General features: G+C 47.1%; 2 protein-coding genes across 5 annotated transcripts; one reads left to right on the forward strand and one right to left on the reverse strand.

The window, feature by feature from the left end:
• Positions 1-467: 467 nt before the first annotated feature.
• DDX54 (DEAD-box helicase 54) lies at positions 468-35,227 on the reverse strand. The gene is made up of 20 exons (XM_075320000.1): positions 35,014-35,227; positions 30,592-30,706; positions 20,974-21,044; positions 20,699-20,887; positions 20,549-20,598; positions 19,571-19,612; positions 19,354-19,449; positions 19,155-19,276; positions 18,970-19,031; positions 18,752-18,883; positions 18,439-18,649; positions 18,211-18,345; positions 17,735-17,956; positions 17,579-17,652; positions 17,270-17,464; positions 4,241-4,383; positions 3,974-4,081; positions 3,699-3,803; positions 3,243-3,337; positions 468-1,338 (listed from the first exon to the last, which is right to left on the reverse strand). The coding sequence occupies exons 1-20, from the start codon at positions 35,134-35,136 to the stop codon at positions 1,085-1,087; spliced, it is 2,544 nt and encodes an 847-aa protein (XP_075176115.1). The 5' UTR covers positions 35,137-35,227; the 3' UTR covers positions 468-1,084.
• A 167-nt stretch (positions 35,228-35,394) lies between these two features.
• RITA1 (RBPJ interacting and tubulin associated 1) lies at positions 35,395-56,917 on the forward strand. 4 transcript variants are annotated; one of them, XM_075320001.1, is made up of 3 exons: positions 35,395-35,479; positions 46,567-46,873; positions 53,897-56,917. In XM_075320001.1, the coding sequence occupies exons 1-3, from the start codon at positions 35,410-35,412 to the stop codon at positions 54,321-54,323; spliced, it is 804 nt and encodes a 267-aa protein (XP_075176116.1). In that variant the 5' UTR covers positions 35,395-35,409; the 3' UTR covers positions 54,324-56,917. The 4 variants fall into 4 exon arrangements, with proteins under 4 accessions (XP_075176116.1, XP_075176118.1, XP_075176117.1 ...); XM_075320003.1 differs by having other exon boundaries at positions 35,449-35,532; XM_075320002.1 differs by lacking the exon at positions 35,395-35,479 and adding an exon at positions 35,689-35,744.
• Positions 56,918-144,179: the final 87,262 nt, after the last annotated feature.

The following is a 144,179-nucleotide window of genomic DNA, read 5'->3' on the forward strand; positions in this document are numbered from 1 at the left end:
TAAATGCTTAGGAAGCTTTTGCAGGTGTTTTGTGGTAATTATTCTAATTTTCTGAGTTAATGACTTTTGGGTTTTCATTCGCTGTAAGCCATAATCATTAACAGAAATAAACACTTGAAATAGATCACTTTGTGTGTAATGACTATATAATATATGCATTTCCTTTTTTGTATTGAATTACTGAAATATTAACTTTTTGATTATATTCTAATTGAGTTGCACCTGTATGTAATTTTATAACTCTGCATTATGTTCACTTTTTGGGGTGGTTTTTCAGGCGGATTCTGGGTGGAATCCACCTTAGAAAGAGGTCATGGGCGCATAACCTAAAGCCTAAATCTGTCTTGACTACTTAGTTTTGTCTACAGTTAACCCCAATTTCAATTTCTTCCTTACAAAAGAGCTGCAATTTTCTTTTTTAGGTTTTCATTCTGGTTGTCATTGCTGTTTCCAGGAGAAGCACATAAATGACTGGATTCAGAGGACTGAAAACATATATATATATATATATATATATATATTTTTTTTTTGCATTGAGTGATGGCAGGATTTAATTTCAACTCTGCAACCATCATCATATGTGCACATTGTTATACATATATTGTACAGAAGTATTTCACAAAGTTTATACACTCAGTTTTCTAAGGCTTTTCATATCAGTGTCAAACGAAAGCCAAATTCAGACATCTGTGTATCATAGTTTGAGGAAGGAAAGTGATGTAAGGGTTGGCTGCAGGTCTCCTGACTCGAACTTGGCGGAGTCATTGGCGTATATGAGGCTGTCAAATTTAGGTCAAGAGACCACTTCTGTCATACTTGGACCGCGACACATGGATGTCTGAATTTGGCCTAAAATTAAGATAAAATTCCAAATCTTTGGCCACAGGAACAACACCTGTATGCAATCCTCCTTAATGTATAGTTATTCAAGAGTTAATGAGCTACACGAGTGTCAAGTTCCTGCAATTTGCAGTAAAACTGATTTTTGCTGCATAGGTCTTGTGTACAACCAACAGCAAAAATAGCAATTGAAAAAAGACGATGCGTAATCAAGACAAGTCCTACACGGTCCATGAGCTGGTCTCTATCTCTTCATTTTGCCTTTCTTGAAACCATTGCTCTTCCCCCTACCAAAGGCAGATTTCTTCATCTGGTGGACCTTTTGATTTGTTTTGTTGTTTCTCAGTTTCTTCATTCCACCCTTTTGTAAGAAAAGTTGCTTTGCTTTTACTTTCCTCTGTTTCAGGATCTGCTGTTTGTTACGCAGTTCAGATTTGACTTTGCCCCGGGGTCCCGTAGCTTCGGGGCGTGGTATTCCTTGAGAGCCCCTACGTCCACCTGTCAAGGACAGAAGAAGTTAGATAGGGCAGGACAATAGCGGGGAGTAGTCTGCTCATTTTGTTATACACTTATATTATATGCCTTCTTTACTATATGATTTTCATTTCCACATACATTTTTCTATAGATCCGCTAACATGGATTTATTATAATTTTTTTTTCAAAATTAAAATACCCTCAATTGTATTTGTAAATCATTTTTCAGGAAAATGTGCCATTACAAAAAGACTAAAGTGTGGATTTTTTTTTTATCCAGATTTATGAGGTTTTCCAAGCTATGTAAGTATAATAAAGGGGTAGTGTTACTTAACAGACGACAATGGGGAAAGGGAACCTCACTAGATGTAATTTATGTTATACATGTCATGGTATACAGCAGCTGGAGCTGAGCAGATTGACAGCTGCATTCAGTAGAACTTGTATATATTTCTTTTTAATTATCTGCTTATGTTAGGCTTAGGTGTCCACTAGGCGAAACAAAAAAAAAAAAAGTTATGGGGAAAAAAAAACTAAGCCGCAAACCGGCATGTTGGGAATGGGTGAAACCATAGATTCCCTTTTATGTACACCCTGACAAGAGTGACTAAATGCATACAGAGGTGCTAAGCAGGGATCCTGTATCGTCTACTTTAGTTATTCTTTTTAATGTATATTTTCAATGTTTCTTGTCTTCAACTTAAAAAGTCAAATGATTAATATGTAAAATGATTGTTCCCAATTAATCACATTTTGATTTATGGGGCGACACCTGTTGTAGGAATATGTACCATATTTTTCGGATTATAAGACGCACTTTTCCTCCTAAAATTCTGGGAGGAAAATGAGGGGTGCATCTTAAAATCCGAATGTAGCTTAGCGGGTGCTGCCGGCGCTTTGTCAGTTGTTGTGTGCATCAGGCGACGCCACTCTGTTCAACTCTGTGCGCGGCTGCTCTGGTCTGCTCGGCTCTGTGCACGGCTGCTTTGGTCTGCTCGGCTCTGTGGATGGCTGCTCTGTTCTGCTGCTCTGGTCTGCTCGGCTCTGTGGATGGCTGCTCTGTTCTGCTCGGATCTGTGCGCGGCTGCTCTGGTCTGCTCAGCTCTGTGCGCGGCTGCTCTGGTCTGCTGGGCTGCTCTGACTCCCCCCACCCCCCCGCACAGAGGAGAGCGGCGCCACCGGCCCCGCACAGAGGAGAGCGGCGCCACCGGCCCCGCACAGAGGAGAGCGGCGCCACCGGCCCCGCACAGAGGAGAGCGGCGCCACCGGCCCCGCACAGAGGAGAGCGGCGCCACCGGCCCCGCACAGAGGAGAGCGGCGCCACCGGCCCCGCACAGAGGAGAGCGGCGCCACCGGCCCCGCACAGAGGAGAGCGGCGCCACCGGCCCCGCACAGAGGAGAGCGGCGCCACCGGCCCCGCACAGAGGAGAGTGGCGCCACCGGCCCCCCCTCTGTACCATTGCCAGCATCACCGTACTCCAGTACCGCCCCTGCCTTCTGTGACTCCCGCTCCGCTGCTGCCCCCTCTCCCTGGTAAGACACCTCCAGATTATAAAACTGACCCCATATTTTTTTTTTCACCTTTTTTTATTTCCTCCAAATTTGGGGTGCGTCTTATAAAACGAAAAATACGGTATTTCAATATCTAGTTGTTCTGGGATAGTTTTTCAAGAGTCTTCCCTATTTTGAGACATTTTTTCCCCTCGTATTTTTGGAATTTCATTCTCATTGAATGTTTTTTGAAAATTTCAAGCAATAACGTCATTTTTTATGTAGGTTTCCTTTTTTTGCGTGGGGGGGGGGGGGGGGAGGGGAGTGTGTCTGGGTTTTCAGTTCTATTTTAACTTCGTTATTCTAGGATGGTCTTTGGTCACCAGCTGTAACCATGTACCTAACCATAGAGCATTAAGATTTCAAATCACTTACCTCTGCCCTTCCTATGGGATTTTCCTGGCTGTCTATCTTCATCTTCTTCGGAATCCTGATCATCGATCTTATATTTCTTCTTCCAATCCTCATATCTGGTTAGAGTTGAAGAACTAAAAACAGACTCGGGACATTTCTAAGAAACATATACTGTACATAAGGCACACGTTCACACTTAGTGTTCTTGCTGCAAATTTTCAGCCACATATTTTTTTTTCTTTAAAGCACTGCTGCCTTTTTGCCAAGATGCAGTAGGTTTTTGCACCACTTTTTGGCAATTTAAATAAATGGGTGATAAAAAAAAAAAAAAAAAAAAAAAAAAAAAGAAGAAGTGCAAAAGAATTTCTGCCACCACTCTGGTTTTTGCTGCAGAAAAAAAAATGCTGCAAAAACACACTGTTTTTTATAATAAATAACAGAATACAGATAAATAAATCACAGAATCCAAAAGGATACATGCTAGTTTTATAGGAACTGCTAATGACTCGTCCACTCTCAGTCTTTATTTTCTTCTTGTCCTCATGTCCTCCGCCTCCCACAAACTTCTTTTTCTTTCTATCCCTATAATTGGGTTAGATAAGATCATATTAATCCTCCAAGCTCTTTAGGGTGGGATTTTTCTATATTTTTTTTTGTTTTATATATTTGAGTTTGCATTAAGGGACACACTGTGATACATTTACATTTTCTAAATTTTCTTATGTCGTCTGAGCATGTGGCCATAAACTCACCACTTCATGATGTGCTTAGTCTTCCGAAGATCCTCAGTCTGGTCACCCATCAGATCCAGCACTGCCCCCGCAGCTGCCTGCTCAAAGCTGTTGCTTGCAATGCTTAGTCTGTACAATAAAGCATAGGCACAGATATAAACACAGACTAGGATCCTCGTAAACAGGCTCTTCCAAAATGTAAAATGTGTCCATTTCAGACAAAAGTTTCCATAAACGAGACGTAAAGTCAGAAACCACTCTAAAATATTAACAACACATATCTCTTACCCCCGCTCACTCTCAAAGTCTTTGGGTCTGTATGGGACATAATATTTTGAATCCTGAGAAACATCTTCTTTCTTCTTCTTCGTTTCTACATTTTCAGCTGCATCTTCTCTCTTCCTCTTACCAAGTACTTGTGAAAAGACTTCCTGATTAAAAAGAAAAAGTATAATGTCATGTTTAATATAGCTTTGATATAGCAAGTCTCAGCCCCTTCAGGGAAAAGCCCAGTAGATATGATGTCTGCTACCGGTGTCAGCCATTTTGAACTCTGCTACAATGGCTGGGACTAAAGATAACTCCAACCCTGGATCTTTAACCCCTTAGACACCAAGCAACTGCAGCATTTAAGTGGTGGCAGCATCTCAGAGCAAGGCAGTTCCTTCTGTCATCCCATCAGGGCACCCTTGCAATGTGATCACGGATAGGTCTTCAAGGATAACAAAAGGTACATAAAGAAAGCTACACCGGTGCATGCCTTAATTTTGAATGTCTTTCAGATCCTGCTCAATAGGCTGCCTTTGCCTGACAAGTTTACCAATCCAATACAAACTCTCTCTTCCTGCGAACAATAAGCGTCACACAGCTCTATTGATAGTTCTTAGCATATGCGACACAAAAGTCAGTGATATATAAAAACGGATTTTTGTGTACTCACCGTAAAATTGTTTTCTCTTAGCCATCATTGGGGGACACAGGACAATGGGTGTTATGCTGCCTATCCATAAGAGGACACTAAGTAGATGCAAAAGCATAACTCCTCCTCTGCAGTATACACCCCCTGGCCGGGCCAGGCAACCTCAGTTTTAGTTCACAAGCAGTAGGAGAAAAAAAACAGTAAAAACTTCTCAACAGAGGAACATGAGAAAAGAAGAGTCATAACCAAATAAGGTACTGAGAGAACCAAGGCCCAACAGGGCAACAGGGTGGGTGCAGTGTCCCCCAATGATGGCTAAGAGAAAACGATTTTACGGTGATTACACAAAAATCCGTTTTTCTCTGACGCCTCATTGGGGGACACAGGACCATGGGACGTCCGAAAGCAGTCCATGGGTGGGAAACAAAAGAAGACCCAAGGACTAGGAACCAGTCCCAGACAGCCTGGAGCGCCTACTGAGAGAGGTGCTTTACTGCCGTTTGCAGAATTTTCCTACCCAGATTTGACTCAGTTGAAACCTGGGAATGGACTCTGTAATGCTTTGAAAACGTATGTAGGCTAGACCAGGTCGCAGCATTACACACCTGTTCCACTGAAGCCTGATGCCGAATGGCCCACGAAGCGCCAACTGCTCGCGTGGAATGAGCCTGCAGCCTACTAGGAATGGGCTTGAGTTGCAAGCGGTAGACTTCCTGGATCGCAGGGCGAATCCAGCGAGCCAGCGTCGCCTTTGAAGCTGCCTGTCCCTTCTTAGGCCCCTCAGGAATGACGAACAAAGAGTCTGTTTTCCTAAAGGGGGCTGTCCTGGATATGTAATATCTGAGAGCTCTGACGAGGTCTAACGAATGCAGGGACCTTTCCACCCTATGAACCGGGTGTGGACAAAGGGAAGGCAGAACAATGTCCTCGTTCAAATGAAACGGGGTAAAAACCTTTGGAAGGAAATCCGGAAGGGGGCGCAGAACCACCTTGTCCTGGTGAAAGATCAGAAAAAGGCTCGCGGCAAGAGAGTGCTGCTAGCTCCGAAACCCGTCTGATGGACGTAATTGCCACCAGGAATGTTACCTTCCAGGACAGAAGAGCAAGGGAGGATTCCTTGAGGGGTTCAAAGGGAGACCTCTGGAGACAGTCCAGAAAGAGGTTGAGGTCCCATGGTTCCAGCGGCCGTTTGTACGGGGAAACTAGATGGGAAACGCCCTGGAGGAAGGTCTTGACTTGCGGTTTTTGAGCCAGGCGGCATTGGTAGAAGATTGAGAGCGCTGAGACCTGCCCTTTAAGGGACCTGAGAGCCAACCCCGCTTGCAAGCCAGACTGTAGAAAGTCGAGAATTCTGGGGATGGCCAGAGGCATAGGCTGGACGTTAGTTTCCCTGCACCATGAAAGGAAGATTTTCCACGTACGGTGGTAAATGCGGGATGAAGCAGGCTTTCGGGCGCTGATCATGGTGGAAATAACCGCGGGGGAGAATCCCGCTCTTGTTAATACCCAGGTCTCAATGGCCATGCCGTCAGCTTCAGGGCTCTGGAGTTCTGATGGGAAATGGGCCCTTGGGTCAGCAAGTCTGGGAGGTCTGGAAGGCGCCACGGTGCGTCTCTGAGCATTTGTACTAATTCGGCGTACCAGTAGTGCCTGGGCCAGTCCGGTGCTACTAGTATCACCGGGACTCCCTCTGCCTTGATCTTCCTGATTACCCGCGGCAGCAGGGGTACAGGTGGAAATATGTAAGGCAGGCGGAAGTGGTGCCAGGAGCAGACTAGAGCATCCGCGCCGATGGACTGCGGGTCGCGTGACCTGGCTATGAACGCGGGTACCTTTGCATTCAACCTTGAGGCCATTAGGTCCACGTCTGGTGTGCCCCAGCGAGTGTAGATGTGTAAAAACACACCATTCTCCGGCGGCCAGGCCTTGGCGACTTAGAAAGTCTGCTGCCCAGTTCTCTACCCCCGGTATGTGTACCGCTGATATCACTGATCCCGTCGATTAGGCCCAGCTGAGGATCTTGTGGGCCTCGAGATAAGCCGCTTTGCTGCGGGTGCCCCCCTGCTGATTGATATAGGCTACAGCTGTTGCATTGTCCGATTGGACTCGAATCTGACGACCCGCTAGCAGAGGGCAGAACGCTCTGAGCGTGAGGAAGATCGCGTGGAGTTCCAGGATGTTTATGGGTAGGAAAGACTCCTGGGGCGTCCAACGTCCTTGAGCATTGAGCAGTGTGGTGCCGGTACACTGCTCCCCAGCCTAGGAGGCTGGCGTCCGTGGTCAGGACCAGCCAGTTCACTGGGAGAAAAGATCTCATCTAGGGATGAGGACCGAAGCCACCAGCGGAGTGCGTACCTGACTGAAGGCGTCAGGTGAAGATGTCTGTCCAGGGAGAAGGGGCTCTTGTCCCAGGCCGCTAGAAGGGCTAGCTGCAGTGGGCGGAGGTGCAGTTGAGCAAAGGGTACTGCTTCCATAGCCGCCACCATCCTGCCGAGCACTTTCATGCTGAATCGAATGGAGCGAGACAGAGGACGTAGAAGGCAGCGTACCGCTCGTTGAAGAGCGATCGCCTTGTCCTGAGGGAGAAAGATCAAGCCCCGACGGGTGTCCAGGGACATGCCCAAGAAGGTGATGGATCGTGATGGGATCGGGGATGATTTGTCCAGATTCACTAGCCACCCTAAGCGGGATAGGGTGTCCACAGTGATCTGTACGCTGGTTGAGCAGTCGCAGAAGGAGGGGGCCTCGATGAGGAGGTCGTCCAAGTAAGGGAGAACGACTACTCCCCTGGCGTGAAGGACGCTCATGGCGGCCGCCATGACTTTGGTGAAGACCCTTGGTGCGGTGGAAAGGCTGAAGGGTAGAGCTACGAATTGAAAGTGGGAGTCCTGAATTGCGAAGCGGAGGAACTTTTGGTGATCTGGGGCGATGGGTATGTGCAGGTACGCGTCCTTGATGTCTATGGAGGCGAGGAATTCCCCTTCGACCATGGATGCAATAATGGACCTTAGGGACTCCATTCTGAATCTCCGTACGTGCACGTTTGTTTAGGTGTTTGAGGTCCAGGATGGGTCGAACGGACCCATCCTTTTTGGGGACCACAAAGAGGTTGGAATAAAGACCCCCGAACTTCTCGTCGTCTGGGACAGGTATTATCACTCCTGCTGTTTGGAGCGAGTGGATTGCTGAGAAAAAAAGCTTTGCGTCGTTTGAGTCTTTGGGGGGTTTGAGAGAAAGAACCGACTCGGGGGGGTCGGGTCCAAAATTCTATGTGGTAACCGGAAGACACAAGGTCTCGCACCCATTTGTCGTCTGAGGCGACAGCCCAGATGTGTTGAAAGAGCCGCAGTCGACCTCCTACAATGAGTGTGTCTTCCGGGGCGCTGAAGGAGTCATGAGGGGGTAAAACGTCGTGGCCGAGTCTCCCTAGTCCTGGACTGTTTCGGTCTAGGCTGCCATGACGAAGTGGGTTTCGGGGAGAGCTGAGAAGGTCGGTCAGTGCGTAGTCCGCGGCTGGTGGCGGGGACAGCACGGGATGTCGACCAACCAAATGAGTTCCGAAAGGAGCGGAATGAGGACTGTGGACATCTGGTGAAGGACGTCCTGGACTTCAACTGGGGGAGGGAGGTACTCTTTCCTCCCGTGGCGTCAGAAATGAGCTTTTCCAGACGTTCGCCAAACAATCGGTCTGGAAAAAAGGGAAGTCCCGTGAGAGACTTCTTGGAGGCAGAGTCCGCTCGCCATTGTCGGAGCCAGAGAGCTCTACGGATGGCTATGGTATTTGAGGTGGCAAACGCTGCGCAGGTAGCAGTGTCCATGGAGGCCTGCATGTGGTACTCCGCCGCAGCGGAAATTTGAGCTGTTACCTCTGTGAAGGTATGAGTGAACTGGGATTCCTCAAGCGAAGTGTTAAGGGATTCTGCCCAGACCGAGATCGCCTTTGCGACCCACACAGAGGCAAAGGAGGGCGAGAGGGAGGAACCCGCAGCCTCAAAAGCAGAGCTGGCGAGGTGCTCCACCTGTCTGTCTGTCGGGTCCTTGATGGAGGAACCATCGGGTAAAGACAGGAGCGTCTTTGTGGTAAGGCGGGAGACCGAGGGGTGGACCGAGGGCGGATCGGCCCAGCCCTTAGGGGCAGGTGAGGAAAAAGGGTACCGGGACTCCATGAGTTTTCGGTTACCGAAGCGCCTGTCAGGCTTCTCCCTTTGCTTTGTGAGGATATCCTGAAACTCTGGGTGATCAGCGAAAACCTTTTGGGGTTTCCTTGCCCTCTTAAAGGAGACCGCATGGTCAGTGGTAGTGGATGGGGGATCCTCCACATGCAGAGTTTGGTTGATTGCTGCTATAAGGGAGTCTATTGCAGTTTGATCATCTGGGGAGGCTGAAATCAAGGAATCCTCTTGGTATAAACAGCAGTCTCCCTCCTCCAGCTCTTCAGAAGCCGTGGAGCGTGTGGGAGAGCCTACCCTGTGAGCTCCCGAGGGAGAGCCCGCTGGAGACACCCGGCCGTGTGCTCTTTTCCTGATCCCTGCAACCGGTGAAGCATGTGCCCGGATTACCTCAGAAGGATCCTCCATAGGGGTATCCTCAGGCTGCGTTCCGTCTAGGGACCCAGAAGGGTGTGGAGGACGACATTGCATAGCCAGCACCAGGTTCTGTGACAATTTTGCCATGGATTGGGACAGAAACTGTACCCATTCCGGTGGACTGGGAGCCCTAGGCTCTGGGCTGACGGTTGCGGCGGTGGTGGCAGGGGGGGTCTTGGGAGGCTATAGGGGCACAGGACTCACAGAGAGAAGAGGTGTGTTTACGTGGTAGCTCAGCATGGCAGGCAGTGCAGGCTGAATAATAGACTATGTGGGCCTTAGTACTCTTAGTGCCCTTAGAATTCTGCATGTACCTAATAGGAGTATGCCAGGAGGAGGAGCAATGGTCAGCAGAGCTACAAGTGAAGCAAGCACCTCACCAGAATCAGCCGATGGCCCTATCCTCAGGAAGGAGTAAGCTCTATGGAGATCTTCGCACGCTTTCCTGGGGGGGGGGGCTTATCGCGGCCACGGGGCTTAGCGCTAAAAGAGCGCGAAGAAGTCAGTGTGCCCCCCCCCCTGCTGTGGGTAGTAAAAAACGGCGGGAAGGGAGCTTCTGATAGTTTTCCTCCCTCTCCCTCCAGTCAGCACACAGCTTGTCACTGGTGGTTATCAGCCGGCTTTTCTGCTAGAGCAAATAAAACAGAGCAAATAAACAGCTTGAGTTCCTGAGCTCTGTGCCCTCCCCCTGCCACCGAGAAATTATCTGTGCAGGACTTTCTGCAAACAGGAGTGACCTCCCCCCTCCTCCAGCCAGCAAGCTAGAGAAAATCTTACTCACCGGTAATGGGATTTTCAATAGCCCATGACAGCACCACCTGAGAGATAGGTTCCGCCCACATCACAACAAACAGATTAATCATACCACCACCCAAGGAAAAACACCAATAACTCTAACACTCCCCAAAGGAGAGTACACACAACCGGTGAATAGGGGGGGAACTAAGGGTGCTGTCATGGGCTATTGAAAATCCCATTACTGGTGAGTAATTAAGATTTTTCCCTGCCGCCCATGACAGCACCACCTGAGAGATTTATATAGACCACCACCTTAGGGAGGGACCGCCTGTAAGACCTGTCTCCCAAAGGAAAGGTCAGTTGTGGAGGAGAAGTCCAGCCTATAGTGCCGAAAGAAAGTACCAGGAGACGACCAAGTAGCCGCCCGACAGATCTGGTAAATAGAGGCATCCGCCCTCTCTGCCCAAGACGTAGACACTGCTCTAGTGGAGTGCGCCCTTATGCCCTGAGGAGGAGTGGTGTCTTTAGCCGAGTATGCCAAACCGATGGCATCCCTGACCCATCTTGGCAAGGTAGCCTTAGAAGCCACACGCCCCCTGGAATGCCCCTGAAAAGTGACAAACAGGACCTGAGACTTCCCCCATTCCCTAGTCCTATCTAGGTACGTGATTAAGGCCCTCCGGACATCCAACGTGTGCAACCTAGCCTCTGTCTCGTTATGAGGGGGGTCACAGAGGGAAGGGAGCACGATTTCTTGGGACCGATGAAAGGGTTTAGAAACCTTGGGCAGGTAGAAGGGATCAGTCCGCAACACTACCCTATCATCCAGTGACAACAGTTTGAGAGGGACCTCCCCTAAGGGTTCAAACAGTGGCCCTGTGAGGGCATCCAACACTAAATTGAGGTCCCATGGGGGAACCCTGGGAGCCTGAACAGGTACAGACCTGGACTTAGATTTAATGAACCTGCAAATCCATTCATTGTGTGCCAGACTACAATTAAACAGTGCACCTAAGGCTGATACCTGTACCTTGAGTGTACTGGTGGAGAGCCCCAATTCCAACCCCCTCTGGAGGAATTCTAGAATAGCCGAGATAGGAGGGGGGTCCTCCGCCCGAGCCCCGGACTGAAGGAGAAAACGCTTCCAGACCCTCCCGTAAATGGTCGTGGTGACCGCTTTCCTACTGCGAAGAAGAGTGTCTATTAAGCCAGAGGAAAAACCCCGTCGAGTTAGCAGCCGCCGCTCAAACGCCAGGCCGTCAAATGGAGAGCCGGGTCGGGGGGGGGTGACGGACTGGGCCCTGGGAAAGGAGATGAGGGACGTCCGGGAGAACCCAAGGATCCACCAGAGACAGTGTCCGCAGCCAGTAAAACCATGCCCGCTTCGGCCAGAAGGGGGCGATGAGAATAACCTCCGCTCTGTCGTCCCGGATTTTCCGGAGAACCGAAGGCAACAGGATCAGAGGAGGAAACGCGTACAGGAGGCCCTGAGACCAAGACATCTGGAACGCATTGAGGGCAACAGGATCGTCTCGGGGGTTGAGAGAGCAGAACCTGTCCACTTTCCGATTCGCTTTGGTAGCGAACAGGTCGAGAACAGGGACACCCCATAGAAGCGTGATCTTGCGAAAGACCTCCGGGTCTAAGGACCACTCCCCCTGACTGAGACAGTGCCGGCTGAGGAAGCCTGCCTCCTCGTTTTCAGTCCCCTTGATATGAAGAGCTGTTAAGGAGGAGAGATGTAGTTCGGCCAGCTGGAAGATGCGCATAGTCAGAGTCAGAAGAGAAGGGGATCTGGTGCCTCCCTGGTGGTTGACGTACGCCACCGTCACCCTGTTGTCCGAAAGGATCCGAACATGGCGACCTCTCAAGAAGGGGAGGAACCCCTCTAGTGCCTTGAGAACCGCCATGAGCTCCCTGTAGTTGGAGGACTGTCTGACCAACTGATCATCCCAGGGACCCTGAAGCACCTGTTGGCACAGATGGGCACCCCACCCCCAATGGCTGGCATCCGTGACTATAGTGTCCGTGATCGGGGAAAGCCAAGGAACCCCGTCCGGAGGTGAGAGGGGTCCTGCCACCAACCCAGGGAGTGCAAGGTGTCTGCAGACAGGGTCAATTTTTTCTCCAAACAGTCTCTGAAATCGAAGGACCTCCATCTGGAGGATTCTGGAACGCAGTTGGGCCCACCATACTCCTGGCATGCAAGAGGTAAGAGTCCCGACCAGCGACATAGCCTGCCGTAAGGACATGCCTGGGCAACTCCTTACGGAAGAGAGCAAGGACAAGATCCTGGTGACCTTGTCCTTTGGCAGGTGGCACAACTGGCTTGTGGAGTCCAAGACGAGACCCAGGAAGACTTGACATTGGAGAGGCTGGAGTCTGGACTTCTGCTGATTCACCACCCACCCCAGGCCTTCCAGGATGGTGATGACCCTGGTCACGTGAGCCGCACATAGAGACTCCGACTGACCCACTATCAGGAGGTCGTCCAGATACGGAACGATCAATATGTCCTGTTCCCTGACATGTGCCATGACCTCCGCGAGGACTTTGGTGAAGATCCGTGGGGCCATGGAAAGCCCGAATGACAGCGCTGCGAATTGGAAGTGTCTCAGCCTCCCGGAGACGTGTAGTGCGAACCTGAGAAACCGCCGGTGAGACAGAAAAATAGGGATGTGATAATAAGTCGAGGACCGCCATAAAACACTCTGGATACAACAGCCTGACAGTTGACTTCATGGTCTCCATTTTGAAGGCTCGCTGCACCAGATGCAAATTCAAGTTCCTCAGGCTGAAGATGGTGCGGATGGTGGAGTCCGGCTTCCGAACCAGAAAGAGTGGAGTAAAAGCCGTCCCCTTCTTGTCCTATGGGGACCTCCTGAATGACTTTCCTCGAGAGGAGAGTCAGCACTTCGACTTCCAAGGCCATCTGCCGCTCTGGGGACCGCAAGGATGTTATTATTAGAGACCCCCGAGGGGGTGAACTGAAGTCCAATTTTAACCCTTCCGCCACAATCTGAAGGAGCCACTTGTTGGAGGAGATCGCCTTCCAGGCATGGAGGAAGAGGGACAGCCGGCCCCCTACCTGATGACTGGCATCATTGGGAGGGTTTGTTCTTATTATCGGAGTGCTTGCCAAAGAGAAAGCCCGAGGTATTCTTTCTACGGTCTTTCCACTGATCTTGCAGTTTTTGGGACTTCTTTGTGAAAAACTGACGTCTCCAAAAGGGCCGGCTGCGAGAGGACGCCACCGGGAAAACCGGAAACCCCTGTTTCTTATCAGATGCCTTAGCGAGGAGGTCGTCCAGGCCTGGGCCAAAAAGATAGGTACCTTCACAAGGCATGCTGCATAGCCGTCCCTTGGATTGGACATCACCCTTCCAAGTTTTCAGCCAGAGGGCCCGACGCGCGGAATTGGAAAGCGCCGCCGACCTGGCGAAAAGTCTTAAGGAATCAACCGAGGCATCTGCCATAAAGGCTGCAGCACCCTGTATTAAGGGCAAGGCCGAGATAATATCCTTCCTTGGAGTGTCATTTCTCAACTGGTCTTCTAATTGATGAAGCCACACCATCAAAGACCGGGCAACGCAGGCGCTGGTCACGGCAGGGCGCAAGCCACCTGCTGTGGATTCCCAAGTTCCTCTCAGAAACCCATCAGCCTTCCTATCCAGCTGATCCTTAAGGGACCCTAAGTCCTCAAACGGCAAGGTAGTGGAGCGGGAAGCCTTGGCAATAGCGACATCAATCTTCGGGGTTCTATCCCAGGAGGTAGACGCCTCCCCATCCACTGGGTACTTCCTTTTAAGGGAAGAGCTAAGATTCAATCTTTTGTCCACTTTTCTCCACTGGTCAGCAATGAGACCCTGAACCTTCTGGGGAATAGGAAACCCCTTACGTTTTTTGGAATCCAAGCCCCCAAACATGACATCCTGGGTAGATTCGGGCCCCCTGGGGTCCACCATTCCCATGGTCGAACGCACCGCCTTCACCAAGGGTCCCACGTCCGCAGTAGGGAAACAAGGACGACTACCTTCATCGGAAGAGGAGGAGGAGTCAGAATCGGAGGGGGAGGATCCCGAGGAGCCTGACGACCGAGAGTCATGAGCCGAACCCGCCGAGGTATCGGGAGTAGACATCTTAGCATGACGGGATTTCTTGCGTCTCTTGCTCCCCTTAAGGGATTTAAGGGACTCCTGTACTTCCGTCCTGATAATGGAACGTAATTCAGATGAGAACCCTGGCCCTTCTTTGAGGAAGGTCTGTTGGATACAGCCTGCACATAGGGCCTTGGTGTAATCAGAAGACTGGGAAGATTGGCATATGGCACATTCCTTGTGACGCTGCTTGGAGGTACATTTTTTCTGTACCTAACAAGAGAGCGGACATGAAAATGGGGTCTTTAATAACACGGCTGACCAAGAAGTTCACTCACCCCCACGACACCTGGCAATACCGGATCAGGAGGCGGATTCTTATCTCCCTTGGACCTCTTGGGACCCACCGACCGAACGCTGCCCGGACTGGATACAGCATTCCTGGAACGATCCGGTGAGCCGCGTTCTGAGCCACGCTGTGGCGACTCCTTGCGCTGCTCCTTGCTGCGGGGTGAATCTCCTGCCATAATGGTGAATAATGGAGGAGAAAAACTCACCAGTCCCAGGCGCCGGCCACATTTTAAACGGAGATCCCTCGTTACATGGGCGCCGCCATCTTGGATCCTAGTGCGCATGCGCACACCAGTCACTTCCTGGTCGCACTGCGCACGTCACCAGGGTACACGCGTCACTTCCGGCCGGAGCGTCCTGCTTCACTCCAGCGTGCAGCACAGCAGGGACAAGCCTTCCAGCGGCCGCCGTGAGTGCGCACATCCCTGGAGCGACGCCGGGCCGAGCTCCCGCTCCAGGCCCGCGCCACACCGCCGCAGAGGTCTGACACCGAGGGGGGGTGCATCCAGGCCCGAGCACCGGCTTCTGGTAAGTACCAGGCTTCCACACCGGGTCGGACCTGGGACAGCAATGGGTTGTCCATACCAGGATAGGAAACCAAACTGATGTGGAGGAGAGGTACCGCCTTTTTATCAGTGGGTTTCCTGTCCTGATGTGGGCGGAACCTCTCAGGTGGTGCTGTCATGGGCGGCAGGGAAAAAGTTAACCCTGTGTGTTCAGGATACTTGGGGCTCTCCTCCTTGCAATCAGCAAGGGACTTTCTCATAATAAATACTGTAAATTCAAGCTTCTGACAGTTTGCAGTCCTGGGAGCCTTCCCTGCACCGCCGTCTTTTCTCCCTTTGTCTGGGAAACCAATCAGGGGGTATCTCACCTTAAACAGTAATTCAGTCCAGGCAGTGAAAATAGCAGAGTCAGCTTGCTGTGTCCGGTCACACCGGTGCCATATTCAACTCAGAGCCTGCAAAGAGGGGCTGAGGAATTGGGCTATAGGGGCACAGGCCTCTACCCTGGGCTTTGGAAAATCGGTGTCTGTGGAACCCGTCGTCCAGCCCAGGATCCAGCGTCGCAGGAGGGGGTACGTGGAGGCGACACTCCACGTTCCCACCCGTTGATGGTAGTGGGAGATCGGTTACAAAAGGAAACAGTCGCCCTCAAAAAATAACAAACCTTGAAAGGAAGTGCCTCCTACAGACACTAAGCTAAAACTGAGGTTGCCTGGCCCGGCCAGGGGGTGTATACAGCAGAGGAGGAGCTATGCTTTTGCATCTACTTAGTGTCCTCCTATGGATAGGCAGCATAACACCCATGGTCCTGTGTCCCCCAATGAGGCGTCAGAGAAATATATTTTTTAAAGTGATTTTTTTCTGTGCAAATATAACAAGGTACCAATAAAAACTATATAAATCACTTCTGTAATCATACTGACACACAGTATAAAATAATCATGTTGTTTATAATACACAATGAACGCTGTAAAAACAATGTGAAAGAACAATGGTGGAATTGCTGGGGGGGGGGGTTTCAATTCTCTATGTATTCAGAATTAAAAAGCCACTTCTACTCATGAGTTTTGACATGGACTACCTGGATTGGTGCTGATAGATTTGTGAAGGTTTCTATAAGATACTGGCCCTTTCCCCCTCCCCGATTCTTTCCTCCTTTTCAATATGGAGTGGTTTCCCTTTTGGGATCTCCTTTATTCGTGTTTTATGATTGCTTGTTGGTTTGACCATTTTAATTACTCCCCATATTGGCTAAGAACAAATATGAATGTCTGATATGATAATCATTGAACTAGGTTTAAGGTCGTGTTCGACCGACTGTTTATCTGCCTAATATGACAATGGTATTCTGCTGTAATTTATAATAAATTGGTTTGGTTTTTTTGAACATAAAAAGGCACTCCTACCAAACTTAGTATTATCTAAACCTTTGTAAGGTTTGCAGTAATATACTTACCAATCTGTCTGCTCCGCCCCTCTACTTGGTTATGTGATGGCTATTCTGACTTGCCAAATTGCACTGGGGTTTATGTGTGATCTGTAAGTCTCTTTTACAATATAAGTCTACAGACCCTTATTCTGACGCCCAACCATATCTACACATTCACACAGGTTTAGGAAATAAAAACTTTGGTGGGAGTGCTTCTTTAACATTTTTGAAAACATTTTTTGTACTCCAAAAATGTTTCCAAATACATTACGGTCCTCACAAAACCCTAAAAGCTACATTGATGATGAATTTAAAAAAAAAAAAAAAAAAAAATTCCGGCTCAGACTCCGGCTTGGAACCGAGTTATAAAAAAATTGCCATGGATGAAAAGGTTTAAGGAATATGTTTTTCCTTACAAGGTGACTTTGGCCGTGGCACACGTCCTGCTGCCAAATATTACACTGTGCCAATACTACATGGCATCGTGTTATAAGTGAATGTGATCACATTGCAACTGAGAAGTCAAGCAGTTTAGATTTCTTACGATTTGGCTATTATAACTGTGACAATGCAACATTCACTTTTTTACGATGCAATGTAGTGTTAGTATATTGCAAATCTTGGCTTCACAAAGTGTATACAGCTTAAAGTTTCCATGTAGACCAATGTCTAACTTATTCTTCGATGTTACCTCAAAACCTTCTTCTGCGCTGTCCTGGAGGGGTGCACTGCTGGTTTTGGCACTTGGCACAGATTGCACTGTAGCCTTCACTTTCTCATCTTGCAACCTCTGAAACTTAGCGATCACTCCAAGATCACGATTGCGCTTTGCTCGCATCACCTCACTTGCAGGGGTTTTGTTAGTTGCATTTATCTCAAAGATGGTCTAAAAAGGAAAATAAAATAAAAAAAAAAAAGTTTGATGAACTAATCTTGGGAGGTTTAAGTACAACTACATCACATATGACTTATAAGATTTCAGAAATGTGGTATCACTAACCGCCTTAGATTTGTAAGACTTAATGCTGTCTACAAGTTTCAGTCTCTGCATTTCTTCTCCACCAAGCCGAGACCCTAATGAGAAATATGTGCATCAGAGAGAGTATATATAGAAGTAGATTTACAGGTGAAAGGGCAAAGTTACAAGGAAACTCACAGAAGAGAGGGTGGACACCGAGTTGATTATAATTGGCTTCTTTGACTCTCTTTATGGACTCAGGAGCAGGTGCCGTCCTAGATTTACTGTATTGTTTGTATGCATTCTCAGCCACATGATGGAGGTTCTGCAGCTCCAAAGACCTCTCACGGTCTGTGATAAGCAAAGCATCTTCATCATCTATCAAGCTCTGTGGTACTCGTCCCATGACACCATCTATGTCTGTAGAGTGGAGAAAAATTATGAGCTATTACTTTTCTTAAAGGGGTGTTCCACTATAAGACAAGTGTTCCCCAAACAATTACAGATCAGGTGCCCACCCCTCCACAAATCCAGGCCTGACTCTCCACTGCTGCTCTAGTCTCTGTGTTTTGGCTGCACTGGTGACATCACACACACACACACCGACAGCACACATCAATGGCACAGCCAATCACGGAGTTCAGTGTTTGCAAACACTAGAACATGCTGTATACCTGAACAAGTCTGTGGATCTCCTGCCAGTTTCAAGGGCCTTCCTAGGAAGAGGTGAAGATCATACACGTATGGAGTTTCATCTGGAGCTACAAGTGAATATGCTGTGCCACTTCGTCCTGCTCTCGCCACTCGACCTAAGTAACAAAAAGAGTAAACAGATGAAAATGTACCTAAAACCTGCAAAAATAGAAACAGTACATTACAGATTAAAAATCATAGCATCTTACCAACACGGTGGAGGAAAAGCTTAGCCTTAGGCGGGAAATTATAATTAATGACGTTGTCCAGCATGGGTATATCTATACCTCGAGCAGCGACATCAGTAACCAAAAGTGCACGGACTTTCCCATGAAGAAATAGGCCAAGGTTTATCTTCCTAGCAGTCTGATCAAGAGCACTGTATATGTGGGAACAGGGGATACCCTGCATGTCAAGTAACTGTATAGGATAAGCACAGGAAAAAAAAAAGGAAAACAAAAACAGGATATATAAACAATGCTGAGTTATTAATTTACACAAATAATTGGGAGTCTTATTCACCTCTTTCAAGTACTCTGCATGGTGTTTCGTAGCCACAAAGATAACAGTTTGTTCCTGAGGCTTCACAATGCAGCGCAGGAGATGAAGGAGCACGGCGGGTTTATCTTCTGCTCGCACATGTAAAAATGACAGCTAAAGTGAAAGATACGAAATATGAATGACTGTGTGGTGTGAATACAGACCAAGCACCATCTAAACAGACTAGGAAAAGACTTTACCGTCAACTGGTCACTAAGCTTTGAGTCAACATCTAGACGGACCAACACCGGTTCAATGAGTCCTGTTACAAGCAAAACATAGACGCAAATTAAAAAAAAGAGATGTCAGCAGTATAGGATACGCAGTATAGGATACAATCCATGCTCTGGGCAAATGGCGGATAAGGTGCACTACAAAAACTCACCAGCCCGGGCAAATTCCAACAGCATCTTGGGGAGTGTTGCCGAGAAAAGCAAAGACTGACGTGTTTCTGGTAGACGGGAAAGTATTTCTTGCAACTGCTCAGCAAATCCCATCTCAAATAGCCTGTCACAAACATAAGATGTCAGGGGTACAGCAGAGCCTTATCATAAAGGGGCAGTACACTGGGGACAGACACTAACCTGTCTGCTTCATCGAAAACTACATACTCCACACTGTGCAGCTTAAGGTTCATTTGAATGGCAACGTGCATGAGACGACCTGGCGTGGCTATAATTCTGGGGACAAAAAAAAATAAATATAAATTTCAAATGCTTGAACAGCATGCATAAAATATCCAAATCACCAAGATGTGAGATTAATGCAGAAATCACTACAATGCGCCAACCTGAAACTTACATGTCAGGGTTTTCGTGAAGAGCAGCAAACTGATCTTCCATCCTGAAATGGAAAATAATATTGCATTTATGACTGTGGCTAAACCTTTATTACTAAATCAATTTATGAATTAGAGAATTTATTTTCCCCCATCAGTTATAAAGAGCCAACCTATGCGGTTTTGCTGTAAACATGCTCTACTAGTTCATGGTAATTCCTGCCCTGGGTCTCAATCCACAATGCAATTTCACCTCTAAAAGGTAGCTATACGTATTAGAAGAATGAATGAATGAATGAATGAATGAAGAATTTCTCACTGGTCACAAAATATGTTAAAGGGAACCTATCAGGTGCAATATGCACCCAGAACCACGAGCAGTTCTGGGTGCATATTGCTAATCCCTGTATACACTAGCATAGATAAAGAGATCTTTAGAAAAATCTTTGAGCGAGGGACTAATCGCAAGGGCGTGTGTTCTCTTGGCTGTTTGGCCCACATAGCATGGTAGTACACCCCAGTAAGATGCTAATGGACGTGCAGAGACTCCGCACATACCTCAGTCTTGATGGCGGCCGGCGGAGAATGGATAAGCATGATCCGGAGTCCCCAGCACTTCCGGTCATGCGCACTTTACCTCACTGAAGCTTACACCCGGCATCAATTTAGTGCTAATGATCGAACATTCAGGGGACTCTGGATCATGTGCAGTGCGCATCCATCCTCCGGCAGCCACCATGAAGAGTGAGGTATGTGCGGTGTTGCTGCGCATTCATTAGCATGTTAATATGCCCACAAGGGCGCACTAACATGCTATGTGGGCTGGCTAGCCAAGGGAACTAACGCCCTTGCGACAAGTTGTGGGCCTTATTTACCTTTACCTCACATGTAGTTGTAGACAAGTTTATTTAATAAGGATATTACATTGTCAGTCCATCTATTTCATTTCTATGATCAGTACTTGATAAGCACTGCAAACCAAAGGAAAGTGGCCAACTTACCTGTCTCCTCCCAAGATAAGGGCAGTCTTCAAGCCAGTAAATTTTCCAAGCTAATAGAGAAGAAAGTTATCATTAGAGCAGCATCAGAGTATAGCACAGTGAGAAATAAGAGAGAGGAAGAGGTAAGTGAGGAGCGGGGGCAATGTGTACCTCTTTAGTGAATTTGAGGGTCTGCAGAGCAAGCTCTCTGGTCGGTGATAAGATGAGCCCACGAACTCCAGTTTGTGCACTGTGAGCCTTCAGTTTCTCAAACATTGGGATCAAGAAGCAGGCAGTCTTCCCACTGCCAGTCCTAGCCATAGCAACTACATCTTTGCCATCCAGAATGACCGGGATTACCTAACAACAGGATAATCCTATTACATTTTGGTTTTTGCAGGATTTCAATGTAACAGCACCATGGAAGCAGACTCTGACACGCTCACCTTCCTCTGAATGGGTGTTGGTACCTTGTACCCTTTCTTCATCACTCCTTTAAAGACAGGATAGCTAAGACCTAAACATGAAAGAAAACAAAAGAAAATATGATACAAAAAGCATACAAAAAGAGCACATTCACGTGCAAAAATATCTCAATGGGCAAGTGTTTTTATAGTGAACTGGATTTAAAGGGTGTGTTTATCCTTCAGAAAGGTCAACAATAGAAGATCAGTGGGAGTCCGAAATCTGGCAGCTCCACCAATCAGCTTCTTTGGTGAATGGAGAAGAAAAGCACAGGTCCATACACTGTGTAGTACTACTACAGATCGGCTCATTTTGAAAAAAAAAAGAGAATTTTGTTTACTTACCGTAAATTCTTTTTCTTATAGTTCCGACATGGGAGACCCAGACCATGGGTGTATAGCTTCTGCCTCCGGAGGACACACAAAGTACTACATTAAAAAGTGTAGCTCCTCCCTCCTAGCATATACACCCCCTGGATAACCAAATATAGCCAGTTTAGTGCAAAAGCTGAAGGAGGACAGCCACCCACAAGTAGAGATAGAGCAAAAAACCGGAACAACCGGAGCCTCTGTCTACAACAACAGCCGGTGAAAACACACGGAACAAGAAAACTGCCAACAGGCAACAGGGAGGGTGCTGGGTCTCCCATTACGAAACTATAAGAAAAAGAATTTACGGTAAGTAAACAAAATTCTCTTTTTCTTCATCGTTCCTTATGGGAGACCCAGACCATGGGACGTCTCAAAGCAGTCCATGGGTGGGAATAAACAGAAAACTGAGAAGTAGGCAAAACCTAACTTCACAAATGGGCGACAGCCGCCTGAAGGATGCGTCTGCCCAAGCTCGCATCTGCCGAAGCATGAGCATGCACTTGGTAGTGCTTCGAAAAGGTATGCAGACTAGTCCAGGTGGCAGCCTGACAGACCTGCTGAGCCATAGCCTGGTGCCTGAAAGCCCAAGAGGCACCGACAGCTCTGGTCGAGTGTGCCTTGATCCCCGGCGGGGGAGGCACTTGAGTACACTGGTAGGCATCGGAAATGGCCGACCTAATCCAACGAGCTAGGGTCGGCTTGGAAGCCGAGAGGCCCTTACGCCGACCTGAGGTCAGCACAAAAAGAGAGGTGCACCGCCTAAGAGCAGCGGTGCGAGAAACATAGATCCGGAGCGCCCGCACCAGATTCAGAGTATGCAACGCTTTTTCAAAGCGATGAACAGGAGCCGGACAAAAGGAAGGCAAGGAAATGTCCTGGTTAAGGTGGAAAGGAGATACCACCTTAGGAAGAAAGTCCGGAGTCGGACGGAGAACCACCTTGTCTTGATGAAAAACCAAAAAAGGTGACTCCGAAGAGAGAGCAGCCAAATCAGAAACTCTCCTGAGGGAAGTTATGGCCACTAGAAAGACCACTTTCTGTGAAAGACGAGAGAAAGAAACCTCCCTAAGTGGCTCAAAAGGGGGTTTCTGCAAGGCCGTGAGGACCAGATTAAGGTCCCAGGGATCCAAAGGCCGCCGGTAAGGCGGAATGATGTGAGATGCGCCCTGCATGAAGGTGCGCACCTGAGCCAGCCGGGCGATACGCCGCTGGAACAATACTGACAGAGCCGAGACCTGTCCCTTGAGGGAATTGAGGGATAGTCCTAGCTGCAGACCGGACTGTAGAAAGGACAGAAGGGTCGGCAGGGAAAAAGGCCAAGGAGCATGGCCGGAAGAGCGACACCAGGACAGGAAAATTCTACAGGTCCTGTGATATATCTTGGCCGAGGAAGACTTCCAAGCCCGAGTCATAGTGGAGATGACTTCCGGAGGGATACCAGAAGTCGTCAGGATCCAGGACTCAAGAGCCACGCCGTCAATCTGAGAGCCGCAGAATTCTGGCGGAAAAACGGACCTTGTGAGAGAAGGTATGGACGGTCCGGAAGATGCCACGGCACTTCCACGGACAGATGAAGCAGGTCTGGGTACCAAGCTCGCCTGGGCCAGTCTGGAGCAATGAGAATGACCCGACGGCCCTCCATTCTGATCTTGCGCAGGACTCTGGGCAAGAGAGCTAGAGGGGGAAACACGTAAGATAGACGAAACTGGGACCAATCTTGAACCAGCGCGTCCGCTGCAAAGGCCTGAGGATCGTGGGAGCGAGCCACGTAAACCGGAACCTTGTTGTTGTGCCGGGATGCCATTAGATCCACTTCCGGAGTGCCCCACTTGCGGCAGATTGTCCGAAACACTGCCGGATGCAGAGCCCACTCGCCGCTGTCCACGGTTTGACGGCTGAGATAATCTGCCTCCCAGTTTTGCACGCCTGGGATGTGGACTGCGGATATGGTGGACATGGAGTCCTCCGTCCACTGAAGGATGCGTTGAACCTCCAACATTGCCAGGCGGCTGCGTGTCCCGCCCTGGTGATTGATGTAGGCAACCGCTGTCGCGTTGTCTGACTGGACTTGAATGTGCTTGCCCGCCAACAGATGGTGAAAGGCTAAGAGAGCTAGAAGCACAGCTCTGATTTCCAGCACATTGAATGAGAGGGCTGATTCGGACTGAGTCCAAGTGCCCTGCGCTCTGTGGTGGAGATATACTGCTCCCCAGCCGATTAGACTGGCATCCGTGGTGAGGATCACCCAGGACGGGGCCAGGAAGGAGCGTCCCTGAGACAGAGAGAGGGGCCGAAGCCACCACTGAAGGGAGCCCCTGGTCTGTGGCGACAGAGCCACCAACCTGTGCAAGGAGTAAGTCCGCTTGTCCCAACAGCGGAGAATGTCCAGCTGCTGAGGACGCAGATGGAACTGGGCAAAGGGAACCGCTTCCATTGACGCCACCATCTGACCCAGCACCTGCATTAGGTGCCTGATGGAGTGACGGCGAGACCTCAGCAAGGAGCGCACCGCCAGATGGAGGGACTGCTGTTTGACTAAGGGCAGCTTTACAAGTGCCGGCAAAGTCTCGAACTGCATCCCTAGGTACGTGAGACTCTGGGTCGGAGTCAGAGTGGACTTGGGTAGATTGACAAGCCACCCGAACTGGACTAGAGTGGCGAGAGTGAGCGAGACACTCCGCTGACAGTCTGCGCTGGATGAAGCCTTGACTAGAAGGTCGTCCAGGTAAGGAAACACTGCCAACCCCTGGAGGTGCAGAACCGCAACCACTGCTGCCATGACCTTGGTGAATACTCGAGGGGCCGTGGCTAACCCGAAGGGGAGAGCCACGAATTGGAAATGTTCCTCTCCGATTGCAAAACATAGCCAACGCTGGTGTGAAACTGCAATTGGCACATGCAGATAGGCATCTCTGATGTCGATGGATGCTAGAAAATCTCCTTGGGTCATTGAGGCAATGACTGATCGCAGAGACTCCATGCGAAAATGCCGCACCTGAACATGCTTGTTGAGAAGCTTGAGATCCAGGATGGGCCGGAAGGAACCGTCCTTCTTGGGGACTAGGAAGAGATTTGAGTAGAAACCTCTGAACCGTTCCCGGGCGGGAACGGGTACAATTACTCCGTTGGCCTGAAAGGATGCCACAGCCTGAGAGAAGGCGGCGGCCTTGGAGCAGGGGGGAGTGGACAGAAAAAATCTGTTTGGCGGGCTGGAAGAGAATTCTATCCTGTAGCCGTGGGAGATGATATCCCGCACCCACTGATCGGAGACGTGTTGAAACCACACGTCGCCAAAGTGGGAGAGCCTGCCACCGACTAAGGACGTTGCTGGCGCGGCCAGATAGTCACGAGGAGGCTGCCTTAGTGGCAGCGGCTCCTGCGGTCTTCTGAGGACGCGGCTTCGTGCGCCAGCTGGGTTTTCGGTCCTTGGCTGAGTTAGTGGACGAGGCTGAGGGCTTAGAGGATGACCAGTTAGAGGAACGAAAGGAACGAAACCTCGACTGGTTCCTGCCCTGGACAGGTTTCCTGGTTTTAGTTTGTGGCAAGGAAGCACTCTTCCCGCCAGTAGCTTCCTTAATAATTTCATCCAGTTGTTCGCCGAACATCCGGGGGCCAGCAAATGGGAGCCCAGGAAGGTACTTCTTGGAAGAAGCGTCTGCTTTCCACTCTCGAAGCCACAGAATCCTGCGGATAGCGAGGGAATTAGCTGAAGCCACCGCAGTGTGGTGAGAAGCCTCCAGCATGGCAGACATGGCAGAGGATGAAAAGGCTGAAGCCTGGGAAGTTAAGGCAACCATTTCGGGCATAGAGTCCCTGGTGAGGAAATGCATCTCCTCCAGAGAAGCAGAGACGGCTTTAAGAGCCCATACTGCTGCAAAAGACGGGGAGAACGAGGCCCCTGCCGCTTCATATACAGATTTGGCCAGAAGGTCAACCTGGCGGTCAGTAGAATCCTTAAGTGAGGTGCCATCAGCCACAGATACAACTGTCCGGGCTGAGATTCTAGACACCGGAGGGTCTACCTTCGGTGAATGAGCCCACTCCTTGACCACCTCTGGTGGAAAGGGAAAACGGTCATCAGAACTACGCTTTGGGAAGCGTTTGTCAGGACAGGCCCTGGGCTTGGTCACAGCAGCCTGAAAACTGGAGTGGTTAAAGAACACACTCCTTGCTCTCTTAGGTGAGGTAAACTGGTGCTTTTCTACCAGAGAGGGTTGTTCCTCTGATACTGGTGGATTGAGGTTCAGTACAGAATTAATGGACGCAATCAAGTCACTAACATCTGCATCACCTTCGGTCAAATCAATGGGGCACATGGAGGTAGCGTCCGAGCCCACTGTAAAGGCATCCTCCTCGTCCTGCGATTCAGCTCGTGAATCAGAGCCGCGGGACGAGGAAGGAGAGGAGTCCCTGCGTCTCTGTTTAGGAGGACGGGGTCTGAGCTGTGTGAGCTCTGCTGAGCGAGCCGTAGCAGCAGAGGCGCCCTGAGAAGGGGGCTGATGCATGCTCAGCAGAGTCCGGGACAACTGTCCCATGGAGTCGGCAAAGGACTGGGAGATAGACTTAGAGAAGGATTCTACCCAAGCCGGGGGTTCAGCCGGAGGGACCACTGGGAGTGAGACTCCAGGCTGAGGCACCACCATGTTAGAGCAGGCATCACAATGTGGATATGTGCTCGGTTCAGGCAGTACGAGCTTACATGCAGTGCATACTGAGTACAGCCCTGCAGCCTTGCTCCTTGTGTGAGACATGCTGCTGAAGTGGGGGTTCTGAGCAGAATGGCCCCCAGACAGTATATAAGCAGGTCCACAACCGGAGGTTGTGGCTTAACAGACCGTTTGTGTGCCCTCCAGATCCCACAGGCCGGACCCCCAGAGAGATGCTGCAGCCAGCTCCGATCAGTGTGAGAACGCTGATAAAATGGCGCCGGAGCGAGGAGAGGGGGCGGGGCCTAACTCAAAGAGCGGGATCCGGAGGGCCAAGGAGGTATACAGGGGAGGGAATCTTTCCTCAGAGAGGAGTGTCCCTTCCCTGTGCCGAACAGCCGCTGGGCGGAGCCGCACTGTCCCTCTGCCTGATTGGCATGCAGGGGCAGTGAAAACGAAAGTAGGCCTCAGGCGAAGCCGGGGCCTAAATTTAACAATGCGGCCGGCGCGCAGGCACCATCGGCGCGGTTCTCCGGTGAAAACCAGAGAACCGGCCGGAAAAGTCAGCATAGTTACCCAGCACACTCTCCCCAACAATAAAGCACAAGGGACCCCCCGATAACCACGTCTCAGATACTTAGCTTGTGAGACGCAGGGCCAGGTCCCTGAGGGATGAGTGCTCCGTCCGGCAGGATCCAAAAGGGGCTGCGGATGGAGACCGGTCTCCTGCAAGGCAGGAAGAACCGTGCTGGCTCCCACTTCAAGCCAGAGCCCGAGGGGATGGTGAAGGAGCGCGGCATGAAGGGCTCCAGCCCTGAAATCAACCTTAACAACACCGCCGACACAGTGGGGTGAGAAGGGACATGCCGGGAGTCCAGGCTTGGACCCGCTTTTCTTCAAAATCTTTCCAAAAATCAAAATCAGATGAGAATGCATGTGTGGATGTGTGCCTCCTGAACACAAAGCATTGAACTGGCTATATTTGGTTATCCAGGGGGTGTATATGCTAGGAGGGAGGAGCTACACTTTTTAGTGTAGTACTTTGTGTGTCCTCCGGAGGCAGAAGCTATACACCCATGGTCTGGGTCTCCCATAAGGAACGATGAAGAAACAAATATTAATGACTTATTCTATGGATAGCTCTTCAATATAAATAGTGGGCAAATAGAGGATAACCTCATTAACAACCCAAGCTACTTTGTTATGAACTTGCAAATTTTCGCCTACTTAGTATTGATACTTTCTGTTCAATTTTCACAATCCAAAATCCTTGTACTGTAAGGCCATGTGCCCAGAAATCCGAAGCACAACTTTGTCTGAGTTATACTGCGTTTTTTGTGCGGAGGTCCAGCAGATTTGTCCTGCGGATATGCTGTGGGCATTCTGCATTGAGGATACAGTACCATGGCTTGGCACTGCATCCTCAATGCAGAACAAGTGCTGCAGTGATCGGCGAGTTCATACTTACCTGTATCGCACAGCAACTTGGTTTCCGACCGGCTCCTAGAGAAAATAAGCGGGGCCTGGACGAGCTCTGGCTGTCACATGACCGCAGCTCATGCAGGCCACGCCCGCCTCTTGCAGCCCACTCCTGGCTACGTCTTGCTCTTCTATACTGAAGGAAGAGTCTCTGGTGTCTTCAATCAGGTAAAAATAGAGATTGCGCGGAACAATCTGCAAGAATAATTGACATGCAGTTCTCTGTGGCTGCGGGAAATCCGCAGCATTTCCCGTAGGTGCAAAATCCGCAGCATTGAAACAGCACTTCCCAAATACCATAGGATAACATGGGGAGTGTTTGTACTTGCGTAAACCGGCGGATTTGTCTGGAAAACACAGAAAATGTGCAGGTTTTCTGCAGCAAAATCAACATGAATTTTGTCCCGTGGGCACAGGGCCTAATACACACTGGATTTCTCTAAAGGAAATCAGTAGCAGAACCTGCTTGAAAAAGCGTTAAAAAAAAAACAAACAAAAAAAACACCACTACAAAGTAGGACCAAAATGCACAGCAATGTAAAAACGACTTGTTGTGCACATGTTCCGGATTTGCCACTTCTTTGGCTTCAGGCTTGAAAAGCCAGGAGGAGGTTATAAATAGCAGGCTGTTCTTGCTTTAGGAAGCTTCCACTTGTAAGGTGCTCACTATTTAAATTATAAAAAATGCTAGATGCAGAGAGGCCTCAGAAACAATGGCAAAAACTCTGCGGGTACACAGTGTCCAAAAGACCCAAAAGCTTTTAATCGGTCAGCATATCTCCTTAAAAAGGTTGTGGTATCGCCTTTCATCAGGAGTGCAGGGGTCCTCTGCTTGCCGGGAGCGGCATACTCCTGAAGAGTGGCAGGTCAGATCAATGACATGGTAGTGCCACTGGTCTGACCTGTCCCTGCTCGGATACTGCAAGTAGAGGCAGATTTGCACTGTAGCAATGGAGAAGCACAAGGGGAACTGAAGCAGGCTGAGGGCTCATTCACATGACTGTTCCGTCTGTCCTGGTCAGTTCCTTTTTTTTTGCGGACCCACGGACAGGACCATCTTTTCAATGTCTTTCGTATGCATCCGATCCTACAAAAAAAACACATCGGATGCCGTATGTTCGTTCCGTTATTATGGAACATGTCCTATTCTGTTCCGTAATAACGGACCGTGACTCAATACAAGTCAATGGGCCTGTAAAAATCCCTGGAAGCCGCACAGAAGCACTTCCGTGTGACCTCCGTCGGGTGCCCGTGCAGTCTGTGTCCCACTCCCTGCCAGCCCCGCGGCTGGCCACACTGTAGTATCAGTAGCTTCTGACACTGCAGTGCGGGCAGCCGCGAGGATGCCGAGCACTATTGTCAGGAGGTTAGATGAGATCATTACCTGCTGCGACGATCTCCTGCTCTCCTGACGTCAGGGCTGTCACTGCCTTCCATTGCCCGCCGCGTTCTCACATCAAGTCTCGTGGGCAGCCCGAGACTATCACTAGTGGTGACGTCACGGGCTCCCGCGATTCTTCGCTGTGAACGTGGCGGGCATAGACAGCAGTGACCGCGGTGACGTCAGGAGAGCAGGAGATCGTCACAGCAGGTAAATGATCTCATCTAACTTCCTGACAGCAGCGCTGCAGCCGTTTGCTTTACCCTAGCTGGCTACAAAAGATAGGGGGGACCCCACGTCATTTTTTTTTTTAATTATTTATTTATTTTCTGGCTAAATACAAGGCTAAGCACCCTTTAGTGCCACATGAAAGTCACAAAAGGGTGCCAGCTTAGAATATGAAGGGAGGTGGGACATTATATAGGTCTTTCTCATCTATTTATTATCTATCCCTCTATTCATTCATTCATCCCTCTATCTCTCAGTCTCTATATCTATCCATCTCTATATCTACTCATCTATTTATCTTTCTTGCTGCTTCCATTTTTTGCGGTCTGCAAAAACAACAGAAGGCACATGGACCGTATACGGAACGGAACGGAAGTCACACGGATGCATCCGTGAAAAAAACGGACCGTTTTTTGCGGCCCACAAAAACGTAACGGTCATGTGAATGTAGCCGAAATCTGGTGAACGGGCAAACTGCAGAGCTGTCCGTTAAACTGGTCAACCATCAGTAAACTTCAAAATTAACGATATCCCGTTCTTTACAATGGAGAGGATTTTTAATATGAAGTAAATTGAAATGTTACTAATTTTCACAAGCACGTTGCAATTTTACCCAATGAAGAAGTTGAGAATACCCCATTAACATTCATGCTCATGGGATCAGCAAACACAACAAGATGTGTTGTCAGGGGACAGCTGGGGAGATCACAAAGATATTCCACCGCTGCCACCAAATGTCGGGACAGCCGGTAAATCACACAGATATCCCACCGCTGCCACCAAATGTCGGGACAGCTGGGGAGATCACACAGATATCCCACCGCTGCCACCAAATGTCGGGACAGCTGGGGAGATCACACAGATATCCCACCGCTGCCACCAAATGTCGGGACAGCTGGGGAGATCACACAGATATCCCACCGCTGCCACCAATTTGTCACGAACAGCACTACTCTGCTTTTAACAGTCAGGGCAATCACACAATGACTGACAATTGTTAGATAAGGAATCGGCTGCTTTACCTATTAGCCCAATTAACGGGCGCTTTAACAGTGGACATATATACAAACCCGATTCCAGTGCACAGAATACTACAATTATAATGTGTCTCCCATAACTGTAGAACATACACCTATCACATAAAACCAAAATATTTATACCTGGGGCCCGGTACCCATCTGTCTACATTTGGTCCGTGGAACAGAGACAGAGTTCTCCACACAAGGATGAGAAGTGTCACCGCTGAGCTTTTTGCTAAGACTTTGTCTCTATCAGATAATCCAGTTAAATTACCTGTTTACACCAGGAGGGCAAAGCTAAACGGGTCGGATGTATTTTTAGAGTGCTAGCTCTTTTTTAATTTAAAAATGATGATGAAGCCATCTTTGTAATAGGTTGGTCCTATTTTACCATTACTGACAAATCTAAATCCGGTTTATAAAACACTATTAGCATAGACCTGGGCTACCAACACAGAGCACTAGCAGGACATACCCATAGACTGAAAACCTCCAGATTTCTTTTTCTTCTTATTTTGTGCGCGGACCAGCTGCCTCGTATCCAGCTCTGTGTCTGAGCCGGCGTCTGCTGCCGGGAATGATGGAAGATGCTGCAAGAGGGAAAAGAATACATTTAGGATAAATGATAAACAGTCCTCAACCATGTGAACAGCAATAGTTGGGCACATTCTTGGAATCTAACTGTGGGTACATTATGGCTCAGTGCTGGACAATTCCAAAGGAGAGCACCCACAGAGCTACATGGGGCCTTCCTATACTAATAGGAAAAAGTGACTTCCCATGCAGTATTATGGAGGTAATCCCCTCTAGACAGCTGCAGAGGGCTCAGTCTCCCAACAATAAAGGGGTGGTCTGACACCTAAAATGTTTTTTCTGACTAGTTAACTGAATTATAAAGTGCTGCGGAATATGTTGCCACTATATAAAGATTATTAATTATCTAACTTTACCCCCTAACCACTTTTGTAATTATCTTTATTACACAATTCCATACACTTCTCCCCGATCTATTAAATCCTTATGGTCCTGTGCGCACTAGAAAATGGAATTTTCTTAAGAAAATTACGCAGGCTCTGAAAGATTTCCGCACCCGCGGGAAAAAAAAACGCAAAAAAAACGCACCGAAATCCCCATGCGTTTTGTAACGTGTTTTAATGCATTCAATGCAATAAAGCACATTAAAAAAAAAAAAAGGTAATTTCCTTCTGTTATAGATAGTAGAGAGAGATAATGGATAGATAGATAGATGGCTAGATAATCAATAAAGGACAGATCAATGAATCAATAGATAGAGTCCCTGTGAGCACACACTGCAGTTCTTGCGAGCAGTAATGTGTTCACATTACCGACCGTGAGAAATGACCTGTGGTTACCTCTGCAGGCTCGTTACGAAGCTGCATTCAGTACAGTGAGTCAGTCGCGGCTGGATGCAAGCGTCGTGGGACCTGCGTGGATTACACCGGAGCTGTGTGTTGGGTGGGTTAATAAAGTGGTGAAAGAGGGGGCTTTTTTGTGTTTTATTTAAAATAAAGGATTTTTCTGTGTTTGTGTTTATTCACTTTACTTACGGGTTAATCATGATAGCTGTCTCATAGACGCTGCCATGATTAAGCTACGACTTAGTGGCAGCGACACGCTGCTATTAACTCGTTATTACCTGGATTGCCACCGCATCACGGCAATCTGGAAGAGTCGGGGACACTCCGGGACTGTCGCATACTGGATGCGACAGTCACGGGGCAACTGCGGGCTTATATTCTCGCAGCGGGAGGTGGGGGGCATTAACCCTGGCCCTCACCCTCCCCAGCCTGAGAATACCGGGCCGCCGCTGTGTGTTTACCTCGGCTGGACGGTAAAAATACGGCGGAGACCGCGTTTCTTTTTTTTTTTTTTTTTTATATGTACGTTTGATTTCTATGTGTATTGTATATGTCTGTGTGTGAGTGTGATCTGTGTGTATTCTATATGTCTGTGTGTGAGTGTGATATGTGTGTTTACACTATGCTCCGCTTTCTGTTCCTGTCATAATGACATCACTTCCCTGCAAGACGCAGGCAGTGATGAACATTATTTTCCGAAACTGCGAAATACCGCAGGGAATAACACAGGAAAACGCAATGAACGGCACAGAATTTGCTGCCTGCTTATTCCCTGCGGGATTTCACGATTACATTACAGACAATGGAGTGAAATCCCACAGCGACCTGCAGAAAAGAAATGACATGCAATTGTTTTTGCTGCGGGAATCCGCATAGTGCACACAGCATTTTTTTCCCCATAGGATTTTCTGGTGAATCACTGCAGAGATGCTATGAACATTTTCTGCAGCGAAACATGCAGCAAATCCGTGGGTAATTCGTGGGAAATTCCGTCTAGTGTGCACAAGGCCTAAAGGTGTTTTTTTCTGCACATTTCGTGATGTTTTGTTTGAGTGATGTCACAGGTAGCTGGGGCTGCACTCACTCCCCACAGAGTCCATCACCCCTAATGGAACATGATGTCATCAGAGGGAGGTGCTACAGATACTAGTATTTTGCATCAAAGCCCTGTGAGGATGTCCCAAATCTTGGATGATGTGTGATGGACGCTTGATGTGACTGACACATGATACTCCTCTCTCTGCCGCCACTTGCTTTGCTTGTGTGAAAGCCATCAGTTGGGGGAGGTGCTAGATACAGTGAGTAAAACCAGCACCGCCCCACAGTCTCTAGCACCACCCTCAAACGAAGAATCATAAGGGGGCAGTGCTAAAAGAAGTGAGTAACTCTTGTTGATGCTTCGTTTCCGGGTAGCACTAAAGCTTGGGGGGCGGCGCTGGTGTTACTCACTGCATCTAGCACCCCCACACGCATGCCGATGTCTTTCGGACAATGAGGCTGCTTGTTGTGGCCCGCAGACCCCCTGACGATCACGGCCCTGTGCCGCGAGTTGGCACCAGCACGGCTTTACTACAGTTGATGTATTTGCGGTGCCACCACCGTGCAGAGGAGCTGTCCGCACTAATGACTCCTGCCTGCCAATCAGGTGCAAGGTAGTGACGTCGCTGTATGACGTCGCCTCTTTGCATCTGATTGGCCGACGCAGCCAATGCTATAGTGCACAGAGCTCCTCAGCGCGGCACCACAAATGATTCAACTGTTGTAAAGCCATGCCAGCCCACTGCAAAGCTGCGATCATCAACGGGTCTGCTGGCTGCAACAAGCAAGTAAGGTACGTGCCCGCTATCAGGACTAGTGTCCTGGACATGGCAGGTCCTGACTTGCGGGGCCAGCTCCTCACTGTGTTCTCCCTAGGGAGGACACATGCGACTTCGCAGCAAAGAACTGACATGCTGCGGCCTCTGAAAGCAGCAGCGCAGGTCAGTGTTTGCTGCAGGCAATACACACAGTGGAATGGGATTTCTAGGAATCCTGTCCACTCTGCTTGTGCTGCACATCTCAGCGTTTTGGACGCAGCTGAAACAGGCTGCATCCAAAACACTGCAAATACTGATCGTGGGCACAGAGCCTAAGAAGAGGGAACGGAGAAAAGATGAGATTGAGGTTGAGCACAATACCACAGGATGGGCACAATACTACTGGGCACAAGGATGAGCACAATACTACAGGATAAACACAATACTACTGGGCACAAGGATGAGCACAATACAACAGGATAAACACAATACTACTGGGCACAATACTGCAAGGATGAGCACAATACTACAGTGCACAAAGATAGGCACAATGCTACAAGGATGGGCACAATACTACAGTGCACAAGGATAGGCACAATGCTACAAGGATGGGCACAATACTACAGGGCACAAGGATAGGCACAATGCTACAAGGATGGGCACAATACTACAGGGCATAAGGATGGGCACAATACTACAGTGCACAAGGATAGGCACAATGCTACAAGGATGGGTACAATACTACAGGGCACAAGGATAGGCACAATGCTACAGGGCACAAGGATATGCACAATACTACAAGGATGGGTACAATACTACAGGGCACAAGGATATGCACAATGCTACAAGGATGGGTACCCAGCTGAGTTTGAGACCCCTGATCTAATGTGATGTGCCACTTATGGGGCGACTAAGATCTGCTGTTTTTTTTAAATGGGAGGGGCCAAATAACCATGGGCCCTCCCAGCCTGATAACACCAGCTGCCTGCTTTACCTTGGCTAGTTAGGCTGCTTTCACACATCCGGCTGTGCAAGCTATGCAACGGATGCGGTGAAAACACCGCATCCTTTGCATAAGTTTTTCCTTTGCGGCCAGTCCGGTTTTTGCCGCTTGCGGCATGCTACAGAGCATGCGCAGTGGCAAAAACCGCATGCGGCGGCCGGATGCGGTTATTGCCGCATCCGGCCGCCATAGGCATGCATTGAAAAATGCGCCACATCGGCCGAATGCGGCGCGATGCGTTTTTTTTTTTGCCGCACGAAAAAACGTGCCAGGCAACGTTCCATCCGGCCGCCACATCGGCTAAATCTGCCGCATGCGGCAAAAACCGGATGGAACGCAAGGCAATGCGGCACTAATTAAAGTCTATGCAGGAAAATCGCAACCGGCAGCAAAAAAAAAACGGTTGCGATTTTCCTGCAAAGTGCCGGAGTGTGCCGCATTGCAGAAACCGGAGGTGTGAAAGCAGCCTAATCAAACATAAAGGAGGGTAACCCCACTATTTTTTTTCTCTCCAAATTATTCCCCATCCACATTTGTTTTCAGGGCAGTTGCCCCCATTTATGCAGCCCCTGACCATTTTACCGGCCAAAAGTTTGGGTTGCCGTTTGCTTATATGGGATACCGAAGTTTTACCTACAGTCCGGAGACCCTGAACATCCACGGGTCTCTCATACCCAGCTATGGACAAACCGTGCCCTGACCTCCCCAGCAGCACTCACCACCTCATCCTGCTCCGGGAGCCCAGTGCTGACATCGAACTCCCCCGTGTCGCTGTCGTCGCCCGCTCTGTCCAGCTGCCTCTGCTTCCTCGCCCGGGCTCCCTTGCGCTTCTTCTGAGCCATGTGTCCGCAGTGTAGAGACTGACACCCCGCACACAGCCCCGGACCCTGTACACACGTGTCCCCTCACCCGGAAGCGTCACTGCGTCACTTCCTGGACTGTACCATTACATTGTACCATCACCCTACAGGGGTGCTGATGTTTTCGTTTTCATGTTGTTTTGCCATAAACATGTCTTGTTTCCTCGCATGTCGCTGTCTGCAATATGGAGGAGGCAAAGGGGGCTAGGGTGGTGTAGGGGTCGGCGCTATAACTCAGCGGGCGCTTCCTAAGTAATGGCATGGTCCTACAGCTCGGATGTTGTGCTATTGCCATGGGAGCCCGGGCTCGGGCTGGGGTACCGAGGTGAGCGGCTGAAGGGGCCTCGTCCTGGAGATATATACATTATCCTTGGTGAGGTGAGCGGCTGAAGGGGCCTCGTCCTGGAGATATATACATTATCCTGGGTGAGGTGAGCAGGTGAAGGGGCCTCGTCCTGGAGATATATACATTATCCTGGGTGAGGTGAGCGGCTGAAGGGGCCTCGTCCTGGAGATATATACATTATCCTGGGTGAGGTGAGCGGCTGAAGGGGCCTCGTCCTGGAGATATATACATTATCCTTGGTGAGGTGAGCGGCTGAAGGGGCCTCGTCCTGGAGATATATACATTATCCTGGGTGAGGTGAGCAGGTGAAGGGGCCTCGTCCTGGAGATATATACATTATCCTGGGTGAGGTGAGCAGGTGAAGGAGGCCCCGTCCTGGAGATATATACATTATCCTGGGTGAGGTGAGCAGGTGAAGGAGGCCCCGTCCTGGAGATATATACATTATCCTGGGTGAGGTGAGCAGGTGAAGGGGCCCCGTCCTGGAGATATATACATTATCCTGGGTGAGGTGAGCAGGTGAAGGGCCCCGTCCTGGAGATATATACATTATCCTGGGTGAGATGAGCAGGTGAAGGAGGCCCCGTCCTGGAGATATATACATTATCCTGGGTGAGGTGAGCAGGTGAAGGAGGCCCCGTCCTGGAGATATATACATTATCCTGGGTGAGATGAGCAGGTGAAGGGGCCCCGTCCTGGAGATATATACATTATCCTGGGTGAGGTGAGGAGGTGAAGGAGGCCCCGTCCTGGAGATATATACATTATCCTGGGTGAGATGAGCAGGTGAAGGGGCCCCGTCCTGGAGATATATACATTATCCTGGGTGAGGTGAGGAGGTGAAGGAGGCCCCGTCCTGGAGATATATACATTATCCTGGGTGAGGTGAGCAGGTGAAGGGGCCTCGTCCTGGAGATATATACATTATCCTGGGTGAGGTGAGCAGGTGAAGGAGGCCCCGTCCTGGAGATATATACATTATCCTGGGTGAGGTGAGCAGGTGAAGGAGGCCCCGTCCTGGAGATATATACATTATCCTGGGTGAGGTGAGCAGGTGAAGGGGCCCCGTCCTGGAGATATATACATTATCCTGGGTGAGGTGAGCAGGTGAAGGGCCCCGTCCTGGAGATACATACATTATCCTGGGTGAGATGAGCAGGTGAAGGAGGCCCCGTCCTGGAGATATATACATTATCCTGGGTGAGGTGAGCAGGTGAAGGAGGCCCCGTCCTGGAGATATATACATTATCCTGGGTGAGATGAGCAGGTGAAGGGGCCCCGTCCTGGAGATATATACATTATCCTGGGTGAGGTGAGGAGGTGAAGGAGGCCCCGTCCTGGAGATATATACATTATCCTGGGTGAGATGAGCAGGTGAAGGGGCCCCGTCCTGGAGATATATACATTATCCTGGGTGAGGTGAGCAGGTGAAGGAGGCCCCGTCCTGGAGATATATACATTATCCTGGGTGAGATGAGCAGGTGAAGGGGCCTCGTCCTGGAGATATATACATTATCCTGGGTGAGGTGAGCAGGTGAAGGGGCCTCGTCCTGGAGATATATACATTATCCTGGGTGAGGTGAGCAGGTGAAGGAGGCCCCGTCCTGGAGATATATACATTATCCTGGGTGAGGTGAGCAGGTGAAGGAGGCCCCGTCCTGGAGATATATACATTATCCTGGGTGAGGTGAGCAGGTGAAGGGGCCCCGTCCTGGAGATATATACATTATCCTGGGTGAGGTGAGCAGGTGAAGGGCCCCGTCCTGGAGATATATACATTATCCTGGGTGAGATGAGCAGGTGAAGGAGGCCCCGTCCTGGAGATATATACATTATCCTGGGTGAGGTGAGCAGGTGAAGGAGGCCCCGTCCTGGAGATATATACATTATCCTGGGTGAGATGAGCAGGTGAAGGGGCCCCGTCCTGGAGATATATACATTATCCTGGGTGAGGTGAGGAGGTGAAGGAGGCCCCGTCCTGGAGATATATACATTATCCTGGGTGAGATGAGCAGGTGAAGGGGCCCCGTCCTGGAGATATATACATTATCCTGGGTGAGGTGAGGAGGTGAAGGAGGCCCCGTCCTGGAGATATATACATTATCCTGGGTGAGGTGAGCAGGTGAAGGGGCCTCGTCCTGGAGATATATACATTATCCTGGGTGAGGTGAGCAGGTGAAGGAGGCCCCGTCCTGGAGATATATACATTATCCTGGGTGAGGTGAGCAGGTGAAGGAGGCCCCGTCCTGGAGATATATACATTATCCTGGGTGAGGTGAGCAGGTGAAGGGGCCCCGTCCTGGAGATATATACATTATCCTGGGTGAGGTGAGCAGGTGAAGGGCCCCGTCCTGGAGATACATACATTATCCTGGGTGAGATGAGCAGGTGAAGGAGGCCCCGTCCTGGAGATATATACATTATCCTGGGTGAGGTGAGCAGGTGAAGGAGGCCCCGTCCTGGAGATATATACATTATCCTGGGTGAGATGAGCAGGTGAAGGGGCCCCGTCCTGGAGATATATACATTATCCTGGGTGAGGTGAGGAGGTGAAGGAGGCCCCGTCCTGGAGATATATACATTATCCTGGGTGAGATGAGCAGGTGAAGGGGCCCCGTCCTGGAGATATATACATTATCCTGGGTGAGGTGAGCAGGTGAAGGAGGCCCCGTCCTGGAGATATATACATTATCCTGGGTGAGATGAGCAGGTGAAGGGGCCCCGTCCTGGAGATATATACATTATCCTGGGTGAGGTGAGGAGGTGAAGGAGGCCCCGTCCTGGAGATATATACATTATCCTGGGTGAGATGAGCAGGTGAAGGGGTCCCGTCCTGGAGATATATACATTATCCTGGGTGAGGTGAGCAGGTGAAGGAGGCCCCATCCTGGAGATATATACATTATCCTGGGTGAGGTGAGCAGGTGAAGGAGGCCCCATCCTGGAGATATATACATTATCCTGGGTGAGGTGATCGGCTGAAGGGGCCCCGTCCTGGAGATATATACATTATCCTAGATGAGGTGGGCAGGTGAAAGGGCCCCGTCCTGGAGATATATACATTATCCTGGGTGAGGTGAGCGGCTGAAGGGGCCCCGTCCTGGAGATATATACATTATCCTGGGTGAGGTGATCGGCTGAAGGGGCCCCGTCCTGGAGATATATACATTATCCTGGGGTGAGGTAAGCAGGTGAAGGGGCCCCGTCCTGGAGATATATACATTATCCTGGGTGAGGTGAGCAGGTGAAGGGGCCCTGTCCTGGAGATATATACATTATCCTGGGTGAGGTGATCGGCTGAAGGGGCCCCGTCCTGGAGATATATACATTATCCTGGGTGAGGTGAGCAGGTGAAGGGGCCCCGTCCTGGAGATATATGCATTATCCTGGGTGAGGTGAGCGCCTGAAGGGGCCCTATCCTGGAGATATATACGTTATCCCGGGTGAGGTGAGCAAGTGAAGGGGCCCCGTCCTGGAGAGATATACATTATCCTGGGTGAGGTGAGCAGGTGAAGGGACCCTGTCCTGGAGATATACACCACTGCACAGTCTCTCACCACTGGGGCTGATGTTAACGGCAGCCTGGATGTGAGTCAACGTGGTTTCGAGCGTCTGGGGGCTCCCCCCTGGTAGTCTTTCATCCGTACAGCGGGCAGTTTGAACCCTGTAGTGTCGGTGCTCTGTTCCGGTTCCTTGTTCTCCTGTCACTGCTGGTGCCCCCGGACTTTACGGTCAGTGAGGTCCTGGGTGGTCCCCTCACTGTGCAGATTTTATCAGGTCTGCCTGGAGCATTTGCCTGACCTAGGGCTCTGTAACCTGTCTGTGCTTTGCTTTCGAGAGTACTCCACTGTACTCCACCGTTTTTTTGGGGGTTTTTTCCTCCCCTTCTTCCGAGAGCCGTAACTTTTTTATTTTTCTGTCAATCTTGCCATATAAGGGCTTATTTTTTGCGGGACGAGCTATACTTTTAAATGAATTCATGAGTTTTACCATATAGTGTATTGGAAAACAGCAAAAAAGTTTCAAGTGCGGAAAAACTGCTTAAAAAGTGTGATCGCACAATAGTTTTTGGGATATTTTATTCGCCATGTTCACTATATGGTAAAACTGATGTGTGGGTGTGATGTTTCAGGTGGGTACGAGTTCATAAACACGAAACATCAATAGGTTTACTGTTATCTGAGGGGTAAAAAAAAAATTCACAAGTTTGTCCCAAAAAAGTGGCACACTTTTAGTGCCATTTTCCGAAACCCGTAGCGTTATCATTTTTCTGGATCTATGACTCATTGACAGCTTATTTTTTGCGTCTCGAGCTGACATTTTTAATGGTACCATTTTTGTCCAGATGCTACTTTTTGATCGCCTGTTATTGCAATTTGTGCAAAATTAGCGATGACCAAAAAACGTAATTTTGGCATCTGGAATTTTTTTGCCACTTAGCCGTTTACCGATCAGATTAATTGATTTTATATTTTCATAGATCAGACGTTTCTGAACGCAGTGATACCAAATATGTGTATATTTGTTTTACATTTTTTTTAACCCTTTAATTTTCAATGGGCCGAATGGGGGGTGATTTAAACTTTTAGGTTTTTTTTATTTTTTTTTAATTTTTAAAACTTTTTTTAACTTTTTTTTTTATTTTACTAGGTCTCCTAGGGGACTATAACGATCAGCAGTCTGATCGCTCTTCCATTTCTCCAGATCACAGCTACACAGCTGAGATCTGGAGAAAAGTGGCTTTACTCTCACACACTGCCCTCTGCCTGCAGTGAAAGTGACTTATGATAGCTACAGGAGTCATCGTATGACCCTGTGCTACCATGGCAACCACCGTAAGTCACGTGATCACATCATGTGACTTCCGATGGGGGTGGGTAAGTTATCCTTATGGCAGCTTGCATTTACATCTCGCGGTCAGATTTTAGCAGCGAGATTAAAGGTTTTAATAGGCGTGGGTGGAACGCGATTCCACTCGCGCCTGGCTGGCACACATGTCAGCTAATGAAATTAGCTGAGATGTGCGCGGATCACCGCGGACTACCCATGGCAGGCGACGGGGATTAACCTCACACGATCCATGACGTACCCAGTACATCATGTGTCGTGAAGAGGAAATGATGCCCAAAGCTGCCATCCCACCATTGTCAGCCTGAGAGCGTAATATCACATTCCTCAGAATAGATCTGCAGAAAGCAATGTTATCGACAGCAAACGTAAAGCTGTCTATACACATCAGATAGCCGCCAGCCGGACTATGTCGCTCGATCGTTCAGCCATCTTGGCGTCTCTCCCATGATCGGGAGCGCTCATTCTGTTTTCTGCGAGGTGATTCCATTGTTTCAAGCACAAACAGCCGTCCTTCATCAATTATTTTCTTGAATAAAAAATAGATCAATGACAAAGCTCTTCCTATCCACTATAGTGTTAATCATGGGCAGCTCATGGTTGCACATTTATGCTATCCAGGTGCTGACTGTGAGTTTTCATGGATCCATAGACTTGGACGGGCAATTTTGATCCATGACTTCAATAAAACATTAACATATCTCTGTATTGTTTGTTCTTAAAAAATTGTTTAAAAGAACTGAATTCCTCAGTGGTTGATACCTTTTAATGGCTAACTGAAAAGATGGTAATAATTGCAAGCTTTCGAGACTACTCAGGTCTCTTCTTCAGGCTCAATATAACACAAAATCTGAAGAGTCACATATTTATACACAACAGGACATAGAATGGGGCAATAAATAAAACAAGTTATGTGAAGCAGAACTATCTCTATGGCAAGAGGACAAACTGTTGTGGCCATAAATATTGCTGCAGTTCGGGGGCATCACAGCCATTGACCAGACCTCAATCAGAGGTCAATAAAACTTTCACACTGAACTGCAGCAATATTTATGGCCACAACAGTTTGTCTTCTTGCCATAGAGATAGTTCTGCTTCACATAACTTGTTTTATTTATTGCCCCATTCTATGTCCTGTTGTGTATAAATATGTGACTCTTCAGATTTTGTGTTATATTGAGCCTGAAGAAGAGACCTGAGTAGTCTCGAAAGCTTGCAATTATTACCATCTTTTCAGTTAGCCATTAAAAGGTATTAACCACTGAGGACTTCAGTTCTTTTAAACAATTTTTTATCTCTACTGGCTAACACGGTACAAAGATATATTTTACTTGTTTTTTCTTGCAATTCACAAAATGGAAACGTTAACTATCACACGGACTATAATGGATATGTGTTCTGTCTGTGAAAAACACGGATAAAACATGTATGTGATTCACAGATATCTGAATGATGCCTAACACGGGACTTGTCGAACAGCTACAAAGGGCCTCTTGCTCTGGAGGACCTGCTGTTATAGATGAGCAGATCACTTCAGACTACCACGGTCCAGGTCCGTGCTCTCTTGCCGTGAACAGGCGCTAAAGGAGTTTGCTAATATTCCGGCTTCCTCTGTAGTGTTTGATCTGCTGGCCTGGTATTGCGTCATCTGTATGCCTCGGCACACAAGTGATGACAAGCCCGTACAGCAATTCCTAAGACAATTCTGGAAGATCTAGGAACTCTCATCTCCTGCCATGGCCAGAGAGCACTGACCTGCACCGTAGACCAGGATTGCACAATGTGATTCACTCATCTGTACCTGCCATGGCCATGTATCATAATTACAGCCCATTGATTTTAATGAGCACTTTGTAGTAAAATGTGAAGTCCAGCTCACCATGTTACTAATCCTCATCCCGCATGGAGCTTGAACAAGTTTTGCATAGCAAACGTAATCCAAAAGAAAAAAAGTGTAGAAGTCCAGCTCTGACATACGTAATCTTCTTTATTTAACCCAGTTCATATACAGTCCATCATAAGATAGACAGTAAACGCATGGATAGCGTTCTCAATGCATTTCACGTGTAGTCGGCACCCTTAATCATGATTAAAGTCCCTAAATGTGTCTGCATCCTTTAAATACATTTCTTTATGGAAATAAGAAAAAAATACATGAGGTCATCTCAGTGTTAATACATTACTGTGCAGTCTATGGACTCAATTCATCCAAACATTTGTGTCAGAATTCTGGTTTACATTGGCTTGAGAAGATGCAAAAATTTAGCGACTTTTTCTCCCGGAACTGGAGGGGCATGTGCGTGACACCAGATCTCGTCTAATTCATGCCACAGCGGCGTTCCTTATATCAGAAATTGTAATCAGTGGCTGGAGTAAGATTTTCAGCATGCGCAGACCACTCGTGAGATGCTCCTGATTCATTAGAGGCATACACCTCTTGACTCCTACATGCCCCTTATCAAGACTAGTGAGAAAATCACAGGTCTTGATGAATCAAGGAGTATGAGGCCAATTCAGCACAAGCTCTTTCTTTATCGTTCCTTATGGGAGACCCAAACCATGGGGTGTATAGCTTCTGCCTCCGGAGGACACACAAAGTACTACACTAAAAGTGTAGCTCCTCCCTCCGAGCATATACACTCCCCGGATGACAAATCCAACCAGTTCAATGCTTTGTGTTCAGGAGGCAAATCTCTTCCTAGTCCCCGAAAAGGACGGTGCTTGCCGACCTGGATCTCAAGCTTCTCAACAAGCATGTTCAGGTGCGGCAATTTTGCATGGAATCTCTGCGATCAGTCAATGACCCAAGGAGATTTCTTAGCATCCATCGACATCAGAGATGTCTCTCTGCATGTGCCATTCGCAGTTTCACACCAGCGTTGGCTACGTTTTGTAATCGGAGAGGAACATTTCCAATTCGTGGCTCTCCCCTTTGGGTTAGCCACGGCCCCTCGTGTATTCACCAGTTGCGGTTCTGCTCCTCCAGGGGTTGGTAGTGATTCCTTACCTGGACGCCCTTCTAGTCAGGGCTTCATCCAGTGCAGACTGTCAGCGGAGTGTCTCGCTCACTCTCGCCACGCTTGCAAGTCCACTCTGACCCCGACCCAGGAACTTACGTACCTAGGGATGCAATTCGAGACTCTGCTGGCACTTGTGAAGCTGCCCTTAGTCAAACAGCAGTCTGTTCATCTGGCGGTTCGCTCTCTGCTGAGGCTCCACCATCATTCCATCAGGCACCTCATGCAGGTGCTGGGTCAGATGGTGGCGTCAATAGAAGCGGTTCCCCTTGCCAGTTCCATCTGCGTCCCCTGCAGCTGGACATTTTCCGCTGTTGGGACAAGGGACTTCTTCCTTGCACAGGCTGGTGGCTCTGTCGCCACAGACCAGGAGCTCTCTTTAAGTGGTGGCTTCGGCCCCTCTCTCTGTACCAGGGACGCTCCTTTCTGGCCCCGTCATGGGTGATTCTCACCACGGATGCCAGTCTATCCGGCTGGGGAGCAGTGTTTCTCCACCACCGAGCACAGGGCACTTGGACTCCGTCCGAATCAGCCCTCTCGATCAATGTGCTGGAAATCAGGGCTGTAGTCCTAGGACTCGCAGCCGCCTAGCAATGTTGGAAGTTCAACATATCCTTCAGTGGACGGAGGGCTCCAAGTCCACCATATGCGCAGTCCACATCCCAGGCGCAGAAAACTGGGAGGCAGATTATCTCAGCCGTCAAACCGTGGACAGCGGCGAGTGAGCCCTGCATCCGGCAGTGTTCCGGTCAATTTAGCAGGCGGGGCACTCCGGGAGTGGATCTAATGGCATCCCGGCACAACAACAAGGTCCCGGTTTACGTGGCTCGCTCCCACGATCCTCAGGCCTTGGCAGCGGACGCGCTGGTTCCAGATTGGTCCCAGTTCCGTCTGGCCTATGTGTTTCCCCCTCTAGCTCGCTTGCCCAGAGTCCTGCGCAAGATCAAAATGGAGGGCCGTCGGGTCGTACTCATCGCCCCAGGCCCAGGCGAGCTTGGTTCCCAGACCTGCTCCGTCTGTTCGTAGAGGTGCTGTGGCATCTCCCGGACCGGCCAGACGTTCTCTCAGAGGGTCCGTTTTCCACAACAATTCTGCGGCTCTCAGATTGACGGCGTGGCTCTTGAGCCCTGAATCCTTACGGCTTCAGGCATTCCTTCCGAGGTCATCTTCACTATGACTCAGGCTCGGAAGTCTTCCTCGGCCAGGTTTTACCTCAGGACTTGGAGAATTTTCCTGTCCTGGTGTCGTTCTTCCGGCCATGCTCCTTGGCCGTTTTTTCCTTGCCGACCATCCTGTCCTTTCTACAGTCCGGCCTGCAGCTAGGTCTGTCCCTCATTCCCTCAAGGGACAGGTCTCGGCTCTGTCAGCGGCGTATCGCCCGACTGGCCCAGGTGCGCACCTTCATGCAGGGCGCATCTCACATCATTCCGCCTTACCGGCGGTCTCTGGATCCCTGAGACCTTTCTTTGGTCCTCATGGCCTTACAGAAACCCCCCTTTGAGCCTCTTAGGGAGGTTTCGTTGTTTAGTCTTTCACAGAAAGTGGTTTTTCTGGTGGCCATAATTTCTCTCAGGAGAGTCTCTTATTTGACTGTGCTCTCTTCGGAGTCACCCTTTTTGGTTTTTTTCACCAAGACAAGGTGGTTCTCCATCCAACTCCGGGCCTTCTCCCTAAGGTGGTGTCTCCGTTCCACCTTAACCAGGACATTTCATTGTCTTCCCTTTGTTCGGCCCCTGTGCATCGCTTTGAGAAAGCGTTGCATGCTTTAGATTGGTGCGGACGCTCCGGATCTATGTGTCACGCACCGCTGTTTTTTTAGGCGGTGCACCTCTCTTTTTGTGCTGACCACAGGTCAGCGCAAGGGTGTCTCGGTTTCTAAACCGACCCTAGCTTCCCCCGCCAGGGATTAAGGCGCACTCGACCAGAGCTGTCGGTGCCTCTTGGGCTACGGCTCAGCAGGTCTGTCAGGCTGCCACTTGGTCTAGTCTGCACACCCTTTCGAAGCACTACCAAGTGCATGCTCATGCTTCGGCAGATGCGAGCTTGGGCAGACGCATCCTTCGGACGGCTGTCGCCCATTTGTGAAGTTAGGTTTCACCTACTTCTCAGTTTCTGTTTATTTCCCACCCATGGACTGCTTTGAGACGTCCCATGGTTTGGGTCTCCCATAAGGAACGATAAAGAAAAAGAGAATTTTGTTTACTTACCGTAAATTCTTTTTCTTATAGTTCCGACATGGGAGACCCAGCACCCTCCCTGTTGCCTGTTGGCAGCTTTCTTGTTCCGTGTGTTTTCACCGGCTGTTGTTGTAGACAGAAGTTCCGGTTATTCCGGGTTTTACTCTATCTCTACTTATGGGTGGATGTCCTCCTTCAGCTTTGGCACTAAACTGGTTGGATTTGTCATCCGGGGAGTGTATATGCTCGGAGGGAGGAGCTACACTTTTAGTGTAGTACTTTGTGTGTCCTCCGGAGGCAGAAGCTATACACCCCATGGTTTGGGTCTCCCATGTCGGAACTATAAGAAAAAGAATTTACGGTAAGTAAACAAAATTCTCTTTTTTGCCACAAAAACTGGCATTTCTTGCGCAGCATCTGGAGGCACACACCTGTTATAAGTAGTGCAAGGTAATGTAAAGCATGATGGTAAGGCTGGACTCACACAAGCGTATGGCATCCGATGAGAGAGCATCGGATGCGCTATGCTAATGACCCCCGACTCAGGCTCTGCTGCGAGCGTGAGCTGAGTGTCATGCGACTGTGACCCGATCATGCGGATCAGGTCACAGCTGCGAAGCTGAGGGCGGGCGCTGGAGAGGAGAGGGAGGGGTTAATCCCCCCCTCTCATCTCCTCCATTGTCAGCCTGTGCGTATATCGCACTGCACTGTGATAACATCCGAGTGCAGTACGATGTTTCTCTTGCACCCATTCACTTGAATGGGTGCGAGAGATACAGCTCTTGCAGAAAATCGCAGCATGCTGCTACTTTTCTCGCATCCAGAATCTGGATGCGAAAACCTGACCAACTGCTGTCCCTCATTCACTAACATTGGTCAGAGTGCAATGCGAGATTTTCTCGCATTGCACTTGTCCGATTTCAACGCTCGTGTGAGTGTACCCTAATGTGGAGACTTGCATCTAAGGAAGATGTTGGCAATGTACCTTATGCTGATAATAAAATGCAATGTAAATTATTTGTAGATTCCAGGACTCCCGTCATCTCTGATGTAGACATGTCACTGGACCTCTCAATTACTGGGCAGCGCACATCATTGCCACCAAAAAAAAGAAGTGCTTACAGATATAAAGCTTCTAACTCCTTTGTTGATGAGACCCTTTTTGGCACCTCTGGGGGTAAAGTGGACCCAGCTCTTCAGTGGACCTTAGGAACACCTGCCCAACAATCATTTGTAAGGAATCCAGAGGAGAGCAAGACTACATTGAGCCATGCCACCGCTAGGACTGCCTGCTCACCTGTAGGGACTCCTCGGAAGAAAACACAGTATAGGTAAGAATTCCTGGCGATAGTTCAAAATGACGTAATCCCAGGTATAAATAAGATGGAGATCGTATCAGTGCTAATTCAGATTTATGAAGTTGAAAGTTTACAATAATTCATGAAATACCCTATTATGGAAATCTGAGCTCAGGATCTCTTGGCCAATTCTGAACAGTGTCTCTTTGGAGGACCTGTCATGCATTGTGCAGATCTTGTATTTCAATGAACAATGTGTAATGCTTATTTTCCCCTGTGGTGGCGCTACAGGGAAATTTGAATATTTACTGATTTTTCCAGAGATAACTCATACTAATAAAAAAGTTTTTACTATTTCAGCCACACTGATATGTATAATATGTGAGTGTGTGTATGTATGTTTGTATGTATGTGTGTATGTATGTACAAGTGCTTAGAATATCATCAAAAAGTTAATTTATTTCAATAATTCAATACAAAATGGGAAACACATATATTATATAGCGTCACTACATACAGAGTGATCTATGTCAAGTGTTTATTTCTGTTAAAGGGAATCTGTCAGGTCCCTTATGCTCTCTAACCTACAAGCAGTGATGTGTGGCCTAGTAACCCCTTCCTACCCATCCGTGTGTTGTAATATTGTGTAATATGAATTTATAAAAAAAGTTTTATAACTTACGTGTTCCCTATGTAAATAAGCAGAGGGTCTAGTTCCCTGGGTGTTGCTTCCCCCCCCCGTGGGCGCTTTCTGTGGTATGACGCCCCTGTGGGTGTGATACCATGGATTCACATGAGCAACGTCACCGTCAGCTATTGGCGATCCCGCGCGTGTGCACGCTTGCTGTTCGCGCAGCCTTCTTATCAAGGTGTACACTTGTCGGTTTCACAAGCGCACGATCAGAAGACTCCTGTGCTTCCGACCACGTGCAATGCGCGTCTAAAAACGGCAAGTAAACACCCGGATAAGAAGGCTGCGCATCGCTCATTTAAATCCATGGTATCACGCCCACACTGTGTCAATTGATCTTGACAAAAAGACTGATGGCACTTATCAAACTGAAATGTGAACAGATGCATAACGGAACATGACATAAAATTACAAAAAAGAGGCAGTTTGCAGTCTGAAATGCTAAAGCATGAAAACCATGAATGTATGAATATAGATATGCATTACTGCTAAGGAAAATCTAAGAAAAATTAGATATTTAGCATATTAGTCTAGATTAACCCCTTGGCGTCCTATGACATACTGGGTACGTCATGAATCGTGTGAGGTTAATCCCCGCCCCCTGCCGTGGCGATCCGCACACATAGCAGCTGATTTCAACAGCTGACGTGTGCCTGCTAGTTGCGAGTGGAATCGCGTTCCATCTGCGACTATTAACCCCTATTAACCCCTTACATCTCGCTGCCAAAATCTGGCAGCAAGATGTACTCTATATGCGCGCTGCCATTAGGATAACTTACCCCGCCCCCATCGAAAGTCACGTGACGTGATCACGTAACTTCCAGTGGTTGCCATGGTAGCACAGGGTCATTGCCGACATTCAGAGTAAAGCAGCATATCTGCAGATCTCAGCTGAGTAGCTGTGATCTGGAGAAATGGAAGAGCGAGCAGACAGCTGATCTATATAGCCCCCTAAGGGACCTAGTAAAATAAAAAAAAGTAAAAAGAAAAGTTTTAAAAAAAACAAAAAAAACCTAGAAGTTCAAATCACCCTCCTCTTGCCCCATTGAAAATGAAAGGGTTAAAAAAATAAAAAATATACACATTTGGTATCGCCGCGTTCAGAAATGCCCGATCTATCAAAATATGAAATCAATTAATCTGATTGGTAAATGGCGTAGGAGCAAAAAAATTCCAAACGCCAAAATTACGTTTTTTTGTCGCCACAAAATGCAATAACAGGTGATCAAAATGTAGCATCTCCGCAAAAATGGTACCGTTTAAAAACGTCAGCTCGAGACGCAAAAAATAAGCCATCACTGAGCCATAGATCCAAAAAATGAGAACACTACGGGTTTCAGACAATGGCGCAAAACGTGCACCACTTTTTTTCGACAAACTTGTGAATTTTTTTTAACCCCTATTCATGTTTGGTGTCAACAAACTTGCACCAACCTCAGGCATCACAGCGACATCAGTTTTACCATATAGTGAACATGGTGAATAAAATATCCCAAAAACTATTGTGCAATTACACGTTTTTTTTCAGTTTTTCCACACTTGAAATTTTTTGCTGTTTTCCAGTAGACGGTATGGTAAAACTTATGGTTTTATTTAAAACTACAACTCGTCCCGCAAAAAACAAGTCCTTATATGACAAGGTTGATGGAAAAATAAAAAAGTTATGGCTCTCGGAAGAAAGAGAGGAAAAAAAAACCACAAAACGCCCCGGGGCTGAAGGGGTTAATGGGGGTCATACCTTCTGACCGTGCACTCCTCCCTCACTAGCCACAGGTGATTTTATCCTGTATAGCAGGTTCCTGCTGAAAGTGACAAGTGCAATGCAGAGCTACCCGGTATTCTCTCTAAAGTATGCTTAAAAAAGTTATTACATACATATGGAGCATATGCAATAGAATAAATGGTATAAATAACACCTGTCAATAATAAACATAACAGAAAAAAATAATATGAACAAACATAAAGGAATACATTATTATTATTATTTATTATTATAGTGCCATTAATTCCATGGCGTTTTACAAGTGAAAAGGGTATACATTAAAACTAGTACAACAATCATTAACAGTACAAAACAGACTGATACAAGAGAAGAGAGAACCCTGCCTGCGAGGGCTCAAAGTCTACAGGGAATGGATGAGGGTACAATAGGTGAGGACAGAGCTGGTTGCGCAGTGGTGTACTGGACTGCGGGTTATTGTAGGTTGTAGGCTTGTCGGAAGAGGTGAGTCTTCAGGTTCCTCTTGAAGCTTTTCACGGTAGGAGAGAGTCTGATATGCTGATGTAGAGCGTTCCAGAGTATGGGGGAGGCACGAGAGAAATCTTGTATGCGATTGTGGGAAGAGGAGATGAGAAAGGAGTAGAGAAGGAGATCTTGTGAGGATCTGAGGTTGCGTGCATGTAGGTACCGGGAGACTAGGTTACAGATGTAAGGAGGAGACAGATTGTGGATGCCTTTGTAGGTCATGGTTAATGTTTTGAACTGGAGTTTTTGGGCAATGGGAAGCCACTGAAGGGATTGGCAAAGTGGTGAGGCTGGGGTATAGCGAGGTGAGAGGTGGATTAAGCGGGCCGCAGAGTTCAGGATAGATTGGAGGGGTGCAAGAGTGTTGGAAGGGTCAGAGAGCAGGAGGTTGCAGTAGTTGAGGCAGGAGATGATTCTTGGTTAAGGAAAGTACGGATCCGGGAGATATTTTTGAGTTGTAGTCGGCATGAGGTGAAGAGGGATTGGATGTGCGGCTTGAAGGATAGAGCAGAGTCGAGGGTTACTCCAAGGCAATGAGCTTGTGAGATTGGGGAGAGTGAGCAGCCATCAACGTTGATGGATAGGCTTGGTGGAGGAGTTGAATGAGGAGGAAAGACAATGAATTCTGTTTTGTCCATGTTAAGCTTTAGGAATCGCGCAGAGAAGAAGGATGAAATAGCAGACAGACATTGTGGGATTTTGGTTAGTAAGTCAGGTCCAGAGAGGTAGATCTGCGTATCATCGGCATAGAGATGATACTGAAAGCCATGAGACTCCTATGAGCTGACCCAGGCCGAAGGTGTAGATGGAGAACAGCAAGGGTCCAAGAACTGAACCTTGGGGGACACCAACGGATAGAGGGTGGGATGAGGAGGTGGTGTGAGATGCTGAAAGTTCGGTCGGTTAGGTATGAAGAGATCCAATATAGGGCCAAGTCTGTGATGCCCAGAGAGGAGAGAATCTGTAATAGGAGGGTGTATAGGAGGGTGTGGTACACTGTGTCGAAGGCAGAGGACAGGTCCAGGAGGAGGAGGACAGAGTAATATCGCTTGGCTTTGGCAGTTAGTAGATCATTGGTGACTTTAGTTAGGGCAGTTTCTGTGGAGTAATGCGGTCGGAAGCCAGATTGTAGCTGGTCAAAGAGGGAGCAGGAGGAGAGGTATGAGGACAGTTCAAGATGGATATGCTGTTCCAGTAGTTTTGAGACATAGGGGAAAAGTGATATGGGACGGTAGCTACACACAGAGGATGGGTCAAGAGATTGGTTTTTGAGGATGGGTGTGATTGAAGCATGTTTAAAGCATGAAGGGAATACACCAGTTGATAGTGATAGGTTGAAGAGATGGGTTAGGGCTGGCAAGAGGACTGCGGTGATGTTGGGGATGAGGTGCGACGGGAGCAGGTCAAGTGCACAGGTTGTTAGATGTGATCTTGAGAGTAGAGTGGAAAGATGATCTTCTGACATGGGGGAGAAGCTGGATATGGAGGAAGAAGGCTGAGTAGTTGTTAGGAGTGGCTGTGGTGATTGTGGGCCAAAGCTTGCTCTGATGTTGTCAATCTTCTGCTTGAAGAAAGAGGCAAAGTCTTCAGCTGAGATGAGAGGTGAGGGAGGTGGTGCTGGGGGACGGAGGAGAGAATTGAAAATGTTGAATAGCTATTTAGGGTTGTGAGAGAGAGAGGATATGAGGGATGAGAAGTAGGTTTGTTTTGCAGCAGTGAGTGTGGACTTGAAAATGGTGAGTATTTAAACATCAATTGTCCTTATTAAACACGCACTTCAAAACTGAACACAAAACAACAACCTGGACACTATAGTGGCCAGGTATGAAGTAGAAGCGTATAGATACGTTTTTTTTTTAAAAGTACAAAACTTTATTGGTATAAATTCAAATTTTAAAAACAGGAAGAGCCCACATAATGGAGCACAAAATCCTTTGGTGTCAACCCTCTTAATATATGATCACAATTCCCACACTTATTAAACTCTCAAGAATATCCTATTGTATGGAATCTGACAGTTGATGACGAGGACGGTGTATATCGGGTTTATGGAGTCTAAAGATCAAATTATCCAGTTACAGCATCATCCTCGCATCAACAGGCAGATGGTGACAATTTCAGACTACTGACAACTGTGTTACTAAACCGGATCAACCGTATAAGAAAATACCATGTATCCGTAATTTACGGTTTACTACAGTGTAACATACCGTGATTATGACAAAAATAACAATACTGCGACTCTGAGACGACAATACTTAAAGGAGAAGCATATATATCATCTACCAGTCAATAGATGGGAATTAATAATGCTGTAGTTTCAGATACACATCACCTGATATCAAGGGAGGAGCATATATACCATCTGCTGGTCAGTGAAAGGGCCAATGTAGTTCTATCTGAGGCTTATAACCAATATCAATTTGTATTAACCTCCACATTAACAAGCAGACGGTAGCAGATTTTGATGCTGACATCCATGCATAGAGCAATTGGAGTCAGGAAACATGCACTGAAACAAAAAGCAGATAGAATGCTTGATAGCTAACACATCAGTCAGGAGTCAGAAACGCATTATAGCTTTAGAATGATAAGTCCGAAAAAGGGACAAAATACCTAGAGAGGGTCACCTGGCCATGTGCTCCACCACCCCTGACGCCGTTTCGCCTCGCTTCTTCAAAAGGGGTGGTGGAAGAAGAAGCGAGGCGAAACGGCATCAGGGGTGGTGGAGCACATGGCCAGGTGACCCTCTCTAGGTATTTTGTCCCTTTTTCGCAGAGACCTCTTCCATCTGCGCTTAGCAATTCTAGAAACCCGTGAGTAAAGGTACAAAATAAGAGTAGAACATCCATAAATCACAGGATGAAATCCCTGAGGAAGCCTAGCATTTTGTAAGGGCGTAACGCGTGGGGCCAGCAGCCGACTCCCGGTCCTCTCTTTTGCTTGTATGGACAAGTGCCATTTATACCCTTGCACTTTCAGGTATATTTTGTTAATCATCCTGTGATTTAGTACCGGGTAGCTCTGCATTGCACTTGTCACTTTCAGTGTTTTTAAGTGTTTTTTAATCTTGATGTTGTAATAAAAATTGTCTTTTGTACATGAATGCAGGCCTGGACCACATGTGCCATAAGCCGATTGTGAAAGGTATATCTGAATAATGATTGTGGATCCACATGTGGATCCATGTTTTGCCCAGTGATTTGTCCAACTTGGACACTGGGTTCTATACATGGTGACTGTATTTTCCACAGTCTTCTCTTTTGACCAGACGCTATGGACATACTGCCCTATGGGCAACATAGCAATCATTAACTTGTTATTTGCACTAAGCACTTTAATCATAGCATCTAGGTGAATTATATATCTCTGTTGCTTTGTATTGGCAGGAGGAATAGACCTATGTAGGCCCTCCCTGTTTGTTACACTAATCACTTTATTGCAACGGAGATTCAGCCTGTATTTTTGTCCTTTGCATCTGTGTGTGTTTTTGTACACTGTAACACTCCATTTTTAATGTTCATGTTCGGTTTTATTAGTGTCAAAAATACATGTGTAATAAAATTTGTAATTTTGTAATGCGTAATTACTCCGGTGTTCTCTTTGTTTAAATGAATGCAGGCAGTCAAATGCTTTATTAATATATATTTTTCTTGCTTTCAGTGCCCATTTGACACAATTCTCTTTGCATATCCAGGGTCACCTCATTGCCAGGAGAAGCTGTAATTACCTAATTTTACTGTTAAGGGGTTTTACCTAAATTGAAAGTTTTAGGGTCAAAGCCCATGGAATAGCGGATAGCCTACTGATTGTTAGGACCCTCAGCTATCCTGTCTGAATGGAACAGAGGCTGAGACTGCGCTCCTTCACTACATTCATTGACTATTTTGGGGGGGAAAAAACTCTAATTCTATATTTACACACCATGAGTGCATTTTAGGATGTTGCTGTCTATTCCAATAAGAATTACTCTTGAATGTAGGATATAAATATGTGTCATGATTGGAAATATGCTACTGGTCCACTGGTGGTAAGATACTGAAAACAGCACATTCTGGAGCAAGACTATAAGATACGTATATAATTAATATTGGCTCTTTTTCCATCTTCCATTGTTCAGGGTGAAAAGCCGCTCGCCTTCTTATTGTGATGAATCTCTTTTTGGACCAAAAATAGAAGATTGTAGTTGGGAAGCACCATGGGTGAAAAAAGAAGAATCAATTCGTATTCGTCCCCTTATTTGGAGCCCCCCAACAATAATGCGACCCCAGAAATCCAAGACCAACACCAACCATATTCCTGTTCGGGCTGTTCACCCTCCTGATGACAGAAACAGTGATCTTGGGACGCATAATGGAAAAGGGAATTTTTGGAAGTCCCCAGAAAGTGACTCTGACTCTGGTGGATGCCCTTCTGTGGGTGATCCACCAGCTAGTGCCAAAGCTCGCCTGAGCTCACTTAGGAATGATAGTGCTCGATCAGCAAGCTGCTCGGGAAGACTCACTGCAAGGAGAGGTTTCTTAACAGACCGGCCACCCTGGAAATAATTTGTGCATTTAAAGAGTTGTCTCTTGTTCTTGTGCATTATTATGGCTGGCAAAAAGGGGGTCCATTGCTTTAGGTCCCTTTCTATGAGCCAGAAAGGAGTCACACTACATGAACCCCACAAGCTGTTCTTGTATTACATGAACAGCAATTTAGCGGAGTGACCACCATATAAGAAGACGGGCCCATACACATCCAGATTTATATATTTTTAATGCATAGGGAAAGACATGCCTAACACTTATTACGTGCATATGTGGTTCATGATAAAGCATTAAAAAAATGTATCTGGTGCTACTCAAAACCACAACAAAAGTTAAAATTTACTAAGGCAACTGAGTAATCCCTGCTGTCAAAATGACAGAACTCTAGAGGGTCCACCATTTACGTCAGGTGGTTCCATCAATGACTGGATCCATTGTACAACACATCAGACAGTAATGTATTTACTTGCCCAACATATACTGAAGATTTCCTTCCATAATAGAGAAGGGTATTTACAAATGTCCACATACGCCATGATCTTCCTAGAAATTACCAGTCAGCCTGATAACACATGTAAAAACGTTAAATATCCCTCCTTGAAAATAGAATATAAATATTAAGGACATAATTAACAGACTGGTCAGGGTTGCTGGATGATGACTTGTATGTATGGACCCATCTGTTCAGTTGCCAGACAGATTAGAGTAATTCTGGAAAAACCCATAGAACAGAAGACCATGTCAACTTGTCCCCACTGGAGATGTCAAAGGAAATGAGTGTAGGGCTGTTGGAGTCTGGCAGCATAATATTCCCTTCTTCTTTGAAAACCCATGTGGCCAAGTGTTCATTTGTAATGGAGGAGTGAAAGAAATACCTGTTGGCGGAACAAGTGTACAAACCACTGCTCACTAAATTATTCCGCCAAATATATTCTACATAAAGTGACTTCCAATTACTGCATATTACACTATAATCAGCTTGAGGGTCAGAACATTACGGACTTGTGTAGGAGATCGTAAATATCCTAATAGATGGAGCAGCAAGATTTTGCTGGCTATACCGTATTTTTCGTTTTATAAGACGCACCAGATTATAAGATGCATCCCAAATTCAGAGCAAGAAAAGGTAAAAAAAAAAAAGGGATCCGTCTTGTAATCCGGTGGTGTTTTACTGGAGGGGGCAGTAGCAGTGGTGGAGGAGGCAGTGCTGGTGCAACGGTAGAGCCTGGGACTGCGGTAGGGGCTAAGGTTGCAGCAGAGGCTGGGTCTCAGGCGGAGGCTGGGGCTCGAGCTGCAACGGAGGCTTTGGCTCCTGTGCTGGGGCTCGGCTTGCGGTGGAGGCTGGGGCTCTGGCTACGGCAGAGGCTAGTGCTGCCGTGCTGGGGCTCGGGCTGAGGCGGCTGCAACTGCGGTGGCTGAGGACGGTGAGGGCTTCAAAGAAATGGTGCCCGGAGTCAGCGCAGATTGAGCTCTAGGCTCAATAGCAAGCCAAGATCTCATCTGCGCAAGCGCCACCTCCGGGCGCCATTTTCCTGAAGTCCGCTAGAGGGAGATCAATGGGCCAGAGGCGGTGCCTGTGCAGATGAGAGCTTGAGCCGAGACCTCCAACTGCGCACGTGCCGACTCCAGGCAGCATTATTTGAAATCCTCACCACCCAACCCGCAGTGCCAGTAAAGCCTCCGAAGACCTCGTACAGCAGCCCCAGCACCAGCCGCCAAAGACCACGCGCAGACCCTGCAGAGCCGCTGCAGCAGCCGGAGACCCCGCACAGCAGCTGCTGACACTGCACAGCCGCCTCAGCACCAGCCTCCGCTGAGCCTGCACCAGCCCAGTCACTGGAGCCCCTGCACAACTGCTGCACCATTCTCCCGGCCCTTTGCGACCCCTCACCACCACTCCAGCAAGCTATATGCAGATTATGAGACGCACCCATAACTTTCTTCCCAAATTGGTGGGAGAAAAAGTGCGTTTTATAGTCCAAAAAATACGGTAATCCTGGTTGTTACTCTGTTGCAAGATTCTGGCACCAAGGTTCTTAAATTCAATAATGAGCTATTATGGGCACAAATGTTCTTTATTGACGCATATAGATGTCAGCGAGATGACTCTCACCCACCACCACATCCTTCCTGATTGAGCTGGAATGGAAAACCCGGCAGTCTAGGCCTCAACATGCATTAAGTGAAAGATTCACTGGAATGATTGCCCTGTAATACTACATTTTCCTTGCAGTGGTCTCTGAAGGGAAAGTCTGCCAATATGTGGCTTCTCTGGCCATAGCTGAATCCTGGGATTAAAGTGGCTGGAACCTATTTTTGATAAGACAACCAATTTACCAAACCGCTGGCTGTGCCTTACTCCACCTCTGATGAGGCATTGAGGGAGCTTTATTCAGCCAGTGGTACACCGCTGTGCGTCTTGATTTTATGTGATCAATTGTTTAAATGTGTCTTTTTACATATCTGCCTTAATGACATTTGTGATTTATTGTTGGTTTCTTTTTTTAATATTGGTTGTTTCGATGAGATCTGGTTTCCTATATACATCTCTGAATTACATAATTGTGGTTTGTATTTTATGAATGTTTGGAATAAATTATCTGTAAGTGTCATCGGTTATTTAGAATCTCTGGTTAACTTCACACATTTTATGCATCACTTTTCTTTCATGACAATGAAGAGGCTGAGCTGCAATACCAAAAACAGCCATAGCCAAAGAGTGGCCCTGTGTCAGTGGAATAGTCATCTGACAACAATGTTTAATGGCAAACCATAATTTGCCATTCTGTATTTCCAATTACTGTTGTTTTTCAGCCTGAGATATAACTAGTAAAACTATTTGGTAAAAGTGAGCTGCCCTGAATGTTTAACAGTATTCTAATATGTATATAAGAGGCAGACAGGGATAAAATTAGTACATGTATAATTCCCAGTAGTCAGTGTTATATTAAAGGGTTATTTCACATACCAAAAATTGTACCGTAAGCATTGAGGCGGAGGTATGCATGCTTGGCTCCGTTCCATAATTTATGGAGTACCAAGCACAGTGCTCTGCTGCCTCACATAATGAATATAAGAAGATCCCCTTAATGCGGTCTCTCTTTTGCAGACTTGTCAGTGCAATGAAGAGTGCTGAGCATGCACAATGTCACTAGAAGTTCAGAAGACGTGTATGCTGTGAGCTGTCTTCTGAACTTCTAATCATGCGCAATGCGCCTAATGAAGCTAGGAATCATACACTCGATTTCAAAGGCGACTGACGTGGCCAAAATGAGCCACCCGCATATATGAGATTTCCAGGAGCTAGTGGTGACATCGGCTCATGGAAATCATGTTATCACGCCCACAGGGGTATGATAACAACATGGAAAGAGGGCCACCTAGTCTGGGGAAACAACGTAACTTTGACTAGTCAAGGCCCTAATTAACAGGAACAACACAGTTTATAAGTCTTTTCATATCAATGAATAGCATTAGACAGGGCTGGTTAGTCAGGGAATTTGGGCATACAGGTATAAATGCTGCTGGGTTGGATGACATAAAGGACCTGACAGGTTCCCTTTAACCCCTTCACAACTGGCCGATTTTTCGCTTTCCGTTTTTTGTTTTTTTTCGCCATTCTTCTTCTGAGAGACGTAACTTTTTATTTTTCAGTCAATATGGTCATGTGAGGGTTGTTTTTTTGCGGAACAAGCTGTAATTTTAAATTAAACCATAGGTTTTACCATATAGTGTACTGGAAAACGGCAAAAAAATTTGTTCCAAAAGCAGAAAAATTGCAAAATAAGTGCGATAGCACTATTGTTTTTGAGATATTTTATTCACTGTGTTCACTATATGGTAAAACTGATGTGTGGGTGTGATGTCTCAGGTCGGTGCGAGTTCGTAGACTCCAAACATGTATAGGTTTACTTTTATATAAGGGGTTAAAAAAAATCGGAAGTTTGTCTGAAAAAAGTGGCGCACGTTTTATGCCATATTCCATGACCCGTAGCGTTCACATTTTTCAGGATTTATGGCTCAGTGACTGCTTATTTTTTGCATCTTGAGCTGACGTTTTTAACTGTACCATTTTTGCGCAGATGCTACGTTTTGATCGCTTGTTATTGCATTTTTGCGTAACAGTTGTGGCGACAAAAAACGTCATTTCGGCGTTTGGAATTTTTTTGGCGCTATGTCGTTTACTGATCAGATTAATTGATTGTATATTTTGCTAGATCGGGCGTTTCGGAACGCGGCGATACCAAATGTGTGTAGTTTTTTTTAACCCTTTAAATTTTCAATGGGGCGAAAGGGGGGTGACTTGAACTTTTAGGTTTTTGTTTTTTTTAATTTAAAAAAATTTTTACTTTTTTTTTTTTATTTTACTAGTCCCCCTAGGGGGCTATATGGATGAACAATCCGATTGCTCTGCCCTATCTGCTGATCACAGCTGTAAACAGCAGATACGCTCACTTTGCTTCACTCGGCTCCGGGCCGAGTGAAACTGAAAGTAATTCATGTGTAGTACAGGAGTCATCACATGACCCTGTGCTACCAAGACAACCACCAGAAGTCACGTGATCACGTCACGTGACTTCCGGTATCGGCAGGTAAGTAAAAGATTACTGCCGTTATAGTGGCGCCGTTATAATGGCGCTGTCACATATTAACAGCGCCATTTAAGGGGTTAAACGGCACGAGCAGATAACGATTCTGCTCGTGCCTAGCAGGCACACATCTCAGCTGTGAAAATCAGCTGAGATATGCGCCGATCGCGGCATGCTGCCGGCAGCAGACCGCGGGCAGTAACATTATGACCGCTAGGAAGTAATATTACTGCCTGCGGTCGTTAAGGGGTTAAGAGTGGGACTCCTAGACTAGTAAATCCTATGCACTATATGCAAGGGCTGTAAAAAAATAGATGGTGGTACTCCAATACACCCTGGAAGACAAGCAGAGGAAGGTTTTAAATTTGTTTTTCCCCCCAATATTAAGAATGGGACTCCTAGACTAGTAAAGCCTATGCACTTTTCTTAAAAAAAAAAAAAAAATATTTGGGCATCACTGCACACAATCTCCTCATGTCCCTCTTGAAATGTGCAGGGTGAGAGGCCAGAATCAATACATGTAAATTTAAAGAGCTTCTCAGAGTGTCCAAGTGTGGGGTCACTTGTCTTCTGGGACTCGTTATGGTGCGAGGATGGAGGATTAAAGTGGGGATTATGTGGTTCGGTCTCTTATCTAGTGAGATTGGCCTGTGTAGAAGACAGGGTGGTGCTAGGGAACAGACTGCAAGTATTTTCTGCCATCCAACTAACCACCTGTTCACACTGTTCGCTCTCCTGCAAAGTGAGACAGTAAGGCTAGGTTCACACACTGCGTTTTTTTGACGCTGCGTTTTTGTGCGTTTTTTGCGGCAAAAAACGCACAAAAACGCACCCGCGGCAAAAAACGCGATTTGGTGCGTTTTTTGCTGCGTTTTTGCTCACTGCGTCTTTATGCGTTTTTTATCAGTGAACAAAAAAAAAGGTCTGATGTCATTTCCTTCTTCAATATGTTCTTCATTCTCCACTAATGTATGCAGGAGAGCAGACAGCTGCAGAACTACAAGTCTCAGCATACTCCATCCAATAGTGCATGCAGGAGAGCAGACAGCAGCTGCAGAACTACAAGGCTCAGCATGCTCCATCTAGGACTGTATGCTGGAGGGAGAGTCAGGGGGAGCAGACCTACAAGGCTTAGCATCCTCCATCCAATAGTGTATGCAGGAGAGCAGACAGCAGCTGCAGAATTGCAAGGCTCAGCATCCTCCATCCAATAGTGTATGTAGGAGAGCAGACAGCAGCTGTCGAACTACAAGGCTCAGCATCCTCCTTCCAGGACTGTATGCAGGATTTCTTTGCCCCCCCCCAAAAAAAAAATGACGTAGGCTTCGCCATATTTTTGTATGCTAGCCGGGTACAGCAGGCAGGTACGGGCTGCCCCCAACCCCCAGCTGCCTATTTGTACCTGGCTGGGAACCAAAAATATAGAGAAGCCCTTTTTTTTTAATTATTTCATGAATTTCATGAAATAATTAAAAAAAAAAATGACGTGAGCTTCGCCTAATTTTTGTGTCCAGCCGGGTACAACTAGGCAGCTGGGGATTGGAGTCCACAGTGCAGGGTGCCCATGCTTTCTGGGCACCCTCGCTGTGAATTGCAGTCCCGCAGCCACCTTAGAAAATGGCGCTTTCATAGAAGCGCCATCTTCTGGCGCTGTATCCAACTCTTCCAGCTGCCCTGATGCCGGGTGGCTCGCTGGGTAATAATGGGGTTAGGGCTAGCTGTATAGCTGGCCCTAAGCCCGAAATTCATGGTGTCACGCCAATATTAGACATGGCCACCATGAATTTCTAGTAAAGATAAAAAAAAAACACAACACACAGAAAAATATTTTTATTAGAAATAAAACACAACACAATTAGTCACTCCATCTTTATTGAAATAAAGAACCCCCCTCCGCAGTAATCCTGGGTCAAGGGTCCCGCGCCGTCCAATCCGGATCCAATATCATCTGATCGGTTTGCTGGAAGGCAAAGCGATCAGATGATGTGTCAGGTTCTAGGGGCTGAAGCACATCACACATCAGCTGATTGTATAATCGGCTTTTATACAATCAGCTGATGCATCGGTGCAAAAAAAAAAAAAAATATGTGCTGATTACCGGCAGCTCCTGCAGCGATGGGGCGGGAGTCTGATCCTGTCCGATCGCTGCAGCAGCTGCCGGTAATCAGGGATGAAGTCTCTTGACGGCAGGATCAGCTGATAGCCGGCCGGGCGCCCGCGTCACCGCGATACTTACGATCACCTGATGCGTCAGGTGACTGCATCAGGTGATCCATCGCCAGGTCCTGCATCCTGCAGGCATACGTACCCGGGGAGACTGCACACACCCGGAGCGGCGGTACCGGTAGGAGGATCTGGGAGCGGGCATGGCACCGGGAGTCTGCAGACAGGTGAGTATAACTTTTTTTTTTTTCTACTATTCACTTTTGATTGCCGCTTCCATCTCCCGCCCAGACATGGCGCCGCACGGCAGCATACATGCACAGGACCGGAGGTGGAAGTGGCGGTGACGGTACCGGGAGGATTCACGCTTCTGTGTTTACTGACAGAAGGAATCCTCTTCCTGTACACGTCACTTTACTACCCACCTCCTGCGTTTATAGCTGCGTTTTTGCTCTTAGAAACGCACCAAAACGCAGCTATATTTGCAATTTGCGTTTCTCATTGCGTCTTTCAACATCCCATTGCACTCAATGAATGAAACGCGCAGTGAAAAACGCGGGAATAATTGACATGCTGCGTTTTTGTGGCACCACAAAAACGCAGCTGAAAAAAAACAGATGTGTGCGGACAGCAAAAATGAAAACTCATAGACTTTGCTGGGGAAGCAAAGTCCTGCAGTTTTGAGGCCAAAAACGCACCCGAAAAACGCGCAAAAACGCCGCGAAAAACGCACTGTGCGCACATAGCCTAAGGTAAAAAGTCTTGTGGACTTCCGGTTCTTGCCCCAGCCATGTGAAGACGTGTTTGTCCTGAGCTCCGTCACTCCTCACCCACCAAACACATGTAGCGGAGCTCCTGCCTGCTGCCGACCACCTAGCAAGCTTACCGGAGATGCCTGGGAGCAGTGTGTGATCGGGACTTCGAAGCACAATCCTTGCAGGAGCAGTGCAGGTGAATTGTAAGAGTCTGCTCTCCGGCCACGAGGCAGCATGGAGCCGTGAGTGTGGAGCTGTGCCCGCCCCCCTGCATCAGAACTCTGCAGCGTCTGCAGTGTAACAGCCTGGGACAGCCGAAATAAGTAAATAAACAAACAAAAGTAAGACTGCACAGACAAAAACAAAGAACCATTGCATCCAAATAAAGGCCCGTCCTAATGAAATAAAGACAGACACCATTTTGTTGGCAGATATCGGTCACAGCTTTACTGATATATTATTATTTTACAAACTTTTCCAAACTCATTAAAACTTGTAAAACATATTTTATAAACTTTTTCCAAACTCTTTAGAACTTGTAAAACATAACTTGACTCCAGGTGAGAAGGGACACTCTACCACAGGACCAAGGACTTCCGCTCTCTCACCAGAATGCTGTTGACACATGCTGCTGTGACTTCACTGTACAAACATTTAGAAACTGTTACCAAAAAAGAAAAACAAGTAAAAAAAACCAAGCATTAACAATAGGGAGGGAGGGAGGGAGAGCTGCTGCCGGATCCTGGGATACCAGGGGAAGAGGCCGGACACCGGCCCAGACCCCAATATATAGGTAAAAATTACACCCTATAGGTGGGATTGGGAAATCGGGAGGGGCCAGGACGGAGTCCCCTCCCAAACAAAGGAAGAGCAGGGCCTGGACGGGAGAGGGGGCTGGACAAAAACAGCATTGGGGTTAACCCCTTGCTGCACAGTCTGGGGCAGTTTCATTATGCACTACACCGCCCACCAGACTGCACAGACAAAAACAAAGAACCATTGCATCCAAATAAAGGCCCATCCTAATGAAATAAAGACAGACACCATTTTGTTGGCAGATATCGGTCACAGCTTTACTGATATATTATTATTTTACAAACTTTTACAAACTCATTAAAACTTGTAAAACATATTTTATAAACTTTTTCCAAACTCTTTAGAACTTGTAAAACATAACTTGACTCCAGGTGAGAAGGGACACTCTACCACAGGACCAAGGACTTCCGCTCTCTCACCAGAATGCTGTTGACACATGCCAAGGAGGAGACCAGTCTCAAACTGAACTCCGACCCCCACCATTTGGAAAAAAGGCTTGCTCCAGGCCGCCCTGGATCATAGATAAAATTGTGTCCAGACCGATATCTGCCAAGAGCACACCATCTTGAAGCATTAACCTTCGGTTGTCATCTTCCAACTAAAATCATCGGAGCAGACAACTGCCTGCTGATGGCAATCACCTCCAACAAGACCTGAGCCATCTCAGGCCTCGAACCCAACCACTAAGCAGTTCGACAGAGTAGAATCCAAGATTGCGACTGTTACCAGCTCTCTGAACAGCCCAAAACACGTAGAAATGGCCAACAATCCAAAAAACTTTTTTTTTTTATAGCAATAAAACCTTTAAAGAAATTAACGAAAGTAAATGTGCTATAAAATTGGTTACTTCCTGCAATAAATCGTGCGATGCATATCTGCCAAAAAAAAGCAGAGCGCAATTTACCAATATGCACTGTATATCAGAGTCTGATAAAACCCGTCCTGGCAGCCTCAGTGGCTGCCACAATGAAAAGGAATGAGTCCCAAAGTGATCAGGGGGTGAAAAAACGGCAAGCGGTGAGGCAGCACCGAAAAAAGGAGCGGTAAACTGGTACCTAGTAAGGGGGGAACCATCCTAATAAACTAACAGTGAGGTACCAGTAGACCGACAAACAAAAATTCCGTCAAACGCAAAGGGCAGGTAGGGCCAGGGGAAGGAACAGTCTAATCCCAGAATCTCTGGCCACTTGGTCAGTTTGGGCTCCTGAATGCGGATACGCATGAAGGATCAATAAGTAGTATGGCACACAATTGAAGGCAACAAAACTATTCTTGGACGGTGTGGCGAGTTCGCTGACTCTGAGGGCCCAGAAAGGCCAAGTTAAAGGTTGTGGACAACAGGGATATCTCCCGTGGGATTGAACGAACAGCCTGCATAGTCAATTAACTGAAGAAGCATCAGGTAAAAAATTGGGATGCCTCTTATCTACGGATTGGTGGGACATAAACCAGCCATTAAAGGGATTTTCAAATAACAAAAGATTTAGTAACGTAGAACATCCCATCAAAAAATGAAACAAAATACAAATAAATGCTTCTGGGCTACTGAGGCGAAAGAACCAAAGTTATAAAGGTGCATCAAATATTGGAGGGTAACCTCCGAACAGGTAAAGTTATCAGAACCGAGGGACCAGCTACCAGCATACCTATACCTAACCACTGTTTCACGCCTATCCATAAAGTTGCCACTTTGAAGGGGGATCTGAAGTCCTAATCTCTGTCAGGAGTTGGTCCCGACAAGATCTCGCAGCGGTGTGGCAATGGCAACCCACCGGGCTGGCATTGGGTACCAGCTGAAAAATCCTGCAAACAGAAACGAGACAATCAATATGGAGCATTACTCTGAGAACCCGTAGCCCATGCTCGGATCCAAATGTGTATTGTATGCAGCGTAACATCAAACAAAATATTACAGTTGGCTAGTGACTTGTGGCAAAACTCCACAGCAATGACAATAGGGATCAATTCTGAAAGGGAAAAATTAGCAGTCAAACAAAAAGTTAACAAGGTGAGGGCCAGGTGCCCCGGCAACACTGATTGCCAAAAAACAGCGCTAAAACCATCAGAAAAAAGACGCATTGGTGAGCAAAAATAAAACCTGGTTAGACACCACAGAACACATGTTGTACATACACTCACTAAAGGTGAAAAGGAATTGAGACCAAATCAGTAAGTCAGAATTAATACGTAATCCTGTGGTCAGGGTGAAGCGCCCCTCTGGTGGACTCATGAATCCTGTGGTCAGGGTGAAGCGCCCCTAGTGGACAATGAGAGGCGGTGAACTGCATTTGGCGCAATGTAACTTTCCTGTAAAGACACAAATACTTATAACTATACTATGCCTGTAATTCTAAGTAGCTCGGGCTGTAATTCTGACCTCTCTAATGCTGCGGTTCAGATATATAACATCAGATAAGCAACAAAATTGTCCAACAAAATTACCATTTAGACAAAGTGAATGTATTTTCATGGTATGTAGAAAATCCCTTTAAGACTGCACCGTACAAAAACAAAACCCACACTCAATTGAAACAGGGTCTGAATCTTTCGTGCCCTACGTTTGTTTGGGGGCAAAGGGACAACAAACTCAATATCAACTGAAAAAATGTCAAAAATTGTTTGCATTCATCGAAGTCACTAGAGCAATTAAAGAAAATCATCAAGTAGTGAGTGACAAATTTTGAGACCGTCTCACACCACCCCCCATTGAAGAAATGAACTGAAGAGTTCAAAATAATGGAATGACATAAAGGATCCCATGGGAAGTAAAGAATCGTAATAAAAATTGCCATACATGCAACAACCCAAACTATGGAACAGTACGGATGAACAGGTAACGGACAAAACACAGATTCGATATCAGATTAAGCAAAAGTGCACTGCGTCCGAACTCCCGTATAAGAGAAATTACACTGTAAAAAGACACAGAAATCAAAGCTTACTCAGGAGGGATACCCTGATTAACAGACCCGCCGTGTGGGTGAAATACAGTAGGTGGTGTATCAATTGAAATTTACCCGGTTCCGTTCCTTTTAGGGACAATAAGGGAGCGATTAGAAAAATTAAATAGAATAAATAAAGTGAAAGAAAAATACAAAACTGATATGACCAGCCACATCCTTATTGGGATATTTGTCAAGCCAAAAGGGGGCATCTCGGATACCTTTACCGGGGTCGTCTGAGACATTTGTACCATTTTTACCGAGGACCTTGGAAGGAGGGTGAGGGCATCTAACAGCCAAATGGCTCCGCAGCAAGCAGAACACTCGTGCTAGTATTGCATAACCCAAAGAACTGGAAGTGTCAATCATTAAACAATCAACACGCTCTTGGGCGGCGCACGCCCACCATGGCTGGACCTTGTGAAGCTCCCGGCACAGTGGCCGTGGATTGAAAAGTGGTATACTGGCTTCTGTACGGTCATTAACCTAAGCCAGAAATCCATGGCTTAGACACTCAAACCAATGCCAGGGTGTAGGGGCAAGCCGACGCTGAAAATCCTCATAATACCAATTACACCCATAACCACCGTGAGTTTATAGGAACTATAAATTAAGTATTGATAAATGAACATTTCAGGACCACGGTCGGGATGTTTCTGACCCAGGACTGAAAAACCTGTAGCCAATTACTAATCGTTCTCGTGACCCTGGGTTTCTTATCATAAGTACTTGGACAAATATAAACGTGACTTAGTCGACATGATGCTATCACAGGGGGAGTATCCATCAAAACACCACCGCTGACGTGACAGCACAAGACCGCCAGACATCCTCGAAGCGCTCGATCTCTCAAACAATGAAAATGGAGAATGCCAGCTTAAGGAGCTGTAATGCCTTAATCCCCCAAGCCTCCGTGAACACACCGGATGTTGATGTGGATGCCATCTCTGGGGAATTCGCCGTAGATACACCACCGCTGACGTGAGAAGGGGCATACCTCACATCCCCGGGCTGTTCAGTAGCAGACCAATTCCTCTGTGTCCTCGTAGGCTGCACCATAGATGTTCGTGCACACTCATCAGTCACCCTCGAGACGCTTGAGCCCTCAAAAGGAATTCGAAAGGCGACTTCTACCAGATGAGTATGAACGCCGGCTTCTGTGTGTACGGGAGGAGTTCCGTGAAGAATGCCTCAAGCGCCTCCTGCATCGGTCCGGCGAGCGACGCTGATCGTGCCGATCCGACCGATGTAAGGTTATGTGCCCACGCTGCGTTCTATCCCTACAGAAATTTCCGCAGCGATCTGAACAGCACACGTGCGCCCCAAACCGCCGCAGAAACAGTCCGTACTGAAAAGCCGATTTCATGCGCTCCGCACACAGCCCCCCCATAGACAGAGCGGGGGCTGCATGCAGAGCGCACAAAAGAAGCGACATATCACTTCTTAGAACGCAGCGTCCCGGCAGTAGCCGAAGCGCCGCGTTCCAATACGCCATGTGGGCATGAATTATGCACAATCTTCATAGATTGTGCTGGGGACGCAGGACGCATGCAGCCACGCTGCGGTGCAGAACGCAGCGTAACTGCATGAAAACACGCCACGTGGGCACATAGCCCAACGCATAGGGGAAGTGGGACCGATCACTGGTAGGACATAAGCAGGACCCCTGTGGTCTGCAAGGATTTAGACATTGGGAAAGTAGCTGTGGATGTGAAGAAGGGGACAGCTTGGGCATCAAGGGTTAATTGAGAACGTGGCAGACCATCACAGGTATGCAGCACAGGAGGGGAGTTAGGGGTGGGGGGGTGGTGTTCACTATTTGGAGGCTCTGAGCCAGGGATGCAGGCTGGTGAGCAGACACACTGCCCAAAACCTGCAGAAGAGGAAGTGGTGTCATTCTCCATGGCAGTATAGGAGGGGTTAAAGTAATACTGCTGTGATACTAATGCACTAGAAGTGCTGGGAGCTGCAGGGGAGATGAAGGGGGCGTGGAGCAAACTGTGCTGTGAAAACAACAGGGAGGGGGGCTGAGGGAGCAACAGTTGTGAGATGTTTATTAAAGCCTGCCTGCAGTGCTAAAAGCAGGGACAGGAAAAGCAGGGATGCACGTGGAGCAGGGGCCCGACGGAAGCACCTAGGTCCTAGGAGAAGAAACACTTCCCCGGCAGGTGCTGCAGCGCTCTGCAACATAGCCCCTAGCTGTGACTGAGGAGAGCTGAGCTCTGCAAATAAATGAGCCAGTCATCCCTAACCTTCATGCCATGCATGGGCCTGCAGCGTCTCAAGGATGTGAAGGTCCATCGGGTTTCTCCGGCTTCCACCAGGGAGAGCTGCTGCCGGATCCTGGGATACCAGGGGAAGAGGCCGGACACCGGCCCAGACCCCAATATATAGGTAAAAATTACACCCTATTGGTGGGATTGGGAAATCGGGAGGGGCCAGGACGGAGTCCCCTCCCAAACAAAGGAAGAGCAGGGCCTGGACGGGAGAGGGGGCTGGACAAAAACAGCATTGGGGTTAACCCCTTGCTGCACAGTCTGGGGCAGTTTCATTATGCACTACACCGCCCACCAAGAAAAATAGTGACTGGAGAGGGAATGCTCTCCTGGACTGATAACAGGCTCAGCTAATTAACTCTTAAGCTGGGTTTACACACTGCAACATCTCAAACGACATCGCTGTAACGTCACCGGTTTTGTGACGCAATAGCGATGTCGTTTGCGATGTTGCAGTGTGTGAAACACATTAGCGACCTGGCCCCTGCTGTGAAGTTGCTGATTGCTACAAATCGTTCAGGACCATTCCTAGGTCCTTTGTTTCCCGCTGTGCAGCATGCATCGCTACAAAGTTTCAGTGTGTGAAAGACTTTGCAGCGACTTTGTTAGCAACTTCCCTTTCAAAAAGCTGCTTATCAACGTCCCCAACAACCAGCTAGGTCGCTCTGCAGGTCCGGATCGCTGTTGCGTTGTTGGCCAGGTTTGCCTGTTTGACAGCTCACCAGCGACTCACCAGAGACTTAGGGAGGTCGCTGTTACGTCACAAAACCGGTGACTTTACAGCGATGTCCTTTGCGATGTTGCAGTGTGTAAACCCAGCTTAAAGGCTCTGCTAGCAGGAGACTGGGCTGTGCTGTTTGTAATCAGTGAGCCTGTAAACAGAAGGTCTTAGGCTATGTGCACACGGTGCGTTTTTCGCGGCGTTTTTGCGCGTTTTTCGGGTGCGTTTTTGGCCTCAAAACTGCATGACTTTGCTTCCCCAGCAAAGTCTATGAGTTTTCATTTTTGCTGTCCCCACACAGCGTTTTTTTTCAGCTGCGTTTTTGTGGTGACCACAAAAACGCAGCATGTCAATTATTCCCGCGTTTTTCACTGCGCTTTTCATCCATTGAGTTCAATGGGATGTTGAAAGACGCAATGAGAAACGCAAATAGCTGCGTTTTGGTGCGTTTTGGTGCGTTTCTAAGACCAAAAACGCAGCTATAAACGCAGGAGGTGGGTAGTAAAGTGACGTGTACAGGAAGAGGATTCCTTCTGTCAGTATAGACAGAAGCGTGAATCCTCCCGGTACCGTCACCGTCGCTTCCACCTCCCGTCCTGTGCATGTCAGCTGCCGTGCGGCGCCATGTACAGGCAGGAGATGGAAGCGGCTGCGAAAACAAAAGTTAACAGTAGAAAAAAAAAAAAAAAGTTATACTCACCTGTCTGCAGACTCCCGGTGCCATGCCCGCTCCCAGCTCCTCTCACGGTATCGCCACCCCCGCTCCGGCTGTGTGCAGACGGCCGGGAAACCTCCGGCTCCGATGGATGCAGGACCTGGCGATGGATCACCTGATGCAGTCACCTGACGCATCAGGTGATCGTAAGTATCGCGATGACGCGGGCGCCCGGCCGGTATCAGCGGATGCGTCAGGAGACTTCATCCCTGATAACCGGCAGCTGCTGCAGCGATCGGACAGGATCAGACTCCCGCCCCATCGCTGCAGGAGCTGCCGGTATTCAGCACATAAGTGAGTATTATTATTTTTTTTTTTCTTTTTGCGCTGATGCATCAGCTGATTGTATAAAAGTCGTTTATACAATCAGCTGCTGTGTCATGTGATTCAGGCACTTGATCCTGACACATCATCTGATCGCTTTGCCTTCCAGCAAACCGATCAGATGATATTGGATCCAGATTGGACGGCGCGGGACCCTGACCCAGGATTACTGCGGAGGGGGGTTTATTTCAATAAAGATGGAGTCACTAATTGTGTTGTGTTTTATTTCTAATAAAAATATTTTTCTGTGTGTTGTGTTTTTTTTTTATCTTTACTAGAAATTCATGGTGGCCATGTCTAATATTGGCGTGACACCATGAATTTCGGGCTTAGGGCTAGCTGATAATATACAGCTAACCCTAACTCCATTATTACCCGGCTAGCCACCCGTCACCAGGGCAGCCGGAAGAGTTGGATACAGCGCCAGAAGATGGCGCTTCTATGAAAGCGCCATTTTCTGGGGTGGCTGCGGGACTGCAATTCACAGCGGGGGTGCCCAGAAAGCATGGGCACCCTGCACTGTGGATTCCAATCCCCAGCTGCCTAGTTGTACCCGGCTGGACTCAAAAATTGGGCGAAGCCCACGTCATTTTTTTTTTAAATTATTTCATGAAATTCATGAAATAATTAAAAAAAAAAGGGCTTCCCTATATTTTTGGTTCCCAGCTGGGTACAAATAGGCAGCTGGGGGTTGGGGGCAGCCCGTACCTGCCTGCTGTACCCGGCTAGCATACAAAAATATGGCGAAGCCCATGTCATTTTTTTTTTGGGGGGGGCAAAGAAATCCTGCATACAGTCCTGGAAGGAGGATGCTGAGCCTTGTAGTTCGACAGCTGCTGTCTGCTCTCCTGCATACACTATTGGATGGAGGATGCTGAGCCTTGTAGTTCGACAGCTGCTGTCTGCTCTCCTGCATACACTATTGGATCGAGGATGCTGAGACTTGTAGTTCTGCAGCTGTCTGCTCTTCTGCATATGCTGAGCCTTGTAGTTCGACAGCTGCTGTCTGCTCTCCTGCATACACTATTGGATCAAGGATGCTGAGACTTGTAGTTCTGCAGCTGTCTGCTCTTCTGCATACACTAGTGGAGAATGAAGAACACATTGAAGAAGGAAATGACATCAGACCTTTTTTTTTTTTGTTCACTGATAAAAAACGCATAAAGACGCAGTGAGCAAAAACGCAGCAAAACGCAGCAAAAAAACGCACCAAATCGCGGCCAAACGCGTGCGTTTTTTGCCGCGTTTTTTCGACGCAGGTGCGTTTTTGTGCGTTTTTCGCGGCCAAAAACGCACAAAAACGCAGCGTCAAAAAAACGCAGCGTGTGCACATAGCCTTATAAAGCATATCAGGCTGCAGAGATAAGGGGATGCCCTGCTGGGTAAACCTCTGAGTGTGCTTTTGTTCCTTACTATCAAATAAAGCTAATCCTCCATTTTAACGGAAAGATATCTGCTGAGAAGTGGTACAAAAGCCATAGAGAATAATACACAGCTCATCACTCAGGGGGACAAAATGGCGTCTGCACATGGGTCCGCACCTTCCACTCTGGCCCCACAAGAGGAGGTGGTGGTAGCATCTAACGTGACACCGAACACTCCGGAAGTCTTCAGACAAATAGAAGGTATTGATTATAAACGACTGGCGGATGTGGTGGCAAATAGTATACTACCTGATATTTCTGTCACAGTTAAAGATTCAGTAAGGGCTGCACTCACGGCTTTGCAAAATCAGCTGGATGAGACAGCAGAGCAAGTCACGGCCATTGAAAACAGAATATCAACCTTAGAAGACGATCTGGGTTCGGATCACATTACAGTGATGCGCTTGTCAAGGGAGAATCTAATATTGCGAGACCGGATTGACGATCTAGAGAACCGCTCTAGGCGCAGTAATCTGCGTATAGTGGGTCTCCCTGAGGCCTACCCCTATGGAGAATTGCGTACTCTTTGCGAATCAATCATACCCAAGACCTTGGGCATTGCAGTGGGCAGAAAAATAGAGAGAGTGCATCGCATTGGGCCGCCAAGGAATAATTCAAAAGAAGACCAAGCCAAACGTCCAAGACAAGTAATTACAAAATATTTGGATTACTCGGACAAACAAGAAATACTCCAGGCGTACAAGAGAAGACAACAGCCTCTGGAGGTGCAGGGATCACGTATCTTGATATTTGAAGATTTCTCAGCAGAAGTGACAAGGCAAAGGAGAGCTTTTTCTTCCATCTGCTCGTCTCTATTCAAGAAAAAGGTCCGTTTTCAGCTGAGGTACCCGGCTACTTTGGTTATACGGCATCAAGATGGTTTCTCCCATTCTTTCACGAGCCTGAAGGAGGCAGAAACCTATGTGGGGCATATGAACAGTCCGCCTGGTTCCAGAAAATCCCCAGGGTCTGGCCATAACAACTCATCTGAGAAGGGTTCAGCGGGAGGAGCTTCGGAGAGGTCAACACCGGCAGCATCAAAGGGGAAGAATCATCCCGGTAGGCAGCACAAAACTAGCTGAGAGAGACTCTGACCCAGCGGAGTTTTCGATTACATTTGGGGTTAGGAGTACTCCTTTGTATATATGTGGACAATTGTACAGGAACACTGTCCATTGGTTATGGGGCGGTTATGAAAGTCATTGTACATTGAGGTGGTAACGCGGTGTGGGGGGGGGAGTGATCTTTTTCTTTTTTTTTTTCTTTTCTCACTTTCTCTCTCTCTCTCTCTCTCCCCTTTTCTTCTTCTCTTTCTCCCCCTCTTCCTCTCCCTCTCTTGCTCTCCCCCTTCCCTCGCTCCCCATTTTTCTCTTCATCTCTCATACCCTCCTTCTCTTTGTCCCTCCCTCTTTCTCTTTTATTTCTCTCTCCCTATCCTGCTCGACCTCCATTTCTTTCTCCCTTTCTTTTACTCCCTAATTTCCCTTTTTCTACCTTTCCCTCGCTTCCCATTTTACCTCTCGTTCTTTTGCTTTCACCCTATTATGTATGTATGTGTGTGTATATGTATGTATGTGTGTGTATGTGTATATATATATATAGGTGTGTGTGTATGTATGTATATGTGTATGTATATGTATGTGTGTGTATATGTATGTGTATGTATATGTGTATGTATATGTGTATGTATACATGTATGTGTGTATGTGTGTATATATGTATATATATATATATATATATATATATATATATACAGTTAGGTCCAGAAATATTTGGACAGTGACACAATTTTCGCGAGTTGGGCTCTGCATGCCACCACATTGGATTTGAAATGAAACCTCTACAACAGAATTCAAGTGCAGATTGTAACGTTTAATTTGAAGGTTTGAACAAAAATATCTGATAGAAATTGTAGGAATTGTACACATTTCTTTACAAACACTCCACATTTTAGGAGGTCAAAAGTAATTGGACAAATAAACCAAACCCAAACAAAATATTTTTATTTTCAATATTTTGTTGCGAATCCTTTGGAGGCAATCACTGCCTTAAGTCTGGAACCCATGGACATCACCAAACGCTGGGTTTCCTCCTTCTTAATGCTTTGCCAGGCCTTTACAGCCGCAGCCTTCAGGTCTTGCTTGTTTGTGGGTCTTTCCGTCTTAAGTCTGGATTTGAGCAAGTGAAATGCATGCTCAATTGGGTTAAGATCTGGTGATTGACTTGGCCATTGCAGAATGTTCCACTTTTTTGCACTCATGAACTCCTGGGTAGCTTTGGCTGTATGCTTGGGGTCATTGTCCATCTGTACTATGAAGCGCCGTCCGATCAACTTTGCGGCATTTGGCTGAATCTGGGCTGAAAGTATATCCCGGTACACTTCAGAATTCATCCGGCTACTCTTGTCTGCTGTTATGTCATCAATAAACACAAGTGACCCAGTGCCACTGAAAGCCATGCATGCCCATGCCATCACGTTGCCTCCACCATGTTTTACAGAGGATGTGGTGTGCCTTGGATCATGTGCCGTTCCCTTTCTTCTCCAAACTTTTTTCTTCCCATCATTCTGGTACAGGTTGATCTTTGTCTCATCTGTCCATAGAATACTTTTCCAGAACTGAGCTGGCTTCATGAGGTGTTTTTCAGCAAATTTAACTCTGGCCTGTCTATTTTTGGAATTGATGAATGGTTTGCATCTAGATGTGAACCCTTTGTATTTACTTTCATGGAGTCTTCTCTTTACTGTTGACTTAGAGACAGATACACCTACTTCACTGAGAGTGTTCTGGACTTCAGTTGATGTTGTGAATGGGTTCTTCTTCACCAAAGAAAGTATGCGGCGATCATCCACCACTGTTGTCATCCGTGGACGCCCAGGCCTTTTTGAGTTCCCAAGCTCACCAGTCAATTCCTTTTTTCTCAGAATGTACCCGACTGTTGATTTTGCTACTCCAAGCATGTCTGCTATCTCTCTGATGGATTTTTTCTTTTTTTTCAGCCTCAGGATGTTCTGCTTCACCTCAATTGAGAGTTCCTTAGACCGCATGTTGTCTGGTCACAGCAACAGCTTCCAAATGCAAAACCACACACCTGTAATCAACCCCAGACCTTTTAACTACTTCATTGATTACAGGTTAACGAGGGAGACGCCTTCAGAGTTAATTGCAGCCCTTAGAGTCCCTTGTCCAATTACTTTTGGTCCCTTGAAAAAGAGGAGGCTATGCATTACAGAGCTATGATTCCTAAACCCTTTCTCCGATTTGGATGTGAAAACTCTCATATTGCAGCTGGGAGTATGCACTTTTAGCCCATATTATATATATAATTATATTTCTGAACATGTTTTTGTAAACAGCTAAAATAACAAAACTTGTGTCACTGTCCAAATATTTCTGGACCTAACTGTATATATGTGTATGTATATACAGTTAGGTCCAGAAATATTTGGACAGTGACACAAGTTTTGTTATTTTAGCTGTTTACAAAAACATGTTCAGAAATACAATTATATATATAATATGGACTGAAAGTGCACACTCCCAGCTGCAATATGAGAGTTTTCACATCCAAATCGGAGAAAGGGTTTAGGAATCATAGCTCTGCAATGCATAGCCTCCTCTTTTTCAAGGGACCAAAAGTAATTGGACAAGGGACTCTAAGGGCTGCAATTAACTCTGAAGGCGTCTCGCTCGTTAACCTGTAATCAATGAAGTAGTTAAAAGGTCTGGGGTTGATTACAGGTGTGTGGTTTTGCATTTGGAAGCTGTTGCTGTGACCAGACAACATGCGGTCTAAGGAACTCTCAATTGAGGTGAAGCAGAACATCCTGAGGCTGAAAAAAAAGAAAAAATCCATCAGAGAGATAGCAGACATGCTTGGAGTAGCAAAATCAACAGTCGGGTACATTCTGAGAAAAAAGGAATTGGCTGGTGAGCTTGGGAACTCAAAAAGGCCTGGGCGTCCACGGATGACAACAGTGGTGGATGATCGCCGCATACTTTCTTTGGTGAAGAAGAACACGTTCACAACATCAACTGAAGTCCAGAACACTCTCAGTGAAGTAGGTGTATCTGTCTCTAAGTCAACTGTAAAGAGAAGACTCCATGAAAGTAAATACAAAGGGTTCACATCTAGATGCAAACCATTCATCAATTCCAAAAATAGACAGGCCAGAGTTAAATTTGCTGAAAAACACCTCATGAAGCCAGCTCAGTTCTGGAAAAGTATTTTATGGACAGATGAGACAAAGATCAACCTGTACCAGAATGATGGGAAGAAAAAAGTTTGGAGAAGAAAGGGAACGGCACATGATCCAAGGCACACCACATCCTCTGTAAAACATGGTGGAGGCAACGTGATGGCATGGGCATGCATGGCTTTCAATGGCACTGGGTCACTTGTGTTTATTGATGACATAACAGCAGACAAGAGTAGCCGGATGAATTCTGAAGTGTACAGGGATATACTTTCAGCCCAGATTCAGCCAAATGCCGCAAAGTTGATCGGACGGCGCTTCATAGTACAGATGGACAATGACTCCAAGCATACAGCCAAAGCTACCCAGGAGTTCATGAGTGCAAAAAAGTGGAACATTCTGCAATGGCCAAGTCAATCACCAGATCTTAACCCAATTGAGCATGCATTTCACTTGCTCAAATCCAGACTTAAGACGGAAAGACCCACAAACAAGCAAGACCTGAAGGCTGCGGCTGTAAATGCCTGGCAAAGCATTAAGAAGGAGGAAACCCAGCGTTTGGTGATGTCCATGGGTTCCAGACTTAAGGCAGTGATTGCCTCCAAAGGATTCGCAACAAAATATTGAAAATAAAAATATTTTGTTTGGGTTTGGTTTATTTGTCCAATTACTTTTGCCTCCTAAAATGTGGAGTGTTTGTAAAGAAATGTGTACAATTCCTACAATTTCTATCAGATATTTTTGTTCAAACCTTCAAATTAAACGTTACAATCTGCACTTGAATTCTGTTGTAGAGATTTCATTTCAAATCCAATGTGGTGGCATGCAGAGCCGAACTCGTGAAAATTGTGTCACTGTCCAAATATTTCTGGACCTAACTGTGTATATGTATATAATTTTATTTTTTTTCCTCTCTACCTCTCTTTTTCGCTCTCTCCCTCTCTCTCTTCCTCTCTCCTTGGCGGTGCGAATATACTCTTACAAAAGTTGTTACATGAAAAAGTATAGAGGTTTGACGGATTTCAGGGTCATGGTTGGAAAAAAGTGAAGTCCATGAAGTGTATGGGAGGCTGTGGGGAAGCAGCTGAATGGTTACTAGTGGGAAATGTTTTTCACCATAAAGTGTTAAGTATGTTGGTTATAAACAGTGGTTTAGACTGTTCTGTTAAGATTAGGTTTAGTATTGGTTCAGTGGTAGGCGATATTGGCAAAATGAAAGGCTACAGCAGTAATACTCATTGTCTTCGGGGTAAATATGCGGATAATTACTTGGAATGTTAAGGGGCTACGCTCCCCACAAAAGAGGCTTAAAATATTGCGACATCTTAGTCACTTCAAACCTGACATAGCACTCCTGCAAGAAACACATCTCGAGGGAAAGGATATACAGAGAATGTGCAAGTTATGGGTAGGGAAAGCTTACGGGGTCCCTTCAGTAAAAAAGAAAGCGGGGGTAATAACACTAATAAATAAAAAACTACAACATTTGGTTACGGATCAATGTATGGATAAGGAGGGCAGGGTTTTATATCTGGCTCTGGAAGCGGGAGGGAAGTTGTAAAACATCTTTAATGTCTACGCTCCGAATGATAATAACAAACCATTTTTTTACCAGCTTGAAATTAAAATTCTGGAGCACCCACTCCCAAACACAATAGTAGGAGGAGATTTTAATTCAGTGGCCTCTGTACAGGAGGATAGAAAATTCCCGGGTGGAAATCCTAAATATCACCGTAGTCAAGATAGGGTCATGGGCCCTCTGTTGATGTCTACAGCTCTAAAAGATGCCTGGAGATGCTTGCATCCCCAGGATAGAGAGTATACTTATTACTCGCACGCAAACAATTCATGGTCCCGTATTGACTACTTTCTCATCTCTGGAGGGCTGATGCGCAATCTGGAGGCAGTGGAGGTGGGAGACTTAGTAATATCGGACCATGCACCGGTGGTGATTGATTTGACAGATGCTTTCCCCAGAGGCTCAGACTATCTTTGGAGATATCCAACCTTCCTTTATGAAAACGAGGAGTTCTCACATAGACTGAAAGAGTGGTGGTCCGAGTTTGTGGATCACAATAGACAACATCGAGATACTCCGATGCTATTGTGGGACACGGCAAAAGCGGTCCTAAGGGGCAAAATAATAGGTTATGTTTCCTCAATGAGGAAGAAAATTCAGACTAAATTTATTGAAACTTCCTTTAAGTTGAGACAGGCTTATACGTCCTTTCAGGAAAACCCAGACAAAGCCCATAGGGATGTTTGGTTGCTGGAGCAGGGGTCTTTCAACAGGTGGGCAGTAAGGAGGGAGCAAATATTTAAAACAGCCCAGGAGGCGACCCTTCATCGATTTGGGAACTGATGGCCAATCTGGAAAAAATTAGAGGGACTCTGCAAGGACCTATGCAAATGAGGGATCGCACAGGTGAGGTACACAATGATCCTGGGAGGATAATCGAAATATTGGGGGCATATTACAAGGACTTATACACGGGGGACATACAAGTCACAATTCCAGATAACAATATTTTGACTAAAGTGACCCTTCCTGGGATCACAGAGGAACAACGTATTTTTTTGAACGCTAAAATTTCAGGGGAAGAGGTAGTTGGCATTCTCAAAAGTATGCAGAACAACAAAGCGCCAGGGCCAGACGGGTTCACGGCTGAATTTTACAAGACGATGGTAGATGAGACCTCTCCTATATTGTTAGAAATATACAACAAGGTCCGGGAGGGTGAAGCATCTTTTTGCAATAGTAACCTAGCCTATATAAAATTAATTCCGAAACAGGGTAAAGGTCCGCTATCCCCAGGCTCTTACCGGCCAATTTCACTCATTAATTTGGACATAAAGTTACTCTCAAAAATAATGGCTAATCGCTTGGCGGTATTCCTGCCCCATTTAATATCCCCAGCTCAAGCAGGTTTCATTAAAAATAGATCAGCGACGCAAAACATTCGTAAAGTCTTATTGGCCCTTGATAGGGTGAGCTCTAAGGATCTGGTCAATGAGACTCCAGCGTTATTAACAATAGATGCAGAGAAGGCCTTCGATAATGTGGAGTGGCCTTGGCTCTATAGAGTTTTGGAAACAATGCTATTCTCGGGGTCTTTCTACAATGTGGTACGCGAGATTTATACAAATCCTAGAGCACAGGTTTATATTCCAGGTTTCCTCTCGACTCCCTTTCAGTTGCATAGGGGGACTAGGCAGGGCTGTCCCCTTTCACCACTTCTTTTCAACCTGGCTTTGGAGCCCCTGGCGAGGCTGTTAACTTACCATCGCACTTTTCAAGGGATCCTCATAAATAAGATGCGAATACAGGCGACACTCTTTGCCGACGATGTACTGTTGTTTCTCTCTGATCCTAAAACCCAGGTACCACTTATATTGGAAATATTGCGAGAATACGGGAGCTACTCAGGCTTTAAAATTAACCCAACTAAATGTGAATTGCTGTTCCTGGGCAATGGGAAGGCTCATTTGCAGGAGAGTGGCCAGTGTGAGCATATTTCTATAGCAAGATCATACATTACATATCTGGGCATTAGAATTGGTAAGGGGCCAACTTCTTTATATAACCTAAACTACCCACCTCTTATAAATCAAATAGTTCAGGACCTCCAGAGATGGCAGGACCTCCCGTTGAACACCATGGGCAGAGCACAATTAATTAAGATGATGTCCATGTCTAAGTTGATGTATCATATCCAAACTCTACCTTTGCTCTTGAGACATAAGGATGTTGAACTTCTTAATAGAAGTTTCTCAAGGTTTGTGTGGAGGGGGAAACGAGCTCGCATTGGTATAAGGAAGCTGACTGCATCAAAGGATGATGGGGGATTAAACCTACCAAATGTTAGGGGTTACAATCTGGCCTGTTTATCCAGGTATTGGATGGATTGGATTCATGGCTCACAGAAACACGTGTCCCTTGGAGTTGAGAGAGATTATGCGTTTCCATGGGATTTAAAAGGCCCTTCTTCACACCAGTCAAGCTAATCTACCCCAAAAAATTAAGCATTCTTCTCTTTTTAAGGATACAATAGCAGCCTGGAGGGCAGTGAGGAAGCATTACAAGTTGTCATATAAAATTTCTAAATATCTACCCCTATGGGATAATCCAGGTTTCAGCCAGGGAATTAGCAATAAGCTATTTGAAGAATGGAGGCAGAAAGGTATACAGAGGGTCTCCCATCTTTTTCATCCTTCTGAGCCAAGATGGTTAGGGAGGGAAGAATTGGTAGGCAATTATGGGTTGAATCCTAACCAAATAATCCAGTATGATCAGGTGAAGCATAAGGTTATGGCTCAATTGCAAGACATATCGTCGGAGGTGTCACTAAATACATTTGACGGCCTGGTCAAGTTGGCACAAACGTCCTCATCAATTTCATCTTTATATGGGGCAATGCGAGACCAGTTGACTGGCTATCAGCCAGAGAGTTTCTTTAAGCCATGGGAAAAGCAACTAGGGGACCCCGACATTGGAACAAAGATCAGGGAGGGGTGGAGGGCCCTACGAAAGGCAATACTGAATGAACAGTGGCGGGAGACTCAGTATAAAGTGATGCATCGGGCGATTTATGCATTCAATTTGCCCAGAAAGCTTGAGAATCCTGAGAGGATTACTCGTTGTCCGAAATGCAATTTAGAAGCAACGGATCTCTACCATGGATTTTGGCTGTGTCCCCACCTTGAGCCACTGTGGGCCCAAGTATCAAAGTGTGTTGCTAAACTCTGGGACATCAAACTCCTTCTCTTCCCTACTCTGGTTCTGTTCCATGCTTGGGAGGGGGTGAGCGTCGAGGGGAGGAGGAGTAGACATCCCGCTTTACTTATACATGTAATCATACTTGCAACAAAGAGGATGATACTGAAATATTGGTTGGAGTCAAAAGTACCCTCGTTCGAAGAAGTAATAATCCATATAAAACGGCTGATGGAGTTAGAGAGCCTTGATGCTGGAAGGAAGTCGGGACGATTGGGCAGTCACTTCAAAAAGTGGAGGGAGTTCATTATAACCTACTTCAATTCGGAGGAAATAGAACGCTTAATGTCACCATTTAAGGAGACGACGTGGTATCACTCTGAGAAGTTAGGTGGTACACTCGGAGGATTGGAGGTGGTAGTTGAAGGTGACCAGGTGGGAGTGGGTTTGAGTAGTGGGGGGTTCAGGGGGGGGAGTAGGAGAGTTTCACAGGATGGTTGCAAATTCATTTATAGAGTTAGTTATAAGGGTTTCCGTGAGGTATTAAAGATTCTGAGTCTTACTGTGAATACTGTGAAGATTGATTAGATGTTGTACTGAATTGTAAATGTAAATGGAGCGATATACAATTTTCTTGTCATTTTGCTGATAATTTTGTTGATATTATTATTATTTGTTCTATGTAATGACTTGTTTGCTTTTGAAAATAAATAAAAATTATAATTTAAAAAAAAAAGTCTTGTGGATAAGGCGGTTTGTTGTGCTCCTGCAGCAGGCACAGTTTCACCTTCCTCACAATCTCTGCCTCTGTGTGCACCATCAGTAACATGTCCACTTCTCCATCTCTTACCAACCGCCTTATTAAATGAGGTATGCAGCTAACAATGGCACTAATAGGAACTAGAATTGAATAGATGTAGGACTGAAAAGGATGTTGGTTTTACGTTGCTGCAGCAAGGAAGGCAAGGCAATAATCCCTACCTATAAGCTTTTAATGTTAATTAATACAGTATCCCTTCTACAGCAACTCTTCCTACACTAAATGCAGCTAAGAGCGGTATTAATAGGATTTAGAATAGAATAGATGTAGAACTGAAAAGGACTTTTGGTTTTACGTTCCAGCAGCAAGGAAGGTAGGGCAATAATCCCTGCCTTATATGCCTTTTTAATGCTAAACTAATACTCTATCCCTTTTCCAGCAAGTCTCCTTACATTTAAATTCAGATAAGAGCAGTATTAATAGGGAGTAGAATATAGTATATGTAGCTCTGAAAAGGACTTTTGGTTCTAGGGTCCTGCAGCAAGGACTGTACGGAAATAGTGACTGCCTACATGCTAAACTAATACACTACGGTATCACTTCTCTAGCAGCTCTCCCAATATTATTTTCGGGGTACAGTGCACCGAGCATGGTGTCACAGGGTCTTATATAGACCTGATGACACGATATGACCAGCCAATCACAGCAATGCCAATAGGCAACATGGCTACTACAGTACCATGATTAGCAGGCAATCCCCACATATTTAGTGTCAACAAAATAGCTGTGAGACATACAGGACAGGGACTCTAGCATGGCGCTCGAGTACCCGCGATACTCAATCGATACCAAGTGTGCCCAAGCACCCCGATGCCCAATCAAGTATCGATCAGTGGCGAGCATGCTTGCCCTTCACTAGTGCTTACCTACTGTAAATCTTTGCTCCTTGCCTGATGAAGGCGTTAACAGTTTTTCTGGTGAGTTCTTTCAAAGAGAACTTCATTGTGAGCTTGAAGTCCTGATCCTTTTCAAATGTCTCACATTTTATTAATTTTTATTTTACTTGCTTATAAAGTGCCATTAATTTCCAAATAGCTTTACAGACATCAGAAATCACTGTCCTTACTGGGGCTCACAACCTAAATTGCGGTACATATGCGGTAGTATGGGCGGCCATGATATAGACTGTGGTTCATAAGGGCAGACGCTGTGGAAATAATAGCTGATAATGACAGACATTGTGGAGAGCATATTCCATTCCAAAGGATGCTTATTTAGGTTATAGTTTGGACGTTTATGCAGCAGGCCTTTTAATAGCATTCTGATTTTTAAGGGCACCCTGACAGGATATGCTCCAGAAGATTGGAGAATAGGGCCGAGCTTTAGCTGTGAAAAGTCATCATGGTGTCTGGAAAAGATGAAGAAAAAAGAAAGAATTATTCCCAACAGAGAAAATGTCACCTATAAAATTCCTGGATGAACAGTTAGGTCCAGAAATATTTGGACAGTGCTTTGCCAGGCCTTTACTGCAGCTGACTTCTTGTTTTGGCTGCATTTAGTTTTGTCTTAAAGGGTTAGTCCCATCTCCAAGATCCTCTTCCAATATGTAGTAGGTGTAATAATAATAATAATATTAGCAAATACCTCCAATTAGAAATTAAGAATAGTTCTTCTGCTTCGCTTTGTCGCTTACCTTATAAGTTCAGGGCATTGCAGGACCTTAGGTATCCATGGTTATGACCATGAGTAGTGATGGGCGAACCCACCGATGTTCGTGAGACTCGCCTGAACTTTTTGTAAACTTCGGGTTCTGAGATAATACGAACTTGCAACCGAACCCCGAACTTGGACTTTACAGTTATGGGATGGGGCAGGGGGGTCTGTAAAATAAAGAATTTAGTTAATAATAAACATTGTCATTATACTTACCTTCCTGCAACATGTACAGCAGATTCTGTCTCCCAGCTGCTTCTGCTTCCAGGTCCAATCATAAACTTCCGGGGTATTCACTGCACTGCTCGTCACTCGGCAGTCTTTGGCTGTGTTCGCGGTGACATCAGGGTTCACCCGAGTCCATGAGCCATGGACTCGATTGAATTTTGACTGTCACTATGCGAGTCTCGCATCGGTATCACCCGACACTGCACACACTCGGACAGTGACAGTCAAAGTTCAATTGAGTCCATGGCTCATGGACTTGGGTGAACCCTGACGTCACCGCGAACACGGCCGAAAACTGCTGAGTGAGATGCAGTGCAGTGAATACCCCCGGAAGTTACTGATTGGACCCGGAAGCAGAAGCGACCGGGAGACAGAGTCTACAGGACGCGTTGCAGGAGCAGTGAGTATAATCATAATTTTTTTACTAATGTGCTTTCCAGGAAATTCGTGTTTGGGATCGTGTGCACGAACACTATGTGTTCGGTACGGACCCCGAACTTTATAGTTTGGGTTCGCCCATCACTAACCATGAGGAACTAACTAACTAACTGTGACTATATGCGTGCTCGTAACCATTGATACCTAAGGTCCTGCAATGCCCTGCACAGGAGGTAAGTGACACAGTGAATCAGAAGAATTATACTAAATTTCTAATTGGAGATATTCTTTTTCTAAAGATCTCTTTATCTATGCTAGTGTATACAGGGACTGATAGACAGGGATTAGCAATATGCACCCAGAACTGCTTGTGGTTCTGGGTGCATATTGGACCTGACAGGTTCCCTTTACAATTTATGTCATGGAATTCTACCAACCCTTGCCTTTAGGCCCTTGAAGTCCTCTCTCCTAAGGTCAAGCCTTGAAGTCTGTGTCTTCTCAGGTGTTCCCCCTCTTGCAACCCCAAATTCAAGCATAGTCCCAGTGCCCCAACTACCTTTAGGCGGGCTTTGCACGTTGCGACATCACAAGCCGATGCTGCGATGTCGCACACGATAGTCCCCGCCCCCGTCGCAGGTACGATATCTTGTGATAGCTGGCGCAGCGAAAATTATCGCTATGCCAGCTTCACACGCACTTACCTGCCCTGCGACCGTCGCTCTGGCCGGCAACCCGCCTCCTTCCTAAGGGGGCGGGTCTTGCGTGTCATAGCGACGTCACATGGCAGGCGGCCAATAGCGGCGGAGGGGCGGAGATGAGCAGGATGTAAACATCCCGCCCACCTCCTTCCTTCCGTAGAGCCGCCGGCGGCAGGTAAGGTGATGTTCTTCGCTCCTGCGGCGTAACACACAGCGATGTGTGCTGCCGCAGGAACAAGGAACGGCATCGTACCTGTCGCGGCAGCGTAATTATGGAAAAGTCGGAGCCTGCACCGATGATACGATAACGACGCTTTTGCGCTCGTTAATCGTATCATCTAGAATTTACACACAACGATGTCGAAAGTGACGCCGGATGTGCGTCACTTTCGATTTGACCCCACCGACATCGCACGTGCGATGTTGCAACGTGCAAAGCCGCCCTTAGTCCCTTAATCATATCCTCGTTGTTTGCTAGGACTAGGTCCAAGATGGCTTTTCCTCTTGTATGTTCTTCTACCAGCTGGGAGATGAAGTTCTCTGCAAGGCAGGATAAAAATTGGATGGAGCCTTTACTCTTACCTGTGAGGGTTTCCAAATGAATATCTGGGTCGTTTGTCCTCCTTGCATTGTACTTTAGTGAATGTCCCATAGACTCTGCTATTTCTCTAATTTTTTTTATGTCTAGATACTTACCTGTTTTTCAATGTATTAGTCTTTTGCTATTTTGTTTAATTTATCATACTATTTTGTCTATGCTGGCCCTTAATGCTGACTGGTCCCTCACATGCATTTTCTGTACATTCTCTTTTTTTAATAGTTTTTAATATTTAAGCAATACAATTTATTTACAGTAATCCTTGTATTTGCTCCAATTTTTTTTATAGATCTACTGTAATCTACTAATAAGTGTTTACTGTATTTTTCGGACCATAAGACGCACTTTTTTCCCCCCAAAATATTAGGGGAAAGTGGGGGGTGCGTCTTATGGTCTGAATATAGGGCTGCGGCCGGGAATGAGTGTCCTGCGGTGGAGCGGGTCATTGGCAGCATGAGCAGGCTGTGGCAGTGCCTGCCGTGACCTCGTGGGCCCGCTCATTACATATGCACGCCCATCATCCCACCCATCATCTCTCAGCGCTGAAGCCGGCGCTGACAGGTGGGCGGGTTGATGGTCGGGGGGTGCGCGCATAGTAAACAGCCGGCCGTGATCACCCCTGGCAACTACAGCCTTTAGTGATCATGTGCGGCTGTATTCACTGCCCCCCGCGCATCATCATCAGCGCGGGGTGCAGTGAATCAGTACGGCATACTCACAGTTCCCCTGCAGTACCGCGATGTCCTCCTGTCTGTGCCGGTCAGCTGATCTTTGTAGAGAGCGGTGAACACAGCGATGATGTCATCGCTGTGCGCGCTGCTAGTCACGCAGGTCAGCCGGCAGACAGGAGGACATCGCAATGCTGTAGGGAAGTGACCGTGACGGCTCCACACTCCAGCGGCGCTGCTACCGCCACAGACGGGGAGAAGCAATGCTGCATGGAGCGAGGAAAGGTGAGTATAAACTTTTTTTTTTTAATTATGTGTGATACAGAATACATGCCATACACCAGGATGGGGTTATTTATCAGGATGGGGGTATATAGCAGGATGGGTGTATATAGCAGGATGGGGCCATATAGCAGGATGGATGGGGTATATAGCAGGATGGATGGATGAGAGTATATAGCAGGATGGATGGCGGTATATAGCAGGATGGGAATATATAGCAGGATGGGAATATATACCAGGATGAGGGCATATAGCAGGATGGCAGTATATAGCAGGATGGGAGTATATACAGTCATATGAAAAAGTTTGGGCACCCCTATTAATGTTAACCATTTTTCTTTATAACAATTTGGGTTTTTGCAACAGCTATTACAGTTTCATATATCTAATAACTGATGGACTCAGTAATATTTCTGGATTGAAATGAGGTTTATTGTACTAACAGAAAATGTGCAATCCGCATTTAAACAAAATTTGACCGGTGCAAAAGTATGGGCACCTCAACATAAAAGTGACATTAATATTTTGTAGATCCTCCTTTTGCAAAAATAACAGCCTCTAGTCGCTTCCTGTAGCTTTTAATGAGTTCCTGGATCCTGGATGAAGGTATATTTGACCATTCCTGTTTACAAAACAATTCCAGTTCAGTTAAGTTTGATGGTCGCCGAGCATGGACAGCACGCTTCAAATCATCCCACAGATGTTCAATGATATTCAGGTCTGGGGACTGGGATGGCCATTCCAGAACATTGTAATTGTTCCTCTGCATGAATGCCTGAGTAGATTTGGAGCGGTGTTTTGGATCATTGTCTTGTTGAAATATCCATCCCCTGCGTAACTTCAACTTCGTCACTGATTCTTGCACGTTATTGTCAAGAATCTGCTGATACTGAGTTGAATCCATGCGACCCTCAACTTTAACAAGATTCCCGGTGCCGGCATTGGCCACACAGCCCCAAAGCATGATGGAACCTCCACCAAACTTTACTGTGGGTAGCAAGTGCTTTTCTTGGAATGCCGTGTTTTTTTGCCTCCATGCATAACGCCTTTTTGTATGACCAAACAACTCAATCTTTGTTTCATCAGTCCACAGGACCTTCTTCCAAAATGTAACTGGCTTGTCCAAATGTGCTTTTGCATACCTCAGGCGACTCTGTTTGTGGCGTGCTTGCAGAAACTGCTTCTTTCGCATCACTCTCCCATACAGCTTCTCCTTGTGCAAAGTGCGCTGTATTGTTGACCGATGCACATTGACACCGTCTGCAGCAAGATGATGCTGCAGGTCTTTGGAGGTGGTCTGTGGATTGTACTTTACTGTTCTCACCATTCTTCTTCTCTGCCTTTCTGATATTTTTCTTGGCCTGCCACTTCTGGGCTTAACAAGAACTGTACCTGTGTTCGTCCATTTCCTTACTATGTGTTACGTCCGGGTGGTGGAAACACTGGACCGTACACCGGTTCCCTTGGTGAGGCAGCCAGACTGGTCACCCCGCCAGAGGGTCTTGATGCACGGCAGCCGAAGCACTATTGGTAGCAAGACAGTCCGTAGGAGAGCTGGAAAGTAGATGTCGCTGAGAACACGGAGTTCTAGACGGTAGTCCGGGTGACGAGGCTCAGGGTCCGAGGCCGGGTTGTAGGGTCAGGCGGAATCCGGAACCTGCTGAGCGAGGGGACGGGTCACCAAACGGAGCCAGGGACTGGAGACTGGCGGAGCTGCAGAGGTGGTGGAACTTCTGCCGAGGTCACCGTCAGTAGTACTGGAACGGACTTGGTCAGGACCGGCTGGCATGGCAGGACAGGCTCTGCGAGACAGACAGGGGTTAATACTGGACACAGCAATATGGGGACCTGAACTCCTAGCTTACTAAACACGTAGAACAGGCCCCGCCCACCAGGAAAGAGAATCCTAATGTACCCTGTACCTGTCTATGCAATTTCCTGTTTCTAGGTGCTGGCCCTTTAAAAGAGGGTCAATGACCGCGCGCGCGCCCTAATGCGCATGCGCGAGGCCCGTGTGCCAGAAGCCAGTCCAGGGAGCGGTGCAGAGGAAGCAGGAGTGCCTGGCTGAGTGTCCCACGTCGCAGAGGGGCGCCGGGAGCGGGGAGCAGGACACATGGAGGGCGCAGGCGAGGAAGAGGAGGCCGGGACCGGAGTGGTGAGCAGGGGACGCCACCGGGAAGCGGGGAGCGGGCCACGGGGACCGGAGAGCTGGGCACGGGGACCGGGAAGCGTGACAGTACCCCCTCCCCCACGCCCCCCTCCCCGCAACCGGGACAGGAAGGCACGAATCAGAGGAGTGCCAACATTCTCCCGGGGCTCCCAGGACCTATCCTCGGGACCATAACATGCCCAGTCCACCAGGAAGTATTGCCGACCTCGCACAGTCTTCATGGCCACGATATCCCTTACCGCATAGATGTCATCGTCAGCGATGGGAGGAGGAGCAGTACCGGCACCAGCGGAGAAGGGACCAAGGACAACAGGCTTGAGCAAGGAGACATGGAAGGAGTTGGGTATCCGCATCGTGGCCGGGAGCTGCAGCTTGTAGGAGACTGCATTAATCTTGCTGATGACTTTAAACGGCCCGATGTAACGAGGACCCAACTTGTACGATGGTAACTTCAATCGGACATATCTGGATGCAAGCCAGACCAGATCACCTGGGGAGAAATACGGGGGATCCAGGCGCCTCTTGTCCGCATGTCTCTTCATCCGCAAAGAAGCACGCTCTAGGGAAGTCTTGACAGAGTTCCATATAGCTGAGAAGTCCCGGACCAGAGCATCTGCCGCGAGGACATCGGAAGCCGAGGATACTGGCAACGGGACAGAAGGCTGAAGTCCGTAAACGACCTGGAAGGGAGAGATGGAGGTGGACTCGCTGATGTGTTGGTTGTGGGAGAATTCAGCCCAAGGAAGGAGCGTGGACCAATCGTCGTGATGGATGTTGACGTAGTGGCGCAGGAAGGAGGTCAGGATCTGATTGACCCGTTCCACTTGGCCATTCGACTGAGGGTGGTAGGCCGAAGAAAAGTCCAAGGATACTCCCAGATGTTTGCAGAGAGCCCTCCAGAAGCGCGAGGTAAACTGAGTTCCTCTGTCGGACACAATGTGTGCAGGAAAGCCATGCAATCGGAATATGTGTTGTATGAAGGAGTCAGCTAGCTCCTGGGCAGAGGGCAGCCCGGCCATGGGAACGAAGTGAGCCATCTTTGAAAAACGGTCCACTACAACCCATATGACCGTGTGTCCGGAGGACAAGGGTAAGTCCATAATGAAGTCCATTGCAATATGTTGCCATGGAACGGAAGGAATGGGCAGAGGCAGAAGACGTCCATATGGTAGATGCTTGGGTGTCTTGTTCCGGGCACAGGATGGACAGGCTGAGACGAAGGTTGCGACGTCTTTACGGAGGGACGGCCACCAATAGTGACGGACAATCATACTCCAAGTCTTCTTCTGACCAGCATGGCCGGCGATCTTCGAGGCATGACCCCAGTGCAGGACTCTCTGTCTGTCAGTATCTGAGACACAGGTTTTCCCTGGGGGTATCTGAGTCAGAGCGACAGGAGCCACCGGAATAACTTTATGGGGCTGATGATGGGCTGGAACGTCTCCTCCTCCTGCTCCACGGGCACGAAGGACCTAGACAAGGCGTCTGCCCGCACGTTCTTATCTGCGGGCCGAAAATGGAGTTGGAAATCAAATCGAGCAAAAAACAAGGACCAGCGGGTTTGTCGCGGGTTCAGTCTTTGGGCTGACCGTAGGTACTCCAGATTCTTGTGGTCTGTGTAGATGATCCCGGAGTATACTGCTCCCTCCAAGAGGTAGCGCCATTCCTCCAAGGCCAGCTTGATGGCCAGTAACTCCCGATCACCGATGGTGTAGTTGCGTTCGGGTGCCGAGAAGCTCTTGGAGAAGAACCCGCAAGTGACCATCTTCCCGGTGGAGGATTTCTGCATCAACACTGCCCCGGCCCCTGAGGAGGAGGCATCCACCTCCAAGGTGAACTGTCGGTTCAATTCAGGGCGATGGAGAACCGGGGAAGAAGCAAACGCCTGTTTCAAAGAGCAGAACGCGGCATCAGCCGCCGGTGGCCAGTCCTTAGGATTAGCTCCCTTCTTAGTCAAGGCAGAGAGAGGCGCAGTCAGGGCAGAGAAGTGCGGGATGAATTGACGATAATAGTTTGCAAACCCGAGGAAGCGTTGGATGGCCTTCAGTCCGGAAGGAGGAGGCCAGTTGAGGATGGAAGTCACTTTCTCTGGGTCCATCTGCAGGCCAGTGTCCGAGATTACATAACCCAGGAAGGGAAGAGATGACTTTCAAAGACGCACTTCTCGTACTTGGCGTACAGACGGTTCTCTCTAAGCCTTTGGAGTACTAGCTGCACGTTCTCGCTTTGGGTCTGTAGGTCCGGAGAGAAGACCAGGATGTCGTCCAGATACACCACGACACAGACATAGAGGAGGTCTCTGAACACGTCGTTCACCAGTTCTTGGAAGACTGCCGGAGCATTACACAGACCAAAGGGCATGACACAATACTCGTAGTGCCCATCCCGAGTGTTGAATGCGGTCTTCCATTCGTCTCCAGAGCGAATGCGAACCAGGTTATAGGCCCCACGGAGGTCCAACTTGGTGAATACACAAGCTCCTCGGAGCCGATCGAATAGTTCGGGGATGAGTGGCAGAGGGTATTTGTTTTTTACGGTGATCTGGTTTAATCCCTGGTAGTCAATGCAAGGGCGCAGATCACCTTCCTTCTTCTTGACGAAGAAAAAACCTGCTCCGGCAGGGGACGAGGATCTCCGAATGAACCCCTTTGCCAGGCTCTCGGTGATATAGGCAGACATGGCCCGTGTTTCAGCAGGGGACAAGGGGTATATCCTTCCTCTAGGAGGTGTAGTTCCCGGCAGTAAGTCGATGGCACAGTCGTAGGGACGATGAGGCAGTAGTACCTCTGACTCCTTTTTATCAAACACGTCCGTGAAGGACCAGTAGGCAGAAGGCAGTCCTGGTAGAGACTCTGGAACCGGAGGTCGTCGGATGGGCTGTATGGATTTCAGGCATCTCTCGTGACACGAGGAGCCCCATCGGGTAATTTCACCTGTACTCCAGCTGACCGACGGTTCGTGTGCCCGTAACCATGGGAGTCCCAGCAGGATCTGATGAGACATGCGCGGGAGGACGTAGAAGATGATATTTTCAGTGTGCAGGTCACCGATCCGTAATTCCACAGGCTTGGTGGTCAACGAGACGGTGTCAGAGAGGGGTCTCCCATCGACAGAGGCGATCACCAGCGGTTTTTCTAGTGGGAGAACAGGCACCTGGTACTTATCCACCGTGGCCTGCTGGATGAAGTTGCCTGCTGCTCCGGAATCGAGATATGCCTCTGCCGTGAACCGGGTCTCTTCTGTAGTCACTTTAACAGTCCATGTAACGGAGTCTGAGAGAGTCCCAGCACCTAGGGTGGCCTCTCCTACCAAGCCTAGGCTTTGGAGTTTCCCGGCTTTTCGGGACAGGAGCGTAGCAGGTGTGTGCCATCTCCGCAGTAGAAGCAGAGACCCTTTGCTAGTCGTTCTGCTCTGCGTTGCTCAGACTGCCTCAGGAGGTCAATCTGCATGGGCTCGTAGGTAGAAGCGCCAGGTGACGCCGACTGGGGAGCGATGGACTTCAGTGGTGGGGAGGAGTGCCGTATCGGATGCCTCTCGCGGGACACCTCTTTGGATCGTTCCTGAAAGCGAAGATCCACTCGGGTCGCTAGCGCGATCAGGGCATCCAGGGTGGAAGGCACGTCACGACCAGCCAGCTCATCCTTAATACGGCCCGAGAGTCCCTCCCAGAAGGCGGCGGTTAGGGCCTCATTGTTCCACCCTAATTCTGAGGCCAAGGTGCGGAAGCGGATAGCATATTGGCCCACCGTCAAAGTCCCCTGACGTAGCCTGAGGAGCGATGAGGCGGACGCGGAGGCGCGTCCGGGCTCGTCAAAGGTAATACGAAAAGCCTGCAGGAACTCCTGGATGTTGGTGGTTACCGGATCCTCCTTCTCCCATAAAGGGTTCATCCAGGCCAGTGCTTCTCCCTCCAGATGGGACATCACAAACGCCACCTTGGCTTGGTCGGAGGCAAACAGGTGCGGAAGCAGCTTAAACTGGAGGGAGCACTGATTCAAGAATCCTCTGCAGGTCTTAGGATCTCCAGCATATCGGGGTGGAGAGGCCAAGCGGAGTTTAGAAGCTTCCGAGGAAGCCACCATGGGAACTGCGGCCGTGGACTGTGCTGTAGAAGCCTGAGATGCCAGGGACGTGGCAGTTGCTTGCAGCGTGTTCAGACGGGCATCCACCGAGGACATGAAGGCCAGCATGCGGGACTGGGTCTCGCGCTGTCGCCCGAGTTCCTGCTGCAAGTTGCCCAGCTGGGCCGCTAGTGCTTCGGCGGGATCCATAGCCTGTTCTAGCTGTTACGTCCGGGTGGTGGAAACACTGGACCGTACACCGGTTCCCTTGGTGAGGCAGCCAGGCCGGTCACCCCGCCAGAGGGTCTTGATGCACGGCAGCCGAAGCACTATTGGTAGCAAGACAGTCCGTAGGAGAGCTGGAAAGTAGATGTCGCTGAGAACACGGAGTTCTAGACGGTAGTCCGGGTGACGAGGCTCAGGGTCCGAGGCCGGGTTGTAGGGTCAGGCGGAATCCGGAACCTGCTGAGCGAGGGGACGGGTCACCAAACGGAGCCAGGGACTGGAGACTGGCGGAGCTGCAGAGGTGGTGGAACTTCCGCCGAGGTCACCGTCAGTAGTACTGGAACGGACTTGGTCAGGACCGGCTGGCGTGGCAGGACAGGCTCTGCGAGACAGACAGGGGTTAATACTGGACACAGCAATACGGGGACCTGAACTCCTAGCTTACTAAACACGTAGAACAGGCCCCGCCCACCAGGAAAGAGAATCCTAATATACCCTGTACCTGTCTATGCAATTTCCTGTTTCTAGGTGCTGGCCCTTTAAGAGAGGGTCAATGACTGCGCGCGCGCCCTAATGCGCATGCGCGAGGCCCGTGTGCCAGAAGCCAGTCCAGGGAGCGGTGCAGAGGAAGCAGGAGTGCCCGGCTGAGTGTCCCACGTCGCAGAGGGGCGCCGGGAGCGGGGAGCAGGACACATGGAGGGCGCAGGCGAGGAAGAGGAGGCCGGGACCGGAGTGGTGAGCAGGGGACGCCGCCGGGAAGCGGGGAGCGGGCCACGGGGACCGGAGAGCGGGGCACGGGGACCGGGAAGCGTGACACTATGTTACTCACAGTGGAAACTGACAGTTTAAATCTCTGAGAAATCGTTTTGTATCCTTCCCCTGAACAACTATGTTGAATAATATTTGTTTTCAGATCATTTGAGAGTTGTTTTGAGGAGCCCATGATGCCACTCTTCATAGGAGATTCAAATAGGAGAACAACTTGCAAGTGGCCACCTTAAATACCTTTTCTCATGATTGGATACACCTGCCTATTTAGGTCACGCCCCTAACCACACCCATTTTACAAACGGCCACACCCATATCCACTCCCCATCTACACCCATCCAGCAAACTGAAACTGCAGAAGTTGTCCGTGATCGCTCTGAGCCACCACAGATCAGCAATGTGCAGAACAGGCAGGGAGTTAACTACAGGGTTTGCAGGCGGCTAGGACCCAGGAGGAGAGCTGAACAGGGTGTGCAGGCAGCTAGAACCCAGGAGAAGAGCTGAACAGGGTGTGCAGGCAGCTAGGACCTAGGAGGAGGACTGAACAGGGTGTGCAGGCAGCTAGGACCCAGGAGGAGACCTGAACAGGGTGTGCAGGCAGCTAGGACCCAGGAGGAGAGCTGAACAGGGTGTGCAGGCAGCTAGGACCCAGGAGGAGAGCTGAACAGGGTGTGCAGGCGGCTAGGACCCAGGAGGAGGGCTGAACAGGGTGTGCAGGCAGCTAGGACCCAGGAGGAGGGCTGAACAGGGTGTGCAGGCGGCTAGGACCAAGGAGGAGAGCTGAACAGGGTGTGCAGGCAGCTAGGACCCAGGAGGAAAGCTGAACAGGGTGTGCAGGCAGCTAGGACCCAGGAGGAGAGCTGAACAGGGTGTGCAGGCAGCTAGGACCCAGGAGGAGAGCTGAACAGGGTGTGCAGGCAGCTAGGACCCAGGAGGAGAGCTGAACAGGGTGTGCAGGCAGCTAGGACCCAGGAGGAGAGCTGAACAGGGTGTGCAGGCAGCTAGGACCCAGGAGGAGAGCTGAACAGGGTGTGCAGGCAGCTAGGACCCAGGAGGAGAGCTGAACAGGGTGTGCAGGCAGCTAGGACCCAGGAGAAGGGCTGAACAGGGTGTGCAGGCAGCTAGGACCCAGGAGGAGAGCTGAACAGGGTGTGCAGGTGGCTAGGACCCAGGAGGAGAGCTGAACAGGGTGTGCAGGCAGCTAGGACCCAGGAGGAGAGCTGAACAGGGTGTGCAGGCAGCTAGGACCCAGGAGGAGAGCTGAACAGGGTGTGCAGGCAGCTAGGACCCAGGAAGAGAGCTGAACAGGGTGTGCAGGCAGCTAGGACCTAGGAGAAGAGCTGAACGGGGTGTGCAGGCAGCTAGGACCCAGGAGAAGAGCTGAACAGGGTGTGCAGGAAACTAGGACCCAGGAGGAGAGCTGAACAGGGTGTGCAGGCAGCTAGGACCCAGGAGGAGAGCTGAACAGGGTGTGCAGGCAGCTAGGACCCAGGAGGAGGGCTGAACAGGGTGTGCAGGCAGCTAGGACCTAGGAGAGCTGAACAGGGTGTGCAGGCAGCTAGGACCTTATAGAGCTGAACAGGGTGTGCAGCTAAGGGTATGTTCACACATCAGGTTTTTGCTGTGCGGCACAATCCGGCGCCTTGCGGGAAAAACGCATCTGGGTTTTTTTTGCCGCAGGGTGTGGTTTTTCCTCATAGACTTTTATTAGCGCCGGATTGTGCCACATGTACTTGCGTTTGATCCGGTTTTTGCCTGATGCGGGAAAAATCGTCACTCCGGCGGCCGCACAGGACGCAGAGAGGAACGTTTTTTGCCAGCGGCAAAAAAATGCATAGCTTCGGGTGCGGCGCTGGGCGGCATGGTGCATAATGAAAGTCTATGCGAGCCGGATTCGGTGTCATGCTTCAAATGCCGGAAGCATGTACCGTATCCGGTTTTTACTTCTGAGCATGCCCAGAAGTGATATAAATTCATTGCTTGTCAGAAAATCAATCAATCACTCATTCTCAAACTCTCTCACTCATTGACTGACTCACTGACTTATTCACTCACTCTCATCCACTCACCGATCACCGGCGCAGGGCTACACGGCTGTCACACTGCTCCGGCGGCTTCTCCTGCTTTCCCCGCACACCGGCGCCTATGATTAGTTGCAGGCAGACACGCCCCCTCGCTGAGTGACAGCTGTCTCACTGCAACCAATCACAGCCGCCGGTGGGCGGGTCTATATTGTGCAGTAAAATAAATAAATAAATAAAAGAAAAACGGCGTGCGGTTCCCCCCCAATTTTGATACCAGCCAAGATAAAGCCACATGGCTGAAGGCTGGTATTCTTAGGATGGGGAGCTCTACGTTATGGGGAGCCCCCCAGCCTAAAAATATCAGCCAGCAGCCGCCTGGAATTGCCGCATCCATTAGATGCGACAGTCCAGGGACTCTACCTGGCTCTTCCCGAATTGCCCTGGTGCGGTGGCAATCGGGGTAATAAGGGGTTAATCATGGCAGGCGTCTATGAGACACCCCCAATGATTAACCTGTAAGTGAAAGTAAATAAACACATACACCCAAAAATTCCTTTATTTGGAATAAAAGACAAAAAAACACCCTCTTTCACCATTTTATTAAAATCCCCAAATACCCCTCCAGGTCCGACGTAATCCACAGAGGTCCCGCGATGCTCTCAGCTCTACTACATGAAGCTGACAGGAATGGCAGCAGAACACCGCCTCTCTCTATCAGCTCCACGCAGCAACTGAAGGGAGTCGCGCTGTCAGCGGTGATGTCACTGAGGTAATGCCGGGTTGTGTGCGGTGAAGATGTGTGCAGGGTAGTGCCGGCGTGTGCGGTGATAATGCGTGCGGTAGTGCAGGCGTGTGCGGTGATGATGCATGTGAGGTAGTGCCTGCCTGTGCGGTGATGATGCGTGCTGGGTAGTGCTGGCGTGTGCGGTGATGATGCGTGTGAGGTAGTGCCTGCCTGTGCGGTGATGACGCATGCTGGGTAGTGTTGGGTTGTGCGGTGATGGTGCGTGTGAGGTAGTGCCTGCCTGTGCGGTGATGATGCGTGCTGGGTAGTGCTGGCGTGTGCGGTGATGATGCGTGTGAGGTAGTGCCTGCCTGTGCGGTGATGATGCATGCTGGGTAGTGCTGGCGTGTGCAGTGATGATGCGTGTGAGGTAGTGCCTGCCTGTGCGGTGATGATGTGTGCTGGGTAGTGCTGGCGTGTGCGGTGATGATGCGTGTGAGGTAGTGCCGGTGTTTGTGCAGTGATGGTGGGGTCTCTGTCTCTTTCTCAGCATAACAAAAAAAACAAAAAAAAAACAAAAAACGGATCCGTTGCATCAGTTTTTTCACAATCTGAGACGGATCCGTTGTGTTAATGTTGGCCATAAATTTACTTTGATGCAATCTAGTCATGCATCCCTCTTAAACTGTCTGCAGTCCAAATTATGAGTCACTTGTGGTAGCATGCATACCACTCTCTATTCACACACACCAGAGACGTACTCGGATATGAATAGAAAGTAAGACTGATTTAATGCGGAAGTTGGACAAGCATTTAAACGGACTTATTGGCTAGGTGCCAAGAATACGTAACACGTCTCCTATTGGATAAAATAGAACAGCTTATTCTGTGATATACAATATACTGTAATGTGCTTGCTTCCTCATTTATATTAAGCAATGTCAGCATGATTCACTTGTCACAAGACTCTGTCTGTCTGAGTCTTATGCCAAGAGATATATGTGTGGTACAGTCAGGGCCGGATTAAGGTTGGTGGGGGCCCCTGGGCAAAAAATCTGGTGGGGGCCCCATAACGTTAACATTTTTAGCCATAACAGTAGAGCGCGAACCGTAGCATTTAGAAATAAATCCACTGAGCATGGATCTTATCCTGTTCTGCCACATTCACATTTACACTTATAAACAGAAAGTTACTCACATTTTTTTTATTGATCCCAATGTTAAGACAGCCAAGTAATAGTAAAAATACAGAAAGGGAAAGTTCTCACTGGCAGCAATGGTTGCTGAAAATCACAATGTGCTCTCTATTGTATTGTCTCCGGAGTAGTACATAGCAGCTGATGTCTGTACACGGTATGCCATACACTGTATCAGAGGTGGATCGAGGTTTTCCTGTCCATGGAGAAGGAGTTCAGTTTGGCGCCCCCTTCTATACACGGCTTATGCGGTTTGAATAGTTGTCATGTGACCGCTCATACGCCATTTTCACACGTGCCGATGAGCTGCTCTTCCTAATTCTCTCAATGTTCAGTCAAATACTACAGCCCATAAAGAGAAGCAGGAAGAGAAGCTAATTGTGACTCAAAGTATTAAAATGACCTGCAAGTGGTCATGTGACCACTTCTGGAATTAGCAAGCAGAGCTAAATCCTTACATTGAGTATATTACAGGTTGTTGGATTGGGCATGCTACGGGGCTTACTTTTATTATTAAAGGGGTTGTCCAGGTCGACAAGGAAAATTTGTTGTTATCCTATATGACTGCAGACTTCTGAATTCTCACAGCTTGCGGACTGCACACTGTCATGATTTTCCCGTGCCATGAGCAAGTAGTCATGGGACTGCAAGTATGCGATTTGCTTACTTCCGGCCACATTCAAATTAGACGTCTGCAGCCTCACTCAATAGTTACATGCCCTCAAGCTCTCACTGCTGGCATCGGAGAGTCCTGATAGTGTGCAGTGTGCACACTGAGGATTCAGAAGTCTGCAGTCACATAGAAACTTTCATCACAAACCTGGACAACCCCTTTAATGCTACTAACATAATGTAGAAACCCTTGCGGTCATGTAATTTTACAAATTATGGCTTGCTACATGTGTACAGGATCAGAATCAGTAAAATGTACATAAATACACTGTGTGTAGAATTATTAGACAAATGAGTATTTTGATCACATGATACTATTTATACACGTCGTCCTACTCCAAGCTGTATAGGCTTGAGAGCCAACTACCAATTAAGTAAATCCGGTGATGTGCATCTCTGTAATGAGGAGGGGCGCGGTGTAATGACATCAACACCCTATATAAGGGGGGCTTAATTATTAGGCAACTTCCTTTCCTTTGGCAGAATGGGTCAGAAGAGAGATGTGACGGGATGTGAAAAGTCCATATTGTGAGCTGTCTTGCAGAGGGATGCAGCAGTCTTGAAATTGCCAAACTTTTGAAGCGTGATCACCGAACAATCAAGCGTTTCATGGCAAATAGCCAACAGGGTCGCTAGAAGTGTGCTGCGCAAAAAAGGCGCAAAATAACTGCCCATGAATTGAGGAAAATCAAGCGTGAAGCTGCCAAGATGCCATTTGCCCCCAGTTTGGCCATATTTCAGAGCTGCAACGTTACTGGAGTATCAAAAAGCACAAGGTGTGCCATACTCAGGGACAGGCCAAGGTAAGGAAGGCTGAAAACCACCACCTCTGACCAAGAAACATGAGATAAAACGTCAAGACTGGGCCAAGAAATATCTTAAGACTGATTTTTCAAAGGTTTTATGGACTGATGAAATGAGAGTGACTCTTGATGGGCAGATGGATGGGCCAGAGGCTGGATCAGTAAAGGGCAGAGAGCTCCACTCCGACTCAGACGCCAGCAAGGTGGAGGTGGGCACTGGTATGGGCTGGGATCATCAAAGATCAACTTGTGGGACCTTTTCGCGTTGAGGATGGAGTGAAGCTCAACTCCCAGACCTACTGCCAGTTTCTGGAAGACAACTTCTTCAAGCAGTGGTACAGGAAGAAGTCAGCATCATTCAAGAAAAATATGATTTTCATGCAGGACAATGCCCCATCACATGCATCCAACTACTCCACAGCGTGGCTGGCCAGTAAAGGTCTAAAAGATGAAAAAATAATGACATGGCCCCCTTGTTCACCTGATCTGAACCCCATAGAGAACCTGTGGTCCCTCATAAAATGTGAGATCTACAGGGAGGGAAAACAGTCCACCTCTGGGAACAGTGTCTGGAGGCTGTGGTGGCTGCTGCACGCAATGTTGATCGTAAACAGATCAAGCAATGACAGAATCTATGGATGGTCGCTGCTGAGTGTCATCAGAAAGAAAGGGGGCTATATTGGTCACTAATTTTTTGGGTTTTGTGTTTGCATGTCAGAAATGTTTATTTCTAAATGTTGTGCAGTTATATTGGTTTACCTGGTGAAAATAAACAAGTGAGATGGGAATAGATTTGCTTTTTATTAAGTTGCCTAATAATTCTGCACAGTAATAGTCACCTGCACAAACAGAATCCTCCTAAGATAGCCAAATCTAAAAAAAAACACTCCAACTGCCAAAAATATTAAGATTTGATATTTATGAGTCTTTTGGGCTAATTGAGAACATTGCTGTTGATCAATAATAAAAAAAAAATCCTCTAAAATACAACTTGCCTAATAATTCTGCACACAGTGTACAGCACCAGAACCAAAAGCAATACCAAAATACATCACTAGCACCCTCATCACTAAACGAATATATCACCAGAACCACCAATACATGACTACAGTACCAAATTTACTACAACAATATATTGTAATGTCACATCCCCATATACATTGGTATCACATGAATTAACAACTCCCAGTATGTCCTTAACAATTGTAAGAAAATGCTGGGAGTTGTTATCAGTATTTATCAGAATTTGGACCATAGAGGAACCACAGTCCTGATGAGAAGCATTGAGTATCAGGCCCCTTTCACACGTCAGTGATTCTGGGACGTTTGTGCTTTTTTTTAAACGTACCAGAATCACTGATATACGCAGAGCCATTATAATGAATGGGTCTGCTCACACGTCAGTGATTTTTCACTGCACGTGTCTCCGTGCGGCGTACCCGCGTGTGCGTGATTGCTGCACGGAGACATGTCCATTTTTTTCTGGCATCACTGATGTTCCACGGACCACGCAGTGGTGTGGTCCGTGAAACACGTGCCAGAAAAAAGCGTGCATTTAAAATAATAAACATTTTTACTCACCCGGCGTCCAGCGATGTCCTCTGCAGCCCGTTCTCCCTGCTGCTTCTGAGCCGGCTGATTACTGTCACGCATATTTATTATGCGCGACACAGCCGACCCGGAAGCAGCTGCTGCGGGGGTCACCGCCGGCCGGATGCTGCACCGCGGGAGCGATCAGCACCATGGAGAGCAGGAGCGGGCGCAGGTGAGTTGATTTCTAAGTGCAATCACGGAGAACGGAGCCCGGATTGCACTTATACAACCCATGTGTGCCGTGAATCACAGCACACGGAGGGACATGTGCGTGTTTTACACGCCAGTGAAAAACGTCAGTGTTTTTCACTGACGTGTGAAACGGGCCTCACACACATACAGTCACATCCGGGTACCTTGTAGGTGACATCTTCTCTGATCGGAGTCATCTTATTCTTTCTTCTCCATCTTGTCCAGATGTCATGATGACTTTTCACATCCACAGCTCCTCTCTGCAGACCTCCCGGGTCTTCTGCAGCACATCTCAACATTATGCCCTTAAAATAAATAGCAGAATGATTATAATGCTCCTAAATATAAATATATGACCTACACTGTGTGTCTAATAAATAATTGCCCTTCACTGTGCTCCCTGCACAAAATGACCCACACAATGTCATTCTTATGGTACATGGCCTATTCGTTCAGTTCTGGGCCCCCTCTTCACACAGGCCTCTACATTGTGTACCCACTATACCTCCAAATGTCTATACTGTGCCCCCTCCTCACACTCCCCCTCCTGAGCTGTGCCCTCACACTGTTCCCCATGCTATCCCCTCTCTATACTGCCCTCACCCTCAGTACCAAAATCACTGAAAGTGCAACTCAATCTCACATTCCCCCTCCTCAGCATACTGTGCCCTCCATACTGTGCCCTCACACTGGCCACCATGCTGCCCCTTCTCTATACTGTCTACCTCCTTCACTATACAGTCACTATACTGCACCTCAGTCTCACATTCCCCCTCCTCAGCATACTGTGCCTCCATACTGTGCCCTCACACTGGCCACCATGCTGCCCCTTCTCTATACTGCCTACCTCCTTCACTATCTAGTCACTATACCGCACCTCAGTCTCACATTCCCTCTCCTCAGCATACTGTGCCCTCCATACTGTGCCCTCACACTGCCCACCATGCTGCCCCTTCTCTATACTGTCTACCTCCTTCACTATCTAGTCACTATACCGCACCTCAGTCTCACATTCCCTCTCCTCAGCATACTGTGCCTCCATACTGTGCCCTCACACTGGCCACCATGCTGCCCCTTCTCTATACTGCCTACCTCCTTCACTATCTAGTCACTATACCGCACCTCAGTCTCACATTCCCTCTCCTCAGCATACTGTGCCTCCATACTGTGCCCTCACACTGCCCACCATGCTGCCCCTTCTCTATACTGCCTACCTCCTTCACTATACAGTCACTATACTGTACCACCAGCTCACATTCCCGCTCCTCAGCATACTGTGCCCTCCATACTGTGCCCTCACACTGGCCACCATGCTGCCCCTTCTCTATACTTCTTACCCCCCCCCCCCACTACCCAGTCTCTATACTATGTCCCTCACACTTTTTTCCACCAATACTCTCCACTTACAATTTTCTCCCACCATACTGCTGCCTCACACTTTTTAATGGTGCCCCCTGATTACTGTGCAGGGGCAAATATGACGCATGCCCCCCAAAGGTACGCCCCTGTACAGTGTACAGGAGAATACATGACTGGTACACAATATACTGTGATACAGACACCAGAGGTTATACAATATACACATTATTATATACCATCTGATGTGTGTACACAGTGTATCACACTACTCTCTCTGTACGCTGGATGTGGTATACCATGTACACAGTATATCACACTACTCTCTCTGTACAATGGATGCGCTATCCCATGTGCACAGATATACAATGCCCTGCACTGATCACACCTGGGCCTACAGGACAGGACGTCACATATTCTATATGTAATATGGGCCATATAATGTAATGTGTGCTGCAGGCTCAGATGTGATCAGTGCAGGATCTGTATAGTGATGTCTGTGCTGGAGATCAGTGTGAGTTATTGCAGGGGAGGGATGAGGCCGATGACCCGGCACTGACAGCCCGACCTGATCTGCAGCAGCTCACACTCCTGCAATAACTCACACTGATAGCAGAGTGGCCGCTGACACTATGGAATCCCGTCTGGAGTTATCAGCGGCGTCCTGCTCCCTCCTCACTGCAGTCTCCTGCCCGGCCGGCACCATGATTAATAACATCATACTTACCGGAATCCACTGAGACCTCCGGTCCTCCCACAAGCTCCTCTACGGCAGGAAGAAACAGCAGCGCGGTGACGTCATCCTGGCAGACGCAGCCCACACAGCGTGCAGTGGGGCGTGTCTGCAGTACAGTGATGGCCGGGATTGAAATACCTTAAAGGTACAGTGCAGTCTTGAACCACTGCAATATTAATAAAATGGCGGACACACAGATGGTGGTGGGGGCCCCCTCAGAGGCTCTTGTGGTGGGGGCCCCTGGGCTGAAGCCCCGTCTGCCCCGCCTATAATCCGGCCCTGGGTACAGTTCAAACACCATCTTAAATCCTGTTTTTTGGATATCTTCATATATACTCCTAATAGTTCATAATCTTGTCCTTAACAGTCCCCCCTTTGGAGATAGCCAAAAAGTCTTTCCTTACTTTTCCCGAGTCTATTGATCTGTCCTAATGCCGATGGTTACCTCACTCACATACAAGATACCCCATCCCTTGTGGATGAATCTCTCCACCCAACCGACTATGCATAGGAAGCCAGATCCTGACCTCTCGAATCCAGAGTTTCCTCAGCTATGCCAGAGTCGATTACCTCTTCCACCAAGGTGTCAGAGGTGGGACACTTCCCCCTTGGAACAGGGAGAAGTTTAGCAGGATTAAGGACCCCACACCGGGAGATGGTGACTTTGTCAGGGAGCAGTGATGTCATACAGGCATTGATCTTCAATCTGGCTGAGTAGCATTCACAGGGCTGCTGTCTTCTTCCATGGCAAACTTCTGGGCTGGAGATGACGTGATGATACTCTTCAGGTGACTGTGACTGCAGCACATCTGTATGTGGGGTGATCTTGTAAGCTGCTAGATTCATCTCCAGACATCTTGCCACTTGAAGGAGGGTGTCTTGGTCCTTCACTTCTGTAATCAGGAGTTACCAGCTGTAGTTATTTGCATATGGGCTCTCGGAGACCTGATACAAAGGACTATACCTAGGTTTGTAAGAAAGAGCAATGAGTGTAACTTGGGGTCAGGAGAACACTGAAATTCTAAAAATTAAGACTCCCTAAAACCCCGGGGAAAGAGAAAAGAGCACAAGAGGGTTTGGAAACTACCAAGCAGCACCCCCTGAGTACATATTCACAACTAGGAAAAAGCAGTGGAGCGTATCTACTCTACCTCTCCTGTGCTGACCCTGTAACTGGGGGCCCTGCACTCTCCCTCATCCCGACGGTAGACCTGATGGTGGTCAGGGTCGGGCCTCCAGCGTATCCCTCTCTCCTGTCAGACACTGCAAACTAAGACACAAACTCCTGATGATCAAAGTCCCCTTAGGACCACATGATCCTCCACCCTCTCTATCAGGGAACTCTTGTGCAAGATACCAGGCAGGATAACATACAAGTGAAAATATCTCAAAACCAGGCTAAGCAGCAACTGCCATAGGCAGAATAATATTCACTGTCCACCAGGACTAATAGTGAGCAGTCTATATCGTCTACTAAATTGTATACTAGATACAGCAAAAACAAACATGCAAAAGTGAAGGGAAAAGGTTTCCACAGGACTATCAGCAATAACCTCTGCTAAGGTTCATTAGTGGGAACACAATGGGGCACAACTGCATATATGACCAAAAACGGAGTGTGTGTTTCAGGTCCCTATGTCCCCCCTCTGCAGGCACTGCCACATCAGCAATAAACAGAGCAGTGGCTTTGGCTGCTGAAACAAAAATGGGGAACTGGGTGTCGGCTGGACTAAAATGGCGTCAAAAGATGAACTATGTAGTGTCTGAGTTAAAACGGCCGCTAAAGATAATTACCGATAAGAAACAGCCGCTAAAAGAGGATGTAGGTGTTGGCCAAAAATGGCGTCTGAAGAGGCCTGGGAGGGAGTGACATGGGTTGTGACATCTACATTCAGGAGGTATTCAATCTGTCACTGGGAATACGGATTATATAGGGACCCCTGGGCTGACCCTGTAACTAGGGACCCTGTAGCCCTCATCTCCTGTCAGCCCCTGCAATAATATCCCCATACCATACCCCACCCAGGGCTGGGCAAAACACAGAGTGACAGAAAGAAATCTACATTCAGGACAGGAAATAATGGGGTGGGCTTACGTGGACACAGTGCTCCACAGACAGCACACAAGTCCACCCTATATATCAGCTTATATTTCTAATAATGGGCTTGGACAAGCCATTTTCACAGACCAGTAAAATACACATAGTGTAGTTGCTAGATTCAGAATTACATCTCTTGAAATCATCTCAATATCACATCCTGTACCTTAAATCAATTCTCATCTAATCTCCCCCCTTGGGAGAATTCTCTTTTTCAACATACGTGTGTCATTTACAATTAAACTTCACAGAACTTCATTCTCAGGACGAGCCCCCATGAAATAGAAACTAACACTTCCCTTTTTTTTTTTCCAATTTCAACCCTACGGTGTTCCACACCAAAAACTGCGTACATTATACATACAAACATATTCCAGGGAAACCTAGAGCACCAGTGTCACTTGGGTGATAATAAGGTACACGCACCCTCACTGTAAACCTGCAAACCTGGCTCCATTACTGGCCAGAGAGAATCCCCAGCTTTAATTTGGGTGAGCCCATACAAATCAGTTTTGGTGGTGGGGTGAATCATTGTTAAATCATTGTCATCTTCCTGCCCCCCCTCGGTGGCTTCTGTTGCTCCAGCAACAAATAGGCCAGTGGCCTTGGGACTTAAGATGGCTGGAAAGGGGGCGTGGCCTGGACATGATGGTGTGAGGACGTCTCCTTGCAGAGCTCCTACACCCACCGCTTAAATATAGTTATATCTCGGCCTCTCCGCCGACTAATGTCTCCCAAAAGGAAGCCCCAGGTAGTACTCACTGCGGGGCCCGATCCAGCGACCCAAAAAACAGGAGGGAGGATGGAGCGGTTCCTCAGCGGGCCCTCTCCTGCCCTGAAGCGTGCGGCGAGCAGTGGCGGCAAGATGGCGCCGACCCCCACAATGCGTCCTCCAGGAGGGGAATCCCCAGGCGCAGCGGTCCGGGAGAAGCCGGCAGCCACAGGAGCGAGACGGCAGGAGGAAGTGGAGCCAGGAGTCGGAGCGGTGTCTGGGACCTCGCAGACAGAGAATGAAGGCGGCAGGGAGCAGGTCTGCAGAGATGTACACAGGTCAGCGATGGGGGAGGTGCGGTTCCACATGGAGGACGGTGAGGTGACCCGAAGCAGTGGGGGGGGCCCTGAATGGAGGGACGCTGGCAGGGCCTCTGTCTATGTCGCCCCAGAGCCCAGAGAGGGAGAGCTGCCCTCGGCCCCTGCTTGAAGGATCGCATGGAGGGGATAACCCGGCGACTTTCCTCCCCGAGGAGGGTCCCCCCCTGGGCAGCCCATCCACCTCTTCATCGCAAGTACACCTCCCCCAGGCCACACAAGACCTTCAGGCACTGAGGGAGCTCATCCTAGCCCTTCCAAGCAAGAGTGACCTGGATGCTCTAGTTCGCAGAATTGAGCAGTCCCACCAGCAAGCCATTGCTTCAGTGAGGGAGGAGATAGGTGCCCTAGAAGATAGAGTCACGGCCACTGAACAAGAGCAGGAGTCTCTGGAAAGCAGAGTAGCTCGCCTGGAAAAGGACTGTGAGGCATTTAACACCCGGTCCAGGGACATGGCATTACTGCTAGACGATCAAGAGAATAGAAGCCGCCGAAACAATATAAGATTAAAGGGTATCCCAGAGGACTGGCCGGCAGAGACTCTCCGCCATAAAGTGCAAGAAATATTTAATATAGTCACCGCCAGACCAACGGATGCTACGTACCTATGTGACAGAGTCCACAGAGTTGCTAGATCCTACCAAGGAGCCAATTCCTCCATTGCAAGAGACGTCCTTTGCCGCTTACATTATTATATGGATAAGGAACAGATCCTGAGGAAGGTCTGGGAGTTCGGTCCGGTGAAGATGGAGGGGGCGACCATCAAGCTCTTCCCGGACGTTTCCAGTCGCACGCTCTACATGAGACGTCAGCTTCATCCGTTATTGGCAAAAATCAAAGAGGTGAACGCTTATTGTCAGCAGATGTGAGCTCCTTATTCAAGTTGAACTTTACCCCTCTCCTCCAAAACATAAAAGAAGATTGTAAAACCTGGTCAAGGGGCACGTTCACATGGTTTGGAAGGTCAGTGATTCTCAAGATGAATATCTTCCCAAGATTGCTGTATCTCCTTCAGACCATGCCAATCGGGATACCCAAGACCTTCTTTAGAGAAGTCTCTTCTATGCAAACGAAGTTTCTGTGGGCAAACAAGCCGGCGAGGTTGGCACGGTCGCTGTTGTGCAGACCTAGAACCCGGGGTGGGCTGGGCCTCCCGGATCTCAAATCATACTATGTAGCCACTCATTTAGCCAGAGTGGTGGACTGGTGTAGACACTCCAAGGCCAAACCCTGGGTGTCGGTGGAGCAGAGCTTCACTGATATTCCACTAGCGGCGCTCCCATGGGTGAATTCCCCACTTAGTACAGGACTTAGGACTCACCCCACGATTGGCGCTACGCTTTCCTGTTGCTCTCAGGAGGGGGTCCGGAGATCCCTGATTCCTTTACCCTCCCCCCTCACCCCGATCGTTGGCAATCCAGATTTCTCCCCGGGTCTTTCTGACCCGGTGTTTCGCCTATGGATCTCCTGAAATAGATTTCGAGCTTGCCAAATTGGGGTCGAGGGGCATTGGCCAACGACCGAGGAACTCCGGAATTTCCGGGTTCCCGGACCGTTGGGCTTGTGGCGTTCTATGCAGCTTCAACATTTTCTGCGCTCTCTACCAGACTACAGTCAGTTTGATAGACCCCTTACGGAATTCGAGAAGCTATGCATGGAGGGGGGGACCCTTAGACACTCACTGTCCATCTCACACTCCATGCTAGACAACTCCTCGGATTTGCCACCTCCTAGATTCCTCCTGCAGTGGGAATCTGACCTGGGCCTTACACTTTCGGCCACGCTGAGGAACAAGGTTCTGTCCATTACTCACAAAGCATCCATCAGTTCAAAACTCCAAGAAGCCAATTATAAATGCATTTCCCGTTGGTATAGGGTCCCAACAAAACTACACAGGATGTTCCCCGCAGTGGACCCGGGGTGCTGGAGATGTGGCACAGGGGAGGGAGACTTCCTACACATTTTCTGGGAATGCCCGGGGCTACGGCAGTTCTGGGAGGGGGTACGGGGAGTGATCAGGCATGTGACTGGATACGCGCAGACTCTGGGCCCGGAACTTTTCCTGCTCCAACTATCTGAGTCCTCTGTCCGTGCGTACAAAGGGTCTCTGTTAAGCTTCCTGGTGATGGCCGCTAGGACGTGCATCCCTCTGAGATGGAGATCCCCTTCTCCGCCGACATTATCGTTGTGGGCAAGTAGGGTGAACGAACTGCTGTATATGGAGGACCTGACAGCGTCTGTCCACGATAGACATGAGGCTTTTTATAAGACTTGGTTCCCATGGATCGAGTTTAAATACTCTAACGAATACGGCACATGGATTCCCCCAGATTGAAGGGGGGGCCCGTGGACGCCGTGGGAAGGAGTTGCTCTGAGAGGGTGGATCCCTGCTATGTGTTTGTTCGTGTCCCAGTGTTTTTTCCCTCCCCTCCCTCGTTCCCCTTATGTACCCCCTTCCCTCCCGTTTCTCGCTAAACCTTTCTTGTCTTACTCGCTTCTTCTTTCTCTCTTCCCTTGTTCTTTTTCTTTTTTTTTTTTTCTTTTTCTCTCTCTTTTCTCTTCTCAATCTGGTATTCCCGTTATATAAAACCTTTGGTAAACATGGAGAGGTCTTATTGTTGAAAATTTTCTGGTGTCACAGCTACTCTGTTATACACTGTCATGCATTGGTTGTGAATTGTATCGCAATTGACTCAGATTGGTACGATTCCATGTTTATTGTTAAATAAAGAATTTAAAAAAAAAAAAAAAGATGGCTGGAAAAGGGAACTAGGTGCGGCCCTACCTGAAATGGAGTCTGGGGAGGCTAGGGAGGGTGTTAGACAACCCTCTGGGGATGACATGCCAATTTTCTAACATCTTTTGACGTTCTATACCATGCCTCAGCATCCATAAGGAGATCTTTATCTTTCAAAATCCCTCGCTTATTTAACAAGACATCTTTCTATTCTTGCTCCTCTAATCTCCCTCTTGGCAGTGATCCCTGAAGAAGCGACTTCATATTTTTAACATACTTTTTACCTTTTTGCTCGCTTACTAATTCATCTGCCGTTAACTTGACAGGTGTGGACTGATTAGACCCCATGCTTAAAGGGTACACGACCTAAAACTAACACGTCAACCTGGATGTCTGGTCTGTGCTGTAGTGCACTTCCTCTCCTGGACCAGCGACTATACACATCCACAGAATACACAGATTTCTCTCTCAGTCCTACCAGGAAGAAGTGTCACGTGGGTGATAGAAACTAAATTCACCCTCACTATATCTTACTCCAAGTACTAGTAACCTCTGTTCACCTTATATACACCACATAAGTACGGTCCATCCAGACCATCCATAACCGTGATTAAGACCAAAATTTAGGATTTTCCCCAATGTATTCAATCCTAGGTAAGAATACATTGACATCCACTAAAACAAGACCAATGAGTACGCATACAATGTTCAACTCACTGCTTAGCAGGAAAACCGTACCAGGTAACAGTCAGGGCTATCTCACCCTCCTTTCATAACACTGCACCTGTACATAGAAAACCCTTCCAAATCTTCTATTCCCGAAGATCAGGTCCAAGGCCTTATCAAACATCAACTATCGACCGGACACGTCGTCACAAATCGGTGTATCTCGCAGTATACACAGCAGTATACATAAACAGTTAACCTCAAAGTAAAGCTGCTCGTTTTTTTTTTTTTTCTTTCACTCAAAAGACAGCTCTATACATTATCGTGACACTTCCCCTTTTTCTGCCATAACTGAACAAAACAGAACTTCCCGTTTCTCGTAAGCCAGCAAGTACTCCGCTTGCTGCAAATAAACAGACATTTCAACAGGTAGACACAGGTAAACACAATGACATAACAATAAGGACACTCAATATATACCATCCAGGTGGCTGATCTCACCTGCACATATAACCATATATATCCATATAACCAGCATATATAACAACTTCCTCATTTTCCTCTACCGTTAGAGAAAAACGAAACTAAAAACTTCTGCTTTCTAAAAAGAGCAGACAAAAACCCAAAACCACATTACATTTAATGTGATTTAGAATTACATTTATACAGACAGCTTAAGGTGAACCTGACCACCTTGGTGTGGGATCTCTTAGGACGGCTTATCTCATGCCAGATGGCGGTCATTAGGTGTCTAGACTGGGACAGCCCAACCCCCCCCTTTGAAATGCAAGTACACGCATGAGGTTTGCAAGGTGAGATTAGACAAATGTTCTCACCTGCATATAGAGTGCGCATCTCCCCTCTCGTGCAGTTGCCGTTCGAATCAAGGTGTCAGCACGGCCGTCCGCCATCCAGAGCTCCGTCCTAAGGTTCGTTGGGCGCCACTGTTAATGTTGGCCATAAATTTACTTTGATGCAATCTAGTCATGCATCCCTCTTAAACTGTCTGCAATCCAAATTATGAGTCACTTGTGGTAGCATGCATACCACTCTCTATTCATACACACCAGAGACATACTCGGATATGAATAGAAAGTAAGACTGATTTAATGCGGAAGTTGGACAAGCATTTAAACGGACTTATTGGCTAGGTGCCAAGAATACGTAACACGTCTCCTATTGGATAAAATAGAACAGCTTATTCTCTGATATACAGTATACTGTAATGTGCTTGCTTCCTCATTTATATTAAGCAATGTCAGCATGATTCACTTGTCACAAGACTCTGTCTGTCTGAGTCTTATGCCAAGAGATATATGTGTGGTACAGTTCAAACACCATCTTAAATCCTGTTTTTTGGATATCTTCATATATACTCCTAATAGTTCATAATCTTGTCCTTAACAGTTGCATCAGGCACAAACCGGATTGTGCCTGATTGGAAAAAACTGATGTGTGAACTTAGCCTAAGGTTGCTTTCACACATCCGGTTTTTGCCGTGCGGCACAATACGGCGCTCTGCAGGAAAAACGCAACCATTTTTTTTTTGACGCCGGTTGCGGTTTTTCCTGCATAGACTTACATTAGTGCCGTATTGTGCCGCATGGGCTTGCGGTCGGTCCGGTTTTTGCCGCATGCGGCAGATTTAGCCTATGCGGCGGGGACTTAGCCTAAGATGCAGCAGCTCTGCCAGGCAGGAGATCATGTGGTCGGTAGCTGATAGAAGCATTGCCAATGCTTCTATCTTTGCATATTACCGGCCAGTGCTGTCTGTGCACCTGCAGGAGAGGACACAAGTGGTAAGTACACACGGTCTTCTCCCCAATGTCCTGATCTACCGTGTGCACTGAGAGGCAAACACTGCACACACGATAGATCAGAGAAACAGCTGGAGGAGCACAGGCTCCGGACTGGAGGGGGGAGGAAGGGAGGGAGGGAGGGAGGGAGGGGGAGGGAATCAGCGCTGGGGACATTCATTACCTTAGCAGCAGCAGCAGCACAGAGACTAGCGTAGCGCGCTCTGCTCTGTAATGCTCAAGACACGTGTTAGGATGGTAGGAGGAAAAAGCAGCGAGGCGGGGAGAGAGTGGGTGGGCGGAGCCCGGGATAAAGACCTCCCGCCCGGGGCAACGGGACAAACTCTGCAAAGCGTGATAGTCCCGCTGTATCCGGGACGGTTGGGAGGTATGCAATCGATATTTTTGCTGGTAGGAAGAGTTAACTGTGCTGTGGCTGATGGGCCATTTGTAGGAGTAATTATCTGACTTCCTTGGGGGCTGCCTATTTCCTAGTCTGAATCATTACCAGAATATCCAGCATTTATCATTACCACATGTGTCTGTCTTCTCTTTTTTTCTCTGAGGACAGTCCCTCTTCATGTGCCCTTTCTGACAACATTCAAAACACAGTACTTTCTGTTTACATTCTATTAAACTTAGGATTCTATTATTTTTCTGATACCTCTGGAGTCCATCTATTGATTTCTGTATTGCATTATCAAAGGCTCCAGGGTGTTAACCATGACAGGGGTTGTGATTTTGGGGCTTTCTTTTGTTTTCTCTTTATCATCTGATCTTCTGTAGCTCTTATTATGGGCAGTGATTGTTCAAGAGGTGCATATAAACATTCTACATGGGTCTTTACTATTTCTGCCCTAAGGTCTTCCTTTAACCCCTTCATAAACATACCCTTAGGGAACATAATTTCTTTAGGGTTTTTTAAGTCATAATCATAGTCCGTAAAAACGGAGACACTATAGTTGGCCAAATTCTGGGTTGTGTCGCATGGAGAGGGGAGGGGGGGGCTGGGAGGGGTAGTGTTTATAAGGAATGTTTGTAACACGTTATCAAGGAATGCTGAAGGGGGGTAGCGGAGACTGAATAATGGAAATATACACTGACAAAGAAGGGGAAGGAGCAAATTTGATGACCGTGACAAATATTTGATCGATAAATTGTAGAGACTATGTTATTTGATATTTTGATTTGTTGACCCTTATTTTCTTCATTCTGTACCCTATTTTACCATTACAAGAAAAGAAATCAAAATTTGGTTTAAAAAAAAACTACTTATAATATATTGCTAATAAGAAGTTATTAAAATTCTTATGACATAAAAAAAAACAAAAAAAAAACGGAGACACATCGAGCATGATATTTGTCTACAGTTTCATCTTGCCCTTGAAACACCTCTGGCACCTCTGAACATAGTTCATCAGTGAGTTTCTTGACTACTACCTTAAGACTTGCCGTATACTGAATCCCAGATGTCTTAGTTTGTTTATCAAGTGGTATTGGAGCAATGTCACTACCCTATAGTTCTTCTACTTTTATTGCAAATGGGGTACCTGCTGACAGGACACATAGACCATGCGTGTCACTCCTCAAAATTCTGGGCTATTTGTTTAACTGCCTTATGATACCCTATCGGGTTCTCATATGGGTCAGGAAATGAGGTGATCATACTGAGCTGCTCAATCCTAGACCAAAATTTGAACCACTCAGTCACCTCCCTCTTTCCTTCTTCCCCAAGGGTACCTTCTCCTCTAGTGAGCTGCGTGATCATTGGAAGAACAGTAGCTTGCCCTTTATCAGATGGTCTCTATGGTCTATCTGCTCCACATGCCCCACATTTCTCGTCTTTTATGTCATTAACTGTCCCACAAACCTCACAGACCCACGTATTAGGATTTGTCTTGTCAGTTGGTGTAGTCATGTATAATACAGGGGTTTTGTTTTCTTGATTGGAAGTAGGAATTATCTTCCAATCCTCCCCTGGTCCTCTTTTCATTTTTAAAACATTCCTCTGAAGGGGAGGTGAATGACTTGGAAGGGGTGACAGTTGTAACTGAGGTGGCGATCTAGTTAAGTTATGATTATGATCTCCTGGTGAAGTAAGGGAACTACAGGAAGGTGTATCAGGTAATGGAGGCATAAGTGTCCTTGCATCATATGCAGGAGGGGAACCTTGATATATCCCTGGAAAAGGTACATATTCCGCTGAGCGCTGTATCACACCAGGTGTCTGTGTTGCTGTGTGTGTGTGTATAGGGCAGTGTACTAACACTAGATGTAGATTTTGATGGTGTCATATTTACTTCTACCTCCAGTACACTTGTTCCCACCTCTGGGGGAGCAAAGGGTGATTAAGGACCCTGCTGACTTGGAGTGCCATACAATACACTGTTCATTCTGCCTTTCCGTCTATACTCATTGTCATTTATAAGGGGATGGTGGCGTTCAGAAGTCCAGATCCACGCTGCCAACTGAGCGTTTTATCCGTGCTTCTCAATCCACTGGTCATTCTCAAGGCTAAATTGCCGCCACCTCTGAAGGTCCATACAACCTGTTCTAGGAATACCAGCTTTCTTCAGTATTTTTGCTCTATCGTTAACTGCTTTTTCTCCAAACTCCATTCTCACTACATCAATCATCTTAAACCTTGGATCCATGTTCTGTTCTGATTTAGTAAGACGTCTGGTGAGACTGGTTACCATAGCGTCTGTCAAAGGGCGTGACCCCTATCTTCAGTTCGCTGTCTATTGGCTGTAGGTCTGTCAAAGGGTGCTACCCCTACCTTCAGCCTGCTACCTATTGTCTATAGCGTCTGTCAAGGGGCGCTACCCCTATGTTCAATTTCCAACTTATCAAGCTATTTTGAGGGTCATCAAATATCCAAATATCAGAAATTCCAAATATTTCAAATGACCCAAATTCTCATGAAACATTAAATTCTTTATTATTTTATTAGACAAACACACAAGAAAAATATTAAAAACATGGATAATGATATAAAAATATCCTGGGTTCAACAAGTGTTAATTTTTCTTTTTTTTAAATATTGTACATAATAAATTCATACAGGTTCATAAACAATTTTTTGAACAAATTTTTGTACATATGTTTTTGTGAGGTTAGTCTCCTGAAAAAATATTCAACCCCTAATCCGCCCGCATCGAGGTCAATTATAATATATAATTTGTGATCTATAGGAAAGTGCTAGTGCATTAGCATACAGCTAAAAATAAATAAACAATTTGAGAGACCAAAGATACATGAGATGAATGAGGGGTTGAATAGTTTTGTTTAGGGGTAGAAATAATCTGCTTATTCCAATAAATCTATGCAGAGTTATTATTTCTAAGGCAAGCCATAAAAAAACTGCATCAGAAAAAAATCTCTATAAGCACTCACGTTGTCACATGAATTGCTGAAAAACTCTTTGTAAACAAATGCCCAATATGCCTATGCATCTACCGGTGGCGCAGCTTCCTGAGCCTCAGCATGTCAATTTATGCTGCGTAGATGAGTGTTCTCTGCAGGTAGAATAGAGCTAAAGTCCACAGCAGCCTGAACCCAAATCGTGGGCATGGGCAGCTGCGTTCTCCCGTGGGCAACACTCACATCTCTGCAGGAAGGCTGGCACTGTGTACTAGACGCCGTGTCGCTGGATCATGGCCACATAGCCCAACAGTGAGAATATTGTTGCTACAGCTACATTTTGGGTGAAGTACCTGTGGATTCAAAATGCTTAATATACTCCTGAATAAAATCCTTGAGGGGTGCAGATTCCAAAATGGGGTCAATTGTGGGGGTTTTCTGACGTATAGGTACCCAAGAGGCCCTGCTAATGTGACATGGTGCGCGAAGTTTATTTCAACTTTTCCAAAATTAAAATGGTGCGCCTTCCATTCCAAGCCCTCCCATTTATCCAAACGGAGGTTTTTGGCCACATGTGGGGTATCCCTGCGCTCACAAGAAATTGGAAAACAACCTGTGGGGTCCACATTTTGTTGTTGCCTCTTTCAGTTCTTATCTATCTTTTATTTCCATTTCTCTATTTATCAATCCTTTTAGGCTATTCTTTTCTTTCAGTTTATCCATCCATCCTTCTATGCTTTTCTATTTATCCATCCTTTTGATAATAGTTTACCCTTCTTTTTTTTTTATTTTCAAGCACATGGGTGTTATGATTTCATGTCAGTCACTATTTTCTGTTTATTAGGTGGAGTCTATGCCTTGCTTATGGGATATGGCTTCACCAGACTACAGCAAGAAGCAGCTGAGGGAAAATAGCTGGATTACGGTCTGCCGGGAGCTGTACCCACGTTGGCATGAGGCCGATGCCAATCTTCAGAATAACATTGGTAATGTGCAATGATGCTTCCTACCATGGGAAACTATATTTGTAACAAATGTGTTGTATTTATTTATATATATTTTTTTATTTTTTTTTTTAAAGAAAGTGACATCCGCAAAAGGTGGAGATCAGTGAAGGACCGCTTCTTCAAGTCTCTGTCCGAATGTAACAAAAGTGGTGCTTCACCTTCCAAAACACATATTGCATATCAGGAGGAGTTGCAGTTCTTGTGCAGCGGAAGAGTGTTACGCCAGTAAGTTTAAAAAAAAAAATAAAAAAAAAAAAATTGGTAAATTCATGATTACATCCATTTTGTTATGTATTCACAGGACAGAAGGAAATATTGGTCAGCCAGAGGAGCCTGGGTTTGAGAGCACCATCGAGAATGAAGACCAGTCGTCAGAACAGACAAGCCATGCCTCAGAAGAATTGGTGGTGCCGCCAATAATAAGTGTAGACCCTCTCTGTCCCACCACAAGCGGGTCTTCTACAGCTGCGCCCAGTTCTGGCACTGGTGGTCGTGAGATCCAGAGAGCCAAAAAAAGAAAAAACCCCACAACACTGGCTAGTACCAAACCAAATGACCCCCTGACCAACCAAACATTGGAATTCCTTAAAAACACATCAACGGAGGATGAGTTTGATACTTTTGCTTCAAGCATGGCCAAGCGTTTGAGGCAACTAAACAACAAAGCCAAACAATCGGCCTGTATGACGGCCTTTTGTGGCTTGCTTGCTGGGTTTGAGGAACAAGGGCCGTTCCCCACTGCGGGTGAATTAGTGTGTGGTGTAGAAAAAATGTTTACACTGAAACGACAGCCACCACAAAATGTCACTATACCGCAACGATCAGCTGTCAAACATATTAGCTATACCACACCCTTCCAAGAGCATCCTGCTGCACATGTGAGACCTAGCAACACATATTTGCAACATGTCAGCCAAGCAACAGTTGACCCTACTGACCACCAGATGTCAGGGCCATCCCAAGGCTCGGAAGCCATGGGCGGGTACTTCTCGCAAGATTTTTTTCATCTTTAAATTAATCATTTCATTAAATAAAAAACTTATATTTGTTTAGTAATAAAAAGTTTAATAAATATATTGTTATACACTATATTTGCTGTGTGTGTGTGTGTTATTTAAATGCAAGGTTTTGAAAACATTCAAGGTTTTAAATATAAAAACAACATTCTTTAAAAACACATTTTTAATTCAAAAAACACAAACATGTCAGACTGTTAGCACAAAGGTCGCTGGCCACAGTGTACCATGCTAATGACTGGTGAAAAAAACTTGTAACATCTTGTCTTTCAAGCGGGTTCCTGTCTTCTCTGCTGATCAGGCTGCACAACACCGACACTGGAGTATTGCCAGTGCACGGCACCTTCCGGACTCATAAAGTAGTCAGTGAAGGTATCTCGCACAGAGACACCAGAGTTACTTGGCCGACCAGAAACGGTTAATACTGGCATAAAGCTTCGTGCCTGTGCTTCTTCAAGTACATCAGTGGTGTACTGACGACCAAAATTGTGGAGAGCACAGCACGCTTTTATGACAGCATCAACCGTGCTTGGTTGTAACTGGATGGCTGTGTGAAAGATCCTCCACTGACTACTCATGATTCCAAAGGTGCACTCCACATATCTACGTGCACGACTCAGCCGATAGTTAAAAATCCTCCGCCGGTCATCCAGTCCTCTCCGTGGGTATGGGCGCAGCAGGTTTGTTAGTAAAGGGAAGGCCTCATCCGATACGATCACAAAGGGGACTGGATCTGTGGAGCCCGGCAAAGGTTGAGGGGCTGGGAGTGTTCCGCAATCTCGAAGAATTTGCAGTCCAATCTGTGATGTTCTCAACACCCGAGAATCTCCCGTACTGCCATAAGCACCAACATCAATGGCCACAAAGTTGTAATGGGCATCAGCCACCGCCATGAGGACCACAGAAAAATATTTTTTGTAATTAAAAAAATTTGATCCTGATCGCGGTGGCTTCTGAACCCTAACATGTTTGCCATCAACGGCACCTATGCAGTTGGGGAAGTTGGCCACAGCCTGAAAGCCTGCCGCAACCTGTAGCCAAGTTTCCTCGGTTGGGGAAGGCATCACTATGGGCTGCAACTTCTGCCAGATCACGTTGCATGTGCACCTCACAATTTTGGAAATGGTAGATTTACCAACCCGAAATTGGAGATGCAGGGATACAAAACTCTCTCCAGTGGCCAGAAATCTGTAAAAGAAAAGAAAATGAAATTAAAACCAGTTTTTGACATTTTACAAAAATTACATACATTGCAATTGAATTCACCCATTTCGTTCACTACACTGTGTTGAACGTGACATTTCTTTTGTTTTCATTCCCACTATTTCGATGTCTCCCTCTCTCTTTCTATCTCTTTGTGTGTATTTCTTTGTGTCTTATTACTGGCTGTGTTGTGACAAGAAAACATTACATACAAAAGGTGGTGGCTGCGCATTCTCCTCAAGTTCAGGCTGCATTGTGTAACAGCTATATTGACTTTAATGTAGCCAGGTTTTTTGTGAAATTAATTTAAGTGCGACGTTAACATTTTTACAATCAAAGCATAGTCTACGTCATTCCCTGTGTCACATGAGTGTGGCCAAAATGTCGAGAATAAACATGCAAGGGTGCAGATTCCTGTAGCAGACACACAATCAACAAAAAACAGTGTTTTGTATATAGTACATTACAACTTACCGCAAGGTGATGAGCAGCCTTTCCTCAGCAGAGATAGATTGTCGCATCACACTGTCCTTATATGTTAGCTCGCTTTTGACCATTGATAGTAGCCGATCAAAAGCGTGGATGGGTAGCCGACAAAAAGAAATGAATTTGTCTGGATAGCTTTTTAAAAAAAAATAATAATAATAATAATAATAATAATAATTAGAAAAAAAACCTGGGCAGTAACAACCAGAAGCAGAGATTACAGAGCTCAAACAAACACTTTTTTGTGTGTTATTTAAAATAAAGTATTTTTCGGTGTGTGTGTTTATTCACTTTACTTACGGGTTGATCATGTCAGCTGTCACATAGACGCTGCCATGATCAAGCCTGGACTTGGTTGCGGCGATGCGCAGCCATTAACTACTTATATTACCCTGATTGCCACTGCATCACGGCAACAGGAAGAGCCGGGGACACTCCGGTACTGCTGCATAATGGATGCAACAGTCCCGGGGCAGCTGCGGCTGATATTCTTGGCTGCAGGAGGAGGGGGGGCATTAACCTTGCCCACCGCCCTCCACAGCCTGAGAATACCGGGCCACCGCTGTGTGTTTACCTGGCTGTACGGTAAAAAAAAGCGGAGCACACGTGTTTTTTGTTTATTAAATTTGTCCGTTTGATTTGTATGTGTATTCTATATGTCTGTGTGTGAGTGGTGTGTGTGTTCTATGCCTGGGTCTGTGATGTGTGTGTGTTTACTCCCTGCTCCGCTTCCTCTTCCTGTCATAATAACATCACTTCCCTGCAAACCGCAGGCAGCGATGTACATTACCGCAGGTAAACCGCGAAATACCGCAGGGAATAACGCAGGAAAACGCAGTGAACCGCACAGAATTTGCTGCCTGTGTTATTCCCTGCGGGATTTCACGATTACATTGCAGTCAATGGAGTGAAATCCCGCAGCGACGTGCGGAAAAGAAGTGACATGCAATTGTTTTAGTAGCGGGAATCCCACAGCAAATCATGCAGCTATCAAATTCCGCCTAGTGCGCACAGGATTTTTTTTTCCCATAGGTTTTGCTGGTGATTCACTGCAGAGATGTTATGAACATTTTCTGCAGCGAAACATGCAGCAAAACCGCAGGAAATCCGCGGCAAAAACCGTTAAGTGCGCACAGGGCCTTAGATCCAGATTGTATATGTCAACAAAAAAAGGAAAATAACCTATAGAGACCCATATAGAAATATGGTATTACATAAAAATATACATATGTAGCAAAATAAAAAGACTAGGTTTTGCTCACCGCCTTAAATCGCTGTAAAGTAAGGTGAAATGGCCTTTCTCCTCACGTGCCATAACAAGTGGATGCACCCACATCCTTTTGGTCATTGCCTGCAACATATTGTATTGGTTAATAGAGAACAATAAAGAAAACAGAAACGTTATACAATTTTGGGCAAAAAATTACCTGGCGTCTACGACGACAAAGTAATAACAGTAGAATAAGCAGCCGACTTCGTTTGGCCCTGCGTAGATGTATCTGTCCTGTGGTTTGTGGCATTTTTTATAACAGCCAAGATCACTCTGTTTCCACAATGGAGAATGTAGAGAATGTGGAGAAGAAGGAAATGACATCACAGGTTTTTTTTCCCCAAAGGTCTGTGTTCAACCAACTTTATTAACACTGACAAGTCTTAAAAAACGCACCTAAAAAACCGCATGAAAAACTCATGGAAAACGCGTGGAAAACGCGTGGAAAACGCATGCGTTTTCGATGCGTTGTTTCTCAAAAAGCATTGTTTACAATTCTCCCCTCTGCCAGAGGGTGCGTTTTTTTCCGCGCGGAAAAAAACGCAACGTGTGCACATAGCCTAAGAGTTAACAGAGCAAAGTTCAATCTGTTATATTATTAACAGGAATAGTATTACATCAGCATGTTACTAGGCAGGCCACATAACATCATAAACACTGATGTGATTAGAGCAATACCATACCTCCCAACCGTCCCGGATTCTGCGGGACTTGCCCGATTTATCAGGGCTGTCCCGCACTCCCGCGGCTCACAGCTGATGTCCCGGCTCCTCCCCTCAGTGGAGTGAATAAATTAAATTAAATTATCATCGGCTCTGGATTTTCGGGGCGGCCGGGACTCGAACTCGTGGAACTGTGAGTTCATTGTTTCAAAGGCAGCAGCTCTAACCACTGAGCTACTGCCTGTAATGAAACCAATAGGAAGATTTTGTTATCTTGACCTCTATACTGCAGGTGAGACACCAGAAGCAGGTTATTCAGCTGCAAAGATGGAGGGATGGATGAATGGAGGGATAGAGGGATGGATGGATGATAGAGGGATGAATGGAGGGATGAATGGAGGGATAGAGGGATGAAAGGAGGGATAGAGGGAGGGATGGATGGATGGATGATAGAGGGATGAATGCAGGGATGAATGGAGGGATAGAAGGAGGGATGAATGGAGGGATAGAGGGATGAAAGGAGGGATAGAGGCAGGGGTGGATGGATGATAGAGGGATGAATGGAGGGATGAATGGAGGGATAGAGGGAGGGATGGATGGATGAATGCAGGGATGAATGGAGGGATAGAAGGAGGGATGAATGGAGGGATAGAGGGATGAAAGGAGGGATAGAGGGAGGGATGGATGGATGAATTGAGGGATGAATGGAGGGATAGAGGGAGGGATGGATGGAGGGATAGAGGCAGGGATGGATGGATGATAGAGGGATGAATGGAGGGATGAATGGAGGGATAGAGGGAGGGATGAATGGAGGGATAGAGGCAGGGATGGATGATAGAGGGATGAATAGAGGGATGAATGGAGGGATAGAGGGAGGGATGGATGGATGATAGAGGGATGAATGCAGGGATGAATGGAGGGATAGAAGGAGGGATGAATGGAGGGATAGAGGGATGAAAGGAGGGATAGAGGGAGGGATGGATGGATGATAGAGGGATGAAAGGAGGGATAGAGGGAGGGATGGATGGATGATAGAGGGATGAATTGAGGGATGAATGGAGGGATAGAGGGAGGGATGGATGCATGGATGATAGAGGGATGAATGCAGGGATAGAGGGATGGATGGATGGATGATAGAGGGATGAATGGAGGGATAGAGGGAGGGATGGATGGATGATAGAGGGATGAATGGAGGGATAGAGGGAGGGATGGATGGATGATAGAGGGATGAATGGAGGGATAGAGGGATGAAAGTAGGGATAGAGGGAGGGATGGATGGATGATAGAGGGATGAATGGAGGGATAGAGGGAGGGATGGATGGATGATAGAGGGATGAATGGAGGGATAGAGGGATGAAAGTAGGGATAGAGGGAGGGATGGATGGATGATAGAGGGATGAATGGAGGGATAGAGGGAGGAATGAATGGAGGGATAGAGGCAGGGATGGATGGATGATAGAGGGATGAATGGAGGGATGAATGGAGGGATAGAGGGAGGGATGGATGATAGAGGGATGAATGGAGGGATAGAGGGAGTGATGGATGGATGATAGAGGGATGAATGGAGGGATAGAGGGATGGATGATAGAGGGATGAATGGAGGGATGAATGGAGGGATAGAAGGAGGGATGAATGGAGGGATAGAGGGATGAATGGAGGGATAGAGGGAGGGATGGATGGATGATAGAGGGATGAATGGAGGGATAGAGGGATGAAAGGAGGGATAGAGGCAGGGGTGGATGGATGATAGAGGGATGAATGGAGGGATGAATGGAGGGATAGAGGGAGGGATGGATGGATGGATGATAGAGGGATGAATGGAGGGATAGAGGGATGAAAGTAGGGATAGAGGGAGGGATGGATGGATGATAGAGGGATGAATGGAGGGATAGAGGGAGGGATGAATGGAGGGATAGAGGCAGGGATGGATGGATGATAGAGGGATGAATGGAGGGATGAATGGAGGGATAGAGGGAGGGATGGATGGATGAATGCAGGGATAGAAGGAGGGATGAATGGAGGGATAGAGGGATGAAAGGAGGGATAGAGGGAGGGATGGATGGATGATAGAGGGATGAATGGAGGGATAGAGGGAGGGATGGATGATAGAGGGATGAATGGAGGGATAGAGGGAGGGATGAATGGAGGGATAGAGGGATGAAAGGAGGGATAGAGGGAGGGATGGATGGATGATAGAGGGATGAATTGAGGGATGAATGGAGGGATAGAGGGAGGGATGGATGCATGGATGATAGAGGGATGAATGGAGGGATAGAGGAATGGATGGATGATAGACGGATGAATGGAGGGATAGAGGGATGGATGGAGGGATAGAGGGAGGGATGAATGGAGGGATAGAGGCAGGGATGGATGGATGATAGAGGGATGAATGGAGGGATAGAGGGAGGGATGAATGGAGGGATAGAGGCAGGGATGGATGATAGAGGGATGAATAGAGGGATGAATGGAGGGATAGAGGGAGGGATGGATGGATGATAGAGGGATGAATGGAGGGATAGAGGGATGGATGGAGGGATAGAGGGAGGGATGGATGGATGATAGAGGGATGAATGGAGGGATAGAAGGAGGGATGAATGGAGGGATAGAAGGATGAAAGGAGGGATAGAGGGAGGGATGGATGCATGGATGATAGAGGGATGAATGCAGGGATAGAGGGATGGATGGATGGATGATAGAGGGATGAATGGAGGGATAGAGGGAGGGATGGATGGATGATAGAGGGATGAATGGAGGGATAGAGGGAGGGATGAATGGAGGGATAGAGGCAGGGATGGATGGATGATAGAGGGATGAATGGAGGGATGAATGGAGGGATAGAGGGATGAAAGTAGGGATAGAGGGAGTGATGGATGGATGATAGAGGGATGAATGGAGGGATAGAGGGAGGGATAGAGGGAGGGATGGATGGATGAATGCAGGGATGAATGGAGGGATAGAAGGAGGGATGAATGGAGGGATAGAGGGATGAAAGGAGGGATAGAGGCAGGGGTGGATGGATGATAGAGGGATGAATGGAGGGATAGAGGGAGGGATGGATGGATGATAGAGGGATGAATGGAGGGATAGAGGGATGGATGGATGGATGATAGACGGATGAATGGAGGGATAGAGGGAGGGATGGATGGATGATAGAGGGATGAATGGAGGGATAGAGGGATGGATGGATGGATGATAGAGGGATGAATGGAGGGATAGAGGGATGAATGGAGGGATAGAGGGAGGGATGGATGGATGATAGAGGGATGAATGGAGGGATAGAGGGATGGATGGATGATAGAGGGATGAATGGAGGGATAGAGGGATGAAAGGAGGGATAGAGGCAGGGGTGGATGGATGATAGAGGGATGAATGGAGGGATAGAGGGAGGGATGGATGATAGAGGGATGAATTGAGGGATGAATGGAGGGATAGAGGGAGGGATGGATGCATGGATGATAGAGGGATGAAAGGAGGGATAGAGGGATGGATGGATGGATGATAGAGGGATGAATGGAGGGATAGAGGGAGGGATGAATGGAGGGATAGAGGCAGGGGTGGATGGATGATAGAGGGATGAATGGAGGGATAGAGGGAGGGATGGATGGATGATAGAGGGATGAATGGAGGGATAGAGGGAGGGATGGATGGATGAATGCAGGGATGAATGGAGGGATAGAAGGAGGGATGAATGGAGGGATAGAGGGATGAAAGGAGGGATAGAGGGAGGGATGGATGATAGAGGGATGAATTGAGGGATGAATGGAGGGATAGAGGGAGGGATGGATGCATGGATGGATGATAGAGGGATGAATGGAGGGATAGAGGAATGGATGGATGATAGACGGATGAATGGAGGGATAGAGGGATGGATGGATGATAGAGGGATGAATGGAGGGATAGAGGGAGGGATGAATGGAGGGATAGAGGCAGGGATGGATGATAGAGGGATGAATAGAGGGATAGAGGGAGGGATGGATGGATGATAGAGGGATGAATGGAGGGATAGAGGGAGGGATGGATGGATGAATGCAGGGATGAATGGAGGGATAGAAGGAGGGATGAATGGAGGGATAGAGGGATGAAAGGAGGGATAGAGGGAGGGATGGATGATAGAGGGATGAATTGAGGGATGAATGGAGGGATAGAGGGAGGGATGGATGCATGGATGGATGAATGGAGGGATAGAGGAATGGATGGATGATAGACGGATGAATGGAGGGATAGAGGGATGGATGGATGATAGAGGGATGAATGGAGGGATAGAGGGAGGGATGAATGGAGGGATAGAGGCAGGGATGGATGATAGAGGGATGAATAGAGGGATGAATGGAGGGATAGAGGGAGGGATGGATGGATGATAGAGGGATGAATGGAGGGATAGAGGGATGAAAGTAGGGATAGAGGGAGGGATGGATGGATGATAGAGGGATGAATGGAGGGATAGAGGGAGGGATGAATGGAGGGATAGAGGGAGGGATGGATGGATGATAGAGGGATGAATGGAGGGATAGAGGGATGGATGGATGATAGAGGGATGAATGGAGGGATAGAGGGAGGGATGAATGGAGGGATAAAGGCAGGGATGGATGGATGATAGAGGGATGAATGGAGGGATGAATGGAGGGATAGAGGGAGGGATGGATGGATGATAGAGGAATGAATGGAGGGATGAATGGAGGGATAGAAGGAGGGATAGAGGGAGGGATGGATGGATGATAGAGGGATGAATGGAGGGATAGAGGGAGGGATGGATGCATGGATGATAGAGGGATGAATGGAGGGATAGAGGGATGGATGGATGATAGAGGGATGAATGGAGGGATGGATGGATGATAGAGGAATGAATGGAGGGATAGAGGGAGGGATGAATGGAGGGATAGAGGGAGGGGTGGATGGATGATAGAGGGATGAATGGAGGGATAGAGGGATGGATGGATGATAGACGGATGAATGGAGGGATAGAGGGAGGGATGGATGATAGAGGGATGAATTGAGGGATGAATGGAGGGATGGATGCATGGATGATAGAGGGATGAAAGGAGGGATAGAGGGATGGATGGATGGATGATAGACGGATGAATGGAGGGATAGAGGCAGGGGTGGATGGATGATAGAGGGATGAATGGAGGGATAGAGGGAGGGATGGATGGATGATAGAGGGATGAATGGAGGGATAGAGGGATGAAAGTAGGGATAGAGGGAGGGATGGATGGATGATAGAGGGATGAATGGAGGGATAGAGGGAGGGATAGAGGGAGGGATGGATGGATGAATGCAGGGATGAATGGAGGGATAGAAGGAGGGATGAATGGAGGGATAGAGGGATGAAAGGAGGGATAGAGGGAGGGATGGATGGATGATAGAGGGATGAATTGAGGGATGAATGGAGGGATAGAGGAATGGATGGATGATAGACGGATGAATGGAGGGATAGAGGGATGGATGGATGATAGAGGGATGAATGGAGGGATAGAGGGAGGGATGAATGGAGGGATAGAGGCAGGGATGGATGGATGATAGAGGGATGAATGGAGGGATAGAGGGAGGGATGAATGGAGGGATAGAGGCAGGGATGGATGATAGAGGGATGAATAGAGGGATGAATGGAGGGATAGAGGAATGGATGGATGATAGACGGATGAATGGAGGGATAGAGGGATGGATGGATGATAGAGGGATGAATGGAGGGATAGAGGGAGGGATGAATGGAGGGATAGAGGCAGGGATGGATGGGAATGATAGAGGGATGAATGGAGGGATAGAGGGAGGGATGAATGGAGGGATAGAGGCAGGGATGGATGATAGAGGGATGAATAGAGGGATGAATGGAGGGATAGAGGGAGGGATGGATGGATGATAGAGGGATGAATGGAGGGATAGAGGGATGATAGAGGAATGAATGGAGGGATAGAGGGAGGGATGAATGGAGGGATAGAGGGAGGGATGGATGGATGATAGAGGGATGAATGGAGGGATAGAGGGAGGGATGGATGCATGGATGATAGAGGGATGAATGGAGGGATAGAGGGATGGATGGAAGATAGAGGGATGGATGGAGGGATGGATGGATGATAGAGGAATGAATGGAGGGATAGAGGGAGGGATGAATGGAGGGATAGAGGGAGGGATGGATGGATGATAGAGGGATGAATGGAGGGATAGATGGAGGGATAGATGGAGGGATGGGTGGATGAATGGAGGGATGAATGGAGGGATAGAGGGAGGGATAGAGGGATGAATGGAGGGATGAATGGAGAGATAGAGGGAGGGATAGAGGGAGGGATGGATGATAGTGGGATGGATGGATGATAGAGGGATGGATGATAGAGGGATATATAGATACACGACAGATAATAGATATATAGAGATAGAATCATAGATATATAGAATCATAGATAGATAGAATCATAGATAGATAGAATCATAGATAGATAGAGAGATAGAATCATAGATAGATAGATAGAGGGATAGAGATAGATAGATAGATAAATACTGTATCTCAATGTTGGTGAAAGAGTCAGATTCATTTGTTCCCATAAAACTACTATAAAGAAATGAGGAAAAAAATACAAATACAATTTTTTTTTTTTTTTTTTTATCTTCACCACCTTGGATTCAAACCAGCAACGTTCAAAACTTGTGTCCAGCAACCTCCTGGCTTTCCTAGCTGCTCTAGCTGTTGAGCCACTAGGATTGATGATGTCAGAGGGAGGATTTCACATAAATGAACCTACAATGCAGCCTCTTACACAGCAGATTACACAGGACACAGCTACATTGTACAGAGCAGCATCTCTATGTCCTGTATTCTAGAGGGAGAGGAAAAGAGGATTTTTCTTCTTCTAATAAAGTTACTAAAAATAAAAAAAAAAAAAATAGAATAATGTAATTTTATTGCACTTTTTTATAAAATAATAAACATCACAAATCAGCAAATAACATGGACATATTTGGTGTCCCTGTAATCGTAATGACCTGAACAACACAGCGATCAGATTATTTATGGGGATCGGTTATTGGCGGGAAAAAAAAAGGCGCAATTTATTATTTTTCTTTATTAAAACCCATAAAAAATGTAATAAAAATGGTTCACTGAGGCCGTGTTCACACATAGCGTAAATGCTGCATTTTTTCTGCAGGTGTCCGCGCCACGAGTGCAATAACAATGTTCTCTGATTATTGCGTGTTTGCGGTATTTTTTATACATTGTCCCCCTTATTTGATACATGTTTGTTGCTGATGTGAATCCTGAAGCTTATAAAGAAAGAAACACCAAATCCGCACCGTTCAGCGGCGTCTTTCCATGCACCAGGAGCGGAGATTTCAGGACGTCTCATCCACTTTGCTTGGACAATTAGTCCATATTCACATGTAGTGTAAATGCTGCATATTTTTCTGCTGTTTTTTTGCACATTTATTCTGCTGTGTTTAATTGTCCAAGTAAAGTGGATGTGATTCCATGAAAAGATGCTGCTGAATTCTGCGGTTTTCGGGGAGGGGGGGGGGGGTTTCTCTGGAGGTTTCTATGTGGAGCTTAAAAAATGCAGGAAAAAGCTTCTCTGTACAATAAAAACACTTAAAAACGCAGATTCACATCTGAACCAAAAACGCATTAAATAATGGAGAAAAGGCAGAAAAAATGCAGCAAAAATGGAAAAAACAGAGAAGATTGTTATTGTGTAGTTTGGTGCAGACAGAAACAAAAAGAAACAGAATTTATGCAACGTGTGAACACGGATTGATAGGCACAAATAAGCAACATGTCATATAGTGACACAGAAATATAAAAAAATTCTGACTGCTATGAATATGAATGAACAGTCCGGGGCATCTGCTGAATGACCCTTACTGCCAAATGGGTGTGGCTAGGGGTGTGGCTAGGGGGCGTGGTCAAAATTTGCCGCATACTTTGTCCCTCTTTCCTTTCTTGAAAAGTTGGGAGGTATGCAATACTTCTCAAGCAGGTATATTAAGGGTTAACAGAGCAAGATTCAGTCTTGTTGCAGGAGTTAGATTACATCAGTGTGTTACTAGACAAGCCGCATACCATTAAGCCATATACACTGACTAATCAAAGCAATACTTATCAAGCAGGTACAAAGATTAAATCAACATTTTGTCAAACAGGTCACACAGAGCAGTGATGAACCAAAGCATAAATATAGATCTTACATAGGAGCCCCAGGATTCCCCTTAACGATCGTTTCGTCTCTTCCTCAGAAGGGGTAAAGTCTGGTAAGGCACACAGTCTATTTAAGTAACAGCTGTCCAATGACACGCTTATTACTGATAGCAGCGGCTTTGTAGCGCTTATCATGGGAAGCAGGAGAGTTCAAAGCACCTGGGTCAGCGTCCTGCAGCCATGGAAATGCCCTTTGGTAAGCCAGGGAGCGCGTCCATGAACCACGTGAGGACGCCTCACCATGGAAACCAGACAACACTGCTGTCCAGGGAAGCGCAGGCGCTCTAGGGATTTTTTCATACTTAGAAGTTAACCATAGGAATACCAGTTATATCAGTGAATCTGAATAGATCCATGGTATGAAGTAAATTTATATGGATTAATGCAATGCAGCCCACATAAAACGGACTCTATTCATATAAAGATTTAATAGTGACATGTAATAATATGATTTATATAAATTAAATACAATAAAGTCTAACTGAAACAGACTCATCCATGGATCTAGACTATATATGTGTATATAAAGAAATGTGACAGTGATAAAGAAAAAGTGACAGTGCAAAGGTGAGCAAAAAAGTGTAGTGAATAAGACAATTAGTGAATAAATATTCTACTTACTTATGCAAATTCATTCAATTTCTAAAAGACAAAATTTAGCTGGACATGGACAAACACAAAAACAGAAAACATTTGCAAAATATACAAAATTTGCAAATACATGTGAAAAAATATATATTTTTAATTTTTTTATATAAAAAAATATATCTATATTGTGACCCTAAAGACAAGAGACCACAAGACAACAGACCACAGCCACATTGCACAATCCTAAATTACATAAAATTATATAATTTCCCAAGGTGGGAGAATAGGTATGAAGGGGAGGAATGAAGAGGGGGGGAAGTGGGGGGGGGGAAGAGGGGGAGGGGGGGAAAGGGAAGGGAATTGATGAAATTAGTTTCCAATGATTTCAATTTTCAAGAATCCAAAACGCGCTTAATTGATTTCTTAGTCTCTCTCCATTAATTTCCTTTATACAATATCCAACTGTAAACACTACAATTAAAAACAAATAAAAAAAGATTAAAAACATAGATTATTAAAAACACAAACCACTACAAACATCAAATTTATTTTAATACAAAGTTTTGCAAAACCAGGAAATGGGGGGCTAGATATTGGTTCTATATTCTACAAGAAAGGAGCATAACTCAGAACTTCATTGAGACCTTTTGGACGTACCGTGTCTAATTTCCAAATCCAAAAAGCCTCCCGTTGTGCCAATAATTTCTTTAAATTTCCTCCTCTTTGGTTGAGAACAATCCGATCAATTCCCATCACCTTTAGTAGTGTGGCATCGCATTGATGTTTTGCTTCAAAAGTGACGAGGTATTGGTTTCAGCTCTGTACCTTCATCCGTCTTGGAAGCATTCAAAATATCGAGAACATGTTCTCTAATCCATACCTTCAGCTTCCTGGATGTAAGTCCAATATAAATTAAATTGCATGGACAGGTTGCAAAATATACAACACCTTCGGTGTTGCATGTAATGTGTTGAGTAATGCGGAATTCTCTTTCTCCATTACTTGAGTGGAAGACCTCTGATCTTTTCATGTTAGGACACGCCAGACAATGTCCACAAGGATTAAAGCCCCATTTGGGTCCTCTGGTGCCAAAGGGATTCTGGTTCTCCTTTCCCTGATAGTAACTGTTGACCAACATGTCTTTAAGATTTTTGGCTCGTCTGAATGTAATTGATGGTTCATCAGGAATACACGTTCTCAATGCTTCATCTTGGCTTAATAATGGCCAGAATCTCTTAATTACCTCCTTTATTTGCCACCAATTCTCATTATACTGTGAGATGAACCTCACTGGTTGTATCAGATTACTTTTTTTCTTCACTTTCAATAAGCCTGACCTCTTGGCCTGTGAGGCTCTCTGAAAGCGCTTCCTAATTGTTCGTCTGCTATAACCTCTCTCTCGGAATCTTGTGAAGAGTTCCCGTGACTGTTGAAAGAATGAATCATCTTCTGAACAGTTTCTACGGAGTCTTAAAAATTGACCATATGGAATATTTTCCTTTAGTGAACGAGGATGAGCCAAAGAGAAATGGAGCAATGAGTTTACCGCAGTATCTTTGCGAAAATTCATGGTCTGAATACAACCATCTTTGTCTTTATAGATTTGTAGGTCCAAAAATTCAATTTACTCCTGACTCATCTTGCTGGTCAATCTGATATTCCGATCATTCTGATTGACAGAGCAAATAAATTGGTCCAGGTCTCGTTTGTCTCCCTGCCAAATCAAAAAGATGTCGTCAATGAATCTTGCCCACATCAATATTTTGTCAGAATTTTCAAAGGTATCACTGAGAAGGGACTCCCTTACCCACAGCCCCAGGAACAGGTTAGCATAAAAGGGCACAAAGGCCGCTCCCATGGCTGTCCCCTGGAGCTGTAGGAAAAAGGACTCCCCAAACAGAAAGAAATTATGTGTCAGTGCATATTTCAATAGTGTAAGCAAGAATTCATTCAAATTACTGTCCAGATTTCCCATGGATAAATAATATTGGACCGCCCGAATTCCATCATGATGTTTAATAGATGTGTATAATGCTTCCACATCAAGGGTCGCCATTCACATATCATTTTCCTATTGGATACCTTCGATTCTCCTTAGAAAATCGGCCGAATCTTTGATGAATGTCGGCAAGTCAGATACCAAAGGCTTCAAGTGAAAATCCAAGAATTGACACATTGGCTCACACAGGCTACCATTCCTGGAAACAATGGGACGCCCAGGTGGAGATATTCTATTTTTGTGTACCTTTGGTAACAAATAGAGACAGGGAATCCTTGGATTTTGCACCGTCAAAAATTCCTTTTGTTCTTCCGTGATGATTCCATCTCTCAACGCGTTTTGCACCAGTCCCTGTAGTGACAAGGAAAATGATCGTAGAGGGTTAAATGTATGTTTCCTGTAACAGTTATTATCCTTTAGTTGTCTTAAGGCTTCTTTAACATACATTGCACGTGGCCACAGGACTCGTTGCCCCCTTTTGTTGGTCTCCTGAGAAATATTTTTTCAGGAGACCAACCTCACAAAAACATATGTACAAAAATTTGTTCAAAAAATTGTGTTATGAACCTGTATGAATTTATTTTGTACAATATTTTTAAAAAAGAAAAATTAACACTTGTTGAACTCAGGATATTTTTATATCATTATCCATCTTTTTAATATTTTTCTTGTGTGTTTGTCTAAAAAAATAATAAAGAATTTAATGTTTCATGAGAATTTGGGTCATTTGAATTATTTGGAATTTACCCCTATGTTCAGCCCGCTATCTATTGGCTGTAGCGTCTGTCAAGGGGCGATACCCCTATCTTCAGCCCGCTATCTATTGGTCAGTCTCAAAGGCAATTAAAGCAACTTTACCTTCCCATTCTGTTCTAATACTGATACACAGCTGCCTATACAAAGAACAGACAAACAAATACAGCACAGCTCCTAGAACAATTGCTATATACTCTTCATACATCTGAATAATCCGAAGCAGACACTTCTATAAACCATCGTCTTTTTACCATAAAATTCTAATTCTTTCCCAATGCATGAGGCTAGGGTATAACATGCAGAGGAATAACCCTATATTTCTTAACCCTCTTTATATAATCTGACTGTAACAGGTCTTAAATAAATCCTTTCTAACCATTACACCTGTGATCTAACTTTCCTTACCAACATCACTGAACAAAGGCAATATTCACATGTCATATATTGCTTAGAATAAATTCCTAAGCATCAAATGACCATAATAATCATTATCAATTGTATACTCAGAGAGGTGGAAATATTCAAACGCCTTTGGACAAATCAGCAATACATCATCACACCTTTCTCCTGTAAGTCTACACTGAACAGCCACTCACTCCAATTTTAATCCTGAACTTCCCTCTGCTAAATGTTAAAGAACACTGCTATGCTATTTAGACATCTTATTCGTCATTACAATTCCATAAGTCAGGGATTCCCAGTCTGTTCTCTGTTCTATTCTGTACAGAGTGGGAGGGTCATAAGGTCACAACGCTGCAGCTTAAGGTACCATCACACTAAGCAACATCGCTAGCAACATCGCTGCTGAGGCACAACTTGCTAGCGATGTTGCTGTGTGTGACATCCAGCAACAACCTGGCTCCTGCTGTGAGGTCGTTGGTTGTTGCTGAATGTCCTGGACCATTTTTTAGTTGTTTCTCTCCCGCTGTGAAGCACACATCGCTGTGTGTGACAGCGACAGAGCAACAACTAAATGTGCAGTGAGCAGGGAGCCGGCTTCTGCGGACGCTGGTAACCAATGTAAATATCGGGTAACCAAGAAGCCCTTACCTTGATTACCCGATATTTACCTTCGTTACCAGCGTCCGCTGCTCTCACGCTGTCAGTGCCGGTTCCCTGCACACATAGCCAGACTACACATCGGGTAATTAACCCGATGTGTACTCTGGCTAGGAGTGCAGGGAGCCAGCGCTAAGTGGTGTGCACTGGTTACCAAGGTAAATATCGGGTTGGATACCCGATATTTACCTTAGTTACCAAGCGCAGCATCGCTTCCACGCGTCGCTGCTGGCTAGGGGCTGGTCACTGGTTGCTGGTGAGATCTGCCTGTTTGACAGCTCACCAGCAACCCGTGTAGCGACGCTCCAGTGATCCCTGCCAGGTCAGGTTGCTGGTGGGATTGCTGGAGCGTCGCTTAGTGTGACATCTCACCAGTGACCTCCTAGCAACTTACCAGCAATCCCTATCAGGTTGTATCATTGTTGGGATCGCTGGTAAGTTGTTTAGTGTGACTGGGCCTTAAGTCTTCTCCCCCCCCTATTTCCCTGCTTCCCTGACAGTATAAGTCACAGAGAATAACAGAGCATATTACCTTCTATTAACAAAAAGTAGCAACAAGCAACCAAATATTAACTTAATATTAGTCAACAGGTTAGTATGGTTAAGTCAGTTACAGAACACAAATACAAACAAATAAAACCATGAATAGCAGAACATTTTAGAAGCTTTAAGCAGCGGAAGCCGCAGAAATTTTAAGCATAACATACACAGATAAACAAACAAGACAAAGACAGAACAAATAACATACAAGACAAGCAGCATATAAACAAATAACATACAATCTACCTGAGGACTTTTTAGTTTCCTGTTTCTATTCCCCTGAGACTGACTCTTGTGCTTGCTAACTTCCTTGAAGAGAAAATACTTTTGAGTCAAAAAGCTCAACTTACTTGGTATTTTCTATTCAAGCCAGGCAGCCTGCTTTTGTTCAGTCCCAGATGAATTCAAAGAGAAAGATTGAATCTCGCTGGGGCCTCCAAATTGTTGGAGACGGGAGACTCTTTTCTCTCTCAGGTAGTAGCCGTATTGTGGAGATGCTCACCAAGAAAGACACAGTCTCAGAGTCTTAGGTTAGGAGTGTCACACCCCTTTATTGTTTCAAAGGGTTTATATAGGTTTCTGAAGTACATAAAATAGATATGTTGCATAAGACTGCACAATGAGCGGGGGGGTTTCTTGGTCAAATTACATGTTTCCAGAGTAATTCATCAATTGTGACATGTTTATAGAACATCTTGCAATTTTGGGTAAAATGGACATTCTTTGGGTCAGTTTGACCTTGAGCAATTACAATAATTCCAGGAAAAATAAGAGAGTAAAAGAATGTGGTAACAAGACTCTGCCAAAGACATATTTTAATCATAAAGGTTTTATTAAATTTCCAGCATATAACAAAGAAATTTGACAATGTCAAACCACATACAGGTAACAATACAAAAACAGAGTACATATAGGGTATATCAATATATCATTGTGGGACATTAAATACCCCTATAGTATGAACTGGGAAAAACTAAGGAAAAACATAAGGGGGGGGGAGGGGGTGAGCAGCCTTACAGATAAATTACCTTAGTGAGTCTAGCAATTTCCCTGGGGTTATCTGTCTCAAAGGGCCAGCTCTAAGTTACTTCAAGGTTCAGAGGAGCCTGGCGACTGTGGGGGGTTTGAAGGTTGCGGGAGAGGAGAAGTCGCCCAGGGGGCCCATTGTTCCAGCACTGCCTCTTTCTTTTTCAGACTAGAAGCTAAACATGTTTCATATACCCACTGTATATTCAGCCTGTCTGTTAGCTCTGTCCTAGTTGGAGACAGCGGAGACTTCCACCTGTAAGCTATACAATGCCTACCTGCAATAAGGAAATGGGAGATAATGGTTTTAAAGGGGTCAGGGTTTGTGTCAACACCCATATGTAGTACGACAAGGGCTGTGGACAGGGGAATCCGAAGACCAGTGACCTCCCGGATAATTTCAAAAACTAAATTCCAAAATTCAAAGGTCCTCGGGCAGAACCACCACATATGACTTAAAGTACCTCTGTGGTTGCAGTCCCTCCAGCACAGTGTTGACATATTTGGAGAAAAGGTTGCTAATTTTAGTGGGGAAATTATACCATTTCAGCTGGATTTTTTTTAGTTGTTCAATATGGTTAAGGCATTAGGAAAATCTTTGCATCCACTTTGAGTCAGAGTGCCAGGCCTGAGCTGGGAGTGGGGAGGAAAGATCCTTCTCCCATTTAAGCATGTAGGGGAGTTGTTTACCATCTAGCGGGCCATTTAGTAATTTATAGACGTATGAGAGGCCCTTAATTTTACTATTTTGAAAGAAGTTTGGGGTCAGCTGCTAGAGGATTGGAAAAGATGGGAGCGTTTATGAGAAAGTGGCGGAACTGAAAAAATTGGAACAAGCTGTGCCGAGGAAGATTGAATTTCTTACACATCTCTGAGTAAGGAAGTAAAACTCCATCTTTATATAGGTCCGCTAACACCACAGGCTCCTTTTTTACCCATGAGGTAAGGTTTAAATTTGGGATGAAGGATTCAAGCGCTCTCAGGGGGATATTAGGTCTTAAAGCTTGTGACACTGTTCCACTCCACTCGCTCCAATTTTTCTTCAGTGTTGCTGTTGTGGAAAGAAGATCGCCATGGGAAGAGGGGGCTAGAATTAATGATTCAATGAACTGTTTAGGGGTGTGACAATTGACTGAAGAATGTTCGATCTGCAACCATCTGTGGTCTAGTTCGTTTTTCCACCAGACACGGGCCGCCTCCAAAATGGCAGCTCTATGATAGGTTAGAATATTTGGGATACCCATGCCTCCGCCATTCAACGGGGCATGCATACAGCGCAGGGCTATTCTTGTTTTTTTCCCAGCCCAAATGAATTTACCATTAGTTAATGGATTTTAGATAGATAGCAGTGTGGGATTGCCAAGGAGAGGCATCTCAGGAGGTAGATGATTTTTGGGAGACATATCATTTTGAAAGTCTGCATTCTTGCTATCCAGGACAGAGGAAGCAGAGTGAGGAGGGCAAGTTCATTTTCCAGTGAATTATGTAGAGCTATCATATTTTTTTGAATTATGGTCTTAAGTGGGGCCAGTATAATACCCAGGTAGGGGATGCCATCCTCTTCCTATTTAAAGGGGTATAACTAAGATAAGGTGGTTTTGGTAGCGGGAGGCAGGAAAAGCGGAAAAATGAGGGATTTATTAACGTTTATTTTGTAGTACGAGATTTGTGAAAAAGAGCTCAAAATCTCCATTATATGCTTCAGGGACACCACCACATTGGTACACGATAGGATGACATCATCTGCATATAAGCTGATTACATGATCCATCTTGCTCGCTTTCACTCCCGAAATCTGCGGACACTCATGGATGGCCTGGGCCAAGGGTTCAATGGCGAGTGCATAAATGATAGGGGCCATCCTTGACGTGTCCTATTAGTGATTTCAAAGCTCCGAGACATAAACCCGGATACCAATACCTTAGCATTGGGACTAGAATAAAGCGCCATTATAGCAGATAAAATAGGGCCTTCAAATCCAAACTTATCTAGTACCGATTTCAGGTAACCCCAGTGTACCCTGTCGAACGCTTTTTCTGCGTCAAAGGACAGGAGCACACTAGGGGTTTTCCTTTTCTCAACTAGCGCGATCAGGTCCAGCATCCTTCTTGTTCCATCCTTCGCCTTTCTGCCCGCCACAAACCGCACCTGATCTGGAGCAATTAGTTTCCGGAGAATTTTATGAATCCTGGCCGAAATAATTTTTTCATACAATTTTAAATCGCAATTCAAAAGGGATATGGGCCTAAGGTTTCCGGGGGTTACTGGGGGTTTTCCCGGTTTGGGTAAAGTAGTTATTATGGCCTCAAGATTACTTGGCGAGATAGCTGCTGATTCTTGCCAAGAGGAGAAGATTCTCAGGATAAATGGGGACAGAATGTTAGTGAAATGTTTATAATATGTATTAGTGAGCCCGTCTGGGCCTGGAGCTGAGGTTTTTTTTTGCCGAATTAATTGCCTGACGGACTTCTTATATAGAGAAGGGCAAATTGAGCAATTTTAGCTGATCTGTGGATAACCAGAGGAGGTTAATGCTATTTAAAAAGGAACGAAGTGTGTCTTGGGAGGGCTTTGGGGTCATCTTTAAGGTTGTATAGTGATTGGTAAAAGTCAGCAAATGCATTGGCAATTTCTGTTGGGTTGCGAATTTTTGAATGAGGTCTTGATATAAGGAACTCTATTTTGTTTTGTACTTCTCTTTTTTTTTACTCTCCTGGCTAATAAGGCTCCTGCCCTGTCACCCATGGCATAAATTTTAACTTAAAAGCTCTCAAATTTTTCTCATAGTCTACCAAGAGCAATTGGCGGAGCTGTAGTCTTAGTTTCCTGAGATCGTTCGAAACAGAGGGACTTGGGGAGGATTTATTAAGAGAGTCAAGGGAAATGATTTGGTTCAGGATAGCTTTGGAAGCTGCCTGATGTCTTTTTTTCTCCCTAGTGGCGATTTTTATGAATGACCCCTAATATAAGATTTGTGAGAAGACCACAATGACTCCTCTTTTACTTCATTATTATCATTAAATTTGAAAAATTCGTTGAGGTCAGATTTTAGTTCCTCAGCTATTTGTTTGGAAGCTAGAAGGGAATCATTAATTCGCCACTGGTCAAATATAGGCAAGCGATCTTGCTCTCGAATAGTCAAATAAATGGGGGCATGATCCGACCATGATATTATTCCTATTTTAGAATCCGAACAGTCTGTAATAATTGTACTATCTACCAGAAAATAGTCCAATCGGCTGTAGGAGAGGAACCGAGGTGAGAAGTATGTGTAGTCTCTTTCATTTGCATGATGGTATCTCCATATATCATGAAGGTGCCATTCTGAGACCACTACTCATCTCCTTCCTCTGCACAGCAGCATTCAAACTGTCCAAGGAGCTTGACATTAACATATTGTAGTCTCTGCAAATTATTTGCATACCTCCCGTGACTGCTGAGAGTTTAATCAGAAATTTGCGCAAGAAACAGATCTGACCTGTATTAGGGGCATATACAGATGCAATAGTATACCTGGACCCATTTATGGAGCAATTTAGAAAAGCATATCTGCCATCAGGGTCTGAGTGCTGAGCTAGCATAGTGAAAGAGACAGTATTTTTTACACAAATACAAGTGCCTTTTTTTTTTTACCACATGCATGCATAATAAATGGGAATCTAGGATTATTCAGCCGATAAGTGTCATTTTGGAGAACGTGTGATTCCTGTCCGCAAATCACATCACATTTTGATCTTGACACTTCCCGCCAGAACATAGACCTCTTAGCTGGCGAATTTAGACCTTTTACATTTATAGACATACAGTTTAACACCATTATGCTAGAATTAGAGTCTCTTGGCTAAGACTGCAAGGAGGGAACGGAAGGTTAGGTAGTAGTGATGAGCGAGTACTAAAAAGCTCGGGTGCTCGAGGCTCGGGCCGAGCATCCCAAGATACTCGTGTACTCGGCCCGAGCACCGAGCCCAATGTTATCCTATGGGAGACCCGAGTATTTTTATGAAATGACCCCCGGCAGCATGTAGAAACCCTAAAAATGTCACAAAAGTCTCAGAAGAGTGCTCAAATGACATGGCAACAGCATGGGGAAGACCCCTTGAAGCATTTATCACTCAAAAGTCACAGCTGTGAACAATTTTGTCCGCGTTTTACGCCATTTTTACGGACTCACCAGAAAACCTTCAAAAATGACACCAAAATGAATTTTCATGGCAGAAATGTTAAGGGCACATACCCAATAGTGAGATAGAGCTGGTGTATGTTACTTTTTGAGATTAATACATGAAAGATTTTACGTAAAACATTGTGTGGCACTCCGATGTCCCTGAGAAGAGACGTACATGAAGGCCTCTTGAGTCTAATGTGCCCATTTTGAGGAAGTGAGTCTTTGTAGTATTTTCCTTTGCCAGGGCAGTTCAAAATTGTGAGGTTCACCAATGCCCCTGCATACAGACGTGCATGAGGGCCTGTAAACCTGAAGTGCCTATTGTAAGGAAGTGGGTCTATTGTAGTATAGCCCTTTGGCAGGGCAGCCAAAAATTGGGAGGCTCCACGTTGTCCCTGGAAAGAGACGTGCATGAGGGCCTGTAAACCTGAAGTGTCCATTGTCAGGAAATGGGTGTATTGTAGTATAGCCCTTAGGCAGGGCAGCCAAAAATTGGGAGGCTCCACGTTGTCCCTGGATAGAGACGTGCATGAGGGCCTGTAAACCTGAAGTGCCTATTGTAAGGAAGTGGGTCTATTGTAGTATAGCCCTTTGGCAGGGCAGCCAAAAATTAGGAGGCTCCACGTTGTCCCTGGATAGAGACGTGCATGAGGGCCTGTAAACCTGAAGTGTCCATTGTCAGGAAGTGGGTGTATTGTAGTATAGCCCTTAGGCAGGGCAGCCAAAAATTGGGAGGCTCCACGTTGTCCCTGGATAGAGACGTGCATGAGGGCCTGTAAACCTGAAGTGTCCATTGTCAGGAAGTGGGTCTATTGTAGTATAGCCCTTAGGCAGGGCAGTCAAAAATTGGGAGGCTCCACGTTGTCCCTGGATAGAGACGTGCATGAGGGCCTGTAAACCTGAAGTGCCTATTGTAAGGAAGTGGGTCTATTGTAGTATAGCCCTTTGGCAGGGCAGCCAAAAATTGGGAGGCTCCACGTTGTCCCTGGATAGAGACGTGCATGAGGGCCTGTAAACCTGAAGTGCCTATTGTAAGGAAGTGGGTCTATTGTAGTATAGCCCTTTGGCAGGGCAGCCAAAAATTGGGAGGCTCCACGTTGTCCCTGGATAGAGACGTGCATGAGGGCCTGTAAACCTGAAGTGCCTATTGTAAGGAAGTGGGTCTATTGTAGTATAGCCCTTTGGCAGGGCAGCCAAAAATTGGGAGGCTCCATGTTGTCCCTGGATAGAGACGTGCATGAGGGCCTGTAAACCTGAAGTGCCTATTGTAAGGAAGTTAGTCTATTGTAGTATAGCCCTTTGGCAGGGCAGCCAAAAATTGGGAGGCTCCACGTTGTCCCTGGATAGAGACGTGCATGAGGGCCTCAAAACATTGTTCCCATTGCAAAGGAGCGGGTCTCCTGTCGTTGTAATGTCCATTCTGAAAGAATGGGCGAAAAAATTTACCACTGGGGGTATACCTGAAACAAAGGCCTAACTATTGTAACGGTCATCATGGTGGCGCATGAGGAGAAGGAGGAGCAGTCCAGCGATTATCCAAAGTCCAGAAGTGTGTACCCATGGGTGAGTGGAGGTACATGGCAAATTCCCGTTACAAACTTTAAATTCCGCTCTCATTTGCTGGTGGTGTGGTGAAGTCTGGCCCAATCCAACCCTTGTTCATCTTGATCAGAGTCAGCCTGTCAGCATTTTCAGTTGACAGGCGGGTGCGTTTATCTGTAATGATTCCACCTGCGGCACTAAAAACACGCTCTGACAAAACGCTAGCGGCAGGGCAGGCCAGGACTTCCAAGGCGTAGAGAGCCAATTCATGCCACGTGTCCACCTTGGATACCCAATAATTGTAAGGCACAGAGGAATGTCGGAGTACAGTTGTTCGATCTGCAAGGTACTCCTTGAGCATCTGGGCAAACTTAGGATTTCTTGTGGCACTACCCCGCACCTCAGGGGCTGTGGTACGTGAGGGGCTGAGAAAACTGTCCCACATCTTAAAGACTGTTCCCCTACCTCTGGCGGATTGGACTTGTGCCTCTCTCGGCTGTACGCCTTGGTTGTCCACTGATTCCTGACCTATGCCGCTAGCGTTTTGTGAGGGGAATGCTTTGCCTACTTCCGTGACTATGGCCTTCCGGAACTGCTGCATTTTGGTTGACCTCTCCGCCTCGGGAATAAGAGACATAAAGTTCTCCTTGTAGCGTGGGTCTAACAGTGTTACCAACCAGTAATGATTGTCGGCCAAGATGTTCTTAACGCAAGGGTCACGAGATAGGCAGCTTACCATAAAGTCAGCCATGTGCGCCAGACTCTTAACAGCCAGTACTTCAGTATCCTGACCAACACGATCACTGAACATGCTGTCCTCCTCCTCCTCCTCATCTACCCTGTCCTCTGGCCAGCCACGCTGAACCGAGGATATGACTGGTGTGCATGTCATATCCTCAATTTGGCCGGAGAGTTGCTCCATGTCTTCATCCTCCTCCTCGTCATAGTCCTCCACTGCACGTTGTGATGAGACGAGGCTGGGCTGTGTGTTATCACCCACACCCACTACTGTTTCTTGCTCAAACTCATCGCGCTCCGCCTGCAATGCATCATGTTTGTTTTTGAGCAGAGACCATTTTAGAAGGCAGAGAAGCGGTATGGTGACGCTAATAATGGCGTCATCACCACTCACCATCTTGGTGGAGTCCTCAAAGTTTTGGAGGATGGTACATAGGTCGGACATCCATCTCCACTCCTCAGGTGTTATGTGTGGAGTTTGACCCATTTCCCGACGGCTTAGGTGATGCAGGTACTCAACAACTGCCCTCTTCTGCTCACATATCCTGACCAACATGTGCAGAGTTGAATTCCAATGCGTGGGGACATCACACACCAGTCTGTGAGCCGGAAGATGCAAACGGCGCTGAAAGCCGGCAAGGCCGGCTGAAGCAGTAGGTGACTTTCGAAAATGTGCAGACAGGCGGCGAACTTTTACCAGCAGATCAGACAGCTCTGGGTATGACTTTAGAAACCGCTGAACCACGAGGTTGAGCACATGGGCCATGCATGGAACATGTGTCAGCTGGCCTCGCCTCAAAGCCGCCACCAGGTTCCGGCCATTGTCACACACGACCTTTCCTGGCTTTAGGTTCAGAGGTGTGAGCCAGTGATCTGCCTGCTGTTTCAGAGCTGTCCACACCTCTTCTGCATTGTGGGGTTTGTCACCTATGCAGATTAGCTTCAGCACAGCCTGTTGCCGCTTCGCCGAGGCAGTGCTGCAGTGCTTCCAGCTTGGGACTGGTGTGGAGGGTAAAGTGGATGAGGTTGCGCAGGAGGAGGAGGAGGCTGAAGAGCATGACATTCCGGAGCTGTAGAGTGTGGGTGAAACCCTGACTGAGGTAGGGCCTGCAAACCTTGGTGTGGGAAGGACGTGTTCCGTCCCTTGCTCAGACTGGGTCCCAGCTTCCACAATATTAACCCAGTGTGCCGTCAACGAGATGTAGCGACCTTGCCCACAAGCACTTGTCCACGTGTCTGTGGTTAGGTGGACTTTGGGTGAAACAGCGTTGTTCAGGGCACGTGTGATGTTTTGTGACACGTGGTTATGCAACGCGGGGACGGCACACCGGGAGAAATAGTGGCGGCTGGGGACCGAGTAACGTGGGACAGCTGCCGCCATCAGGTCGCGGAATGCTTCTGTCTCCACCAGCCTAAAAGGCAACATTTCCAGCGCAAGCAGTCGCGAAATGTTAGCATTTAGAACTGTGGCATGTGGGGCGTTGGCAGTGTATTTGCGCCTGCGTTCAAAGGTTTGCTGAATGGATAACTGAACGCTGCGCTGGGACAAGGACGTGCTTGATGATGGTGTTATTTCTGCGTAGGCAACTGCAGGTGCAGGACCGGAGGAGGCTTGTTCGCAGGCAGCATGGACAGGGGATTGGCTCGCATGCACAACAAGCGAAGACGTAGCAGTGACATCAGCAAGCACTGCTCCTCGACTCTGTTGTACTTCCCACAATGGTGCTTGGCTGACATGTGCCTGATCATGCTGGTGGTGGTCAGGCTGCTAGTTTTGGTACCCCTGCTGATGCTGGCACGGCAGGTGTTGCAAATGGCCTTTTTAGAATCATCTGGAGCCAACTTAAAAAACTGCCAGACTCGGGAAGACCTAACATTTGTACAGGCACCTTGTGTCGTGTTGTTGTTCCAGGGAACGGTTGCCTGACTTCTGCCTGGAGCCACCACCCTGCTTCTTACTGCCTGTTGGGATGCTACGCCTCCCTCCCCCTGTGCACTGCTGTCCTCGCTCTGCATATCCTCCTGCCAGGTTGGGTCAGTTACTGGATCATCCACCACGTCGTCTTCCTCTTCCGCACCCTGCTCCTCCTCCTGACTTCCTGACAATTGTGTCTCATCATCGTCCACCCCTTGTTGAGACACGTTGCCAACTTCGTGAGAACGTGGCTGCTCAAATATTTGGGCATCTGTACATACGATCTCCTCATGACCCACTTTAACATGAGCTGGCGAGAGGCCAGAATGTGCGAATGGAAACGTGAACAGCTCTTCCGAGTGTCCAAGTGTGGGATCAGTAATGTCCGAGGACGTGTACTCAGCCTTGTGGTAGGAAGGAGGATCAGGTTCTGAAATGTGCGGTGCAGTATCACGGCTACTGACACTTGACCGTGTGGAAGACAAAGTGTTTGTGGTGGTGCCAATCTGACTGGAAGCATTATCCGCTATCCAACTAACAACCTGTTGACACTGGTCTTGGTTCAAGAGCGGTGTACTGCTGCGGTCCCCAAGAATTTGGGACAGGACGTGCGAGCAACTAGATGTGGCCCTTTGTTGTGGCGAAATTAGAGCTTGCCCACGACCTCGGCCTCTGCCTGCACCACCATCACGTCCACTTCCTTGTTCCTTGCCAACGCCCTTGCGCATTTTGCAATGCTGTGCTGACGTGTATTCACTAGACTTGTGCGTTATATCCAAGTTTGTGCAAATCGTGCACCTGTACGCTGCCACCGACAGGCACACACGTGCGGTTTTTAAATGCAAGCACGGACGCACTAAGAACCTAACAGGTTTTTAGGAGCGACAATTACTGAGAAGTCTGACACTATCAGACACTGCTGACATGACGTGTATTATACACTAGACTTGTGCGTTATATAATAGTTTGTGCAAATCGTGCACCTGTACGCTGCCACCGACAGGCACACACGTGCGGTTTTTAAATGCAAGCACGGACGCACTAAGAACCTAACAGGTTTTTAGGAGCGACAATTACTGAGAAGTCTGACACTATCAGACACTGCTGACATGACGTGTATTATACACTAGACTTGTGCGTTATATAATAGTTTGCTCCTCGACTCTGTTGTACTTCCCCCAATGGTGCTTGGCTGACATGTGCCTGATCATGCTGGTGGTGGTCAGGCTGCTAGTTTTGGTACCCCTGCTGATGCTGGCACGGCAGGTGTTGCAAATGGCCTTTTTAGAATCATCTGGAGCCAACTTAAAAAACTGCCAGACTCGGGAAGACCTAACATTTGTACAGGCACCTTGTGTCGTGTTGTTGTTCCAGGGAACGGTTGCCTGACTTCTGCCTGGAGCCACCACCCTGCTTCTTACTGCCTGTTGGGATGCTACGCCTCCCTCCCCCTGTGCACTGCTGTCCTCGCTCTGCATATCCTCCTGCCAGGTTGGGTCAGTTACTGGATCATCCACCACGTCGTCTTCCTCTTCCGCACCCTGCTCCTCCTCCTGACTTCCTGACAATTGTGTCTCATCATCGTCCACCCCTTGTTGAGACACGTTGCCAACTTCGTGAGAACGTGGCTGCTCAAATATTTGGGCATCTGTACATACGATCTCCTCATGACCCACTTCAACATGAGCTGGCGAGAGGCCAGAATGTGCGAATGGAAACGTGAACAGCTCTTCCGAGTGTCCAAGTGTGGGATCAGTAATGTCCGAGGACGTGTACTCAGCCTTGTGGTAGGAAGGAGGATCAGGTTCTGAAATGTGCGGTGCAGTATCACGGCTACTGACACTTGACCGTGTGGAAGACAAAGTGTTTGTGGTGGTGCCAATCTGACTGGAAGCATTATCCGCTATCCAACTAACAACCTGTTGACACTGGTCTTGGTTCAAGAGCGGTGTACTGCTGCGGTCCCCAAGAATTTGGGACAGGACGTGCGAGCAACTAGATGTGGCCCTTTGTTGTGGCGAAATTAGAGCTTGCCCACGACCTCGGCCTCTGCCTGCACCACCATCACGTCCACTTCCTTGTTCCTTGCCAACGCCCTTGCGCATTTTGCAATGCTGTGCTGACGTGTATTCACTAGACTTGTGCGTTATATCCAAGTTTGTGCAAATCGTGCACCTGTACGCTGCCACCGACAGGCACACACGTGCGGTTTTTAAATGCAAGCACGGACGCACTAAGAACCTAACAGGTTTTTAGAAGCGACAATTACTGAGAAGTCTGACACTATCAGACACTGCTGACATGACGTGTATTATACACTAGACTTGTGCGTTATATAATAGTTTGTGCAAATCGTGCACCTGTACGCTGCCACCGACAGGCACACACGTGCGGTTTTTAAATGCAAGCACGGACGCACTAAGAACCTAACAGGTTTTTAGGAGCGACAATTACTGAGAAGTCTGACACTATCAGACACTGCTGACATGACG

Source organism: Anomaloglossus baeobatrachus, chromosome 1 (genome assembly GCF_048569485.1).
Source record: "Anomaloglossus baeobatrachus isolate aAnoBae1 chromosome 1, aAnoBae1.hap1, whole genome shotgun sequence".
NCBI classification, from domain to species: Eukaryota; Metazoa; Chordata; class Amphibia; order Anura; family Aromobatidae; genus Anomaloglossus; species Anomaloglossus baeobatrachus.

Bases quoted from the DNA above. Each gene is read 5' to 3' on its own strand.
- DDX54 (XM_075320000.1), bottom strand. From the start codon at position 35,136: ATGGCTCAGAAGAAGCGCAAGGGAGCCCGGGCGAGGAAGCAGAGGCAG. The intron at 19,613-20,548 runs GTAAGTTGGCCA...TTTCCATTTCAG, and splicing joins CTTATCTTGGGAGGAGACAG to GATGGAAGATCAGTTTGCTG. The intron at 3,338-3,698 runs GTATCCTTTTGG...AACTCTAACCAG, and splicing joins AGTTCCTATAAAACTAGCAT to ATATGAGGATTGGAAGAAGA.
- RITA1 (XM_075320001.1), top strand. From the start codon at position 35,410: ATGGCATGGTCCTACAGCTCGGATGTTGTGCTATTGCCATGGGAGCCC. The intron at 35,480-46,566 runs GTGAGCGGCTGA...AATTATTTGTAG, and splicing joins GCTCGGGCTGGGGTACCGAG to ATTCCAGGACTCCCGTCATC. The intron at 46,874-53,896 runs GTAAGAATTCCT...TCCATTGTTCAG, and splicing joins CGGAAGAAAACACAGTATAG to GGTGAAAAGCCGCTCGCCTT.